We start from the raw sequence: 144,179 nt of genomic DNA on the forward strand, positions 1-144,179 counted from the left end.
AAGGGACTTTGGGGCAGGGAGCGCCCCCTGGGGAAAGAGCTCTGGGGAAGGGACTTTGGGGAAGGGAGCGCCCCCTGGGGAAAGAGCTCTGGGGAAGGGACTTTGGGGCAGGGAGCGCCCCCTGGGGAAAGAGCTCTGGGGAAGGGACTTTGGGGCAGGTAGCGCCCCCTGGGGAAAGAGTTCTGGGGAAGGGACTTTGGGGCAGGGAGCGCTACCTGGGGAAAGAGCTCTGGGGAAGGGACTTTGGGGCAGGTAGCGCTACCTGGGGAAAGAGCTCTGGGGAAGGGACTTTGGGGCAGGTAGCGCCCCCTGGGGAAAGAGCTCTGGGGAAGGGACTTTGGGGCAGGTAGCGCCCCCTGGGGAAAGAGTTCTGGGGAAGGGACTTTGGGGCAGGTAGCGCTACCTGGGGAAAGAGCTCTGGGGAAGGGACTTTGGGGCAGGTAGCGCCCCCTGGGGAAAGAGCTCTGGGGAAGGGACTTGGGGGCAGGGAGCGCTACCTGGGGAAAGAGCTCTGGGGAAGGGACTTTGGGGCAGGGAGCGCCACCTGGGGAAAGAGCTCTGGGGAAGGGACTTTGGGGCAGGTTGCACCCCCTGGGGAAAGAGCTCTGGGGAAGGGACTTTGGGGCAGGTAGCGCTACCTGGGGAAAGGGCTCTGGGGAAGGGACTTTGGGGCAGGGAGCGCCACCTGGGGAAAGAGCTCTGGGGAAGGGACTTTGGGGCAGGTAGCGCTACCTGGGGAAAGAGCTCTGGGGAAGGGACTTTGGGGCAGGGAGCACCCCCTGGGGAAAGAGCTCTGGGGAAGGGACTTTGGGGCAGGTAGCGCCCCCTGGGGAAAGAGCTCTGGGGAAGGGACTTTGGGGCAGGTAGCGCTACCTGGGGAAAGAGCTCTGGGGAAGGGACTTTGGGGCAGGTAGCGCCCCCTGGGGGAAGAGCTCTGGGGAAGGGACTTTGGGGCAGGTAGCGCCCCCTGGGGAAAGAGCTCTGGGGAAGGGACTTTGGGGCAGGTAGCGCCCCCTGGGGAAAGAGCTCTGGGGAAGGGACTTTGGGGCAGGGAGCGCCCCCTGGGGAAAGAGCTCTGGGGAAGGGACTTGGGGGCAGGTAGCGCTACCTGGGGAAAGAGTTCTGGGGAAGGGACTTTGGGGCAGGTAGCGCCCCCTGGGGAAAGAGCTCTGGGGAAGGGACTTTGGCGCAGGGAGCGCCCCCTGGGGAAAGAGTTCTGGGGAAGGGACTTTGGGGCAGGTAGCGCCCCCTGGGGAAAGAGCTCTGGGGAAGGGACTTTGGGGCAGGTAGCGCCCCCTGGGGAAAGAGCTCTGGGGAAGGGACTTTGGGGCAGGGAGCGCCCCCTGGGGAAAGAGCTCTGGGGAAGGGACTTTGGGGCAGGGAGCGCCCCCTGGGGAAAGAGCTCTGGGGAAGGGACTTTGGGGCAGGTAGCGCCCCCTGGGGAAAGAGCTCTGGGGAAGGGACTTTGGCGCAGGGAGTGCCCCCTGGGGAAAGAGCTCTGGGGAAGGGACTTGGGGGCAGGTTGCGCTACCTGGGGAAAGAGCTCTGGGGAAGGGACTTTGGGGCAGGTAGCGCCCCCTGTGGAAAGAGCTCTGGGGAAGGGACTTTGGGGCAGGTAGCGCCCCCTGGGGAAAGAGCTCTGGGGAAGGGACTTTGGGGCAGGTAGCGCCCCCTGGGGAAAGAGCTCTGGGGAAGGGACTTTGGGGCAGGTAGCGCCACCTGGGGAAAGAGCTCTGGGGAAGGGACTTTGGGGCAGAGAGTGCCCCCCTGGGGAAAGAGCTCTGGGGGAAGGGACTTTGGGGCAGGGAGCGCCCCCTGGGGAAAGAGCTCTGGGGAAGGGACTTTGGGGCAGGTAGCGCCCCCTGGGGAAAGAGCTCTGGGGAAGGGACTTTGGGGCAGGTAGCGCCCCCTGGGGAAAGAGCTCTGGGGAAGGGACTTTGGGGCAGGGAGCGCCCCCTGGGGAAAGAGCTCTGGGGAAGGGACTTTGGGGCAGGTAGCGCCCCCTGGGGAAAGCGCTCTGGGGAAGGGACTTTGGGGCAGGTTGCGCCCCCTGGGGAAAGAGCTCTGGGGAAGGGACTTTGGGGCAGGGAGCGCCCCCTGGGGAAAGAGCTCTGGGGAAGGGACTTTGGGGCAGGGAGCGCCCCCTGGGGAAAGAGCTCTGGGGAAGGGACTTTGGGGCAGGTAGCGCCCCCTGGGGAAAGAGCTCTGGGGAAGGGACTTTGGGGCAGGGAGCGCCCCCTGGGGAAAGAGCTCTGGGGAAGGGACTTTGGGGCAGGGAGCGCCCCCTGGGGAAAGAGCTCTGGGGAAGGGACTTTGGGGCAGGGAGCGCCCCCTGGGGAAAGAGCTCTGGGGAAGGGACTTTGGGGCAGGGAGCGCCCCCTGGGGAAAGAGCTCTGTGGAAGGGACTTTGGGTCAGGTAGCGCCCCCTGGGGAAAGAGCTCTGGGGAAGGGACTTTGGGGCAGGGAGCGCCCCCTGGGGAAAGAGCTCTGGGGAAGGGACTTTGGGGCAGGGAGCGCCCCCTGGGGATAGAGCTCTGTGGAAGGGACTTTGGGTCAGGTAGCGCCCCCTGGGGAAAGAGCTCTGGGGAAGGGACTTTGGGGCAGGTAGCGCCCCCTGGGGAAAGAGCTCTGGGGAAGGGACTTTGGGGCAGGTAGCGCCCCCTGGGGAAAGAGCTCTGGGGAAGGGACTTTGGGGGCAGGTAGCGCCCCCTGGGGAAAGAGCTCTGGGGAAGGGACTTTGGGGCAGGTAGCGCCCCCTGGGGAAAGAGCTCTGGGGAAGGGACTTTGGGGCAGGGAGCGCCCCCCCCCCCTGTCAATCAAGTGCAGGCAGTTAGTACAGAAAGGTACCCGCCCACTGTTCATTTGCCCGCAGGCGTTGGAGGGAACGGAGCTCCCTGAAGGTAACTTTAACTGAGAATTTAACTCTTTTGGGAACAAAGAAATGAAATAAAAACTTTAGTTCCCCTTTAATGACGTTGCTGCTATGGGAGACAATGTGAGGTCGGCTGCCGACAACATTCCGTGTGTTCCTGAGAGAAGATCATTTGCTTCTATATCAGTGGGTGAGGATTAACCCTTTATCTACATAGGGAGCTGCCGAGCATTGGTACCGAGTCCGGATTCATTCTCTCGGGCAGCGCTTCTCCATATGTTGCTACAGTATCGGGGGGGTATGTATGTATGTATGTATGTATATCTTTATTTATAAAGTGCTACTTATGTACACAGCGCTGTACAGTAGAATAGAATAATACAAACGGGGTTATTAAGATAATTATTCTTTCTGGGGGAAATCAGGGAGGGCATTCAGGGGCAGCAGGGCAGAAAGGGTTAAGGCGGGAGACAGCAGTAGTAGTGGGGAGCGCAACCAAACGATTGCTCTGCGAGGAACGAAGGAGTCGGCCAGGAACGTACGGAGACACAAGGGAAGAGATGGAGTGAGGAGCAGAGGGGTCGGCCAGGAACGTACGGAGACACAAGGGAAGAGATGGAGTGAGGAGCAGAGGGGTCGGCCAGGAACGTACGGAGACACAAGGGAAGAGATGTAGTGAGGAGCAGAGGGGTCGGCCAGGAACGTACGGAGACACAAGGGAAGAGATGGAGTGAGGAGCAGAGGGGTCGGCCAGGAACGTACGGAGACACAAGGGAAGAGATGGAGTGAGGAGCAGAGGGGTCGGCCAGGAACGTACGGAGACACAAGGAAGGGATGTAGTGAGGAGCAGAGGGTCGGCCAGGAACGTACAGAGACACAAGGGAAGAGATGGAGTGAGGAGCAGAGGGGGTCGGCCAGGAACGTACGGAGACACAAGGGAAGGGATGTAGTGAGGAGCAGAGGGGTCGGCCAGGAACGTACAGAGACACAAGGGAAGAGATGGAGTGAGGAGCAGAGGGGTCGGCCAGGAACGTACGGAGACACAAGGGAAGGGATGTAGTGAGGAGCAGAGGGGTCGGCCAGGAACGTACAGAGACACAAGGGAAGAGATGGAGTGAGGAGCAGAGGGGTCGGCCAGGAACGTACGGAGACACAAGGGAAGGGATGTAGTGAGGAGCAGAGGGGTCGGCCAGGAACGTACAGAGACACAAGGGAAGAGATGGAGTGAGGAGCAGAGGGGTCGGCCAGGAACGTACGGAGACACAAGGGAAGGGATGTAGTGAGGAGCAGAGGGGTCGGCCAGGAACGTACAGAGACACAAGGGAAGAGATGGAGTGAGGAGCAGAGGGGTCGGCCAGGAACGTACGGAGACACAAGGGAAGGGATGGAGTGAGGAGCAGAGGGGTCAGCCAGGATCGTACAGAGACACAAGGGAAGAGATGGAGTGAGGAGCAGAGGGGTCGGCCAGGAACGTACGGAGACACAAGGGAAGAGATGGAGTGAGGAGCAGAGGGGTCAGCCAGGAACGTACGGAGACACAAGGGAAGAGATGGAGTGAGGAGCAGAGGGGTCGGCCAGGAACGTACGGAGACACAAGGGAAGGGATGGAGTGAGGAGCAGAGGGGTCGGCCAGGAACGTACGGAGACACAAGGGAAGAGATGGAGTGAGGAGCAGAGGGGTCGGCCAGGAACGTACAGAGACACAAGGGAAGAGATGGAGTGAGGAGCAGAGGGGTTGGCCAGGAACGTACGGAGACACAAGGGAAGAGATGGAGTGAGGAGCAGAGGGGTCGGCAAGGAACGTACGGAGACACAAGGGAAGAGATGGAGTGAGGAGCAGAGGGGTCGGCCAGGAACGTACGGAGACACAAGGGAAGGGATGGAGTGAGGAGCAGAGGAGTCAGCCAGGAACGTACGGAGACACAAGGGAAGGGATGGAGTGAGGAGCAGAGGGGTCAGCCAGGATCGTACAGAGACACAAGGGAAGAGATGGAGTGAGGAGCAGAGGGGTCGGCCAGGAACGTACGGAGACACAAGGGAAGAGATTTAGTGAGGAGCAGAGGGGTCGGCCAGGAACGTACGGAGACACAAGGGAAGGGATGGAGTGAGGAGCAGAGGGGTCGGCCAGGAACGTACGGAGACACAAGGGAAGGGATGTAGTGAGGAGCAGGGGGGTCGGCCGGGAATGTACAGAGACACAAGGGAAGGGATGGAGTGAGGAGCAGAGGGGTCGGCCGGGAACGTACGGAGACACAAGGGAAGGGATGGAGTGAGGAGCAGAGGAGTCGGCCAGGAACGTACGGAGACACAAGGGAAGAGATGGAGTGAGGAGCAGAGGGGTCGGCCAGGAACGTACAGAGACACAAGGGAAGAGATGGAGTGAGGAGCAGAGGGGTCGGCCAGGAACGTACGGAGACACAAGGGAAGGGATGGAGTGAGGAGCAGAGGGGTCGGCCAGGAACGTATGGAGACACAAGGGAAGAGATGGAGTGAGGAGCAGAGGGGTCGGCCAGGAACGTACGCAGACACAAGGGAAGGGATGGAGTGAGGAGCAGAGGGGTCGGCCAGGAACGTACAGAGACACAAGGGAAGGGATGGAGTGAGGAGCAGAGGAGTCGGCCAGGAACGTACGGAGACACAAGGGAAGAGATGGAGTGAGGAGCAGAGGGGTCGGCCAGGAACGTACGGAGACACAAGGGAAGAGATGGAGTGAGGAGCAGAGGGGTCGGCCAGGAACGTACGGAGACACAAGGGAAGGGATGGAGTGAGGAGCAGAGGGGTCGGCCAGGAACGTACGGAGACACAAGGGAAGAGATGGAGTGAGGAGCAGAGGGGTCGGCCAGGAACGTACGCAGACACAAGAGAAGGGATGGAGTGAGGAGCAGAGGGGTCGGCCAGGAACGTACAGAGACACAAGGGAAGAGATGGAGTGAGGAGCAGAGGAGTCGGCCAGGAACGTACGGAGACACAAGGGAAGAGATGGAGTGAGGAGCAGAGGGGTCAGCCAGGAACGTACGGAGACACAAGGGAAGAGATTTAGTGAGGAGCAGAGGGGTCGGCCAGGAACGTACGGAGACACAAGGGAAGAGATGGAGTGAGGAGCAGAGGGGTCGGCCAGGAACGTACGGAGACACAAGGGAAGGGATGGAGTGAGGAGCAGAGGGGTCGGCCAGGAACGTACGGAGACACAAGGGAAGAGATGGAGTGAGGAGCAGAGGGGTCGGCCAGGAACGTACGCAGACACAAGAGAAGGGATGGAGTGAGGAGCAGAGGGGTCGGCCAGGAACGTACAGAGACACAAGGGAAGAGATGGAGTGAGGAGCAGAGGAGTCGGCCAGGAACGTACGGAGACACAAGGGAAGAGATGGAGTGAGGAGCAGAGGGGTCAGCCAGGAACGTACGGAGACACAAGGGAAGAGATTTAGTGAGGAGCAGAGGGGTCGGCCAGGAACGTACGGAGACACAAGGGAAGAGATGGAGTGAGGAGCAGAGGGGTCGGCCAGGAACGTACGGAGACACAAGGGAAGGGATGGAGTGAGGAGCAGAGGGGTCGGCCAGGAACGTACGGAGACACAAGGGAAGAGATGGAGTGAGGAGCAGAGGGGTCGGCCAGGAATGTACAGAGACACAAGGGAAGAGATGGAGTGAGGAGCAGAGGGGTCGGCCAGGAACGTACGGAGACACAAGGGAAGGGATGGATTGAGGAGCAGAGGGGTCGGCCAGGAACGTACGGAGACACAAGGGAAGAGATGGAGTGAGGAGCAGAGGGGTCAGCCAGGAACGTACGCAGACACAAGGGAAGGGATGGAGTGAGGAGCAGAGGGGTCGGCCAGGAACGTACAGAGACACAAGGGAAGGGATGGAGTGAGGAGCAGAGGAGTCGGCCAGGAACGTACGGAGACACAAGGGAAGAGATGGAGTGAGGAGCAGAGGGGTCGGCCAGGAACGTACGGAGACACAAGGGAAGAGATGGAGTGAGGAGCAGAGGGGTCGGCCAGGAACGTACGCAGACACAAGGGAAGGGATGGAGTGAGGAGCAGAGGGGTAGGCCAGGAACGTACAGAGACACAAGGGAAGAGATGGAGTGAGGAGCAGAGGAGTCGGCCAGGAACGTACGGAGACACAAGGGAAGAGATGGAGTGAGGAGCAGAGGGGTCGGCCAGGAACGTACAGAGACACAAGGAAAGAGATGGAGTGAGGGGCAGAGGAGTCGGCCAGGAACGTACGGAGACACAAGGGAAGGGATGGAGTGAGGAGCAGAGGGGTCGGCCAGGAACGTACAGAGACACAAGGGAAGAGATGGAGTGAGGGGCAGAGGGGTCGGCCAGGAACGTACGGAGACACAAGGGAAGGGATGGAGTGAGGAGCAGAGGGGTCGGCCAGGAACGTACAGAGACACAAGGGAAGAGATGGAGTGAGGGGCAGAGGAGTCAGCCAGGAACGTACGGAGACACAAGGGAAGGGATGGAGTGAGGAGCAGAGGGGTCGGCCAGGAACGTACGGAGACACAAGGGAAGGGATGTAGTGAGGAGCAGAGGGGTCGGCCAGGAACGTACGGAGACACAAGGGAAGAGATGTAGTGAGGGGCAGAGGAGTCGGCCAGGAACGTACGGAGACACAAGGGAAGGGATGGAGTGAGGAGCAGAGGGGTCGGCCAGGAACGTACAGAGACACAAGGGAAGAGATGGAGTGAGGAGCAGAGGAGTCGGCCAGGAACGTACGGAGACACAAGGGAAGAGATGTAGTGAGGGGCAGAACGTTATCCCCGGTTATATTATATACAGTGAGAAGCAGTGGGAACTTTATCCCCGGTTACATTATATACAGTGAGAAGCAGAGGGAACTTTATCCCCGGTTACATTATATACAGTGAGAAGCAGAGGGAACTTTATCCCCAATTACATTATATACAGTGAGAAGCAGAGGGAACTTTATCCCCGGTTACATTATATACAGTGAGAAGCAGTGGGAACTTTATCCCCGGTTACATTATATACAGTGAGAAGCAGAGGGAACTTTATCCCCGGTTACATTATATACAGTGAGAAGCAGAGGGAACGTTATCCCCGGTTACATTATATACAGTGAGAAGCAGAGGGAACTTTATCCCCAGTTACATTATATACAGTGAGAAGCAGTGATTTTTGACACCCCAGTGCCTTTACCCTTCCAAAAAGGGGTGAAGATTGGTTTCAGAATGGTATAAATCAAAAGGAACTCAGAAATCATTTGCACTGCTAAAATGCTCCCATGCCCCACCTAGTGGTAGAAATGAGAATAGCATCCTAGCAGGAAGATCCAAGTTGTTTTAGTGTTGAACAGAAGAAATGACAGGTGCCTGAAAGCAGTTCTGTTGTGCAGTGCTGGCTTTTTCTGAAGGCACATGATCAGGGCCAATGCACCAAGATGGCTGCCTACTCAACAGTATTACAGCTTAAAAAAAATACATTTATTGTGTCAAGAAAATAACTTTAAATTGATGAATGAATCATTTGCAATTTAAATTGCGATTGTACACTATAGAATTTAGTAATAAAAAACTACAGCATAAAAATCATGACAGAATCCTTTAAACTGAGCAAAGTAACAAAAGTTTTCAATATAGGTAGTTAGGCAAAAATGTCATCTATAAAGGCTGGAGTGGGCAGATGTCTAACATAATAGCCAGAACACTACTTTCTGCTTCTAGCTTTCAAGTCAAGTCCAGCTTTATTGTCATCACACTTCCATACAAACGATACAATGATAAGACATTTCTAAGCTGTTAGCAGTCAGTAACCAATCAGTGACTTAAGGAGGGGCCATATGGGACATAACTGTCAGTTAGGTTGCTTTTGAATCTGACCTGCGGGCTCACAAACTGACTGACAGTTATGTCCCATGTGCGGGCCCCCCACTAAAGTCACCGACTAACTAAGAGGTTAGAGAGCTGAAAGCAGGAAGTAGTGCTTTGGCTATTATGTTAGACATCTGCCCACTCCAGCCTTTATACACTACATTTTTGCCTACCTAACTATATCACAAATATTTTTTTATTTTGCCCATATTTACAGTGAACTGTTCCTTCAAAGTCTTCTTGGGTGTCATCAGATAGGGAGACCATTCAACTCTCTTCAACAGAAACCCATCCAGGTCCACAAAGGCTTCTCTAGTACATTTGTCAAGAAAGGTAAACATGAAGAACATTATTTATAGTCAGTTCCATGGAGGTCCCATCCAGAAAAGTCTGTATTCTCTATTCTCTGGTGGGTTTAGGAGGCTATTACACAGAAGTATAAGTATGGATAGTTGTTAGGCACCCCCAGTGATCCTAGTCGCTCTCCTGTTACCCCAGGATACCCCAGGGCCCTGTTTCCTAAGCACCGCCATCTTTCTTTTACTAGGAATCCTATTTGGGAAGTCTAGGAAGGGCACGTGTGTGCTATAGAAATACTGTACCGCTCAGGCCCTCGCCCAAACTCTGTCACACAGGAAACTGAGTGTATATGGAATAATAACTGTGTAACGCTTGTTTGGCTGTATTTAGACAAAACCCAGGCTAGTGTTAGGGTTAGAGCATGGGTTACATGTGACTCTCTTAAACAGGATGGGCCTTCCCTTAGGTGGAAGAGACCTGACGGAGCAAGGGTGTAGTGGCACTACAACTCACTGTAGCTGTGTAGTGCAAAATAGCAAAGATGGACACCAGAAGGTTCTTGCAGTTCAACTATAGCACAAGTTTATTGTCCAAGACAAATGGAAATAGCAGGGTTATATACTCACAATACATGCAGATATAGAGGTTAGATCAGTGTTCCCCAACCAGTGACTCAGGGGTAACATGTTGCTCCCCAACCCCTTGGATGTTGCTCCCAGTGGCCTCAAAACAGGTGCTTATTTTTGAATTTCTGGTAAGGAGGCAAGTTTTGGTTTCATAACACCCAGTGTAAAGCCAAACAGGGCCTTCTGTAGGCTGCCAGTCCCTATAGGGGCTATTAAGTAGCCAATTATAGCTCTTATTGCTACTCCCCAACACTTTTTCCATTTAAATGTTGCTCACAGGTGTAAAAGGTTGGGGATCCCTGGGTTAGATGATATACCCCTTAAGGACAAACAAAGCAGGGTACACACTGGTTTATCCAACCTCTTGGTAGAGTCTGGGCAGGGTAAATGTACTTGTCAGCTTGATACCCCTTTGGAGATAGTCTGGAGAGATACCTTATTCCTCAGGTTGATATCCCCTAGCATGAGAGTCCTCCGTGTGAGTAGGGATCAGGGTTTATTCTAACCTGTCTCCTATCTCTACTGCGGATGGATTGCCGGATGGAAGGAGAACTGATTCTCCTTGGTGGGGCTATTAATCTGCCCTTGCTTGCTAAGGCTCACTATCTCACTCTCCTAGAGAGTGCCTGTCCCTGACTTCTCCAGAGTGAATGGTGACACTCTGGGGCAAATGGCTTTTCTGGGGCCTAGTTCTGCTCCCAGGCTCAGTGGACCTTTGAACTGAGAGACAGAGGAAGCCAAAGAGGAAGCCACACCTCCTGGCTAGACACTATATTGGAGTGCAAGAGGTGTGGTCAACCAAACTAAACCAATAGGATATAGTGACATAACTGAAAACTGATACAAAGGGCTTTGCCCAGAAACAGTGGATATGTGAAGAGGTAGGGTTTAATGCCATAGGGGAGCTGAACCCTCTGGGTCCCTACAACTGTCTTGGCTTTAGTGATGGACATTAATCATGAAAGTATAGAAGGAACCCAAGAGGCAACAAGGGAGATTTGGGGGTGCATCTCTTGGCCTGTGCCCACAATCTGCTAAATCCAGTGCAATATTTACCTTCATCTTCTCACCATGTTGGCATTGATTTTGGAGGGATCTATTACCTGCCTTCTCTGGTAATGTATCTGATATGCCGTAGGTGCGGCCGTTGTCTCATTGCCGTAGGTGCGGCCGTTGTCTCATTGCCGTAGGTGCGGCCGTTGTCTCATTGCCGTAGGTGCGGCCGTTGTCTCATTGCCGTAGGTGCACCCGTTGTCTCATTGCCGTAGGTGCGGCTGTTGTCTCATTGCCGTAGGTGCGGCCGTTGTCTCATTGCCGTAGGTGTGGCCGTTGTCTCATTGCCGTAGGTGCGCCCGTTGTCTCATTGCAGTAGGTGCACCCGTTGTCTCATTGCCGTAGGTGCACCCGTTGTCTCATTGCCGTAGGTGCAGCCATTGTCTCATTGCCGTAGGTGCAGCCATTGTCTCATTGCCGTAGGTGCACCCGTTGTCTCATTGCCGTAGGTGCAGCCGTTGTCTCATTGCCGTAGGTGCAGCCATTGTCTCATTGCCGTAGGTGCAGCCATTGTCTCATTGACGTAGGTGCGGCCGTTGTCTCATTGCCGTAGGTGCAGCCATTGTCTCATTGACGTAGGTGTACCCGTTGTCTCATTGCCGTAGGTGCAGCCGTTGTCTCATTGCCGTATTGTCATTTATTGAAATATGGTTTTGTTCAGACGTTTTCAGATATATTAATGGTGTCTACGTCCATACATACTAAACTGGCGGCTTTCTCAACCAGTCAACTTGTTGGACTGACTTTTGGGAGTGACAGTTGGCAACCATAAGGCACTAGAGCCTTCAAGAAAGAAAGAGGGGAATCAACAAAAACCCCCAATATCTCCTGCATCAGCCAGATCCCTGTAATGTCTGCTTAATGAAAAAACAGAATGACACCAGGGCTGAGCATCAGCAACATGGAAGAGAAGAAGCCACCGCCCAACAGAACTGTTTTACTTATACTCTTATTAACCATCAGGAAACTGCCCCAAGGCACTCTCTATGCACTCATGAGGTTGCATCCCCAGCACATCTCTGACTGTTTTCTAACTGGCCAGGAGGACCCCCAGAAACATGGCCAGCCATTTGCCAAGGAAAGGCAGTTTATGGGACAGTAGAGCTGACCACATACTTTGGTCCGATTAGAGAATGTACCAATAGCAATTACCCTCTGTGCCAATAACAATTGCCCTCTGTACCAATAACAATTACCCTCTGTACCAATAACAATTACCCTCTGTACAAACCACCCCAAGCCTTAATTAAAATCTACTTATGGTGAAGGTTTGGTAGGTGGGGGAAATGGCTCAGTGGATATATCACACAGGCTATGGGCATCACTAACAGTGCATATACCTCCTTGCAAGGGTCCTTTACATTCTAGACTACGTTCTATCTTAGTGTATCCAGTTAAAGGAACAGAACAGCACCGAAATATATTTAACAAAAGAATGCATAAGTAAAGTACAGATTTGTCTTACTATACTTAGTCTGACAGGAGACTCATTTATAGGGGTCACTGACCCCCCAGCACAGAGGGATGATTCTGACGGGAATATCTCTTCAGCTTCACATTTTTTTAACTATGTATATGGCAAAGATTGTTCTATTAATGTGACCTGTTAGATTTGTGTGTTTGGTACAAAGGTGAACAACCCCTTTTTAGTTGCCTTTTATCTCGACACCCAGAAAGTTACTTCTGTGATCTCCTGTGGCAACTGGTGGGGGGCTGGGGCTGTCAAAAGGGGCCATTGCCGCCATTTTGAATGCAGTTGTTATCCCTTCAAGGTCTAGAGCCACACTTTTTGAAGATAAACTAAATAGAAATGTCCCATCCGACACCCCGTTCCCCACAAACGTTCCATAGGAAGGAGCTGTAGGCACTTACTGATTTGCAGCTCCCAGTGTTTCCCCGGGTGGGTGAGACCGGCAGCTTCATCTTTCCATTCAGACAGTTGGACCCTCTCCAGTCTGACCTCTGGGAAACCTGTCACATCATTGGAAATAATCAAATAATTATTGTGGGTCATAAAGGCAGGGGCAATGGGAGGTAAGTGCTACAATACGGCCTTATGGGATACAGCTAGGGCCTGTTTGTAATTATTTCATTATCAGCCCCCGGGTTAGTGAGTCCGGTTACACTCTGGTACAGAGCTTGGGTTGGGTGTAATTACTCTAATTAGCTGCACTATTCCCAGTAAGAGAGTGGGCCGAGCGGCCTGAAATGACTAATGGGGTGTTCCCCAGGATTCAAAGGGTGGATTGTGTTATAGAGTCGAGACCTAAGCCTAAATCAGTACATAGTTAATTTGGGTTGCAGAAAGAAAGTTTAACCCCCCCCCCAATGAACCCCAGTATGTTATATATACACTGACCCATCTATCCACTCACATACAGACCCACACTGACCCATCTATCCACTCACATACAGACCCACACTGACCTATCCACTCACATACAGACCCACACTGACCTATCCACTCACATACAGACCCACACTGACCTATCCACTCACATACAGACCCACACTGACCTATCCACTCACATACAGACCCACACTGACCTATCCACTCACATACAGACCCACACTGACCTATCCACTCACATACAGACCCATACTGACCTATCTATACACTCACATACAGACCCATACTGACATATCCACTCACATACAGACCCATACTGACCTATCTATCCACTCCCATACAGACCCACACTGACCTATCTATCCACTCACATACAGACCCACACTGACCTATCTATCCACTCACATACAGACCCACACTGACCTATCTATCCACTCACATACAGACCCACACTGACCTATCCACTCACATACAGACCCACACTGACCTATCCACTCACATACAGACCCACACTGACCTATCCACTCACATACAGACCCACACTGACCTATCCACTCACATACAGACCCATACTGACCTATCTATACACTCACATACAGACCCATACTGACATATCCACTCACATACAGACCCATACTGACCTATCTATCCACTCCCATACAGACCCACACTGACCTATCTATCCACTCACATACAGACCCACACTGACCTATCTATCCACTCACATACAGACCCATACTGACCTATCTATCCACTCACATACAGACCCATACTGACCTATCCACTCACATACAGACCCACACTGACCTATCCACTCACATACAGACCCATACTGACCTATCCACTCACATACAGACCCACACTGACCTATCTATACACTCCCATACAGACCCATACTGACCTATCCACTCACATACAGACCCATACTGACCTATCAACTCACATACAGACCCATACTGACCTATCTATCCACTCACATACAGACCCACACTGACCTATCTATACACTCACATACAGACCCACACTGACCTATCCACTCACATACAGACCCATACTGACCCATCTATCCACTCACATACAGACCCATACTGACCTATCCACTCACATACAGACCCACACTGACCTATCTATCCACTCACATACAGACCCATACTGACCTATCCACTCACATACAGACCCATACTGACCTATCTATCCACTCACATACAGACCCACACTGACCTATCCACTCACATACAGACCCACACTGACCTATCCACTCACATACAGACCCACACTGACCCATCTATCCACTCACATACAGACCCACACTGACCCATCTATCCACTCACATACAGACCCACACTGACCTATCCACTCACATACAGACCCATACTGACCTATCTATCCACTCACATACAGACCCACACTGACCCATCTATCCACTCACATACAGGCCCACACTGACCTATCCACTCACATACAGACCCACACTGACCTATCTATCCACTCACATACAGACCCACACTGACCTATCCACTCACATACAGACCCATACTGACCTATCTATCCACTCACATACAGACCCATACTGACCTATCCACTCACATACAGACCCATACTGACCTATCTATCCACTCACATACAGACCCACACTGACCTATCTATCCACTCACATACAGACCCATACTGACCTATCTATCCACTCACATACAGACCCACACTGACCTATCCACTCACATACAGACCCACACTGACCTATCCACTCACATACAGACCCACACTGACCTATCTATCCACTCACATACAGACCCATACTGACCTATCCACTCATATACAGACCCACACTGACCTATCCACTCACATACAGACCCACACTGACCTATCTATCCACTCACATACAGACCCATACTGACCCATCTATCCACTCACATACAGACCCACACTGACCTATCCATCCACTCACATACAGACCCACACTGACCTATCTATCCACTCACATACAGACCCACACTGACCTATCTATCCACTCACATACAGACCCATACTGACCTATCTATCCACTCACATACAGACCCATACTGACCTATCCACTCACATACAGACCCACACTGACCTATCCACTCACATACAGACCCACACTGACCTATCCACTCACATACAGACCCATACTGACCTATCTATCCACTCACATACAGACCGACACTGACCTATCCACTCACATACAGACCCACACTGACCTATCTATCCACTCACATACAGACCCACGCTGACCTATCTATCCACTCACATACAGACCCATACTGACCCATCTATCCACTCACATACATATGATAGTTGACTGGAGTATTGATTGTTTTTATGGGAAAAATATCCTCCCAATGTGCCTATAATCCCCTCTAATGTACTTGTATAGAGTAATCATGTCCCCCCACCTTGTCTCCAGTTATTTATTTTCTATGGGCAATGTATTATATCATGTTCCTATGAATATCTCCCTAAACTGGTACCGGCGCTGGCAGGGATTGGGCCGTGTGTCTGGCCAGTAATATTTCCCCTTACTCACTTAGCAAGCAGGAATCCAAGATGGCGCTGGAGAAACGCACTCCATTTGCCTCCAGGAAAGCCTTTCCTTTATCCATATCTGCCCTGCAACAATACAAACCAACACTCATTACTTATATTTTGAGACACTTTGTTGGGGGAAACAGCAGTCCTGTTTTGCTTTATGGTGACATTGTGCCCCTTAGGGTGAATTTGCTGGATTTATTGCCCCAGGGCAGTGCTGTGCAACTTCTGTGGTACTGAGGCCGGAATTTTTCTGGCCTACATGGTGGAGGGCCGATAATGGAAGCCAGTTTTAACCACTCCCCTTTTATAAACTGCACCCACTTCAAACCACACCCATGTAATCACTAGCGCTTTTAAGACCATCCCCACATTAATGTTAGTAGCGCAGCGAAACCCCAAATGGTTGGTTGGTGTAGGGATACCATCCTTCATTCATATGTAAAAAAGTTCATTATGTCATATTAAGACACACCCTTAAATCCATATGTCTCCTCCTCCCCTGTGGATAGTACAGCAACCCCAGCACATAATTACACACCTTAGGGACCATATAATGGCTATTTACAACTGCTAACAAACTCCCACAGGCAGCTTAGGGCAGGCAGAGTATGGCACACACAGGCAGTATAGGGCAGGCAGAGTATGGCACACACACAGGCAGCATAGGGCAGGCAGAGTATGGCACACACGGGTAGTATAGGGCAGGCAGAGTATGGCACACACAGGCAGCATAGGGCAGGCAGAGTATGGCACACACAGGCAGCATAGGGAAGGCAGAGTATGGCACACACAGGCAGCATAGGGCAGGCAGAGTATGGCACACACAGGCAGCATAGGGAAGGCAGAGTATGGCACACACAGGTAGCATAGGGCAGGCAGAGTATGGCACACACAGGCAGCATAGGGCAGGCAGAGTATGGCACACACAGGCAGCATAGGGCAGACAGAGTATGGCATACACAGGCAGCATAGGGAAGGCAGAGTATGGCACACACAGGCAGCATAGGGCAGGCAGAGTATGGCACACACAGGCAGCATAGGGCACGCAGAGTATGGCACACACAGGCAGTATAGGGCAGGCAGAGTATGGCACACACAGGCAGCATAGGACAGGCAGAGTATGGCAAACACAGGCAGCATAGGGCAGGCAGAGTATGGCACACACAGGCAGCATAGGGCAGGCAGAGTATGGCACACATAGGCAGTATAGGGCAGGCAGAGTATGGCACACACAGGCAGCATAGGACAGGCAGAGTATGGCACACACAGGCAGCATAGGGCAGGCAGAGTATGGCACACACAGGCAGCGTAGGGCAGGCAGAGTATGGCACACACAGGCAGTGTAGGGCAGGCAGAGTATGGCACACACAGGCAGCATAGGGCAGGCAGAGTATGGCACACACAGGCAGTATAGGGCAGGCAGAGTATGGCACACACAGGCAGCATAGGGCAGGCAGAGTATGGTCACACAGTCAGCATAGGGCAGGCAGAATATGGCACACACAGGCAGCATAGGGCAGGCAGAGTATGGCACACACAGGCAGCATAGGGCTGGCAGAGTATGGCACACACAGGCAGTATAGGGAAGGCAGAGTATGGCACACACAGGCAGCATAGGGCAGGCAGAGTATGGCACACACAGGCAGCATAGGGCAGGCAGAGTATGGCACACACAGGCAACGTAGGGCAGGCAAAGTATGGCACACACAGGCAGCGTAGGGCAGGCAGAGTATGGCACACACATGCAGCGTAGGGCAGGCAGAGTATGGCACACACAGGCAGCATAGGGAAGGCAGAGTATGGCACACACAGGCAGGGTAGGGCAGGCAGAGTATGGCACACACAGGCAGCATAGGGCAGGCAGAGTATGGCACACACAGGCAGGGTAGGGCAGGCAGAGTATGGCACACACAGGCAGCATAGGGGAGGCAGAGTATGGCACACACAGGCAGCATAGGGCAGGCAGAGTATGGCACACACAGGCAGCGTAGGGCAGGCAGAGTATGGCACACACAGGCAGTATAGGGAAGGCAGAGTATGGCACACACAGGCAGCATAGGGCAGGCAGAGTATGGTCACACAGTCAGCATAGGGCAGGCAGAGTATGGCACACACAGGCAGCATAGGGCAGGCAGAGTATGGCACACACAGGCAGCATAGGGCTGGCAGAGTATGGCACACACAGGCAGTATAGTGCAGGCAGAGTATGGCCCACACAGGCAGCATAGGGCAGGCAGAGTATGGTCACACAGGCAGCATAGGGAAGGCAGAGTATGGCACACACAGGCAGCATAGGGCAGGCAGAGTATGGCACACACAGGCAGCATAGGGCAGGCAGAGTATGGCACACACAGGCAGCATAGGGCAGGCAGAGTATGGCACACACAGGCAGCGTAGGGCAGGCAGAGTATGGCACACACATGCAGCGTAGGGCAGGCAGAGTATGGCACACACAGGCAGCATAGGGAAGGCAGAGTATGGCACACACAGGCAGGGTAGGGCAGGCAGAGTATGGCACACACAGGCAGCATAGGGCAGGCAGAGTATGGCACACACAGGCAACGTAGGGCAGGCAGAGTATGGCTTACACAGGCAGCATAGGGCAGGCAGAGTATGGCACACACAGGCAGCATAGGGCAGGCAGAGTATGGCACACACAGGCAGCGTAGGGCAGGCAGAGTATGGCACACACAGGCAGCATAGGGCAGGCAGAGTATGGCACACACAGGCAGCATAGGGCAGGCAGAGTATCCATTCCCATTATTTATCTCCCCCCACTGACCTGTATATAGTGTATCAGTATATTATCCATTCCCATTATTTATCTTCCTATCCCCCCCACTGACCTGTATTTAGTGTATCAGTATATTATCCATTCCTATTATTTATCTTCCTAGTCCCCCCTCCATTCCAATATGAGTATAAATCACAAACTGGGGAGCTATAGAAGAATAATTTGAATAATGAACCTTATGGAAAGCCATTTATATGAATGATTTGCAGGTCAGTCTGGAACCTAGGGGGGTGGGGGGAATAGGGCAGGTTTGGGGCAGGTGCGATTCTGGGATTTTAAAAGACTTTTTCCACCCTGGGATTATCACAAACTATATTCTCCTTCTCTAGTGATGCCTGCCTACACCATGCCTGTATCTGGCAGCACCGCTGGGCGCAGGTACAAAAGGGGGTACTGGGGCACTTGGGAGGCTCTTGGGAGTTGTAGTTCAGTAACAGCTGGTCAGCAGCCCCATTAAACTCAGACATAACTAATACTCGGCTGCACGTTACCCCAGATTAATAAACACTACATCTCCCAGGATGCACAGCTGTAGGGGAGTGTGTAAGCGAGTGCGGAGCAGTTAGAGATACAGAGCTGAGACTCACCCAGGGGAGAAGGCCGGGGATATGGGTGCTGCTTCCCCATGTGCTGCTGCCTGTGCTTTCTCTTGGGGGAGTCAGTAAGGAGATACGATGTGTGTATGGGGGGGGCACGGGATGTGTCTGCAAAAGGACAAGATAGGGCTGAATCCAAAATATGCAGCTGCCCAAGGTCACATCTGTCAGGCCTTGCAGGAAAAAGTTACAAAATGGAGTTACCCCCCTATTCTGCCCCCGTGTGGCCTGAAATCATAATGTGTTTGTTTGTCCCTGATCCCAATATACAGATTGTGCCCCCCCACTGACCTGTATTTAGTGTATCAGTATATTATCCATTCCCATTATTTATCTTCCTATCCCCCCCCCCACTGACCTGTATATAGTGTATCAGTATATTATCCATTCCCATTATTTATCTTCCTATCCCCCCCCACTGACCTGTATATAGTGTATCAGTATATTATCCATTCCCATTATTTATCTTCCTATCCCCCCCCCCACTGACCTGTATATAGTGTATCAGTATATTATCCATTCCCTTTATTAATCTTCCTATCCCCCCCCCCCCACTGACCTGTATATAGTGTATCAATATATTATCCATTCCCATTATTTATCTTCCTATCCCCCCCCCACTGACCTGTATATAGTGTATCAGTATATTATCCATTCCCTTTATTAATCTTCCTATCCCCCCCCCCACTGACCTGTATATAGTGTATCAGTATATTATCCATTCCCATTATTTATCTTCCTATCCCCCCCCCCACTGACCTGTATATAGTGTATCAATATATTATCCATTCCCATTATTTATCTTCCTATCCCCCCCACTGACCTGTATATAGTGTATCAGTATATTATCCATTCCCATTATTTATCTTCCTATCCCCCCCCCACTGACCTGTATATAGTGTATCAGTATATTATCCATTCCCATTATTTATCTTCCTATCCCCCCCCCCACTGACCTGTATATAGTGTATCAGTATATTATCCATTCCCTTTATTAATCTTCCTATCCCCCCCCCCCCACTGACCTGTATATAGTGTATCAATATATTATCCATTCCCATTATTTATCTTCCTACCCCCCCCCACTGACCTGTATATAGTGTATCAGTATATTATCCATTCCCATTATTTAACATCCTATCCCCCCCACTGACCTGTATATAGTGTATCAGTATATTATCCATCCCCATTATTTATCTTCCTATCCCCCCCCCACTGACCTGTATATAGTGTATCAGTATATTATCCATTCCCATTATTTATCTTCCTATCCCCCCCCACTGACCTGTATATAGTGTATCAGTATATTATCCATTCCCATTATTTATCTTCCTATCCCCCCCCCACTGACCTGTATATAGTGTATCAGTATATTATCCATTCCCATTATATATCTTCCTATCCCCCCCCCCCCCACTGACCTGTATATAGTGTATCAGTATATTATCCATCCCCATTATTTATCTTCCTTCCCCCCCCCACTGACCTGTATATAGTGTATCAGTATATTATCCATCCCCATTTATCTTCCTATCCCCCCCCACTGACCTGTATATAGTGTATCAGTATATTATCCATTCCCATTATTTAACATCCTATCCCCCCCCACTGACCTGTATATAGTGTATCAGTATATTATCCATTCCCATTATTTATCTTCCTATCCCCCCCCCCCACTGACCTGTATATAGTGTATCAGTATATTATCCATTCCCATTATTTATCTTCCTATCCCCCCCCCCACTGACCTGTATATAGTGTATCAGTATATTATCCATTCCCATTATTTATCTTCCTATCCCCCCCCCCACTGACCTGTATATAGTGTATCAGTATATTATCCATTCCCTTTATTAATCTTCCTATCCCCCCCCCCCCCCACTGACCTGTATATAGTGTATCAGTATATTATCCATTCCCATTATTTATCTTCCTATCCCCCCCCCCACTGACCTGTATATAGTGTATCAATATATTATCCATTCCCATTATTTATCTTCCTATCCCCCCCCCACTGACCTGTATATAGTGTATCAGTATATTATCCATTCCCTTTATTAATCTTCCTATCCCCCCCCCCCCACTGACCTGTATATAGTGTATCAGTATATTATCCATTCCCATTATTTATCTTCCTATCCCCCCCCCCCACTGACCTGTATATAGTGTATCAATATATTATCCATTCCCATTATTTATCTTCCTATCCCCCCCCACTGACCTGTATATAGTGTATCAGTATATTATCCATTCCCATTATTTATCTTCCTATCCCCCCCCCACTGACCTGTATATAGTGTATCAGTATATTATCCATTCCCATTATTTATCTTCCTATCCCCCCCCCCACTGACCTGTATATAGTGTATCAGTATATTATCCATTCCCTTTATTAATCTTCCTATCCCCCCCCCCCCACTGACCTGTATATAGTGTATCAGTATATTATCCATTCCCATTATTTATCTTCCTATCCCCCCCCACTGACCTGTATATAGTGTATCAGTATATTATCCATTCCCATTATTTATCTTCCTATCCCCCCCCCCACTGACCTGTATATAGTGTATCAGTATATTATCCATTCCCATTATTTAACATCCTATCCCCCCCCCCCACTGACCTGTATATAGTGTATCAGTATATTATCCATTCCCATTATTTATCTTCCTATCCCCCCCCACTGACCTGTATATAGTGTATCAGTATATTATCCATTCCCATTATTTAACATCCTATCCCCCCCCCCCCACTGACCTGTATATAGTGTATCAGTATATTATCCATTCCCATTATTTAACATCCTATCCCCCCCCCACTGACCTGTATATAGTGTATCAGTATATTATCCATCCCCATTTATCTTCCTATCCCCCCCCACTGACCTGTATATAGTGTATCAGTATATTATCCATTCCCATTATTTATCTTCCTATCCCCCCCCCCCACTGACCTGTATATAGTGTATCAGTATATTATCCATTCCCATTATTTATCTTCCTATCCCCCCCCACTGACCTGTATATAGTGTATCAGTATATTATCCATTCCCATTATTTATCTTCCTATCCCCCCCCACTGACCTGTATATAGTGTATCAGTATATTATCCATTCCCTTTATTTATCTTCCTATCCCCCCCCCCACTGACCTGTATATAGTGTATCAGTATATTATCCATTCCCATTATTTATCTTCCTATCCCCCCACTGACCTGTATATAGTGTATCAGTATATTATCCATTCCCATTATTTATCTTCCTATCCCCCCCCACTGACCTGTATATAGTGTATCAGTATATTATCCATTCCCATTATTTAACATCCTATCCCCCCCCCCCCACTGACCTGTATATAGTGTATCAGTATATTATCCATTCCCATTATTTAACATCCTATCCCCCCCCCCACTGACCTGTATATAGTGTATCAGTATATTATCCATCCCCATTTATCTTCCTATCCCCCCCCACTGACCTGTATATAGTGTATCAGTATATTATCCATTCCCATTATTTATCTTCCTATCCCCCCCCCCCCACTGACCTGTATATAGTGTATCAGTATATTATCCATTCCCATTATTTATCTTCCTATCCCCCCCCCCCACTGACCTGTATATAGTGTATCAGTATATTATCCATTCCCATTATTTATCTTCCTATCCCCCCCCACTGACCTGTATATAGTGTATCAGTATATTATCCATTCCCATTATTTATCTTCCTATCCCCCCCCACTGACCTGTATATAGTGTATCAGTATATTATCCATTCCCTTTATTTATCTTCCTATCCCCCCCCCACTGACCTGTATATAGTGTATCAGTATATTATCCATTCCCATTATTTATCTTCCTATCCCCCCCCCCCCACTGACCTGTATATAGTGTATCAGTATATTATCCATCCCCATTTATCTTCCTATCCCCCCCCACTGACCTGTATATAGTGTATCAGTATATTATCCATTCCCATTATTAATCTTCCTAACCCCCCCCACTGACCTGTATATAGTGTACCAGTATATTATCCATCCCCATTTATCTTCCTATCCCCCCCCACTGACCTGTATATAGTGTATCAGTATATTATCCATTCCCTTTATTTATCTTCTTATTCCCCCCCCCTCCTTCCCCCTTGTATGAGCCAGAGTCCTGCACTCCTGGGGGAGGGGGGGGGGGGTATGTGGGGCTAGTACAACACACTAAACAGGATTGTAAAGATTATAGCACAAATTTATAATGAAACATCTCCAGTTGAACTAATCACAGAAGGGGTTAAACTGGCAATGAATGTTTTTTCCTTACGTCCCCCTCACGCTGGCAGTATCTCAGGTTTGGGATTGTGGGCAGGAGAGCTTACACTCGGTGCTCAAGCGGGGAATGTGCATATATTCAGCTGGGGGCTTTCCCTTTATACATTCTGTGTATCTCTATGTGGAGCTCTGTGAAACACCATACCCCAAATAAGAGGGCAGGACCCACCCACTGTTTAAAGGAACAGTAACGCCAACTTTTTTTAATGACTTAATTTGTCCCCAAACAGATATAATGATAGGTCAGTTTTACTGTCCCTTTAATGTGTTTAAATCTTCCGCTTGAATGTGACTTTCTAAGTGCCCCACAGCAGGAAGGTGAAAAGGCGAGGGCAGCTTGAATTTATACTCACAATATTGCCCCAAAGCTGCCTATAGGGAACACAAACTGCACCCTCTGAAAGAAAAGCTTCAGGTTTTCCAGTTCGACGCACAGAGGAATTCACGCTGCCGTCACCTTACCATACAGACTTACCTTACAGAGGTTTGTACTTGCACCAAAGCATTTCCCACTCTCCTCACATCTCAATGGCTCCTCCCCTGTGTGAGTCAGAAGCTGAGTAGGTAGCTTCCAGCCCGATAGCCTGTCCCACACTCAGTACTGACAAATGGCTTCTCCCCGGTGTGATACGTTTGTGGGAGAGAAGTTCCTCATTGCTACAGAATCGTCTCCCACACTTTCTACAGGTATGGGATCCCTTACCCGGAAACCCATTATCCATAAAGTTCCAAATTACAGAAAGGCCATCTCCCATAGACTCCATTATAAGCAACCAATTCTAATTTTTTTTAAAAAAATGTTTTCCTTTTTCTCTGTAATAATAAAACAGTACCTGTACTTGATCCCAACTAAGATATAATTACCCCTTATTGGGGCAGAACAGCCCTATTGGGTTTATTTAATGGTTAAATGATTCCCTTTTCTCTGTAATAATAAAACAGTACCTGTACTTGATCCCAACTAAGATATAATTACCCCTTATTGGGGCAGAACAGCCCTATTGGGTTTATTTAATGGTTAAATGATTCCCTTTTCTCTGTAATAATAAAACAGTACCTGTACTTGATCCCAACTAAGATATAATTACCCCTTATTGGGGCAGAACAGCCGTATTGGGTTTATTTAATGGTTAAATGATTCCCTTTTCTCTGTAATAATAAAACAGTACCTGTACTTGATCCCAACTAAGATATAATTACCCCTTATTGGGGGCAGAACAGCCCTATTGGGTTTATTTAATGGTTAAATGATTCCCTTTTCTCTGTAATAATAAAACAGTACCTGTACTTGATCCCAACTAAGATATAATTACCCCTTATTGGGGGCAGAACAGCCCTATTGGGATTATTTAATGGTTAAATGATTCCCTTTTCTCTGTAATAATAAAACAGTACCTGTACTTGATCCCAACTAAGATATAATTACCCCTTATTGGGGCAGAACAGCCCTATTGGGTTTATTTCATGTTTAAATTATTTATTAGTAGACTCAAGATATGGGGATCCCAATAACGGGAAAACCCCTTATGTGGAAAATCCCATGTCCCAAGCTTTCTGGATAACAGGACCCATACCTGTACATGTGCTTGAATTAAGGACATTTTTTACCTTTTTTTTAGACTTGTAACCGAAATAAAATGACACAAAAATACACAACAATCCTAGTATATTTTAAAAAATTGTGTTGTCCTGAAAAAAACAAACAATATAAAGCTTTCCTAAGTAAAATAAAAGTTGCAATAAAATTGCAGGAAACCCCAGATCTTCTGGCACTGAAAGGGTTAAAGAAGAGAAATTGTGATATTTAGGGGCCCATTTACTAACCATTGGTTTTTTTTTTTCTCTTCAAATCGGATTTTTAGCCCTAAAATTCACAGGGAAACGGCTAAAACTCCGACAATTCGCCGGGTAAAACTTGCCGAGTTTGTGTAGAAGCCAATGGCAGATGTTCCTTCACTTTCCTTGAAGTTCCTTCTTTTCTCAAGAAACTTTAGAGGTTTCGGATTTTTGACGCTGGGTTTTTGTGCGATAACTCAACAAAAGTCACGTTTTTGGAGCCACAATTAGAAACTTGTATATGTTTATGTTTCAGGAGGGTAGAAATAAGGTTGGAGTTGGTCGTAGTCATGGTGGGGGTCCCTAATAGCTCCCTAATATGTCCCTCTACTCTGGAATAGATGTGATAGGTAGGTAGGAGAGATACGGGCCGCAGCCCCAGAGAGAGGTGAGTAGCACTAGGCCCCAGGAGTAAGCTATACCCAACTACTGAGTATCTGTAGCTCATTGATATTATTCAGTCTGTGGTCAGGGGTTCCCCTGAGTCTGTATCAGTGCATGGGGACAGCTCAGAGTCTGTATGGGAGCCTTCATCCGTACTCCTGTCCTTGGTGTGAATGAGCTGATGTCTATTAAGGATACTCTTGTGCGGAAACTTTTTCCCACACACAGTGCAGCTGAACGGTTTCTTTCCAGTATGGGTCCGCTCATGAGTCTGGAGAGAACTCTTATAGGAGAAGCATTTCCCGCACTCCTCACACTTAAACTTCTTTTCCCCATGAGCCAGCTGGTGAGTGTTCAGATTTGACTTCTGGGTGAAGCTTTTGCCGCACTTCTCACAGGTAAATGGCTTTTCCCCCGTGTGTGTCACTTTATGGACCTGGAGATTTGTGCTTGAAGCAAAAACTTTCCCACATTCTTCACATTTAAATGGCGTCTCTCCAGTGTGAGTCCGAAGATGAATGCTGAGCTGGTATCTATCCCTAAAGCGTTTCCCACACTCAGTACAGACGTGGGGTCTCTCCCCTGTGTGAGTTAGCTGGTGCTTTTGGAGTCCATACTTGCTACGTAACTTTTTCCCACATTCGGAGCATTCAAATGGTTTCTCCGCACGGTGCGTCTCCATGTGTTTATTGAGGGATCTCTGCTGAAGGTATTTTTTACCACATTCTTTACATGCAAATGGTTTCTCCCCTGTGTGACAGAGAAGGTGATTTTTTAAGCTTGTCTTGGTCGTGTACCCCAGCCCACACTCTGGACAGACAAAAGGTTTCTCTCCAGTGTGAATTAACTGGTGTATTTTAAAATAACTCTTGTGCCGGAACAGTTTTCCACACTCGGCACATTGGAAGGGCTTTATCCCAGCATGCATTAGCTTGTGAGTCTCAAACTGTGACTTTTTTGAGAAAGATTTCCCACACTCTTTGCAGGCAAAACGCTTCACCCCAGTGTGTGTCTGCATGTGGAATTTAAGGTTTTTCTCTGACAGGAAGGTTTTCCCACACTCAGTACAAGGAATACCTGCCTCTCCTGTGTGAGTCCGAAGATGAGCAACCAGACTCCTCTTATCCTTGTAGCCCATTCCACACTCAGTACAGACATAGGGTTTCTCCCCAGTGTGGACTAACTGGTGCTTATTGAGGGTAAATTTACGACTAAAGCTTTTCCCACACGTGACACATTCAAATGGCCTCTCCCCGGTGTGAATGAACTGATGCTTAATTAGTCCGTTCTTGTGACTGAATTGCATCCCACACTCAGAGCATTCAAACCGTTTAATCCCAGTGTGGGTTAGTTGATGTGATTTGAAATTCGTCTTAATCCGGAAACATTTCCCGCACTCTTTACACTCAAATGGTTTCTCTCCCGTGTGAACGCGCTGGTGGATTTGAAGACTTGACTTTACTCTAAATGATTTATCACACTCTGAGCAGGAAAATGGCTTCTCCCCAGTGTGACACAACAGGTGCGCCCGGAGAGCCTCTTTTGACCTTAATCCTTTTCCACATTCAGAACAAGCAAATGGTTTTTCACCAGTGTGAATTAGATAGTGGGCCTTTAATTGTCCAACCTGGGCAAAGCTTTTTCTGCATTCATTACAAGTATATGGTTTCTCTCCAGTGTGGGTTCTTTGGTGCAGCTGAAGACAGGCCTTTAATCGGAAGGATTTGCTGCACTCAGAACAGGCAAAAGGTTTTATGTTGCTGTGAATTTTCATGTGTTGGTTAAGAGAGAATTTGCTCTTCAGCTGTTTGCCACATGTAGAACAGACTTCCTTACGGGAAAAGCGTTTTCTAAACTGAGTACAATGATACGGTTTGACTCCAGTGTGGATCCCCTGGTGCCTAATAAGAGATCCCTTCAGTCGGAAGTGAATCCCACACTCAGAGCAGGAATAAGGTTTTACATTTGCATGAATCAGTAGGTGCTGAGCAAGACTTTGTTTGGATGCTAATGTTTTCCCACACGTAGAACAGACATATGGTTTCCCCTTCTGGTGGATTTGCTGATGTTGGTGAAGGCCCCTTTTGTACAGAAAGCAGGGGAATGGTTTCTCCCCAGTATGAAGCCACTGGTGCGCTTGGAGGATGATTCTGTGTGAGAAGCATTTCCCACAAACAGCACAGACAAATGGCCTCCCGGTGTGAATCCGTTTGTGGGAGAGAAGGTCCTCGTTGCTACGGAATCGTCTCTCACACTTTGTACAGAGAAAAGGTTGGATGGAGCTCTGGGCGCTACAGAACTCACTTCTCTTTGTGCTTTGTGCAGGCACCTTGTGGCTTTCAGGGATTAGTGGGGAAGTTTTTTCACCTTTTATTGCTAAAGTCCTCTTTATATGACTGTCCATTTCAGCTTCTCTTTGCTTGTAGTTCTTCAGATTCTTTGGTTGTTCAATCAACCTGTTGCTTTTATTCTCTTTCCCTTTTCCTGTTCCGCAGGGAATGAGTCTAAATACAGTAATACCGGCGTTCCTCCTGCTCTCCCCATTAGGCCCGGTTCCTAATGGAACAAATACACATGCATTATGTTGGGATTCTGGGTGCCGCTGTTAGGAACACATAATAAGAATTCAGGTACAAACAATACAAGCAGGCTTTGGCTATTGAGATAATAGGCAGTGGGCACACAGAGTTCTCAGCCATATTGTATCATAGATTTTTGTTAGACTAGTGTTTGTACACTGTCAGTTAGCAACAAAAACCTTCTCTCTAATATACTGTGTTATACTGTTATGTTCTGCCAGTAGGTGTCAGTATACATATTGTTTTTGTGTTTATAAAGCTTTTATGAACCTATGCATTCTGGGAAGAGTCTCCAGGATGTGGTGTTATGTTCCTGTTGTTGTACCGTCTTGTTGTAAGGTGAATAAAGTATCAGCCATGCTTGCAGCATCATCCTGATTGGTAAGACTCCTGACTGTTACTGCTAATCCAGATTACCCACATACTCTGCTAATAGGTTATGGGCCCAGATTCAGCTGGCAGATAGAGCTCACAGATAAGCTGCCACATACAGGCTGCAGATAGAGCTAACAGATACCGCTCCAGCTATATACCTGAATAGTGGTGCAGTTATAGGCACAGCTCAGGCACCCAGCAGGGACAGTACGAGTAAAGTCAGAAGTAATGGCTGCTAACTGCACTAAGTTCTCAGTAGCTAATCTGACCAACCAGAACTACCAGTCTTGGAAGTTTAAAATAAAGATGCTGCTAATCAGAGAAGGTACATGGAAGTGCATACAGGAGGCCACACTAATGAATGGTTAAAGAAAGATCAGAAGGCACAGAGCACTATTTCTCTCAGCATTGACGATGATCAGTACATGAGAGGGCAAATCTCAGCAATAAACTGTACCTAATTAGAAACCGGTACCAGACTAAGCTGATGAAAGGCCGGCATATGCAGGACTATATAAGAAGCACCTTAGAAATGGTGGAACGCCTGCGAGGTGTAGGAGAAGAAATAAAAGACGTTCATGTTGCAGCACTGCTGCTCAGTAGCCTTCCAGAGAGTTATGAGACACTTGTCACAGCGCTAGATGCACGGCCAGACGATGATCTTACACTAGGGTATGTTACAGGAAAGCTCGTGGATGATACAAGTGTAAAGCAGAAAGTGCAAATGGCAAATCTGCTACAGAAACAGAGACTGCACTAAAAATTAAAGATCAAACTACAAACCCTAATGCACTGCGTGAAACACGTGAATGTTATGTTTGCAAAAAGCCAGGCCATTTAAAGGCAAACTGCAGAGTCTGGAAAGCTAGAATGAATCAGTTAAAGAGGCAAGCTAACCAACAAAAGGCCAAAAGTGTTACAGGAGAAATGGAAGACACAAATGCAGAGTGTGCTTCCTCCAAAGAGGATGGCACATCAACTCACAACTGGTGTATTGACTCAGGAGCTACAAGTCATATGTACGATGACAAGAAATTCTTCACTCAGAGTAAAGCAGAAAGAATTGCTACAGCTAATGGGCAATATATGGTCTCAGAGGGAGTGGGGGAAGGTTTTCTGCACTGCCCTGTCTCCAAAACAGTCACCAGAAAGATACCTGTCAAGAATGTCCTATATGTCCCAGCTCTTGAAAGTAATTTGTTGTCTGTGAAAAAGCCAACTAAGCAAGGGAATACAGTTACATTTAAAGGTAATGACTGCATTATCACAAAGGGGAGTTGTGTACTCGCCAAAGGAAAAATCAGAGATGAACTGGACTGTAAGGAAATGGTTAAGGCTGCCAAAGAGGAAAGAGATGTGAACTGTATTCATACATGGCACCGTCGCCTTGGGCACAGAAACCCTGAAGCCATAAAAAGACTAGTTCAAGATCAGCGTGCCAGTGGTATAAACATTGATGCATGTAGTAAGCAAATGAAATGTACTAGCTGCATAAAGGGGAAAATGACAAAGAAACCTTTTCCAAAAGCCAGTAACAGCCGAGCTCAACAACCCCTGGACCCAATTCACACAGATCTATGTGGTCCAATGAAAACTCAGACTCCAGGAAAGAAGAAATATTTTCTTACATTTATTGATGATTTCTCAAGGTACACAGTAGTCCTGCTGCACAGCAAGGATGAAGTTCCAGAGAAGCTTGAAGAGTATCTTGCTCAAGTAAGCAATAAATTTAGCAAAATGCCAAAAATACTGCGTGCAGACAATGGGACTGAGTACACAAGTGGCAAAACACAAGCCATTCTGAGAAAACTGTACCATACAACCCAGAGCAAAATGGTGTTGCAGAGAGAATGAACCACACATTGTGTGAAAGTGGAAGAAGCACGCTCTTTGATACAGATATGGCAACCATGTACTGGGGAGAAGCAATTGTGACAGCCGGTTATCTTCAAAACCGCTTACCCGGAAAAGCAATAGAGAAGACTCCATTTGAGTTATGGAATGAAAAGAAACCAGACTTGAGGCACATTAAAATCTTTGGAAGCAAAGCCTATGTACATGTTCCCAAAGAAAAGCGTACAAAGTGGGAAGCTTGTGCTGAGGAAGGGATACTTGTTGGCTATAGTGAATATCAAAAGGGGTACAGAATCCTGCACCCAAACACCAACAAAGTAGCCATCAGCAGAAGTGTGATTATTGATGAAAACTCTGTATGTCTAAAGTTTCATGATGTAATAACAACTGCCCAATCTACAGAAGATCCTCAACCAATACTACAGAGCACAGAAACGGAAGTCAGTGTAAGTGATACAGAAACTAAACAGGCAGAAGATGAAACCTCTACAAGTTCAGTCAGAAAGTCCTCAAGAAGCAATAAGGGCAACCCAGCTAAATGCTTGTCCTATGTGGTTCACACAGCACCACAGCCTGAACCAGCATCATGGAAGGAAATGCAAAAGTTGCCTATCCCTGAGAAGCAAATGTGGATTAAAGCAGCCAATGAAGAAATGGCATCTCTCAACCAGCTCCAAACTTGGAAACTTACTGAGTTACCTCAAGGTAAACATGCAATTGGATGTAAATGGGTTTTTAAGGCTAAATGAGATTCTGAAGGTAATATCCATCGATACAAGGCAAGATTGGTTGCAAAGGGATTCTCACAGAAATATGGAGAAGATTATGATGCTACTTTTGCTCCTGATGCCAAGCAAAGTACTTTTAGAACTTTAATGGCTATTGCAGTTCTGAGAAATATGATTGTGAGACATCATGACATCAAAACAGCCTTTCTTAATGGTGACATAGCAGAGGAACTGTACATGACACAACCAGAAGGTTATGTGAAAGATGGAGAAGAACATCTTGTTTGTAAATTGAGTAAATCACTCTATGGGCTGAAGCAATCAGCGAGGGCATGGAATGCAAAAATGAATAAAGTCCTGTTAGATGAAGGCTTCACAAGAAGTAAAGCTGATCCATACCTATACTGCAAACACACGGGTGAGGAGTGGATGTATTTACTACTCTATGTTGATGATTTGATAATTGTTCACAAAGAGTATAAGGAAATTGCAAAGCTAAATCCAACTCTCAACAAGCACTTTGAAACCAAAGACCTAGGAGATGTGACCTACCACCTAGGAATACAGATACAAAGAGAGGAAGAGGGAAGCTTTCTACTAAATCAAAGTGCCAAAATTGGTGTTATCCTTAATCAGTTTGGCATGGCAGAATGCAAAGGTGTGAGCACCCCAATGGACACAGCCTACTTAAAGTTGGAAGGAGAAGAAGATCTTCTGCCAAATAATGAAAAATACAGACAAGCAGTGGGGGCACTCTTGTACATTGCCACCACTACACGTCCAGATATAGGTGCTGCTATGTCATTTCTTTGCAGACGTGTAAGTAAACCTCGTCAGAGAGATTGGAATGCAATTAAGAGAGTCATGCAATACCTCAAACAAACTAAAGACTTAAGTTTAAAGATATCAGCAAGTGGTGTCCTAGAACTCACAGGATATGTGACCCCAGTACTCGCAAATCTACAAGTGGCTACAGGTTCAAGTTGGGTAACAGCCCAATATCCTGGTCTAGCAAAAAGCAAATCTCTGTGGCATTGTCTTCTACAGAAGCAGAATACATTTCAGCAGCTCATGCTAGTCAAGAAGTCATTTGGTTGCGTCAACTATTAGAAGATATTGGTGAGCCGATATCCCAGCCAACAGTTTTATATGAGGACAACCAAGGATGTATAAAGCTTGCAAACAGTGAAAAGATCAACGCCAGAACCAAGCACATTGATGTTAAACATCACTACCTGCGTGATCTACTGGAACAAAATGTCATTGAGCTTGTATACTGTGAGACTGACAATATGATAGCAGATGCTATGACAAAGCCACTACCACGATCTAAATTTGAGAAGCTCAGAACAAGAATGGGACTAATGTGAGAAGTATTTGTTAAGTGGGGGTGTTAGACTAGTGTTTGTACACTGTCAGTTAGCAACAAAAACCTTCTCTCTAATATACTGTGTTATACTGTTATGTTCTGCCAGTAGGTGTCAGTATTCATATAGTTTTTGTGTTTATAAAGCTTTTATGAACCTGTGCATTCTGGGAAGAGTCTCCAGGATGTGATGTTATGTTCCTGTTTCCTTTTTGTTGTAAGGTGAATAAAGTATCAGCCATGCTTGCAGCATCATCCCGATTGGTAAGAGTCCTGACTGTTACTGCTAATCCAGATTACCCACATACTTTGCTAACAATTTTAATATCACAAAAAACACCAGGAGGAGTCTATTGCAGTCATCTTGGTTATGACACATGAAGGTGATATTGAAGGTCCAGCAAATATAAAATAGTTTGCGAAAATATATACCTGACAAACCCTTCTTCTATAAGTAAATCTAGAGCAACAAGACTGAGCAATCATTGAAGACGTTTCACCACTCATCCGAGCAGCTTCTTCAGTTCAACTGACTGGTATGGGAAGTCCTTGGTATATAAACACATCCTCTTATCCAATCAGTGGCACATTGTAACTTCAGAGAGGTGACACCAGAGATGAGAATGCCGTGGGGTTACTGTGATAGGATTACCAAGGCGTCGGATGAGTAGTAAAACATCTTCAGTGATTACTCAGCAAGTCTATTTGCTCTAGATTTACTTATACTTGATGATATCTAATCCAATAGACATGCTTAATACTGGAACAGAAACGTTGCTGATTGGATAAATACATACCCTGTTATCGTACTAGTGATTTAGTCCCACTTTTCCCCTAACTGTTCCTGCCTCCACAGTGTAACACTACAAGGGGTTCCTATTGTTCCTCCCCTGTAATTGATCTGCCTGGCTTCCCAAACCAGGGTTTTCAACATTGCTCAATAGAATTGGTGATATAAATGGGGCAGATATAAAGAAGCAGGTCTGAGCAGCCTGGGCATTAATCTGGGTAATTTCCCCAAACCCCGTATTGGGAGATGGTGAGACCATTTGTGTTGGAAATCAGTGGAACATGCAGGTGTTGAATGAACTTTGTGATACTGATGATGTTCCTGTTGTGAGCGTGTCAGTAAATGGCCCCCACAGGGGCTGCACCACCAGCCCTGAGCCCAAATGAACTTGCTCCTGTGCTGCCTACAACTGGTTAAACCCGTACCGCGCTGGGGTAAGAAATCCTACTCAGCCTGAGACAGCACCGGGCCTAAATACCTATATAAGGGACACAATATGGCGGCTCCAGTTCGTAGCATCTCCTGGTGACTGGGGGTCTCATACACAATATATAGAAAGGCATTTTGTGATACTCACTGATTGGCAGTTCAGCATATTTCCCTGGAACAGTGTTGCCTTTTTTGTGATATTCCACTGGGCTGGTTTTTATCCTTTCCAATGTGACCACTGGGAAACCTGCAGCAACAAAAACATGCAACATTTAACTCTTTATTGTCCATTTGGCCTTGCCACAAATTCGGGCCTGTTTGTACATACCCAAAGGAACTTGGCCTAAAAATTCTGGGTAAACAACAGCCAATCAGAGCGCACACTTGGTATAAATATACTGTATCCAAAGTAAAAAACAAAGCAATTCATCAAACAAAATACCAGGGAATAACAATGAAACTGTATTTAATTTGGGCCAAACAAGATCTCAGCCAAAGTGAGAGAAAGTTGTGGCCCCTCAAGTCCTGGAATCTGTTGATGGGAAGCTGCATGGGCACAGGAGCTCCCCAGAGTGGCCGGCTGAGCTGATTGGATAACAGGAAAGGCCATGGAAAATGCACCCTGAGGTTGCCCAATGGTCTGGCAGCAGCAGGATTGGGACTGGCAGTAGTGGCACTAACTGAAGGGAGGAAGATACTTTCAGTTGGCACTGCCATGGTTGGAGCAATGGCATTTGGCTCTGTGTAGCTGCTACATACCTGTCTTAGTTGCTTTATTCTAGGACAGTGCAGTGATTCTCCCAGGATTTACTATCCAGTGCCATTTGAACATTCTACCCCCTAAATTGAATTGGGACTGGGGGGCAACGTTGGGCCCTATGCAAGTTCCCCTTCTGCCGACCCCTCATTCCAGCCCTGACCAAACTGGCGGAACAAAGCCGCGTGTGTATGGCCTGTGTGGCGCAAGGGCCGCCTCCCATTACTCACGTAACAACTGGGAATCCATGATGTCACTGCAGATCCGTATCCGCTCTCCCCCCGGAAAGGAGACTCCTTGGTCCATATCTGCATCCAATCGAATGCTTCCGGGATTTGCTTTGAAATGAGCCACAGAGTTTATGGGAGCACCTCTCCCATGAATAGTATTGATGTTTTTGTGATATTCCACTGGGCTGGTTTTTATCCTTTCCAATGTGACCACTGGGAAACCTGCAGCAACAAAAACATGCAACGTTTAACTCTTTATTGTCCATTTGGCCTTTGCATGACTCTGTAAAGCTCAGTACTGGGGACGACTGGATTCACTTACTCACGGGTAGGAACTAATGCAAATAGGCCCATTGTTTGTTCATACCCAAAGGAACCTGCCCTATAACTTCTGGGTAAACAACAGCCAATCAGAGCGCACACTTGGTATAAATATACTGTAGCCAAAGTAGATAACAAAGCAACTTATTAACAAAAATACAAAGGAATCAGAAACAAACTGTATTTAATTTGGGCCAAACAGGAAGATCTCAGCTAAAGTGAGAGAAAGTTGTGGCCCCTCAAGTCCTGGAATCTGTTGATGGGAAGCTGCATGGGCACAGGAGCTCCCCAGAGTGGCCGGCTGAGCTGATTGGATAACAGAAAAGGCCATGGGAAATGCACCCTGAGTTTGCCCAATGGTCTGGCAGCAGCAGGATTGGGACTGGCAGTAGTGGCACTAACTGAAGGGAGGAAGATATTTTCAGTTGGCACTGCCATGGTTGGAGCAATGGCATTTGGCTCTGTGTAGCTGCTACATACCTGTCTTAGTTGCTTTATTCTAGGACAGTGCAGTGATTCCCTCGGGATTTACTATCCAGTGCCATTTGAACATTCCACCCCCTAAATTGAATTGGGACAGGGGGGCAACGTTGCGCCCTAGGCAAGTGCCCCTTCTGCCGACCCCTCATTCCAGCCCTGACCAAACTGGCGGAACAAAGCCGCATGTGTATGGCCTGTGTGACGCAAGGGCCGCCTCCCATTACTCACGTAACAACTGGGAATCCGTGATGTCACTGCAGATGCTTATCCGCTCTCCCCCCGGAAAGGAGACTCCTTGGTCCATATCTGCATCCAATCGAATGCTTCCGGGATTTGCTTTAAATTAAGCGAATGAAACAAGAATCATTATTGGGGCTCCCCATTCCCACCCTACATACAGTTATGTACAGTACATTAGGGGAGTTGCAGCCCAACGGGACCAGTTTGTAGTGATACTGGGAGGGGAGGGCAATGCTTTGAGGGGCACCGACATCTCACTGTATGTTCTGCCTGCAAGTGCTGCTCTTCTGTGAGCAGAGACCTGACAGTGCATCATGGGAGCTGTAGCCTTTCCGTACAGGCCAGTGACCCTACAAACCAGTAATGTGATGGCAGCCATTAAAGCTTACTAACTACAGTAGAACCCCAAGTTTGCATTTCCCAGGGGACGACGTCAAAACAATGTAAATTCTGGGAAATCTGGGGGGAAAAATGCAACTTGCCTGTTTGAGACAGCAAATAAAAATGGCGTCAACTCCAGGATAATGTAAAATCTGGGTGGGTAAAATAATGGACCTACTGTATGTGACTAACTAACACTGCTGCTCTCCTGTCAGCAAAGGCCTCACAGTGCATCATGGGATATGCAGTCCTGCACTGAAAGTTCTACAAAATGAAGCAAAACTTCTGGAGCGATGCAGCAGCTGGAACCCACCATGTCAAATTATAACAGGTTTAGCGTTGTGTGATTACTCCCCGGGGGGATGGGTATAGAATATCACTGTCTCCATCTTGCCCTGCCGCCTCCATCTTAGCTTTATGTATCTGTTTTCCCTGCCGCCTCCATCTTAGCTTTACATCTCCCTCCTGCCCTGCTGTCACCGTCCGGCCTTACTGCCGCCATTTTGCCCCACTCCCTCCAAATACAGCGCTACTTGTGTCATTTATATAGAGGCTTAAATTCCCTCAGGAACTCCATGCCCTGTATTCATTTACTACCCAGTGCCCCTTCCCCCCTAAATGTGCCAGCCCTTCCCCTGACAGAGCAGCTGCCCCCCCATATACACACAGCCAAGGGGCCCATGTCCCCCTCACTCACTGCCCCATTCCCCCATAGACTTTAGCTCAGTGTCCCCCTATCAGTCCCTATCACTGGCTGCTGCTTATGTGCCCATTCTGTCAGGGGCAGGGGACAGCCATTTATCCTGAGAGGATTCCATTTTGTTTGGGATGCTGTAGCCATGTGATCTTTCCCAGCATGCATTGCCATAGGGACAGGCAGCAGGATCTGTGGGGTTTGTAGGTTAAATATGAGGGTACAAAGTGCTTACAATAGGATGGCAGCCCCACAGGTTTCCCTACACAAGAGCCCAGCAAAGCTTCCATGACAGAAAAGAGTGTGATTAACCCCTCCCGTGCCACAGCTCTTTCCCACAGAGTAGGAGCAAGGGCTGAGCCTGAGGGGACAGTGCAAGGAATAGGGAGAGGGACTTACCCGGCAGCCAGGCAGGAGATGTGAATACAGCGGGGGGACGAGCAGGGAGGGAACACAACTCCTGGCTCCCAAATGTGACTGGGGGGCGGCACTGAGACCCCTCCTGCTCTCTGGGGGGGGGAGGGGGGGCACCTGTTATTCCTTGTCAAAGTTTTAGTTGTCACTGACAGAGAGGATGGGGGCCATTTTTCTGTTGGGCAAATGTTTATTCCCAGTTCATTAGTAAGAAATGCCTGTGTGTGAAGGGAAAGTTAGACCTACAGTTTGTATAATGGCCTCTTATATCACTTTATTATTCAATATTTCAGTAATTTTATATTTTCATTATTTGATAATATATATTTTCTTCGTAAAACTGTAATGCTGCAAAGTATATCATTGGCCTAGCCACCCAGCCAGTATATCATTGGCCTAGCCACCCAGCCAGTATATCATTGGCCTAGCCACCCAGCCAGTATATCATTGGCCTAGCCACCCAGCCAGTATATCATTGGCCTAGCCACCCAGCCAGTATATCACTGGCCTAGCCACCCAGCCAGTATATCACTGGCCTAGCCACCCAGCCAGTATATCATTGGCCTAGCCACCCAGCCAGTATATCATTGGCCTAGCCACCCAGCCAGTATATCATTGGCCTAGCCACCCAGCCAGTATATCATTGGCCTAGCCACCCAGCCAGTATATCATTGGCCTAGCCACCCAGCCAGTATATCATTGGCCTAGCCACCCAGCCAGTATATCACCAGCCTAGCCACCCAGCCAGTATATCATTGGCCTAGCCACCCAGCCAGTATATCATTGGCCTAACCACCCAGCCAGTATATCATTGGCCTAGCAACCCAGCCAGTATATCATTGGCCTAGCCACCCAGCCAGTATATCATTGGCCTAGCCACCCAGCCAGTATAACATTGGCCTAGCCACCCAGCCAGTATATCATTGGCCTAGCCACCCAGCCAGTATATCATTGGCCTAGCCACCCAGCCAGTATATCATTGGCCTAGCCACCCAGCCAGTATATCATTGGCCTAGCCACCCAGCCAGTATATTACTGGCCTAGCCACCCAGCCAGTATATCATTGGCCTAGCCACCCAGCCAGTATATCATTGGCCTAGCCACCCAGCCAGTATATCATTGGCCTAGCCACCCAGCCAGTATATCACAGTAACTTTTAGAGATGACAATTCCAGATACACAGTCACACGTCTAATGAAACACAAATCAGAAGTGTTCAGAATAGGGTAGTGGAAAGGAATAAAAGAAATAAAAACCTGTGCCTTTTCTCCTTTTTTCAATTTAAATGGCTGCCCCCATGGCTACACAGCAGGGTATTTATATAAGCTGTAGTAGTGTTTATGAAGAAAACACACAACTCTTATCAGTGCAGAGCAATATTATATAATATATTAATTATTTTTATACACTATAATTTTTTGGTGTTACTGTTCCTTTAACTGTGTTCCCTACAGCAAGGCATACAGAGCCTGGGGAAGGCTAAACCCTTAGTATCTCCTTTGGTGGGGCTAATGGCTGCCATTACTAGCTAAAGCTGACTATGCTCACCTCTCCTAGAAAGTGCTATTAAATAATCTGCTGTGCTTTCTTATCCTTATTCACAGGGCCCTGTCCCTGACTTATCCAGTTGGTAAGTGCTCTTTGGACTAAGGTGGCTTACTGGGGCCTGTTGCTGCACCCAGGCTTAGACTATATCAGTCTGCAGGGGGATTGGTCAACCTGACTAAACCTATAAGGAATAGTGTTAGAACTGTAACTCAAGTACAGGGGCTCTTACCCAATAACAATAAAGGTGTGAAGAGGTAGGGGATAAAGCCATAGGGAGCTTAACCCTATGGGTCCCTACAATTACATGGTGAGAGGATCACGCTGAAAATGAGATTGGTGAGACACCTGCTCCCTATTGGCTGCAGTAGGATACATATGATTTATTGGCTTACAAATTGGTTTTCCAAGTTTCTGAACTGCATTATTTGGGGAAGGGTTTATTTTTACAGCTGCAAATATGTCCAAGGTTGTGTATATGTTTATGTTTCAGGGGGGTAGAAATAAGGTTGGAGTTGGTCGTAGTCATCGTGGGGGTCCCTAATATCTCCCTAATATGTCCCTCTACTCTGGAATACACGTGATATGTGTGCAAAACAGACAAGGACCACACCCCCTGAGACAAGTGAGTTGCACTAGGCCCCATGAGTAAGCAATACCCGTGTACTGAGTATATGTAGCTGATTGGTTAATAGCAGTACCTCACATTAGCACATCCCAGGGGGTGGAGACCAGTGTAGCCCATTGATATTATTCAGTCTGTAGTCAGGGATTCCTCTGGGTCTGTATCAATGCATGGGGATTGCCCGGAGTCTGTATCATCTATATTCTTGTCCTTGTGGTGAATGAGCTGATGTCTATAAACCCTACTCTTACGCAGATATGTTTTCCCACACACAGTACAGCTGAATAGTTTATTTCCAGAATGGGTCTGCTTATGAGATTTGAGAAGACTCCTCTGGAAAAAGCTTTCCTCACACTCATTACATTTATACGGTTTCTCCCCGTTGTGAAGCTGACGGTGTATTCTGAGCTGGGATCAATGCCTTAAGCCTGTCCCACACTCAGTACAGACGTGAGGTTTCTCCCCTGTGTGAGTTGGCTGGTGGCTTCGGAGTCCATCCTTGCGGTGGAATTGTTTCCCACATTCGGAGCATTCAAATGGTTTCTCCGCACTGTGCGTCACCATGTGGCTATTGAGGTTTTCCTGCAGAAGCAATTTTTTACCGCACTCTTCATAAGTAAATGGTTTCTCCCCTGTGTGACAGAGAAGGTGACCAGACTCCCCTTATCCTTGTAGTCCATTCCACACTCAGTACAGACATAGGGTTTCTCCCCAGTGTGGACTAACTGGTGCTTATTGAGGATAAATTTATGACTAAACCTTCTCCCACACGTGGCACATTCACATGGCTTCTCCCCAGTGTGAATTAACTGGTGCTGAATTAGATGGTACTTGCGACTGAATTGCCTCCCACACTCAGAGCATTCAAATGGTTTAATCCCAGTGTGGGTTCGTTGATGTGATTCAAGATTAGCCTTTGTCCGGAAATATTTCCCACATTCTCCGCACTCAAATGGTTTCTCCCCGGTGTGAATCCGTTTGTGGGAGAGAAGTTCCTCGTTGCTACGGAATCGTCTCTCACACTTTGTACAGACAAAAGGTTGGATGGAGCTCTGGGCGCTACAGAACTCACTTCTCTTTGTGCTTTGTGCAGGCACCTTGTGGCTTTCAGGGATTAGTGGGGAAATTGCTGTTTCTTCACCTTTAATTGCTAAATTCTTCCTGATACCATTTTTAGTGATGAGCGAATCTGTTCCGTTTTGCTTCGCCGAAAAATTCGCGAATCTTTCAAAAGATCCGCGAAACGGCGAAAAATTTGCGAAACGGTGAAAATGTTGTGCGACAAAAAAAATTGTCATGCGCGGCTATTGTTTCGTCGCCCGTGGCTTTTGTTTTGTCGCACGGCTATTGTTTTGTCGCCCGCGGCTATTGTTTCGTCGCCCGCAGCTATTGTTTCGTCGCCCGCAGCTATTGTTTTGTCGCACGGCTATTGTTTCGTTGCCCGCGACTATTATTTTGTCACGCGGCTATTGTTTCATCGCCCGCGGCTATTGTTTTGTCGCACGGCTATTGTTTTGTCGCACGGCTATTGTTTTGTCGCACGGCTATTGTTTCGTCGCCCGCGACTATTGTTTCGTTGCCCGCGACTATTATTTTGTCACGCGGCTATTGTTTCGTCGCCCGCGACTATTGTTTTGTTGCACGGCTATTGTTTCGTCACACGCGGCTATTATTTTGTTGCGCGCGGCTATTATTTTGTCGCCCGCGACTATTCTTTTTTGACGCCGGCGACAATTTTTGGACATGCAGCGAATTTTTCCGCGGCAAAATTTTTCATCCGTTTCTCGAAACAATCCAGCAATGGCGAAACGCGGAAATTCGCCGCGAATCCATGCTGGGCGAAACTTTTCGCCCATCACTAACTATTTTCCATTTTAGCTTTTCGGTGCTTGTAGTTCTTTATAGCCAACCTGCTACTTGTATTGTCATTTTCTGTTCCACAGGGAATGAGTCTAAATACAGTAATACCGACGTTCCTCCTGCTCTCCCCATTAGGCCCGGTTCCTAATGGAACAAATACACATGCATTATGTTGGGATTTGGTTATGGATATAAAGAGCAGTGGGTACATTCTCAGTACTAGAACAGGGAAAAGCCAGTTGCTGATTGGATAAACACATACCCTGTTACTGTACAAGGGATTTAGTCCCACATTTCCCCAAACTGTTCCTTCCAGTAATGTGTAACCCTAGGGGGGGTCCCTCTTTTTCCTCCCCCATATCCACCTCTCAGTCAATTTATCTGCCCAACCTCCCAAACTAGGGGTTTCATCATTGCCCAAAAGAATTACTGAGTGGTGATGTGAATGGGACATTAGGGCCAGGATTTGAGTGGTTTGGGGTAGTTATCTGAGCAGATTGGAAAAATCTAAATGATTAGGAAGAGAGTCAGTTAAAGGAGAAGTAAATTGGGGGCATAACTATGTAGGCCTTGGGTGGAGCAATACAGAAGATTATATTTACTGGGAAGTACAATGTTGGTAAGTTTGTGATGCCTGCCATAGAATACCATCTGGTTGGCAATCCTAACCCAATGCCATGGGAGGAGACAAAGTATGGCCGACCCTCAACAACAAAAGTCTTACTGGTTTCCGCAAACCATTGCAGTTCCTTCACCGTCTCCAGCAGGATCAGTTGCCCCGGCAACTCAGTATATTATGGAGCAATCAGCCTGGGCATTAATCTGGGTAATTTCCCCAAACCCTATATTGGGAGATGGTGAGACCATTTGTGTTGGAAATCAGTGAAACATGCAGGTGTTGAATGAACTTTGTGATACTGATGATGTTCCTGTTGTGAGAGTGTCAGTAAATGGCCCCCACAGGGGCTGCACCACCAGCCCTGAGCCCAAATGAACTTGCTCCTGTGCTGCCTACAACTGGTTAAACCCGTACCGCGCTGGGGTAAGAAATCCTACTCAGTCTGAGACAGCACCGGGCCTAAATACCTAAATAAGGGACACAATATGGCGGCTCCAGTTCGTAGCATCTCCTGGTGACTGGGGGTCTCATACACAATATATAGAAAGGCATTTTGTGATACTCACTGATTGGCAGCTCAGCATATTTCCCTGGAACAGTGTTGCCTTTTTTGTGATATTCCACTGGGCTGGTTTTTATCCTTTCCAATGTGACCACTGGGAAACCTGCAGCAACAAAAACATGCAACATTTAACTCTTTATTGTCCATTTGGCCTTTGCATGACTCTGTAAAGCTCAGTACTGGGGACGACTGGATTCCCTTACTCACGGGTAGGAACTAATGCAAATAGGCCCATTGTTTGTACAAACCCAAAGGAACCTGCCCTATAACTTCTGGGTAAACAACAGCCAATCAGAGTGCACACATACAGTATAAATATACTGTACAAAAATACAATGGAATAAGAATGAAACTTTTTTTAATTTGGGCCAAACAAGAAGATCTCAGCTAAAGTGAGAGAAAGTTGTGGCCCCTCAAGTCCCAAGTTACCTGGAGCAGCTGTATGTGCTGGGCTGGGCCTTGCTCCCACCTTGTTACCTGTATAGAAGGAACTTTGCCCTTAAGGACTGAATAAGGAAGACTCTGTGTTTGGTACCCTCTTGCCACTAGGGGGAGCTCTATATTGCTAGCCCTGTTCTCCCAAGGTAACTGCCCCCTGCTGTGAGGGCAAATAAAGCCCGGACCCTCTGTAATCCAATACACATAGTTGGCCCCAACACCCCCTGTAAGGGCTGTGCCCTGTCTGGATCCTGCATACAGACTAAACTGGGCATGCTCACTAAATGGCACCTCATTGGCCCAGTGGTATCAGCTGTGATTGGCCCCTCTGGAAGCTGCCTTTGGGTTGGCAGAAGGAATCAAACCCTGTTCTGCATTTATGACAGGGGCTGCTCCCTTTCTGGCTGCCAACAATTCCAATTTGTTAGTCTTTATTATACACAAGGTAGATCCCAGAGACTGCCCAGCTGTAACCATCACAGCTGTACCCACATGTTCCAGTGCCTGGAAGTAGCAGTGCCCTGGCACCCCCCGCAGGTAGAACCGCTAAGTGCAGGCTGGCTACCATAGGAACTCTGAGCAAACTGGCAATGCTGAAGCTGCAATAAAGAGCCTCATTGTGTAAAGGAATTGTGTGTGTGAGTCCGACCCTATGTCCACGTCCTTCACGCGGCTCGGTGCCGTCACAGGACACACCCACCCCTCATGTGAAACCCAGACAGGGACCTGAGAGGATCTATAGGGAGCTCCAATAAAGGGGCCATTGTTACAGATAGGGTTAATGTTTAGCCCAAAGGGAAACCAGCACCAGATATTATTCATAATTGCCTACAAAATTACCTTTTTTTTCCATTTATCCAATATGTCTCCTTTAAAAAAGTTGTATTTCAGAGTGATTTATTGAGAAATTCCACCCAAACCCCACTAGCCCCGCCCATCTGTGCCACTTCCTGCTGGCTGAATTCTCTGTATGAGCTGGGGAGCTGGTGGCCCTCCGTACCCTGTACTGTAGGATAGGAACCAATCAGCAGCTAGGCTGTTCCACCCGCTATACCCCTCCCCCCTCACTTATGCACTTGGGGTTCCAGTCCTGGGGGACGTCCCACCGGGATCCCCACCTTATACTCCTGTAGGAAATGGTTACAGTGAAACAAACCTTAGTCATATTGATTTGCTGCATTATATCAATGCTTTATCCAATTGCAGTAGGTTACTCTATGTGCCAATAGGAACATTTTCTGGCTGTGACCTTGAGTGGTCACAAGGGGGCGTAGCCTAATATATATTTTCCACTTTTCCAACTCTTTGTATGGGGCTAAGGATTATACTTTGAAAGGCTGGATAGCAGCTCCCAGTAGGTATCAGAATAGCACTCAATAGTAAGAATCCCAAGTCCGGCTTGGGACTCCTCCAGTTACATGGGAGTAGGGGAAACAATAGGTTAGCTGAAAGCAGTTCTAATGTGTAGCGCTGGCTGAAAGCTCAGACTCAGGCACACTTTACTGCTGCGCTGCAAGTTGGAGTGATATCCCCCCCCCCCTCACCCCCAGCAGCCGATCAGCAGAACAATGGGAAGGGAGCAAGATAGCAGCTCCCAGTGGGTATCAGAATAGCACTCAATAGTAAGAAATCCAAGTCCAGCTTGGGACTCCTCCAGTTACATGGGAGTAGGAGAAACAATAGGTTAGCTGAAAGCAGTTCTAATGTGTAGCGCTGGCTGAAAGCTCAGACTCAGGCACACTTTACTGCTGCGCTGCAAGTTGGAGTGATATCCCCCCCCCCCTCACCCCCAGCAGCCGATCAGCAGAACAATGGGAAGGGAGCAAGATAGCAGCTCCCAGTGGGTATCAGAATAGCACTCAATAGTAAGAAATTCAAGTCCAGCTTGGGACTCCTCCAGTTACATGGGAGTAGGAGAAACAATAGGTTAGCTGAAAGCAGTTCTAATGTGTAGCGCTGGCTGAAAGCTCAGACTCAGTCACACTTTACTGCTGCGCTGCAAGTTGGAGTGATATCCCCCCCCTCCCCCCCAGCAGCCGATCAGCAGAACAATGGGAAGGGAGCAAGATAGCAGCTCCCAGTAGGTATCAGAATAGCACTCAGTAGTAAGAAATCCAAGTCCGGCTTGGGATTCCTCCAATATATTTTTATAGAGACCTACATTGTTCAGAGGTATAGTTTTCCTTAAAGCAGTTGAACGCATTTGTTTCCTATGGGATTTTAGTTCATAGCAATGCCACTATTATCCCTCTATGAAAGCATGTTGGCAATTATTTTTATTCCAGGCCAGAAAAAAATATATTATTTTACACTGCTGCTGCTTTTCTCTGCCCAACCGGAATACTGGCTGGGTTATTTGCTGATATTAGGAAACTTCTGACCCCCCCCCCCCTCTCTCCCAGTAGCCAACATGTGATGAGCTGATTTGCTGACCCATCACGTACTGTACATATGAAACTGAAAGTCCTTTTAGTTACTGTTTGACTAAACTGGAATTTCTCAGAAACTGTATTAGTTTTAGATCAGTCCCGGAGAAGCAGCCACAGGTCTGAGAGATCCGGAGAAGAGAAGATGGCCAGCCTGAGACAATCATGGAGAAAAGGTAATTCATAGGCTTATTGATGGGTTCCTCAGAGACTGGATAGAAGGAATTAAAATGAATACACATAAAATAATATAAGTTAGTGATGTATAATGTTATGGAACAAGACTGAGCCCTAAAAGGTAAGTGAGAGCCAGAAGTTATCTGAGTATGAGACTGTGGAGCCATAGTTGGCCCTTCTCTTCAGTCAGACTGTGGAGCTATAACTGGTCCTTCCCTTCAGTCAGACTGTGGAACCATAACTGGTCCTTCCCTTCAGTCAGACTGTGGAACCATAACTGGTCCTTCCCTTCAGTCAGACTGTGGAACCATAACTGGTCCTTCCCTTCAGTCAGACTGTGGAACCATAACTGGTCCTTCCCTTCAGTCAGACTGTGGAGCCATAACTGGTCCTTCTCTTCAGTCAGACTGTGGAACCATAACTGGTCCTTCTCTTTAGTCAGACTGTGGAGCCATAACTGGTCCTTCTCTTCAGTCAGACTGTGGAACAATAACTGGTCCTTCTCTTCAGTCAGACTGTGGAGCCATAACTGGTCGTTCTCTTAAGTCAGACTGTGGAACAATAACTGGTCCTTCTCTTCAGTCAGACTGTGGAACCATAACTGGTCCTTCTCTTCAGTCAGACTGTGGAGCCATAGTTGGTACTTCTCTTCAGTCAGACTGTGGAACCATAACTGGTTCTTCTCTTTAGTCAACCTGTGGAGCCATAACTGGTCCTTCTCTTCAGTCAGACTGTGGAACCATAACTGGTCCTTCTCTTCAGTCAGACTGTGGAACCATAACTGGTTCTTCTTTTTAGTCAACCTGTGGAGCCATAACTGGTCCTTCTCTTCAGTCAGACTGTGGAGCCATAATTGGTCCTTCTATTCAGTCAGACTGTGGAACCATAACTGGTTCTTCTCTGCAGTCAGACTGTGGAGCCATAGCTGGTCCTTCTCTTCAGTCAGACTGTGGAACCATAACTGGTCCTTCTCTTTAGTCAACCTGCGGAGCCATAACTGGTCCTTCTCTTCAGCCAGACTGTGGAGCCATAATTGTTCCTTCTATTCAGTCAGACTGTGGAACCATAAGTGGTCCTTCTCTGCAGTCAGACTGTGGAGCCATAACTGGTCCTTCTCTGCAGTCAGACTGTGGAGCCATAACTGGTCCTTCTCTTCAGTCAGACTGTGGAGCCATAATTGGTCCTTCTCTTCAGTCAGACTGTGGAACCATAAGTGGTCCTTCTCTGCAGTCAGACTGTGGAGCCATAACTGGTCCTTCTCTTCAGTCAACCTGTGGAGCCATAACTGGTCCTTCTCTTTAGTCAACCTGTGGAGCCATAACTGGTCCTTCTCTTTAGTCAACCTGTGGAGCCATAACTGGTCCTTCTCTTTAGTCAACCTGTGGAGCCATATTTGGTCCTTCTCTGCAGTCAGACTGTGGAACCATAAGTGGTCTTTCTTTGAGCTAAGTGACATTAATTTTTATAAAAATTAAGTAAATGTTCCCAAATAGGGCACAGATACATGGAGGCTCTGCCACAGTTTGTGTGATGGCACACTTCCAAATGTACCATGTACTTATGTTATCAGTTGTCTCTGTTGAAACCAGGAGATATAGTGTAAAGGTCCACCATGCCGTGCCTTGTTATTTTGAATATATATGTTTTGAAGATAATGTGATAACATAAGCAACGTTTGCTAAAGTGCTCGTAACCCATAACAACATCCCGTAGCATTGGCTGGTTTGGTTACATGTGATTGGTTGATATGGGTTACAAAAATAGAATCAAATTTTGCATTTTGTGTCCAAGACTGAAGGAAACAAGTTTTCAATCATTTATACTGTGTAAGTAAAGTTGATTTTGCTTTACAAACACAGTAGAAAATAATCTGGAATTATTTCGTAGGGCACCAGCTTCCTATAGACACTTGCCCCTTTGTACATATCTTTGACTTTTACCCACTTGGCAAACTTATCTGCTCCTGCCTTGATGATAGAGACTGGGACCTACCATAGTAAATACGTTAAGAATAGATTTAGGAGCGTTACATTAAAGGAGAAGGAAAGGTACAAACTCAGTAAGCTTTATCAGAAAGGTCTATGTAAATACAGCCATAAGCACTCACAGAGTCCTCTATCAAAAGAAACACAGGATTTCTTGTCTCCTTTTTTGTAAACATGTTCTTCTGTGTCAGACTTCCTGCTCAGAAAAATCCTTCAGGGCACGGGTACAAGTCTGCGGAGCTCTCTCCTCACTCCCTTCTCCTACTCCCCCTCCCATCAGAATTTGCCCTCCCCTCCCAACTCTGTGTAATCTGAGCTACCAGCAGCCAGAGCTGCAGCGGGAAGCTACTGAGCCCAAGCTAAAATGGCAGCTGCTATCTTAAACAAACAGAGAGAGCTTCTAGGGCTGTTACTCAGGTAGGGTAAAGCTTTCCGCAGAATAAATATAGGGTTCTAACTTGCATTATTGTGGTTAATCTATTGGTAGTAAAAGTCTACCAGACTAGAGATGTGAGCGCCCACCTGAAACCCTCAAGACTAGGGTTGCCACCTGGCTGGTATATTGTTGGCCTGTCCGGTAAAAATTATGCTTGATGCCAATGTTATTAATTAAGAAGAAAGATTAAAAAAAATAGTAAGGCAGTTTTTTGTTTTTGCTTTTTGCAGAAAAGGTGGTTACCCTAGTTGAGAACCACGGTGTGGGCAGGTTCAGGCTGAAAAATTGGCCTGTCTGTAGGGTCCAGGTCAGGGGACTTTCCTGTTGCAGCACACATGGCTGCTATAATAGGGGAAAATGGAGACTCCATTTTACTTATTAGCATAAAAAAAGCAATCACCCCAATTTATAAGGTCTGGGGCCCCACTGTCACACATGCTAAGTAGTATGGCTCCTTGTATAAAACAAGAGATCTAGGGGTTATTATCCTACAGGGGGTCCCACTAGGGCCTGGGCACACCATGAGATCTCCTGGTTCCCTGAGAGGTCAGCCAAACCCTGGGACCCCACATAAAGGATCTTCTGAATCCCCCCTCAGTCATGAACGTAATATTTCTTCAACATGAACGTCCCCATACCCCGACATCCTTGTATTGTCTACTGCCCAATAAGGGCAATGACACATGGAGCTACTTTTTTCTACTCTTGGTATTACTTTATGGGCCTTCATAGATTCATAGCTCCAGTGTAATCAGTTCCAACTTGGGCAGCCATTCTGTATGAGCTTTATCAGCTTAGTTTCTCCACTTGCACCCTAACTTTCTCTGTTTAAATGATGTCTATTTTGATTACTAGAGACCAAAACTACATGACATATTTTAGCTGAAGTCTTACTAGTACAGGTATAGGACCCATTATCCAGAAAAAATCAATAAAACATTAATTAAACCCGATAGGATTGTTCTGCCCCAATAAGGGGTAATTATATCTTAGTTGGGATCAAGTACAGGTACTGTTTTATTATTACAGAGAAAAGGGAATCATTTAACCATTAAATAAACCCAATAGGGCTGTTCTGCCCCCAATAAGGGGTAATTATATCTTAGTTGGGATCAAGTACAGGTACTGTTTTATTATTACAGAGAAAAGGGAATCATTTAACCATGAAATAAACCCAATAGGGCTGTTCTGCCCCAATAAGGGGTAATTATATCTTAGTTGGGATCAAGTACAGGTACTGTTTTATTATTATAGAGAAAAGGGAATCATTTAACCATGAAATAAACCCAATAGGGCTGTTCTGCCCCAATAAGGGGTAATTATATCTTAGTTGGGATCAAGTACAGGTACTGTTTTATTATTACAGAGAAAAGGGAATCATTTAACCATGAAATAAACCCAATAGGGCTGTTCTGCCCCAATAAGGGGTAATTATATCTTAGTTGGGATCAAGTACAGGTACTGTTTTATTATTACAGAGAAAAGGGAATCATTTAACCATTAAATAAACCCAATAGGGCTGTTCTGCCCCAATAAGGGGTAATTATATCTTAGTTGGGATCAAGTACAGGTACTGTTTTATTATTACAGAGAAAAGGGAATCATTTAACCATTAAATAAACCCAATAGGGCTGTTCTGCCCCCAATAAGGGGTAATTATATCTTAGTTGGGATCAAGTACAGTTACTGTTTTATTATTATAGAGAAAAAGGAAATCAGTTTTAAAATTCTGAATTATTTGATTAAAATTGAGTCTATGGGAGACAGTCTTTCTGTAATTCAGAGCTTTCTGGATAATGTGTTTGCAGGATCCCATACCTGTACTTGAAAATAGGGACAAATTAAATGTATTACTTGCCCTTTCTGTCTGACCATTTATACGCTTATCTTTAACGGTTTGTGCACCGAACAACTAACCAGGCCAAACAGCTTATGACATCCCTTTCCAAGCTCTTTTATATAGCTTTTTCACCCAGAGCTGTCCTATGTTAGTTTCCTTATCTCCCATCAAGTTCTCCCAAGCCTCCCTAGATCTCAACTTCAATGGTGTTTCCTACAACCTATCGTACCCTTCAAGTCCAATAATGTAGATTTTATTTGTGCAAGATGACAAAATATCATAAAAATGCTTAGTAGGGTAAAGAGGGAGGAGCACTGACACGGCTGACCAGAAAAACTGGCCTTTTCCACTGAATGTGACCTTCTTGATCCCACCTAACCTACAAATTTAATGATGGGGAAACAGTATTTTACTCTTTCTGCCTTGTCTCGACCCGCTTCACTTTGGAGACTATGGTCCTTTGAGTCTCAAGTCAAGTCAAGTTTGTCTCTAGATTAATTGAAAGAAAAGGGTCATGATGGGACATGGAAGAGGTTCTTCTCTCAGATATTGGCAGCACTCTGCATGTTGCAAATAGCATGATAGATACTTGACACAAGTACATGTAATTATTGTTATTTATTTTACCATATCTGTTTATATTTTGTCTGGTTGCAGATGGAAGACAATCTGAAGAATCAAAACTTCAAGGAGAAGAAAAGGCCAAACTACCATTTGTGCAAAAGGAGAACCCTGAGAGAGGAGCCCGTCCGATCCGTAAATTGAATTTAACAAAGAACTATTCAGATGGCATGTACGCAAAATATCGAGTTGGAAGTGTAAATATAAAGAGAGCCAAGAAAGTGATCATGATGGTCGGAGAAACAGGATCAGGTAAAACGACTCTTATCAACGCTCTGGTCAATTACATCCTTGGCGTGCAGTTTGAGGACACCTATAGATATCAACTGATTGAGGAGAACACCAATATAAGCCAAGCGCACAGTCAGACCTCAGAAGTCGTCATTTACCAATTAAATCATACCGGGGAATTCATTGTCCCGTATTCCTTGACAATCATTGATACTCCAGGGTTTGGTGACACCAGGGGGCTTGAGCAAGACGAACTGACAGTGAAAAAGATAGAAGAATGTTTCAGTTCCAAGTGGGGAATTGACCGAATTGATGGTATTTATTTTGTGGTCAAATCCTCCTCCAATCGTTTGACAAAATCACAGAATTATGTGTTTCAGTCAATTCTCTCGCTGTTTGGTAAAGATATAAAGAATAACATACAGATATGCGCTACATTTTCTGGCCAGGGGAAGCCAGGGGTTTTACAAGCTCTCCTTGAAGCCGAGGTCCCATGTGTTAAAAAAACAAATGGTGATCCTGAATACTTCAAGTTCAACAACTACGGCCTCTGCGACAAAAGTGATGACGACGAAGAGGAGGAGGATGAGGAATACAGTCAACTGGTTAATAAAGCAAACTGGAAAATGGGGAAATCAAGCTCAAAGAACATGTTTAGATCTCTGGAAAAACTAACGTCCAGGAGTTTGATCTTAACTAACAAAGTGCTGATGGAACGAAGGCAACTGGAGATCGTCATAGAAGATCTTCTCTCGAAAATTGAGAAGGTGGATTTCAAGCAAAAAGAACTGGAACGGAGGGAACAGATACTGAAACAGCACGAAGAGGATATCAAAAGAAATGAGAACTTTGAGTACGAGGAACATGAAACCGTAAAGGAAAGAAGAGACGTAGAGGGAAACTCAATTAATTGCCACGAGTGTATGTCTACTTGCCACCATCCCTGCCTGGTTTCCTTGGATTTTATTGCTGGTCTCTGCGAAGTTTTCTACTGGAACAGGTCCTGTAAGCTGTGCGACCATGACGTGAGCTGCCACTTCTGCGAATCGTACAAATGGGAAGAAGTTGTGATATCTACTAAGAAAACATACGCCGCCCTCAAGGAGAGCTACGAGAAGGCATGCAATGAGAAAGTCACAGCGGGGAAGGTGGTAGATGAGCTGAAGAAAGAGATCCAAAAACTGAGCTCCGAACAAATGCAACTTCTTGAAAAGTTCGTACTATGTCTCCAGAGCCTGAACGCTATCGCCCTGAGGCCCCAGAACCTGTCCACCGTCGATTATATTGACCTGCTGATCAGTGCCGAGAGATGTGAAGCGAAAACCGGATTCATGGAAAGGATCACATCCCTGGAGAAGGCCAAGGTTAAGGCAGTAGCGCTGCAGTTGACTGCAACTGAAATATAAGATGCTGAGGGAAATTAAGCTGAATCAGATGCCCCACTAATTATTCCTACCAAACTCAATCAGACATTGAATTATTATGTTATAATTATAGTAATGATAGATTAAAAGGATTCAGATCTGGTCAAATCCCAGCACAGAACCGAGTGCATAAATAATGGGCTGAGAGACCTCAGGAACAAATGTTCTAATCATAATAAATATGCAACTGACGAGCAGATAGACATAGTCCATTTGAGTAGAACTAAGTAGAAATGAGAAGGATCTACAGCCCCTGTTAGTTTTTAACCTCGTTGTTCATTTGACAAAAAGTCCCATGATTTTAAAGGAGAAGGAAAGGTAAAAACTCAGTAAGCTTTATCATGTATAAAACAGCCATAAGCACTCACAGAGTCCTCTGTCAAAAGATTTGTTGTGTCTGTAATTCATGTGCCAGAGACACGCAGCTCTCTGCTTTCTCCTGTTCCCCCCTCCCTCAAGAATGCTAAGAACTCACTCCCTCCCCTTAGGAATGTGGATCTGAGCCAATCAGCAGGAAGCTTCCTCATAGTCTAACTAACTGAGCATGTACTGAGTCTGACTCCTGCTGAAAAGGCTGAATCTTGGCCAAATCCTGGTCTTGGTTCATCCCTAGTTTAGACAGACTGTAGCAACCAGTCAGCAGGTAGCATTTACTGGTCACCAAAAAGCTCAATGGTTGCTATGGCTTACTGGCCAAATGTGGTGGTGCTTTTTATTACATGGATGGGGTTTTAGCAAGTGAGGGAATACAGGGTTATGGGACTAGTTGATCCAGGGGCTGGTCTGATTGCCATCTTGGAGTCAGGAAGGAATTTATTTCCCCCTCTGTGGCAAATTAGAGAGGCTTCAGATGGGTTTTTTTGCCTTCCTCTGGATCAACTAGCAGTTAGGCAGGTTATATATAGGCATTATGGTTGAACTTGATGGATTATGTCTTTTTTCAACCTAACTTACTGTGTTACTATGTTACAAAAGCTTTAACAAGGAGTCTAAGTGGCTTAGTACCCACTGAGCAGGGTCTAAAATATGCAGTGAGTTGAGCCTCTTGGTAGATCCACCTTAGGCGGTTTTGGCACCTATATTTGCCTAAATCTGTCAATAAATCAATATTGATTTGACTGAGAACCTCAGGTGTATATTATTGTGTGTGTATTTCTCAGTATTCCTGTGAGGCCTGGGCTAAGGAGTGAAACACAGGTCCTGCTTAGGAGCTTCCATAGAGGATATTTGGGCACTGAGGAGCCGAGCTACTAAAACAGCCAGTAAGTTTTCACGTTTTGTCTCTCCATGTCCAATTTTTTGAGTGTTAATCCCTGCGTCTAGATGGCACTAGAGTGCACAGATTGCCAGCAAAACACAATAGAAAACGCCATAGACCCTGCACCACCTGGTGGTGAACTTTGGATTTTTTTTTTCTTGTATTAACTGGAAGTGGTGTATTGTGACCCAGGGGTTGGAAGGGGTTAACAAGTCAGAGCAGATTAAGTTCTGGAGAAAGAGTGGGCTGTGACAGGGTTGGACTGGGGGGGCTACCACAGCCATCACTTACCCCTGCAGGGGCCCCAGCCACCTGCCCGACCCCCTGAGCACATGTAAATTAAACTTATCTTCAGTGCCTCAGGGGAGGGAGATCATTGGCCAGTGGGGATTGGGTCTGGGCCGGCTGGGCCCACTGGGTTTTTCTAACAATTTCCGACAAAATTAGTGATAGACACAGCAAGGTCCTGTGGATTAATTTAATTTTAACAATACACAAAACTAAGTTTAGGGCTTATTTCTCCCCTATGGCTTTGGCTGTACCGTTACATTGTCAGTGATCCCCAACCAGTGGCTCAGGGGCAACATGCCGCTCACCAACCCCTTGGATGTTTTGCACCCAGTGGCCTCAAAGTAGGTGCCATTTTTATATTTCTGGCTTGGAGACAAGTTTTAGAAGCCCAGAGACACAGTTTTACCCCAAGCAGAGCCTCCTGCAGGCCAGCGGTCCCCATGGGGCTACCAAATAGCCAATCACAGCCCTTTGACCTATTAAGCATCCTCAAGGAACATTTTTCATGCTTGTGTGGCTCACCAACACATTTTACATCTGAATGTGGCTTATGAGTAAAAAAGCTTGGGGAGCCCTGCATTAAGTGCACATGTATAGATCACGCATAGATCACGTATAGATCACGGATTGATCACACAAATCAGGTCAAGAGGAGGATGAAGGAGAAATGACGTAGCAGCTTTTTAAAATGGCGGCCGCTTGCTAAGCTAAATCTGGACAAGTTGGTGATGGAGCTTCTGAAAGGTGTTGGGGACCCTGAGACCTCTTGCTTATTGAAAGATACTGGGACCTGGGAATTACAGTGCAGTGCCGCCACCTAGTGGCCATTGAGGGGTACAGCTCAGGGGGATTCCACTGGGAAAAATAAAACACACACCGTTTGCAGTAACAAAGATAAACTTTATGCGGAAGTAAAGAAATGCAACTGGCATCTAATAGAAATAAAACTCCTGCACTGGGGACATGTGGGGACCTATCTGTCTCTCTGGAAGATAACACTGTGACTGTCTATGTAGCAAAGTCCTTTTAATATGACAGTCCCACAGTCTCTCATTAAATGCACTCTTCCCATGAGCTCTTCCTTCCCCAGGTAGCGCTACCTGCCCAAAGTAACTCTCTGCGGACTTAGTACCCACATAGCAAGTACACAAACAACACCAGTCCCCACACTTATAGCCTTGCCATTATCTTCCCTTTGGGGTCTCACTCACCGGGGGGCTCTCAGAGGCAGACACTCTTCACAGTGGCACCAGTCACCTCCTGGGCATCTAGCAGCCTGGCAGGGAACATGATTGGCTCTCTCTGTACTGCTGGGGCTCTAGGCCTTTCCTCCTGGCCAAGCTCCACACAAGATGAAGAAGAATCCTGCCCGATCTCCTGGACAGTCTCTCTCTCTTTCTGGTTCTGGCTGGATCTTCAGCAGCAGGGACTCATTTACAAACTCTGCTGGCCCAACCTGCCCCCAGCAGGCCTCAGGACTTCCTCCCATCTCCCAGCCAATTGGATCGCTCCCTTGCCTGTAACTGGGCAGGATGATGTCACAGGTAGAGGTATCCAAGGCACAGGAGATGCTTTGCCTGAGGGGAAGGTGTCCCTGATCCCCTACATATACTTTCACAGTCTGACGATCAACATAGGGTAAAAAAAAAGATCAAAGGACCCTACTCACAAGAGCTTAGCATCTAAGTCAGTGATCCCCAACCAGTGGCTCAGGGGTAACATGTTGCTCCCCAACCCCTTGGGTGTTGCTCTCAGTGGCCTCAAAGCAGGGGCTTATTTTTGAATTCCTGACTTGGGGGCAAGTTTTGGAGGCTTAAAGATCCTGTGTAGTGCCAAACAGAGCCTCCCATAGGCTGCCAGTCCCAGATAGAGGCTAGCAAATAACCTATCACAGCCCTTTTTTCATACTTGAATTGTGCACCAACTTTTTTTATTTTTAAATGTTACACACAGGTGAAAAAGGTTGGGGGCCCCTGATCTAAAGGGGACATATAGGATAAATGGGAAAAACCCTAACCCTGTAGGCAATTATGAATAATATCCGGTGCTGGTTTCCCTTTGGGCTAAACATTAACCCTATCTGTAACAATGGCCCCTTTATTGGAGCTCCCTATAGATCCTCTCAGGTCCCTGTCTGGGTTTCACATGAGGGGTGGGCGTGTCCTAACAGTCCCTGCCAGTAGGAGGGGGAGAGCCAATCACAGCCCTGCAGTCACACAAGCACAGACAGGCTTCAGTTCCCCATCAGGTCAGCCTAGCTGCTGATTGGTTCCTATCCTACAGTGCAGGGTACGGAGGGCCGCCGGCTCCCCAGCTCATCCAGAGAATTCAGCCAGCAGGAAGTGGAACAGATGGGCGGGGCTAGTGGGGTTTTGGGGGAATTTCTCAATAAATCAGTCTGAAATACAACTTTTTTAGCACATTCCTTCTATATCTAGAGGAGTATAATTCTCTGGTACATTCTTAATTTTTTATAGGATATGCCTTTAAACAGAGGGGTCTTTAGAGAGTATTTGAAAGTTTGGAATGAAGGGGAGAATCTGATTGGTTGGGCAGAGAGTCCCGGAGATGGCAGAAGCTGGAGAGAAGTCTTGCAGTTGGGAATGGGATGAAGTGATGAGAGAAGAGAGTGAAGGGCAGAAGCAAATCTGAGATCAGAGGGAGGGGCCTCGTTGTTATGGGGCTTCAGTGTGAGTGTTAGTAATGTGTATTTGATTGTAGAAGAGATTGGGAACCAGTGAAGGGAAAGGCACAGATTGGAGGTGGGAAAGGCGATATGTTGGGTATCTGCAAAGTGTGAGTTGCAGTTGTCAATGAGAGAATTAGTCAGGTATTGGTACCTAAGCTGGAGTAGGGTTGTACTTGCCAATGTTTTGCAGATGAATACAACAATATTTGGCAAGTGTTTGGATCCCAACCTTTATCTTCATCCTCGTCTTAAACCTCGTTTTGTCCTTTTTCCATATTCCAACCTTTATCCACCACCGCTGACATTTACCCAACCCAAGTGCCACACAGACGTCGAAAAGAAAACAGGTAGAAATGAAATATTTTCTGACTTTACTGATTACCTTCTTCTCGATCAACTGGTTGAAACTGGTTGGTCTTTACATTAAACAACAACCCTAACGACTAATTAAAAGTGAAAGTGAATTCGGAGAGGTGAAACCTACTGAGCTCAGGTTTGTCCCGCGGCAGCTTCTCTAAGGGAAGGCGATGGAACACTTCAAAAATAAGGGCAAAAAAGGTAATTTATCAGTTTATTATAATTCTATGAGACTAGGGAACGGTAATAAGCATGTAGGCATGAAATAGCCAGAGCACCACTAATACATTAATAATGATTCTGGTCTGGAAATGGACAGTGGGGAAGTTGTGTCAATGGGGGATCTCCTCTAACAGCAAATACGGATAAAGCCACTTGGATCGGTGTGTTAAACACATCTGAGAACTGAAGAAACTATGTTTTATTAAGTCTTATTTATATAGTGAGCCCTTATGAGCCCTTTCTCCAAGTGATTACAAACACACAGAGTCCCTACACATGGTGAGTATCACATGGGGACCTACCCTACACTATTGGTGGAGCATATGACTGTTCCTTCTAGATATCATGTTTATCTCCTGTAAATGATACTTTCTGATTGGTTGCTGTGGGTGAGAGGGGTAATTGCAGGGTTTGGCCACTAGGTGGTAATATTGGGTAAGGTTACGTTAGGTTGAGTAGTTTTAGTTGTAGTTTTAGTTTCTGGCCTCTAGGGGATGTGAGACAGGCAAGAACAGTGAGTACGGGCAGCAGAATCCCCGCCAAGGAGAAAAAAGAGGTTATTACCTTGGCAGGTACCCCACAAGTTAGGGCCCCAGTGTTTAGTTCTGGGTATAGTGAGGACCCTGGTGTGCTTCCAGCTGAAGCCTGAGAGGTTGTTTGGGGAGCATCTGGCAAATCTGGTACCATTGGGATAAGCCTTGTGATGGGGGGGAATGTAAGTTCACCTGAGGAAAGGTACTGGGGGCTGAAGGTGGAAGGGGTGAATGAACAGAGGGAAGGCCAGTGTGTGATTACTTGGGACTAATGGAGATTGGTTACCCTGCTTGGTGAACTTTATATTTGCTGCTTAGTTATGAAAAATTGCCCTTGTGTTTCCTAGTGTGGGTGATATAAACAAGTGGAGATTGCTGCCTACTGGCCAATAGCAAACACTGCACCTCTAATTACATACCCCCTAATCTATTAGTCTATCATCTATTAGTCTAGTTAGATACCCCCTACATTCTCTTAGTTTAGTTAGATATCCCCTACATTCTCTTGGTCTAGCTAGATACCCCCTACACTCTCTTGGCCTAGTTAGATACCCCCTGCAGTCTCTTGGTCAAGTTAGATACCCCCTACACTCTCTTGGCCTAGTTAGATACCCCCTGCAGTCTCTTGGTCAAGTTAGATACCCCCTACACTCTCTTGGTCTAGTTAGATACCCCCTACATTCTCTTGGTCTAGTTAGATACCCCCTATATTCTCTTGGCCTAGTTAGATACCCCTACATTCTCTTGGTTTAGTTAGATACCCCATAAATACTTGATCCAGTGGCTGGTCAAGTTGCCCTTTAGAGTTAGGAAAATGTTTTATTAGACCAGTGTTAGTGACGTTGTCAGTTATTATATAAGATGGTAAATTTCCTCTAAAATGCCTTATTCCCAAGCAAATCAACACCATTGTGCCAAGCGTTCCTCGTCAGCTGATTTATGTTTGTTGCTATTGGATTATTACTAAGCTTTGTATCATTTACAGGACCGGCCGAGAAGGACAAGAATCTGAGAGCAGTCAAAGGAAAATTTCAAGATTGGAAGGAAAAAGGTGATACGTTGCTTTCGGCCCATTTGGCCACTGACAAGTTTTAGACACAGACAAGGAGCTTTATTTGCCCTTTATTTATATGGGGGGGGGGGTGCTAACCAATACAAAACTAGGGAAAGTAGAGAGTAGAGAGTAGTTTTAACAGCCATTAGCACTCACAAAAATGCTGCACTGAGTCCTTTATCAAAAGAAACACAGGATCTTCTCTTGTGTACACACTCTCTTCGGTATCAGATGCCCTGATCTCAGAAAAATCCTTTAGGGCAAGGGCATGAGTGTGTGCAGCTCTCCCCTCCCCCCCTCCCATCAGAATTTGCTCCCCCTCAACTCTGTATAATCTGAGCTACCAGCAGCCAGAGCTGCAGCAGGAAGCTACTGAGAAAATGGCAGCTGCTATCTTAAACAAACAGAGGGAGCTGCTAGGGCTGTTACTCAGGGAGGTAAAGCTTTCTGCAGAATAAATATAGGGTTCTAGGTGGCACTAATGTGGCAAATCTATTGGCAGTAACATGCCCAAATGACTTTCCTTCTCCTTAAACCAACAGATAGTTTATATCATATTAAGGGGCCTATTAAAGAATCTCCCCAAACTGGAATATATATGTCAGTAAATATTGCCCTTTTACATCCTTTCCCTTGAGCCGCCATTTAGTGATGGGCTGTGAGCTCCCTCAGAGATCAGCTGACAGGAAGTGATGCAGCTCTACTTGTAACTGGAAGTAGTGTGGGGGCATGGTCCTTCCTAAGGCTGAAGTACAAGTCTCTGTGGAACTATTGCACCACCACTGGCCGAGCTTGAGTGGCACAACCAGCTCTCTGCCCAGCTCCCCACAATGGTTGGACATTGAAATCTTCCAATCACATGGATGACACCATCTTCTGATCAAATCAAAGAAGCCAATCAAAGTAGCGTGCCTCTAGGGGGGGAGATGGAATTTATCCAAGGGGGGTTTATACACCCTTGTATTCATTATAATGGCTACACATAATATTGTAGGCTGGTACTGAATTTGCTTTGAATTTTATTGCAGCCCAAGAGCTATTTGAAGCTTCTAGTTTCATGGGTGGAAATACTGGAAAACCCCTATTTCAGAGGGAACACTCCCTTTTCAAGCAGAACTTGAACTTACAGAAAGGAGGCCACTCAGTTTATAACCTGGTATTAACAAGTGCCTACGCAGATGGTCTCTACAAGAAGTACAATTTTGGACCTTCAAACCTACGCAAACCCAAGAAAGTGATAATGATGGTCGGGGAAACAGGATCAGGCAAAACAAAACTCATCAACCTCCTGGTGAACTTCATTCTGGGAGTGAAAGCAGAAGACGGATACAGATACATTCTTATTGATGAGAAAATAAATCAGAATCAGGCTCACAGTCAGACCTCCGACGTCAACATTTACCAGCTAAATCACATGCCTGGATTCAGGGTTCCATATTCCCTGGCCATCATCGATACACCAGGGTTTGGTGACACTAGGGGAATGGGAGAGGACAACCATACAATGGTGAAATTAAAAGAGTGCTTCACCTCAGTGTTCGGAATAAACCATATTGATGGCATCTACTTTGTGGTCAAGGCCTCCACTAATCGTTTGACGGTATCAGAGAAATACGTGTTTGACTCCGTTCTCTCATTGTTTGGTAGAGACATCAAGGAAAACATACAGACCTGTACCACTTTTGCTGATACTGGGAGGCCTAAAGCTCTAGGTGCCCTTATTGAAGCCGACGTCCCCCTTGCCAGGAAGCCCAGTGGCACCCCGGTATTCTTTAAATTCAACAACAACTTTTTATATGCGAATGATTTCGATGACGACGATGAAGAAGACACAAGCGAGGCTTTTCAGAAATGCTGGGACAGTGGGTTCAAAAGTGCTCAGAAAATGTTTGATGCTTTGGAAAACTTGGACACAAAAAGTCTTGTTTTGACCAAGGAAGTGTTGATAGAACGGACTCAGCTTGAAATAACCATGGATGGATTACACAGTAAAATCCAAGAAGTGGCCCTAAAGCAAACGGAAATGACACGATGTGGGCAGGTTTTACGGCAGCACCAAAAAGATATTCAAAACAATGGGAATTTTGAGTTTGAGCAACTGGTGACCATAAAGATGAAAACAGATGCAGAGAGAAATTCCATTAATTGCAGGGAGTGTGAGGACACCTGTCACTATCCCTGTAGGATTGCCCTTGATTGCATGATTGGCCTCTGTGAGGTGTTTACATTGAGGCAAGTGTGTCGACTGTGTGAGCACAAGGTGAGCAGCCATGTCACCGAGAAACAGAAGTGGGAACACGTGGTAAAAAGGACCAAGAAAACGTATGTGACCATGAAACAAAGGTACGAGGAGGCATCTAAGGAACGTTTGACAACAGAAATGGTATTTGAGAACCTAGAGAGGGAACTCAACGAAGTGGAAGCAGAGGAAATGAAACTCATCGAGAGAGCCGCACAATGTCTCCGCCGGCTGGAAGCCATCGCCTTGAAACCCAACCCACTTTCTACGCTTGATTATATTGACATGATGATTAGCACAGAGAAACGTGAGGGGAAGCTGGGATTTCATGAGAAGATAGAGTCCCTGGAGAAAGCCAAAGCCAAGATCAAGTGTCTCAGCACCCTCTCTTAAACCCACAAAGTGAGATGTGCACACATGGCCTTTATATGTTGTATCAGCCCATCTGGGACACGGTCATCCATAAAACCTTTCTAACCATATGGGAGATGTTCTGTAGACACATTTTTACTCTTTACACTTTACTTAAGCTCTGCAATCATTTAGTTTGGCCTCAGAGGCTACTCCTCATCCTCTCGTTCTTTGTAAATGAGTAGCGTAGTGTTTGTTGAAGCTGAAGCTCGAGCATCACTCAAGGCTGTGGCCCCTGGACCTTGTTAAACTCCAAGCATCCTGTGGCACTTTGGGCTGTAACTGCGTCAATGGAAATATGTCCACACTCAGTTGCCTTTGCTGGATGCCACTACAAAATAGAAGATTTTCATCCAGCCGTTGAGCACTGATCCACATTCAGGCACCTCTCCTTCAGTCATGGAGGTGCGAGTGTTTACATCTCACAGTTCTTACAGACAGGTTTAACTGAACATTAAAAGGTTGCAGTTGGTCATAAATACTTACTCACTCAGCCCTTCCTGCTGTTTGTTTACCTACTTCCACCTTCAGTCTCCAGAACCTTTACCCAGTAGGACTCATTCCCCTTTACAGAATTACCAGCCTTGGTAGGTTCTTCTATAGTGGGTCACTAAGAATATCCTCCTGGGCTTTACTCCTAAACCACATGAGGATCCATCTAATTTCCTGAACTACAGACTTGGACCTTAACAAACAGTGGTCCAAGACCCTTTTGACTTCTAGGTGAGCCCAGAGCTACTGTTACTAGCTGTTCTATCTCTCTCTCACCATAGCAACGACGGAGGAGATCTCAACTCACAACAGAGATGTCAACTGCCCTGTATAAAAGCTCTCAGCCTTCAGCCTCATGTCTTTATATGTTCATGGAACGCCATGGTGACTATATAAAACCTGCCCAACTGCTAGTTAACCCAACACTAAAACCAACACTAGCCCCACGGGCCCTTGTGATCCATATCCAAGATTTGGGAAATTTACCAAGGAACTTGTATCCTACAAAATGTTTTTATCCATGATTTTTATCTGACACTGTTGAATTTATATTTTTATATCAAGTTCTGTGATTGGACTAATGAGGATTAAGTGGAGGCTAACTGACTAATTGGGTGATATATTCATTTGTCTTATGATACAACCAATCAAAACTTCCTTTCAAAATTAATTGGTTTCTTTGAGCACAGGGGCAATTAGTTGATACTTTAGTGAAGGAGGCTCCAGGCAGTGGTGTAACTACAATACAGGAGTCCCCGGTGGGGGTCCCAGGTAGAGGGGGGGCTGGTCCTGCACAGGATTCTGCATTCTACCTTCATACCCTTCGTGTCTCTCCTGCCCCATCTGCCAGTACTAGTGATGAGCGAATCTGTCCCGTTTCGCTTCGCCATAAAATTCATGAAACGCCAAGAAAATTTGCAAAACAGCGAAAAATTCGCGAAACGCATTTGTCGCTCGACTTTTTTTGTCACCCGCGTCTATTTTCTGTCGCCCGTGTGTATTTTTTTTGTCGCCTGCACTTTTTTGATGTGACCCAATTTGATGTGCGACGAATTTTTCCGCAGCAAATTTTTACAGAAATTTCGCTAAACAATTCGCCAATGGTGAAATGCGCAAATTCACCGCAAATCCATGCCTGACAAAATTCGCTCATCACTAGTCAGTAACATTCAGTGAGTTGGGGGTGGGCTGGGGAGGGTGCAAATCATTGGGGGGGGGTAATACAAAGTGAAGGGGCCCTGAAAATGTTTTTCCTGGGGGGGCACCTGATTCGCCTTACTCCACTGCCCTTGATACAAATAGGGGCACGGGGGCAAAACAGAAGATTGTGTCATGAAAATGCACTGAATCAAATATAACGTAAATATGATAAAATGTGAATATTCTGTTAAATGAAAGTACAGGGGATCCAAATCATTTGCCCCAATAAAGAACCATAAGAAAGACCCTCATTCCTTCCGAGTGTCGTCTTCCAGGACAATTCAGAGGAGCGAGGTTACGTTTGGGGGCTGTAGGCAGGGGGGGTTTGATGGGCCCATGGTTTGTAATCAACTCTCCCAATTAACGATGAGCGCCAGGCATGGATTCGCAGCGAATTTCCACATTTCGCCATTGTTTGCTGTTTCGAGAAACTTCCGTGGAAATTCACCGTGAAAAAATTCGTCATTCGGAATTTTTTTTTTTTGTCGCGCGTCAAATTGGGCGCAGTCACGTTAAAAAAAGTGCAGGCGACAAAAAAGACGTGGGCAACAAAAAAAACACGGGCGACAAAAAAGACGCAGGCGAAAAAAAAAGCTGGCAACAAAAAAGACGCGGGCAACAAAAAAGACGCGGGTGACAAAAAAAACGCACAACAAATGCGTTTCGCGCATTTTTTGCTGTTTCGCAAATGTTCTTGTTTTATGGTGAAATGGGACAGATTACTATCACTCCCAACGTTGTGCAAAGAGGGACAAAAAGAAATGCCGAAGTGCTACGTCTGGCGAACATTTTGTGACCACACCCCCTAAATGCCACTCCCATTTTACAAAATTTGGCAGGTTATGTCAAGTTTGAACACATTTCTGGGGGTTTTGGGGTCTTGTTTTATGTGCTTTTACTAGGGATTTTTTTCACTGCCGATTTAACCCTTTCCGACTTCTAATTAGCATATGCTAATTAGGATTCAGATTCGATTCAACCGGGACCGCAGACCCGGCCGAAACGAATCCTTAAAAAAACATCGGGATTTGGCTGAATTTCGAACCGAATCTGGGATTCGGTGCACCCCTAGTTATTACAGTTTTGCTAATGCAGGTGAAGTTGCCCTTTAAGCTGAGAGTCTCAGTTCCCCCAGAGACTGAAATTGCTTTAATCTGATATATTTTTATCCTAATTGCACTGTATTGCGCCTCTTGTTACTTTGGGCAGATATTATTGAGTCAGCCGGGCCTTTATCTGCCAGCCCTGTGGGTGCTGCTATAATATACAGTCTCCCATAAACCAGCACCCTGATAGGAACTGCCAGCAACCCTGGGTATAAACATCTCAATTACACCATATAAAGGCCATAAACTGCCATGTGAATGCAATTGTGCCCAATACTGTGTGTGTGGGAGAGGAATAAAGAATATTATAAAGGATATTGCCCCATGTGATCACACAAACTGCCTGTAGGCCAATAGCACGCAAGGTTACAGCATATACATTACTGTATAACTCAGATATATTTGATTACATAAAGATACCGTCGGTATTGAAGATTATATTTATAAGGTTAGATTTATATCTCTGCTTCCAAGTCACGTCATCGTTTCATGGTTATAAGGAGAGAGAAGGGAAAGCTGGGAATGTGCTGGTTACGTGGCTCCCATGATTCCTCGCAAGGTCCCAATCCTGCGAAAAAAGGCTGAATCTTGGCCGAATCCTGAACAAAATCCTGGGTTTATTTCCTACAGGATATAAATGGTGAATGAAATAAGTATTATATTTACCCCGTATCATCTCAAGTCTTTTTGTAGGAGCAACTGTGCCGCCATCTTGAATTTGCCCTTTGCACTGTACTTATGCACTGCCCTTGGTTGTTCACTTCCATTTTTGTGGTCCTGAACTGGCACCATAGTAGTTTAACTGGATTCCCACACACGGGCCGATTCTAGCTGCCGATAGGGGTCCCTTAGACTGATTCAGCAGCTAATCGGCCCGTGTATGGGCACTACCGACAGGCCTGCCCGACCGATATCTGGCCTGAAATCGGCTGACTCGATCGGGCAGGTTAGAAAATCTAGTCGGATTGGGGACGGCATTGGCTCGTTGATGCGGTGCCCGGAACGACTTTGCCTATACCCGTCGATATAATTCGATTGTTTGGCCCCAGGGCCAAGCGATGGAATTAGCCTGGATTCTCCCGATATCGGCCACCGTAGGTGGGGATATCGGGAGAAGATCCGCTCGCTTGGCGACATCACTAAGCGAGCAGATTGGCCCGTGTATGGGGACCTTAACTGTGTATGTCTCTTCTACTGGAGGCTCTTAAGATCTGTGAAGACCTCAAGGACCTACTGGGAAATTGAACAAAAATGGCGGCACAGGACCTCCCATGGGCGCTAACCCAGGATATCCCACCTCTTTAGGTGCAAGTGTGCTGCATCAGGGTGCTATGATTCCTCCTCCTCTTTCTGGAATCTGTATCACCTGATAAAAAATGAGCACTTTGAGCAACTGAAATGCAAGATGGCCGCTAGACATGTTAGATACCCCTACTCAGCCACTACACACTCTCAGATGCCCCTGCCTCTGGCACCCCAAGGGAAAATATGATTAAAGGCACAGTATGACCAATGGGAGGCAACATTGCTAATGAATGAAGGATGTTTCAGTTGAAAGCCAACACTGCCAGTACTAAGCATGGCGTCCAACCAGGAAGTGAAGCAGCAATAATTATGGGGTTGCCAAGCATCATAGGGCCGTGATGGAATAAAGAATCAGCTATGAGAATCTCTCTGACTAGCGCATTCTTTCCGTTTAATAATTGTGATGTTTTTGTTTCCCAGGGAACGTGCAGAGTGACAAAGGGAACATTACAAATGAGCTGTAACGTTTGATGAGTTGGTATGTAGATCCCTTAGGGAAGGGCCCGGTGAGACTGAGTTTCCATTACTGTGTTATGAGTTCCATTCCCCAACAGCAACACTGTCACTGGCACAAAACGCGTGTTTCCCCAGACTCAACATGTTCTGTCGGGCTGGAAGAATTCTGCATTTGTGTAGATTTGTATAGATTCTGGCTCACAAATTCCAGTGCAAATGGAAAATAGGGCAAAACAAAATATCAGTAGGGGTAAAGTGGGGGTGCGGGCACAGGAAAAGAAAAGGCTATTACATGATATCAGTCTAATTGAGAAGGTCCAAGAACATGTGAATTCAAGGTGCATAGTATTAGTAATGTAGAGCCAGTGGTCCTGGTGGCACAGTATGGAGGTGTGAACTGTAACTCTCAACAACACACCCTGGCCTTTCCACTAATGTTTCACCTAATGCTCAGTATTGGTTGAGGGATTGGCAGCCTCCAAGGTAAAACCAAATTAGCACAAATACTGGCACAACAGGGCTGTTAAACCTGCAAGTTTATTCAGTGCAAACCATGTGAATGTTTTTGGGGCATTTTTTAGCAATTCCAGGGAGCTGCTATCTTGCTCCCTTCCCATTGTTCTGCTGATCGGCTGCTGGGGGTGAGGGGGGGATATCACTCCAACTTGCAGCGCAGCAGTAAAGTGTGCCTGAGTCTGAGCTTTCAGCCAGCGCTACACATTAGAACTGCTTTCAGCTAACCTATTGTTTCTCCTACTCCCATGTAACTGGAGGAGTCCCAAGCCGGACTTGGATTTCTTACTATTGAGTGATATTCTGATACCTACTGGGAGCTGCTATCTTGCTCCCTTCCCATTGTTCTGCTGATCGGCTGCTAAGGAGGGGGGGGGGGGGTATCACACCAACTTGCAGCGCTGCAGTAAAGTGTGCCTGAGTCTGAGCTTTCAGAAGGAGCCAGCCCCCAAAGTCCTGCAAGAACATCTTGCTTCAGTTGGTGTATCTGTACATCGTTGTACAATTCTGTATGGAGGGGGAAGGGAAAGAAGCCCTTTCTACACCACAGAGTCCCTTTTTGGAGGCAGAAGCTCGGTTAGACAAGCCACAGGCATTTGTAACAAAGTGCTTTGGGCTAATGTGACAAAAATGGAGGTATTTGCTCATAACAAAAAGCGATTTGTATGGCGGAAGGGGAACGGCGCATTCCAAGAAAAACACCTGCTACCGACTGTCACATTGGGTGGAGGTTCCATCATGCCGTGGGGCCGTGGGGCCGTGGGGCTAGTTCAGGGACAGGGGACCTTGATAAAGTCGAGGGTCGGATGAATTCAAACCCAATATCAACAACTCCTTCAGGATAACATTCGAGCATCAGTCACAAAGTTGAAGTTACACAGGGGTTGGATATTCCCACAAGGCAATGACCCCAAACACGGTGGGAAACCCATCTAGAATCCAGACACTCATAAAAGGCTCTAGGGGCACCTAGAGGCTGTTACATTTGCAAAAGGAGGGGCAACTAAGTATTGATGTAATATCTCTGTTGGGGGGGTCCAAATTTATGCACCTGTCTAATTTAGTTATGATGCATATTGTATATTTTCTTTTAATCCAATAAACTTTATGCCATTGCTAAAATACTACTGTTTCTATAAGGCATGCAGGATAGATAGACCATCAGATAGACCATCCAAGCAGGATAGATAGACCATCAGATAGACCATCCAAGCAGGATAGACAGACCATTTAGATAGACCATCCATTCAGGATAGATAGACCATCAGATAGACCATCCATGCAGGATAGATAGACCATCAGATAGACCATCCATGCAAGATAGACAGACCATTTAGATAGACCATCCATTCAGGATAGATAGACCATCAGATAGACCATCCATTCAGGATAGACAGACCATCAGATAGACCATCCATGCAGGATAGATAGACCATCAGATAGACCATCCATGCAGGATAGATAGACCATCAGATAGACCATCCAAGCAGGATAGACAGACCATCAGATAGACCATCCATGCAGGATAGATAGACCATCAGATAGACCATCCATGCAGGATAGACAGACCATTTAGATAGACCATCCATTCAGGATAGATAGACCATCAGATAGACCATCCATGCAGGATAGACAGACCATCAGATAGACCATCCATGCAGGATAGACAGACCATTTAGATAGACCATCCATTCAGGATAGATAGACCATCAGATAGACCATCCATGCAGGATAGACAGACCATCAGATAGACCATCCATGCAGGATAGACAGACCATCAGATAGACCATCCATGCAGGATAGATAGACAATCAGATAGACCATCCATGCAGGATAGACAGACCATTTAGATAGACCATCCATTCAGGATAGATAGACCATCAGATAGACCATCCATTCAGGATAGACAGACCATTTAGATAGACCATCCATTCAGGATAGACAGACCATCAGATAGACCATCCATGCAGGATAGACAGACCATTTAGATAGACCATCCATGCAGGATAGATAGACCATCAGATAGGCCATCCATGCAGGATAGATAGACCATCAGATAGACCATCCATGCAGGATAGATAGACCATCAGATAGACCATCCATTCAGGATAGACAGACCATCAGATAGACCATCCATGCAGGATAGACAGACCATCAGATAGACCATCCATGCAGGATAGATAGACCATCAGATAGACCATCTATGCAGGATAGATAGACCATCAGATAGACCATCCATGCAGGATAGATAGACCATCAGATAGACCATCCATGCAGGATAGACAGACCATTTAGATAGACCATCCATTCAGGATAGATAGACCATCAGATAGACCATCCATTCAGGATAGACAGACCATTTAGATAGACCATCCATTCAGGATAGACAGACCATCAGATAGACCATCCATGCAGGATAGACAGACCATTTAGATAGACCATCCATGCAGGATAGATAGACCATCAGATAGGCCATCCATGCAGGATAGATAGACCATCAGATAGACCATCCATGCAGGATAGATAGACCATCAGATAGACCATCCATTCAGGATAGACAGACCATCAGATAGACCATCCATGCAGGATAGACAGACCATCAGATAGACCATCCATGCAGGATAGATAGACCATCAGATAGACCATCTATGCAGGATAGATAGACCATCAGATAGACCATCCATGCAGGATAGATAGACCATCAGATAGACCATCCATGCAGGATAGATAGACCATCAGATAGACCATCCATGCAGGATAGACAGGCCATCAGATAGACCATCCATGCAGGATAGACAGGCCATCAGATAGACCATCCATGCAGGATAGACAGACCATCAGATAGACCATCCATGCAGGATAGATAGACCATCAGATAGACCATCCATGCGGGATAGATAGACCATCAGATAGACCATCCATGCAGGATAGACAGACCATCAGATAGACCATCCATCAATACTATAGTTACTATGTGACTATCAACAGGTACATTGGGTTCCCCCTTACTTCACCCCTGTTCCTCACCCGGGGGATGTTATGATGTTGCTGTCTGTGCAGATCATTTGCTTCCCAGCAGCCAATGGAAACCACTCACTGTTGGGATCAGTTAATGATTCAGGGATAGGCAATATCTCCTCACTGACTCACATTATATGAGGGACTGACCTATAGGAGTCAGGTATATGAGCACATGACTGTACATAACATGGGGGGGGTACAGTAACCCATAGCCCAGATACAGTAACGCCCACAGGGCTGTAAATGTCTGTATATTGTAAAGATAGAAATGTTTAATGAGGAACATTATGCCAATGCCCCAATGTTGCACCAGGTAGGGTGTGGGGGGGTGGGGGGGGGACTGTCTAAAACGCTTAACTACGTAACTATCTACATGTACAGAGGGGTTACCAGCCACAGATGACCCCCCTTACCAGTCATCATTCCTTGTTCCCCACCTCATTTGACAACAGCCAATGGAAACATTGATTCATTACCTTGGGTTTCACCTCCTATGGAATAACTACCATGAGTTGTACATAGGAACACACCCTGCGCCGTGACTGTCCCTTTAACAATAATAGCTTTGTTATTGCTTCAGTCCCCAACAGCAACGACTTCGTAATTCACATAAAATGTATGTTTTCTGTTTATTTTCCTTGACTTGTCAGGCAGTGGCCTCCCCACATACTCAGACTCGTCAGACTCACGTGCATCCATAAGGAGTTAGCCGCACTCCAGGGCAGAAGAAAGAAACTTTATAACATCAATATCATTAGCATCTCAGTCTGGGGCTGATGTATTCCAGGTGACAAACCCCTTAGGGGCACATTTACTAAGCAATTTTGAGAAAAAGTTGATTTTTTTTTCCGAAATTGCTTTCTCAAAAAATTTAGCGCTGTGATTGCCAAATCTCTTTATTTAATTTCCCAGGATTCATTGAGGTTTGGCATGGTGCCGAGAGACTGGCGGATTGCTAATGTGGTGCCGTTATTTAAAAAGGGATCCCGTTCTCAGCCTGAAAACTATAGGCCTGTTAGTCTGACATCAGTAGTAGGAAAACTTTTGGAAGGGGTAATAAGGGATAGGGTACTTGAATACATTGCAGTTCACAATACTATTAGTTTGTGCCAGCATGGTTTTATGCGTAACAGATCTTGCCAGACTAATTTATTGCCTTTTATGAGGAGGTGAGTAGGAACCTTGATGCTGGAATGGCAGTGGATGGGATCTACTTGGACTTTGCTAAAGCGGCAGTGTCATTCTGTGGCTACTAAAGCAAATAAAGTGCTGTCTTGTATAAAAAAGGGCATTGACTCAAGGGATGAGAACATAATTTTGCCCCTTTATAGGTCCCTGGTAAGGCCTCACCTTGAGTATGGGGGGCAGTAACAGTGAGTATGGGGGCAGTAACAGTGAGTATGGGGGGCAGTGACAGTGAGTATGGGGGCAGTAACAGTGAGTATGGGGGGCAGTAACAGTGAGTATGGGGGCAATAACAGTGAGTATGGAGGGCAGTAACAGTGAGTATGGGGAGCAATAAGAGTGAGTATGGGGGGGCAGTAACAGTGAGTATGTGGGCAATATCAGTGAGTATGGGGGGCAGTAACAGTGAGTATGGGGGGCAGTAACAGTGAGTATGGGGCAGTAACAGTGAGTATGGGGGCAGTAACAGTGAGTATGGGGGCAGTAACAGTGAGTATGGGGGGCAGTAACAGTGAGTATGGGGGGCAGTAACAGTGAGTATGGGGGACAGTGACTGTGAGTATGGGGGGCAGTTACAGTGAGTATGGGGGGCAGTGACAGTGAGTATGGGGGCAGTAACAGTGAGTATGGGGGGCAGTAACAGTGAGTATGGGGGGCAGTGACAGTGAGTATGGGGGGCAGTAACAGTGAGTATGGGGGGCAGTAACAGTGAGTATGGGGGGCAGTGACAGTGAGTATGGGGGGCAGTAGCAGTGAGTATGGGGGGCAGTAACAGTGAGTTTGGGGGCAGTAACAGTGAGTATGGGAGGCAGTAACAGTGAGTATGGGGGCAGTAAAAGTGAGTATGGGGCAGTAACAGTGAGTATGGGAGGCAGTAACAGTGAGTATGGGGTGCAGTAACAGTGAGTATGGGGGCAATAACAGTGAGTATGGGGGCAGTAACAGTGAGTATGGGGGCAGTAACAGTGAGTATGGGAGGCAGTAACAGTGAGTATGGGGGCAGTAACAGTGAGTATGGGGGGCAGTAACAGTGAGTATGGGGGCAGTAACAGTGAGTATGGGGGCAGTAACAGTGAGTATGGGGGCAGTAACAGTGAGTATGGGGGGCAGTAACAGTGAGTATGGGGGCAGTAACAGTGAGTATGGGGGCAGTAACAGTGAGTATGGGGGCAGTAACAGTGAGTATGGGGGGCAGTAACAGTGAGTATGGGAGGCAGTAACAGTGAGTATGGGGGCAGTAACAGTGAGTGTGGGGGCAGTAACAGTGAGTATGGGGGGCAGTTACAGTGAGTATGGGGGGCAGTAACAGTGAGTATGGGGGCAGTAACAGTGAGTGTGGGGGCAGTAACAGTGAGTATGGGGGCAGTAACAGTGAGTATGGGGGCAGTAACAGTGAGTATGGGGGGCAGTAACAGTGAGTATGGGGGCAGTAACAGTGAGTATGGGGGGCAGTTACAGTGAGTATGGGGGCAGTAACAGTGAGTATGGGGGGGCAGTAACAGTGAGTATGGGGGGCAGTTTTGGGCTCCAGTCCTTAAGAAGGATATTAATGAGCTGGAGAGAGTGCAGAGACTGCAACTAAACTGGTAAAGGGGATGGAAGGGTTAAACTATGAGGTGAGACTGTCAGGGTTGGGGTTGTTTTCTCTGGAAAAGAGGCGCTTGCGAGGGGACATGATTACTCTGTACAAGTACATTAGAGGGGATTATAGGCAGATGGGGGATGTTCTTTTTTCCCATAAAAACCATCAGCGCACCAGAGGCCCCCCCTATAGATTAGGGGAACGGAATCCCATCACTGTTTTCTAGTTCACCCAGCTTCGCAGGGTAGTTAACCCATCATTGGTTTCTATTTCACCCGGTTTCAAGTGGAACTTAAACAAATGATTGTTTTCTAAAAATGAACGCCAATACTCCTAAAATGGCTGCCGTGGCTATTCCTATTTGGAAAACATAAAGAGGACTCGTTTTCTTTTGGCAACAAAAATTTGTCATTTTCGAACGTAAACTCGAAATTTTCAATGACCAGTGACAGCCTCGTCGTGACCTTTTATAAATACAACAATGATCGAGTTGAATTCGAATTTATATCGTGTCGAGTTGATAGGAAAAAAAATTGGCAATATTAATGGCACGTCAGTGTTTTGCCGTTTCCCACAGTTGCCCAAAGATTTTTTTAAAACCATTCCCAAGCTCCAATTGGAAGAAATTCTCTCTGAATCTATTTCATTTCTCTGCCTAGAGTGTGTCGGGGGTTGCACACAAATGCGTTGCCCACTCCCCCAGGCAGATTTGCTCCGGCTGAATTCGGTTGGTCAGAAAGTGCCTTGTGGATCTCAGTTTTCATATAAGGCCCACAGATGGTCATCTGGACCGAGACCAGGGTTGGGCCATTGAAGGGATATGGGCCAGGTACAGTGCTCCTTATTGGCTGGCCCTGCCTACATACTGCCAAACTACATTTACTGGAAGGATTTCAGTCCCCAAAGACCTAGACGGCATCTTTTTCTATATGATCCCAAGCTTTATATCTAGAATGAATAGAGAGTTTCCATGGCATGACTTACCTGCTGCTACACAGTTATTCCCAATTCCTGGACAAGACCTGTAGCCCCCCAATATATCCCATGGGGTGACTGGAATGAGTCTCAGTTTAAGGTTGGATGAAGTTGTAGATACAACCAGGAATCAACTCCAAAAATGTACAACCATTTGTACGCGCGCTGTTTAACCCTTCCGGAACCTAATTTAACCTAATTAGTAGTGATGGGCGAAAAGTTTCGCCAGGCATGGATTCGCGGCGAATTTCCGCGTTTCGCCATTGGCGGATTGTTTCGTGAAACGGATGAAAAATTATGCCACGGAAAAATTCGCTGCACATCCAAAAATTGTCGCCGGCGTCAAAAAAGAATAGTCGTGGGCGACAAAACAATAGCGCGTGACAAAACAATAGCGCGCGACAAAATAATAGCCGCGGGCGATGAAACAATAGCCGCGCGACAAAATAATAGCCGCGGGTGACGAAACAATAGCCGCGCAACGAAACAATAGCCACGGGCGACGAAACAATAGCCGTGCGACGAAATAATAGCCACGGGTGACGAAACAATAGCCGTGTGACGAAATAATAGCCGCGGGCGACGAAACAATAGCCGTGCGATGAAACAATAGCCGCGGGCGACGAAACAATAGCCGCGCGACGAAACAATAGCCGCGGGCGACAAAATAATAGCCGCGCAATGAAACAATAGCCGCGGGCGACGAAACAATAGCCGCGCGATGAAACAATAGCCGCGGGCGACGAAATAATAGCCGCGGGCGATGAAACAATAGCCGCGGGCGACAAAATAATAGCCGCGCGATGAAACAATAGCCGCGGGCGACGAAACAATAGCCGCGCGACGAAATAATAGCCACGGGCGACGAAACAATAACCGCGCAACAACATTATAGCCGCGGGCGACAATTTTTTTTGTCGTACAATATTTTCGCTGTTTCGCGAATTTTTCGCTGTTTCGCGGATCTTTTGAAAGATTCGCGAATTTTTCAGCTAAGCGAAACAGAACAGATTCGCTCATCACTACTAATTAGGATTCGGTTCAGTATTTGGCCAAATCCTTTACAAAGGATTCGGGGTTCAGCCAAATCCAAAAATAGTGGATTTGGTGCATCTCTGCTTTAGGTAGACAGGAAACACCCCCATAATGTGCCACCGGGGTCACTGATGCCACTCAGATAGGCATACGAGCAGGGAACATGGAATGTTGGCTCAGGAACCCTGTCTAAGGGGTAGTTACCCTTTAACTTCTAATATGTTATAGAATGGCCCATTCTAGCCAACTTTTCAATTGGTCTTCATTATTTATCTTTTAGAGTGAGGCTACAATTGTATTCTTATTATTACTTATCTTTCTATTTAGCGCCAATACTAACCATCTCTGGTTCCTAAGGTAAACTGGACCCTAGCAACCATATTGTTGGAATTCCAAACTGGAGCGACGCAGAACAAAAAGCAATATCATTAAAGAACTACCCATAATAAAAAATGAAGACCAATCGCAAACTGTCTTGGAATAGTACCCTCTACATCATACTAAACGTTAATGTAAAGGTGACTGTGGGGCTACTTGTCGCACAGTGAGTACCCCCTGGTTTCACCACTGCTGACGTTTAACCTGTTGGTCGTTAAGCAACGGTTGACAAAATATACAGACTTTTCCATTTATTTGTTTGCTTATAGCTTATTGACAACTGGCTGAACAGGTCATTTCAGTTGTGACATCAAACAACTATATAGACCAGTTAAGGAGCCCAAGAAAAGGGGAGAACATATAGAGAGTCGCTCGCTGAAGGTGGAACAGTCTCTTGTCGCTCTCGCGTCTCTCCCAGAGCAGTCACAGCCGGTGCCCCAAGGAACATGGACCATAGAGGTGAGTTATTCTCTTATTATATTTCTAACAGACTGAAACATGAATAAGTATCTGGGCATAAAGCAGCCACAGCCCTATGTGCTACATACAGTATGGGCAGAGGGGCAGCAGCGTGGGGGGTCAGTAATGATATTTGCCCATAGATTCCTTTTGGCACAACTTTGGAATCCTGTCAGCCAATCTTCCTATAAGATATTTTATTTGCTCAGCTTTAGAAACATCAGAGGCCTAATGCCTTACGCGTTTCACATTCCAACACCCTTAATCATAGGCACATCTTCCTTCACTGCTTTGCCTGTTGTCTCAGAGCTTAGCAACTCTATACAGGGCTGTGGCATTTCCCTTACCCCTAGTTACTGGGATGATTAGAGGATTTCCTTCTCTCAGTAATGCCTTTGTTACTTCTGGGAGGGTTGTACTTTGCCTTGAAACTGCCCCGTATGGATATAAATGCTTAAAGCACTTCCAGGTTCCAATAAAGTCCAATTATGAGCAAACGCAATTGAACGTTGAGTACAACATGGCTCCTCCCATGACTGAGAGACGCTTCATACAAAAGGGTATTCGGACATTTTTGCTCACATTGGGTTCCAGTGACTCTTTATTATGGAATGAAGGGAAAGGAAGTGTATAATTTAGTACTCAGAGTATTGAGTTTTGATGAAAGACAAACCATGTACAGAATGCTGGGGAAATGGGATTTTACAGATAAGGGATCTCCATTCATTTGGATCTCCATACCGTAGTCTGCTAAAATTCATAAATGTTAGATTAGGCACATCCTGGTCCCGTTACTGGCCCCCTGTTTCCACTAAGGGTTCGGGCTTCTCCTTACTAAGGTCTGTTTGTGCCCCAGAAGCCTGAACAGAAGGGCCCCCAAGTTATTGCCCTCAATTTACTTCACCAAAAGGACATTTTTCTCCAACTTCTCCCACTAACAATGTACCATCCTCTTCTCCTTCCTCCCCACAGGTCATTCTTCTGTCCTCTTCTCTTATTATACATATTTCTCCCTCAAGTCCATGTCCCTTCCCCAATGTCAGACTCTTGGAGAAAATAATACCCCAATGTCCAACCATAAGACATGATCAGGGGCGGGCCAAGCTGACCGGGCGCCCTAAGCAACCTGGTCAGCCACCCCCCCCCCCGAACGGCGCATGCGCGCCAAAGCACAAGCGAGTGGGGGGGAGGGGTGCGAGGGGGGGCGCAATCCGAACTGTCATTGCCACCACCTCTAATGACAAACGGCGGGGGCAATGACAGAGGTAGAGGACTAGGGGTAGGCAGGAGAGGCTCCTGGCCTGGCACCCCCCAATTGTTGCGCCCTAGGCAGCTGCCTCTTCTGCCTTTCCCTAGTTCCGGCCCTGGACATGATATTGAGATGGTCACTATGGATTGGGGCCACCTAAATGTATGAACAGACAGGACACCCCTCCTTTATGCCCTTTTGAAAAGGCTGCTTTGATGTGGTACTTGCCCCACTGCGGGGCAAACTACATATCAAAATACCAGGATCACAGCACAAGAGCCAGTCAGTAAGATGATTTATGTATAACCGCAAGCAACGTTAGGGCTTATACAAGTAAATATACTGGAAAAATGATTCAAACCCCCCCTTGTGTGGTATCATCCTCGTCTTCCATTGAAATCTTTCATTGTGTCACAAGACCACAAAGTCGAAGTGAATTTTTCATTCATAGGCAGGTTGCCCATCCTATAAAAGAACATTGAGGCATCCTTCAAAATGCAATGCCCAAGATCCCCATGATGGCATTCAGTATGTGATTGAGAGTTGGTGGAAGAGTCCCAGTGGGCCGGACTATATAAGGGAAATGTAACTGAAGTTCCAAGTAATCAAAATGTAGAACCCCCTTGGAGAGAAGGAGACTCAGTACGTTGTCTACGTTGGAAACATCTTGGGTCACCAAGGGGACTACATAGAGACTTTAATTTGAATTTAATTTAATACGTTTCTTCTCTTCTTTGTAGCTCATTGATAGAGCACCCATCGCTGCTACATATTCTCAGTGTTGGTGCTGAGCTCAGCGAGACATGGGTGGTAAGCGCTTTCTATTTGTGTTATATTCATATATGTCGGTGGTGTTTGTGTGTCGGTGGTGTATGTGTGTCGGTGGTGTATGTGTGTCGGTGGTAGGTTATAACGTGCTGTGCATCATGTATGGACAATAGGGATTAAGGACTAAACTGTGAAAAATCTTAAACTTGACTTATGTGGTCATGTGACACCAGGAGAGATTCCTATGGGAGCAGAGCCTATGACATCACACAAAGGGGTGGGGTTGAGCCATTATTTACTGCACTGATGGTCACACTTACCACTTGGCTTGGGCAAAGGCTGGGATATGAGGCTATCACCACCCCACCCCTTTCCATCATCATAACGTCCCCTTGATGTCACTGTCCTGCCCCATCAGGCATCATTTATAAAGGTGGCAACCCCAACTTCAAGGCAGCAGTTCTGGGGTCCTGGGTTCAACTCCAGCCCAAGTACTATGTGCAAGGAGTTTGTATGTTCTCCCCATGTGTATGTTGGTTTCCTTAGATTTTTTTTCCAAACACATACAGGCAAGTTAATTGGTTCCAGTAAATGTGACAGGGACTTGGCAAAAACTGAAAGCCCTTGGGGGCAGGGACTAATATAATCTGCCCATATTGCCTGCACACATATGGATACTTTTTGGCAACAGATTGGCCAGACTTTTTGGCCCAGACAACAGCTAGACTAGGGAACCCCAACCTTTTTACCCATGAGCCACATTCAACACAGGCATGCAAAATGTTATTGGGGTGCCCAATAAGGGCTGTGATTGGCTTTTTGGCAGTCTACAGGAGGCTCTGTTTGGCAGTACACCTATTTTTTGTGCAACCAGATTTGCCTCCAAGCCAGGAATTCAAAAATAAGTCCCTGCTTTCAGGCCACTAGGGCAACATCCAAGGGGTTGGGGAGCAACATGTTGCCCCCTGAGCCACTGGTTGGTGATCACCGAGCTAGACAGAAGGGCAAAAGCTCATTACTATGAGCAGGAGGAATCACTAGACCTTTATCTGATTGGTCTTTAGAGCTCAATGTGGCAGGAGTGCTTGAACCAGGGTTGGACTGGGCTGCCAGGACAGCGGGAAAAAAACAGGTGGACCCTGGCCTTGTGGGCCCCAGCAGCCCAGACCCGATCCCTGTTGCCGGTTCCCCTGGCTGCGATGTCCTCCCCTGACGTGTTTCCCTTATTGGGAGGATGTCAGGTGGGTGGCGAGGGCCCCTGCCGGGGGGTTAGGGATGGTGCGGTGAGGGTCTCTTCAGAGGGTGTGGGTGACACTGCCGGGGGGGCACCAGTCCTACCCTGGCTTGGACCAACCAGATAAGGTTGCAAGGGATGCATTTCATGAAATCTAAAGAAATAAATGTGCTTAAAACAGCAGTCTGGGCAGGTTTATATTACATTCTACATTACCCTGTATGTGCCCTTTTTTCATTTTGTATGTTGTAACTAACCTGTTCTTTCTATGTCAACTTTGCCCCACTCCAGGCTGTTTGGGTCATCATCATATGCACCACCCGCACCATCATGTCCACCCTGCGCACCAAGCTGCTCTAGTCCATGCTCTTAATCACCCACACGATCATGGTCACCTCGGGCTCCAACTTGGACTCCACGGGCAACATCTTGGTCACCACGGGCACCATCTTGGTCACCACGGACACCATCTTGGTCACCACGGGCACCATTTTGGTCACCACGGACACCATTTTGGTCACCATGGGGGCAATTTCGGTCACCACGGGCGCATTGGTGGTCGCCGCGGGCATCGTTAAACCTCCAGACAAGCAGGAGGAAGAAGAATTCCTGTTTAAGAAGCAAGATATATCCCCCGGTGATCAAGTGACTGACATTCTATTCTTCCTGCTGGAGGGGGGGCGCTTGACCCCCAGGCAGAAAACCTATAATGCAGCAAATCGTTACTGATCTCTTAGTTTGGACCGGCCTCCCAGCCTGTTCTCTTTCCAGCGCTCCCTGTTCCAAGGGAAGGTCCTCTGTTTGCTCTTATGTGTTTGGAATCTGAGCCCCCCAGCCTACAGTCTTTCCTGGAGTTCCCCCCATTTTCAGATCATGTGCTCCCATGAGTTTGGCATTATTTGCCCTGTATGGATCCTGTGTATCCAGGAGAGGGGTTCTGCCCATGGCCCAGCCAACTTGGCATCTATCCCTGTATCTATGCACTGGGCACCCCCAGCCCTTCTCCCACCTGTTGGGCTCACAGCTCCACATGAGTAGTTGAGAGGAAGGCTTGATTCAGGATCTATAAAGTGCCCAATGGAGTATTGGCCGGGAGGTGGCTGTAGGCAATAGAGAGAGGAGAGGACAAAAGAGAGAGGACAGTGGGAGAAGGGGAGGCACAGGGAGAGCCGGACAGACATTGGGGTACAGAGGAAAGGGGGAGATGGGAAAGTGGGGGACAGATGAAGGTGCTGATCTCTACTGGAGCTGTAACACTGGGCCTTTGGGGGTGACTGGGCTGAATTAGCTCCCTTCATGCTGAGACCTGGGGGCTCATTTATGAACACAAGGGCAGACAGCCAAGTGCCCAGTTGGACACAAAATTGAGGATTCCCTGCTTTGTGGGTAAATATCATGGTGACTTGCACCCCAGAATGGCACTTTGCCCATTGCCCCTGGTCCCTCAGATTTGGCCGGCCTGGCAATATATTTATTTGGTATCAAAGGGCAGAAAGCAATGGTGAAGCTGCTGTAGGTCCTGGGTTCAATATTAGCATTTATTTTGCCATTATTGTATTTAACTGGTGCTACTTGTATGTCTGTAACTACCATTTGTACTTAATGGGGGTATAATAGTGGCATTATTACCTGCTGTGAGCACTGTCAGTAATACGTGGGCATATTGGCATAGCACCTACCGGCTGCCAGTAATACATGGGCATATTGGCATAGCATCTACCGGCTGCCAGTAATACATGGGCATATTGTCATAGCGCCTACCGGCTGCCAGTAATACATGGGCATCTTGGCATAGCACCTACCGGCTGCCAGTAATACATGGGCATATTGGCATAGTGCCTACCGGCTGCCAGTAATACATGGGCATATTGGCATAGCACCTACCGGCTGCCAGTAATACATGGGCATATTGGCATAGCGCCTACCGGCTGCCAGTAATACATGGGCATATTGGCATAGCGCCTACCGGCTGCCAGTAATACATGGGCATATTGGCATAGCGCCTACCAGCTGCCAGTAATACATGGGCATATTGGCAGAGCGCCTACCGGCTGCCAGTAATACATGGGCATCTTGGCATAGTGCCTAATGGCTGCCAGTAACACATGGGCATATTGGCATAGCGCCTACCGGCTGCCAGTAATACATGGGCATATTGGCATAGCACCTACCGGCTGCCAGTAATACATGGGCATATTGGCATAGCGCCTACCGGCTGCCAGTAATACATGGGCATATTGGCATAGCGCCTACCGGCTGCCAGTAATACATGGGCATATTGGCATAGCGCCTACCGGCTGCCAGTAATACATGGGCATATTGGCATAGCACCTACCGGCTGCCAGTAATACATGGGCATATTGGCATAGCGCCTACCGGCTGCCAGTAATACATGGGCATATTGGCATAGCGCCTACCGGCTGCCAGTAATACATGGGCATATTGGCATAGCGCCTACCGGCTGCCAGTAATACATGGGCATATTGGCATAGCACCTACCGGCTGCCAGTAATACATGGGCATATTGGCAAACCCTCTCCATGGGCACGGATACATTTACTTACTTCTAAAAATCTAAAGCAGCTCAAACTTGAGTTATAATGGGGGGGGGGAATATATATATATATATATTTATCTTCCCATCCTGAACTTGCCCTTGGAAAGCAAATACAATGAAATAATCCTTCCACTGTGTTTGACTCAATATAAAGGAATGATTTTTAGTTGACACTAATTAACTGTGACTGAAATAATGATAATTAGAGTTGCCCAGACGGGTTCAGCAGGCCCTGTACTTCCCCATAGCAACTAATCAGATCTGTGCTTCAAAACGTAGTGCTGATTGGTTGCTATGGAGCAAGGGTGCAATTAAGCTCGTTCATTCGTGAATGAAGCCCAGGACTGTAATTAGCTAATGGCTTTAGTTGTCATTACCTTTTATTACCTATATTACCTTTATTCTTACGATAAAATGTGAATATTCTGTTAAATAAAAGTAAAGGGGATAAAACCCTTTGTACCAATAAAGAACCATGTGACCTCATTCCCATCGAGTGTCTTTTTTCCCAGGGCGATTTAGAGGTTTTTGGCACAGAAGGAGATTCCTGGAATTCCCTGAAGTTCAAACTTTACATAACCTGCCAGATTTTGTAAAATGGGAGTGGTATTTAGGGGGGTGTGGTCAAAAAAATGTTGGCGATCTATACGCGCCATTTCTTTTTGTCCCTCTTTACAATGTTGGGAGGTATGCTGGGCTGTAGGACGAGTAGAGTGTTAGTTGAACAGGCTCAGGGGAAGGGCAGGAGACAGGGGATTGTAGGGGGGGCTAATTCACTTATAGAGGGGGGAATTCACTGCACCCAGGATATATCTGTTACATGCACAGGATTCATGAATGACACAAGCGGAAGGTTAGGGGCTGTAACGGGGGAAACCCTGCCTCTCATGAATACAGAGCTGGCAGCACTGTATTCATCCATAAAAACCAAACGTGCTGGCAGCGGGGGAAGGGTGCAATGTACAAAACTCCCTGCCTCGGGAAATGATCCCCACGTGACTCCCAGCACCGGATCTATTGCTACATAAATGTGTGGGTTATTGTGTAACGAAAGGAAAGTCCCACTGTTTGTATGAGATTGTGTAACGTGACCCCCAGCGCCGTGTCTCTGGCTTCAGACAATATTTATATACAGGAGCCTGACTAGTGTGTCCCAGTGGCACTAAAACATGTAAATCCTACATTCACTACCAAGTTGGTCACATCTCCCCCATCCACACCACACCATTTTACTAAACAAATAGCAGCTTTCACCCGGCGGCCATTTTCCTTCTAACACATCTTCAGTGACATTTACATCTGCAAACAGCACATGTGAGCTGTAAAGTTCATGCAATGAAGAATGCAGGCTTACACAGGCAGGCTTACACAGGCAGGCTTACACGGGCAGGCTTACACAGGCAGGCTTACATAGGCAGGCTTACACGGGCAGGCTTACACGGGCAGGCTTACACAGGCAGGCTTACACGGGCAGAACTTACTTTGCTAAAAAGTCCTTCTATGGAAACCAGCAGTGCCATCTCTTCATTGGCTGCTAGACTGGGGGTGTTATTTTGGTAACCTGAGTTGAGTAGAACTGAGCATGCTCAGTAACCAAGAGCCAAAGTCAATTGAGGGGAGGCAGCAGCCTTACTATTAGCCTGGGGTTGGCAGGTATTTGTATATTTCAAAGAGGCTGTGCACTGATTACATTTTTTGTGGGGGGGGGGGGGGTTACATGTCCTTTATAGCCAAGAGAATTTACTTCTATGGTTAATTCTGAAAGGGCTGAACCTGATGGCCCCTCGTTATTATTCAATCCAAATTAACTATCTATACTATAGTTACTCTGTGACTATCTACATGTGGGGCCCCCCTTACTTCACTCATTGTTCCTCACCCGGGGGGGGGGGATATTTCTATTATAACTGTGCAGATCATTTGTTTCCCACCAAGGCAGCAGCCAATGGAAACCACTCACTGTTGGGATCAGTTAATGATTCAGGGATAGGCAATATCTCCTCACTGACTCACATTATACGAGGGACTGACCTATAGGAGTCAGGTATATGAGCACATGACTGTACATAACATGGGGGGGTACAGTAACCCATAACCCAGATACAGTAACGCCCACAGGGCTGTAAATGTCTGTATATTGTGCCCTTAGTTACATTTCTTCACAACAACAACCAGTGACTTCTCATAAAAACCTATTTACCATCACTTGGCAGGCGATGGGACTCCCATAATTCCCGGCGGGTGTGGGCGCACAGCACGTTCTATTGCATTGGGGGAATTCATGGCCACTCAGTATTTGCTCTTTCCCATAGTTCCCCATAGATTTTTTTAAACCACTTACATTCTCTTCATAGACTTTGTATTTATGGAAAATTTCTCCAAAAACCCCACTAGTCCTGCCCATCCATGCCACTTCCTGCTGCCCATCTGTGCTACTTCCTGCTGCCCATCTGTGCCACTTCCTGTTGCCCATCTGTGCCACTTCCTGCTGTCAATCCATGCCACTTCCTGCTGCCCATCTGTACCACTTCCTGCTGCCCATCTGTGACACTTCCTGCTGCCCATCCGTACCACTTCCTGCTGCACATCTGTGCCACTTCCTGGTGACCATCTGTGCCACTTCCTGCTGCCCATCTGTGCCACTTCCTGCTGCCCATCTATGCCACTTCCTGCTGCACATCTGTAACACTTCCTGCGGACCATCTGTGCCACTTCGTGCTGCCCCTCTGTGCCACTTCCTGCTGCCCCTCTGTGCCACTTCCTGCTGGCCATCTGTGCCACTTTGTGCTGCCCCTCTGTGCCACTTCCTGCTGCCCCTCTGTGCCACTTCCTGCTGCCCATCTGTGCCAGTTCCTGCTGCCCATCTGTGCCACTTCCTGCTGCCCATCCGTGCCACTTCCTGCTGCCCATCTGTACCACTTCCTGCTGCCCATCTGCGACACTTCCTGCTGCCCATCTGTGACACTTCCTGCTGCCCATCCGTACCACTTCCTGCAGCCCATCTGTGCCACTTCCTGGTGACCATCTGTGCCACTTCCTGCTGCCCATCTGTGCAACTTCCTGCTGCCCATCTGTGCCACTGTACCACTTCCTGCTGCCCATCTGTGCCACTGTGAATTTGTACATATTTTCCTATAGGTCGGGGGGGACACGAGGGCCTGAGCCCAGTGGGAAATGACCTGCAGCCAATCCCATTCATCCCATCAGGAATCATCCCCAGAAATACACAATGATTTGGGCCCTATGAATATACATTAGAATTATTAGAAACACATAAATAAACAGGCTCCTTAGACGTTATGCAGCGAGCCCCCCGGCCCCCGGCCCCCGGCCCCACCGCTGGTGCCTTTTAGCCGACTGGGTGTGACACAAAGACTAACAAAATAAAAATAAATTTCCAACATTTTATGACTTTTTTTTTATACTGTTTGGCTTCTGCTTGGCAACCGGCCGGGGCCGCTCATTTCAAACAACTATATGAGCCAATTAAAAAACCTAATAAAAGTGAAAGAGTGTATATATATATATATATACAGAGAGAGTCGCTCAGTGACGGTAAAACCTGACAGTCTCTTGTCGCTCTCGCGTCTCTCCCAGAGCAGTCACAGCCGGTGCCCCAAGGAACATGGATCATAGAGGTGAGTTATTCTCTTATTATATTTATTATATAACAGACTGAAACATCAATAAGTATCTGGGCACAAACACTAAGTGGCATTTTGGCTGGCAGAGACTTGTGCCAATATTAGTACCTGGCAATACGACTTATACGACGATATATATATATGTATATATGTTTATGGGGCACTGTTTATCTCTAAATGACCCTGTTACACAGCAAACAATTCCCTCTGCCATTTAACCTTTTATTCTTGTACCAACAAATGTATTTGTAGCTGTAATATTGGTGTGTTACATGGGATTAAAGTGAGGGCATCGAGGGCACAGACTATAGGGGGGCTTTATTTGTGCAGAATGGGGATAAGGGGCTGAGAGCTGCACATCATCCAAGGTGGCAGGGGGCTATCAAAATATTATACCCCCCACCAGAGGTATAGTTTTGCACCATAATGGTGATGTGCCAGCTCCTCTGCTCTCCCGTGCCTGACCCCCCATGTAGTGACCCCAGGACTGCCCCCGCCCAAGCAACTCTTTCAGTATTTTCAGTAACTGTTATTTCATTGGCCCCTGGTTTGTACATAGCAGGCAAGCAGAGCACTAACACTAGTGAGAGCTGTCGTCCTGCATGGGTTTAGGGAATCCCAGTAAATTTGTGCCATGTGATTTATAAGATGGATGTGATAGGAGCGTTAGAATGGATCAGATAAGCGCCCAGAGACGCTTCTTGCTGAGGGGAAATTAGTGCTTGCTGTTCATCCTGGTCTTGGCAGAGGGCGCTGCAGGGACATTTCATCATATGTATAAGAGCTGCTAATATGAAATCTTATAACAGCAAGTTTACATTGTTATGTTTTACCCTATATACCCCCAATATATGTATTGCCCCCTGTAACTAATCTGTTATATGTCCAATCTGTCCTACTCCAGGTCACCCCCCGCACCATCCCGCTCCAGGTCATCCTGTTCATCCCCCACACCATCCGGCTCCAGGTCATCCTGTTCATCCCCCGCACCATCCGGTCCACCCCCCGCACCATCCAGTCCACCCCCCACACCATCCAGTCCACCCCCCGCACCATCCTTCTCACCAACCCCCGCACCATCATTAAACAAGAGGAAGAAGAATTCCTGTTTAAAAAGCAAGATTTATCCCCAAGTGATTGACATTCTATTCTTCCTGCTGGGGGCGCTTGACCCCCAGGCAGAAAATCTATTATGCAGCAAACCCCTACTGATCTCTTATACAAGTTTCTAGCAGTGGAGTTTGTAGCGGCTTCCCAGTTTGTTCTCTTCCCAGCGCTCCCAAGTCTACTCCAATGGCCCCTGGGAAGGCCTTCTGCCTGGCTCTATGTTTCTGGAAGTGGAGGCCCTCCGGCCTATAATCTTGCCTGATACCGGTGTTCTGGTTGACCATCTTCCAAGGCATGTCCACCAATGAGTGCGCCATTGTTTGTGGCCTGCTTGAACCCCATGTACCCTACATCTGGTACTGGCACCTCCACCCATGGGGCTCACAGCTCCACACTTGAAGTTAGGAAGAAGAATTGGTTTGGGATCTATATGCCCAAAGGAACGTTGGCCGGGAGGTGCCTGAGGCAAGAGAGAGGGGTGGAAAGGAGAGGGAATAATTATTTTGTTCCATTACCTGTGGCTTCAGCTCTGTATTATTCCCTGTACTGCATCTTTTATTATTACAGTAAAATGCTGATTAACATGATCAAATGTGAAAATTCTGTTAAATCAAAGTAAAGGGGATAAAACCATTTGCACCAATAAAGAACCAAAGTGTCTTTTTCCCCAGGATGATTGAGGTTTTGGGGACAGAAGGGGTGGAGATTTCTAAAAAGTGGGTGGGGTTATAGGGTGTGGTGTGGGTGGGGTTATAGGGTGTGGTTTGAGTGGGTCTGAGGATGATAACAATGTGCAGAATTTGGGCCTGTGCCCCCTCCATGTTGTGCACAATGTCCCACACCAACAATGGCTGCCAGTTTATTTATCCCAAGCTCCACCCACACCCTCAGTTCTCACAGGTAGGATTGTAATAGGGCAACTCGTTTAATTGTTATAATAAAAACTATATTTTTGTGTCCATGGGTTCAAACCAAGTCTCCAGGGCCAGAAAGAAAATATATTTCAGTAAAACGTGCAAAAAGTAATCATATTTTGTTACATTGCTCGACTCAGCAAAAACATTTGACTCCATCGAATGGGACTACTTATGGGGGCTCCTCCAACATGTTGGCCTCGGAGAGAGATTTATACCTTGGGGCAAGCTACTATACAAAAGCCCAAGGGCAGGGTCAGAGTAAATGGCTTTGTATCCCCCTCCTCCCACTGGCCAGAGGTATAAGGCAAGGCTGTCCCCTCTCCCCACTCCTCTTTGCTTTGGCTATGGAATCCCTGGCCATGTTGTATTGAAAGTATCACTATTTGCTGATGACCGTTTGATATACTTAGCAGACTCCAAAAAGTGGATCGCTTTGGCCAATTCTCAGGACAAACTGAGACAAATCCTTCCCTATAGATAACTTTCTACTACCAGGATTACCTCCTGATGCTCCACCGGAATAGGTGGTATGGTTTAAATATTTGAGCATAGAAATCCAGCAGGATATCACCCAATATGTCCAACTAAATTTCCAACCAATTATCTTATCTATGACTGAAGACCTCAAGCACTGGTCCAAACTCCCTCTCTCTTTATGGGGGTACTTACTGACCAAGGGCATTTTTAAACAAGTTAATAAAACCTTATTACCCTTCATATGGAATTAAATGCCCCATACTGTGGGCCTAGCCCCCCAAACGTATATCTGTATTATCTCTCAGCAGTACTGCTTGCACTGGTGCTTCCTTACCAGATCCTTCCGCATCCAAACTGGTTCCTACAGTCGTTGATTTTGGAATCAGTAGCCGGGCTCCAAAACTTCCCATCTCTCCCATAACTTGTCTACTTATTAAAAATGATGAGTAACCTAAGAATTCAATATTTAATTTTTTTCATGGTTTTATTTGAAATGTATTTTTTATTTGTAATAAATAAGGCAAGTAAACCCCATCTGAAGCCTCTCTAATTTGCTCCAGAGGGGAAAAAATTCCTTCCTGACTCCAAGATGGCCAGTCCCTGGGGCAACTTGAACTAAGAGCTCCCACATCTCCCATAACCCTGTATGGGTTACCCAGCCCCTTCTTGTACCTATATAATGTATCAGCCAGCACGACTGATTCGGGGAGGGAATCCCACAACCTCACAGCTCTCACTGTAACAAATCCTTTCCGAATATTTAAATGGAACCTCCCTTCTTCTAAACGGAGTGGGTGCCCTCGTGCCCGTTGGAAGGACCTACTGGTAAATAAAGCATTAGAGAGGTTATTATATGATCCCTTTATATATTTATACATAGTTATCATGTCACCTCTTAAGCGCCTCTTCTCCAGTGTAAACAGACCCAACTTGGCCAGCCTTTCCCCATAACTGAGACTTCCCATACCCTTTACCAGCTTAGTTGCCCTTCTCTGGACCCTCTCTAACTCAATAATGACCCGTTTGAGCACTGGAGACCAAAACTGAACAGCATATTCTAGATGGGGCCTTACCAGCGCTCTGTAAAGGGGAAGGATAACCCCCTCCTCCCGTGAATCTATACCCCTTTTAATACAGCTCAAAACCTTGTTTGCCCTTGCAGCTGCTGCCTGGCATTGCTTGCTACAGCCAAGTTTATTATCTACAAGGGCCCCAAGCTCCTTCTCCATTATGGATTTGCCTAGTGCAGTCCCATTAAGGGTATAAGTGGGGGCAGATTGTTACCCCCCAGGTGCATGACCTTACATTTATCCACATTAAATGTCATCTGCCACTTAGCCGCCAAGATTGCCAGTTGCCCAGGCCCTGCTGCAAGGTGCCCCACCCTGGGTAGAACTGACTGGGCTGCAAACACTGATACATTACTCATAATCCCCCTTAAGTCATTAATAAACAAGTTAAATAAAAGTGGCCCCAATACAGAACCCCGTGGGACCCCACTCCGAGTAGAGAATGTGCCAATCATAACCTCCCTCTCTCCATGTTCTGACATCCCTGTGTTTCTGGATCCAATGGAAAAAGACTTTATATCAGGCAATGTTATTATTTTTCTCTAGGTCTTTCCTAACCCAGGAATGTGCAGCCGACTGAGTGTAACTACAAAGAAACAAAGCTGAATATTTCCTTGGCCAATAGTAAAACTCACAGATGTAGTTCTTACCCTTAGGGATAAAGCTATAAATATAAGTTTCCCTTAGTTGGGACTTTCCCAATGGCGCCACCTTGGCCGGGCTTCCCCCGTGTTTGTACAAGTTGAGTCATTCTATATATGTCAGGTGGGGGTTGGACTTTAGTCAAGAATGGTTGGCCCCTCCCACCCCTCTCACAACACAAGCTGCCTGTCAGTACTGAGCCAAGTTCAGCAAATTCCCATTCATGATAGTTCCCCTCTCTTGATTGTTTGTTTTTGGAGTGAGAAAAAACTTAAGAAAAAAATCACCAATAACTTTAACGTAATTGGAGTGAAAAACCTGTTTTTCTGTTATTTTTTGCAGTTTTGCAAATTTTAGGCGAAGCAAAGGGAACAGTTTCACTGATCACTAGCTGGGACCGGAGTTTACTATAAAATTATTGATGTACCCATAATCCTCCAGATTTTATATTGTGTGACTGGATCAGTGAGGAAGAACAAGAAGTCCTCTATGGGGTGCCGTTTGTCCAAAGCACATTTTGTGGACAAAAATACATTCTATGTGTAAAAAGCAATCCCCAGTACACGGAATGAATGTGTGGACATATACACAAAATTAGTGAATCTTTCAAAAGATTCGCAAAACGGCGAAAAAGTTGCACGTCAAAAAAATTGTAGCACGACTATTCTTTTGTCGCCCGTGGCTATTCTTTTGTCGCCCGTGGCTATTCTTTTGTCGCCTGCGGCTATTCTTTTGTCGCCCACGGCTGTCCTTTTGTCGCCTGCGGCTATTCTTTTGTCACCCGCGGCTATTCTTTTGTCGCCCGCGGCTATTCTTTTGTCGCCCGCGGCTATTCTTTTGTCGCGAGGCTATTATTTTGACGCCCGCCACTATTCTTTTGACGTGGGTAACAATTTTTGGACGAGTGGCGAATTATTCCACAGCAAAATTTTTCATCCGTTTCGTGAAACAATCCACCAATGGCGAAACGCGGAAATTCACCGCAAATCCATGCCTGGTGAAACATTTCGCCCATCACTAATTATTATATTACAAACTCCATTCTGTAAATTTTAACAAGCATTCTGTCTCACAAATGTATAACATCCATACAGCAGAACCAGTAATGTGTAAAGTTACTTACAGAATGAATGATGTAATACAAAACGTCAACAAAATATATAATGGTGTAACTGTATAGCATATTACAAGCTAGATTGTCGTGACAAAATAGATGCTTGTAACTGAAAGTAAGATTCTATAGCACAGAATTCATTCTATCAACAAAATGAATACTGAGTTCCACAAAACTGATAAAATATCCATTCTGTGAAACAACACTGTTAATCAAATTCCTGAGCCAATAAGAAACAAGCATATTCATTATCCAGTAATATGTACGTTTTAAATTGAGTCAATTTACTTAAGCTCCTTCCTCCAAGGATACCAGCTGATTCACATCATGACACTACAACATGAAATTTCAAAACTTTACATAACTTCCCCGCAGTAGTAGCAACTCTCTCTTTGTACATGACTGTCAGACTCCAATGTTTCACTTCCTCCTGTTATTATGTATTATTGTACTAAGCTTAAAGCAGTCACTTAATAATGTGCTTAGATAGAAAAGTGCTTGGAGGACTCTATAGACAGATTGCGGGGCGGGGGGGGTAATATTTGGGCCATAACAAAGAACAAGGAACCAGAGTGATGGGCAAATTTTTCGGCAGGCATGGATTCGTGGTGAATTTCCGCATTTCGTCATTGGTGGATTGGCGGGCCTCAAAAGAATTGTCGCGCGTCAAAATAAATAGTCGCAGACGTCAAAAGAATAGTCACGGCGTCAAAATAAATAGTCGCGCATCAAAAGAATAGTCGCGGGTGTCAAAGAATAGTCGCAGCGTCAAAATAAATAGTTGCACGTCAAAAAATTAGTCACGCCTGTCAAAAAATTAGTCGCGGGCGTCAAAAGAAGTCGTGGGCGTCAAAAGAATAGTCGCACATGAAAATAAATAGTCACATCGTCAAAATAATAGTCGCGGCGTCAAAATAAATAGTCGTGCATCAAAAGAATAGTCGCGGGTGTCAAAGAATAGTCGCAGCGTCAAAATAAATAGTCGCGCATCAAAAGAATAGTCGCGGGTGTCAAAGAATAGTCGCAGCGTCAAAATAAATAGTTGCACGTCAAAAAATTAGTCACGCCTGTCAAAAAATTAGTCGCGGGCGTCAAAAGAAGTCGTGGGCGTCAAAAGAATAGTCGCACATGAAAATAAATAGTCACATCGTCAAAATAATAGTCGCGGCGTCAAAATAAATAGTCGTGCATCAAAAGAATAGTCGCGGGTGTCAAAGAATAGTCGCAGCGTCAAAATAAATAGTCGCTCATCAAAAGAATAGTCGCGGGTGTCAAAGAATAGTCGCAGCGTCAAAATAAATAGTCGCGCATCAAAAGAATAGTCGCGGGTGTCAAAGAATAGTCGCAGCGTCAAAATAAATAGTTGCACGTCAAAAAATTAGTCGCAGGCGTCAAAAGAATAGTCGCACATGAAAATAAATAGTCACATCATCAAAATAATAGTCGCGGGTCAAAAGAATAGTCGCGGGTGACAAATTTTTTGGCGCGTGACATATTTGCCATTTCGCGAATCTTTTGAAAGATTTGCGAATTTTACAGCAAAGCGAAAGGGGACAGATTCGCTCATCACTAGAGATGAACTTTCATTTGAAATTGAACAAATTGTTCCTGGGGTTGAGGTTGGGGAATGCCCTTTTGGGTGAACAAGAATGGACTATGTAACTATCTAAATGTACAGAGGGGTTACCAGTAGTGATGATCGTATCTGTTCCGTTTCGGTTCGCCGGAAAATTCGCGAATCTTTCAAAAGATCCGCGAAACAGCGCAAAATTTGCGAAACAGTGAAAATGTTGTGCGACAAAAAAAATTGTCGCCCGCGGCTTTTATTTTGTCGCACGGCTATTGTTTTGTCGCCTGCGGCTATTATTTCGTCGCGCGGCTTTTATTTTGTCGCCCACGGCTATTATATCGTCGCCCGATCCTATTATTTTGTTGCACGGCTATTCTTTTGTCGCCCGTGGCTATTATTTTGTTGCACGGCTATTCTTTTGTCACCCGTGGCTATTATTTTGTCGCCTGTGGCTATTATTTTGTCGCCTACGGCTATTATATCACTGCCTGCGCCTATTATTTTGTTGCACGGCTATTCTTTTATCGCCCGCGGCTATTATTTCGTCGCCTACGGCTATTCTTTTGTCGCCCGCGGCTATTATTTCCTCGCACGGTTATTCTTTTGTCGCCCGCGGCTATTATTTCGTCGCGCGGCTATTCTTTTGACACCCGGGACTATTCTTTTTTGATGCCGGCGACAATTTTGTGACGTGCGGCTAATTTTTCTGCGGCCAATTTTTCCATTTGTTTCGTGAAACAATCCGCCAATGGTGCAATGCAGAAATCCGCCGCAAATCCATGCCTGGGGAAACATTTTGCCCGTCACTAGTTACCAGCCCCCTGACCAGTCAGTATCATCCCCCCTGGGGGGGATGTTGCTGCCATATTTGTGCAGATCATTTGGTTCCCACCAAGACAACAGCCAATGGAAACCACTCACTGTTGTGATTCATTACCTTGATGTGGGTTTCACCACCTATGGATCAAATACCACGAGTTGTACAAAGAAACACACCCTGCGCCGGGACTGTCCTTCCTGCTTGGCATCTGGCTGAACAGGTAATTTCAGTTATGACATCAGACAACTATATAGACTGGATAAGGAGCCCAATAAAAGGGAAGAACATATAGAGAGTCGCTCACTGAAGGAGAAAGAGACTCCAGAAACCGACTCCTGTCCCAGAGCAGTCACAGCCGGTGCCCCAAGCGAAGAACATGGACAATAGAGGTGAGTTATTCTGTTATATAAGTGTCTGGGCATGAAACAGATAAAGCCCTCGCCCTGTGTGGTATATACAGTATAGGGGTACATGTAGCCGCGCTGATGTGCCGCTGTGTTTGGGGTCAATAACAACATCTGCCCAGGGATCCATTTGGCACAACTTGGGAATCTTGTAGTTGCCACCGCTGGAAAGCAGGGTTTCTTTGTGCCAAAGTGTGTAAATCTGGCTACTGGCACACAGCGCAACTATAGGCACACGTCGGTTACTAAGTGGCACCCTGACCGGCGCCAATCTGTTCCCAGCAATATGCCCATACGTGTATATACTGTATATTGGCGGAAATCACTTTGGGGGGAATTCACAAAAGTGTCGATAAGTGAATCGGTCACAAAATTGTAAAAATGTCAAAAGCACAACAAATCCGCATAAGAGGGTTGATTCACTAAAGGTCGATAAAACGTGCGTTATTTATAAATGTAGAAATTTTATCGCGTCTAATTTTCCATGTCTTAACACGCGATTCACTAAAAGTATATTTGCGTTAATTTAGACGCGATGCTGCTTGCGTTATTTTAGTCACGAAGACTATTTTCGTGCATTTGACAGAAGTGTTTGTGAATCATGCGTTAGTATTATTTCGGCGCACAAATTAACGCATGCGGTTATACTGTAGCCAATCGCGTGTTAATTTTCGCGTCTTTTTTTTAACGCAAAAAAGCGTGTGATGAAACTTATCGACCTTTAGTGAATCAGCCCTCAGGTGTCTTATAGCTCTATGGCTTTGTCACAATGCCGCCAAATGTTAAATAGTGTCTTACACCCGACAAGCAACTGTTGTTATTGTGCTGTGAAAATGTTGTTTCTATACAAGTCAAATAAACCTATTGACATTTCATCTAATATTTTCAGAAAGAATGTCTGTAAAAATGCCGTGGGTGCGGCGAATTCTCAGAAAGGTCATAAATACGACACAAAGATAGCCACACCCACTTTTTAACAAAGTTTTTTTTGAAAATTGTCAATTGCGGTTTATGAAAAAGTTGCCAAATACGTCATTTTTAGGACATTTTTACTACATTTTCCTTTACCAACATGTTTGTGAATTCCCCCTGTGAGTATATTGTATTGTATATAGGGAGGGTTCTTGTGTTTCTTCCTGTCTGGGTTTGGTTCAGGGGCGCCGCGGCCATGGGGTGAGTTGAGACACTTGTGCCCCCCAAAGTTGCCGGGGGCGGCAAAAAGCTGTACAAATGTACAGGGCAGCAGCCAATGTTCCAATAATATAAATACTTTATTTGATCAGCTTTAAAAACATGCCTTACGGGTTCCACATTCCTACACTTGTAATCACAGGCGCAGTTTCCTTCACTACTTTGCCTGTTGTCTCAGAGCTTAGCAACCCTATCCATTCTATACAGGGCTTTCCCTTACCCCTAGTTACTGGGATGGTTACAGGGTGTCCTTCTCTCAGTAATGCCTTTGTTACTTCTGGGGGGATTCTGCCCCAATAAGGGGTAATTATATCTTAGTTGGGATCAAGTACAGGTACTGTTTTATTATTACAGAGAAAAGGGAATCATTTAACCATGAAATAAACCCAATAGGGCTGTTCTGCCCCCAATAAGGGGTAATTATATCTTAGTTGGGATCAAGTACAGGTACTGTTTTATTATTACAGAGAAAAGGGAATCATTTAACCATTAAATAAACCCAATAGGGCTGTTCTGCCCCCAATAAGGGGTAATTATATCTTAGTTGGGATCAAGTACAGGTACTGTTTTATTATTACAGAGAAAAGGGAATCATTTAACCATTAAATAAACCCAATAGGGCTGTTCTGCCCCAATAAGGGGTAATTATATCTTAGTTGGGATCAAGTACAGGTACTGTTTTATTATTACAGAGAAAAGGGAATCATTTAACCATTAAATAAACCCAATAGGGCTGTTCTGCCCCAATAAGGGGTAATTATATCTTAGTTGGGATCAAGTACAGGTACTGTTTTATTATTACAGAGAAAAGGGAATCATTTAACCATTAAATAAACCCAATAGGGCTGTTCTGCCCCCAATAAGGGGTAATTATATCTTTGTTGGGATCAAGTACAGGTACTGTTTTATTATTACAGAGAAAAGGGAATCATTTAACCATGAAATAAACCCAATAGGGCTGTTCTGCCCCCAATAAGGGGTAATTATATCTTAGTTGGGATCAAGTACTGGTACTGTTTTATTATTACAGAGAAAAGGGAATCATTTAACCATTAAATAAACCCAATAGGGCTGTTCTGCCCCCAATAAGGATTAATTATATCTTAGTTGGGATCAAGTACAGGTACTGTTTTATTATTACAGAGAAAAGGGAATCATTTAACCATTAAATAAACCCAATAGGGCTGTTCTGCCCCAATAAGGGGTAATTATATCTTAGTTGGGATCAAGTACAGGTACTGTTTTATTATTACAGAGAAAAGGGAATTATTTAACCATGAAATAAACCCAATAGGGCTGTTCTGCCCCAATAAGGGGTAATTATATCTTAGTTGGGATCAAGTACAGGTACTGTTTTATTATTACAGAGAAAAGGGAATCATTTAACCATGAAATAAACCCAATAGGGCTGTTCTGCCCCAATAAGGGGTAATGATTAATGTGTGCCAAGTAAATATTTAGGGAAAATGGTGATATCATCCTCTTCTTCCATTGAAATCTTTCATTGTTTCATGTGACCACATAATTCCCATGGCTGGGATGGATGCAATGTAATTCTGTGATAAAAGGGGGTCATTTACAACATCCTCACTCTCTGGCCTCCGAAAATATTATTGTATGTAATAAGGATTTGGTTGAAGAGTCCCAGTGCTCTGGCCTCTATAGGGGAAACTACACTGTGTATAAGGGACCAGATATCAAAACACAAATCCACTCTATACAGCCCAGAGGGATCTGCCTGTACCTTCTCATTCCTTGAGTTTACACCTTTTGGTCTTCTTCGAATCTGGGCAGTGATGTCATAGGGTTGGGGAGAATGACCTCAGTGACAGGGTAGTGACATTAAAGGTAGGGGTGGGGCAATGACACAGCAGAGCTTTCAGTGATCAGAAACTGGGCAGGTGGTGCCCCTAGCTTGGAGGCTATAATGGCGAGTATAACGTTCCAAGTGATGGAATGAGTAGAACGTCCTTAGAGAAGAGGAGACTCAGTACGTTGTCTAAGTTGGAAACATCTTGGATCTGTAAATAAAGCTCCTTGTGGCCAAGGGGACTACATAGAGACCATGTCCCATCTGGGCAAGCCTGGTGTGATTGTGTGGTGTTTCCCAATTTGAACTTATTTTAATACGTTTCTCCTCTTCTTTGTAGCTCATTGATAGAGCACCCATAGAGCACCCATCGCTGCTACATATTCTCAGTGTTGGTGCTGAGCTCAGCGAGACATGGGTGGTAAGCGCTTTCTATTTGTATTATATCCGTGCCTGTCAGTGGTGCATGTGTGTCGCTGGTGTATGTGTGTCGCTGGTGTATGTGTGTCGGTGGTGTATGTGTGTTGGTGGTGTATGTGTGTCGGCGGTGTATGTGTGTCGGCGGTGTATGTGTGTCGGTGGTGTATGTGTGTCGGTGGTGTATGTGTGTCGGCGGTGTATGTGTGTCGGCGGTGTATGTGTGTCGCTGGTGTATGTGTGTCGGTGGTGTATGTGTGTCGGTGGTGTATGTGTGTCGCTGGTGTGTGTGTGTCGGTGGTGTATGTGTGTTGGTGGTGTATGTGTGTCGGTGGTGTATGTGTGTCGCTGGTGTATGTGTGTCGGTGGTGTATGTGTGTCGCTGGTGTATGTGTGTCGGCGGTGTATGTGTGTCGCTGGTGTATGTGTGTCGGCGGTGTATGTGTGTCGCTGGTGTATGTGTGTCGGTGGTGTATGTGTGTTGGTGGTGTATGTGTGTCGCTGGTGTATGTGTGTCGCTGGTGTATGTGTGTCGGTGGTGTATGTGTGTTGGTGGTGTATGTGTGTCGCTGGTGTATGTGTGTTGGTGGTGTATGTGTGTCGCTGGTGTATGTGTGTCGGTGGTGTATGTGTGTTGGTGGTGTATGTGTGTCGGTGGTGTATGTGTGTTGGTGGTGTATGTGTGTCGGTGGTGTATGTGTGTTGGTGGTGTATGTGTGTCGGTGGTGTATGTGTGTCGCTGGTGTATGTGTGTCGGTGGTGTATGTGTGTCGCTGGTGTATGTGTGTCGGTGGTGTATGTGTGTCGCTGGTGTATGTGTGTCGGTGGTGTATGTGTGTCGGCGGTGTATGTGTGTCGCTGGTGTATGTGTGTCGCTGGTGTATGTGTGTCGCTGGTGTATGTGTGTCGCTGGTGTATGTGTGTCGGTGGTGTATGTGTGTCGCTGGTGTATGTGTGTCGGCGGTGTATGTGTGTCGCTGGTGTATGTGTGTCGGTGGTGTATGTGTGTTGGTGGTGTATGTGTGTCGCTGGTGTATGTGTGTCGCTGGTGTATGTGTGTCGGTGGTGTATGTGTGTCGCTGGTGTATGTGTGTCGCTGGTGTATGTGTGTCGGTGGTGTATGTGTGTCGCTGGTGTATGTGTGTCGCTGGTGTATGTGTGTCGGTGGTGTATGTGTGTTGCTGGTGTATGTGTGTCGGTGGTAGGTTATAATGTGCTGTGCATCATGTATGGACAATAGGGATTAGGGATTAAACTGTGAAAATCTTAAACTTGGATTATGTGGTCATGTGACACAAGGAGAGATTCCTATGGGAGCAGAGCCTATGACATCACACAAAGGGGCGGGGTTTAACCATTTTTTACTGCATTGATGGCCACACTAATCACTTGGCTTGGGCAAGGGCTGGGATATGAGGCTGAAACGTTGCTTGTTGCACCCAATATGTCTCACAAATAATTCTTCTTGTTGGTTGAAGCTTGTGCTGTGATCCTGGTGTTTTATTATGGACTATGGAAGCCGGAGACACAAGAGTTAGCACTGCAAGTAGGGTTGCCACTTGGCCAATACTCCAACTTCCTAGCCAACAATGTTCCCTCTCGTTCCACCCTGGTCCATCCCAATTCTTGTTTAACCTTAGCTTCTCTGTCCTGATTGCCTTCAGCTCCCCAATCCACTACATCATTGGCACGCCCATTCATGCCCTTGGCCAGCCATTCCATCACCCCAACCCCCTTAATGTCATATGCCTGCCCCCACCAGTATTCTCGTTTTAAAAAGGTGGCAGCCCTAACAGCAAGGCAGCAGTTCTGGGGTCCTGGGTTCAAATCCAGCCAAAGTACTATGTGCAAGGAGTTTGTATGTCCTCTATATGTTCGTTTCCTTGGGGCAGAGACTGATGGAGATCATGTTTAATCTGTGCAGCTCTGTGGAACATGTTGGTGCTATATAAATAGACAATAATAATAAATGTATATGGGTATGTATATAAGTTGTACAGTAGACTGAGGTTGGCAAGATGGCACATACATAGCCACATATTGGCTGCACACATATGGATACTATTTGGCAACATAATGGCTCAGGTAACCGCTAGACTAGGGAACCCCAACCTTTTTTACCCAAGCGGCACTTTCAACACAAGCATGCAAAAGTTTCCTGGGGTGCCCAATAAGGGCTGTGATTGGCTATTTGGTAGCCCCTATGTGGACTGGCAGCCTACAGGAAGTTCTGTTTGGCAGTACAACAGGTTTATATGCAACCAAAACTTGCCTTCAAGTCAGGAAATTAGAAATAACCCCCTGTTTTGAGGCCACTGGGGCAACATCCAAGGAACTGTAGAGCAACATGTTGCCCCCTGAGCCAATGGTTGGGGATCACTGGGCTAAATAGAAGAACAAAATCTCATTATTTTGCAGCAGGAGGCATTGCTAGACCCTTATCTGATTGGCTCCAGAGCAGTGGTTCTCAACCTGTGGGTCGGGACCCCTTTGGGGGTCAAACAACCCTTTCACAGGGGTCGCCTAAGACGATCGGAGAACACATATTTCCGATGATCTCCGGAATAATTTTATTTTAGCAAAATCTCATTACTTTGCAGCAGGAGGCATTGCTAGACCCTTATCTGATTGGCTCTAGAGCTCAAGGATGCATTTCATGAAATGAAAAATATGCTTGAAACGGGAGTCTGGGCAGGTTTATATTATGTTCTGCATCACCCTGTATGTGCCCTTTTTTCATTTTGCATGTTGTAACTAACCTGTTCTTTTCTATATCCATTCTGCCCCACTCCAGGCTGTTGTGGTCATCCTCACCACCACCCGCACCATCACGTTCACCCTCCGCACTATCATCCTCACCCTCCGCATCATCCTGTTTACCCTCCGCACTATCCTGTTCATAACCCGCATCATCATGATCACCATGGGCACCATCATGATCACCATGGGCACCATCATGATCACCATGGCCACCATCATGATCACCATGGGCACCATCATGGCCACCACGGGCACCATCATGGTCACCATGGACATCATTAAACCTCCAGTCTTGCAGCAGGAAGAATTCCTGTTTAGGAAGCATCATATATCCCCCCGTGATCAAGTGACTGATTTTCTATTCTTCCTGCTGGAGGGGGGCGCTTGACCTTAGCCTATAATGCAGCAAATCATTACTAATGTCTTATACAAGTTTCTTGCAGTGGAAGTTTGGACCGGCCTCCCAGCTTGTTCCAGCGCTCCCTGTTCCAAGGGAAGGTCTTCTGTTTGCTCTTATGTGTTTGGAATCTGAGGCCCCCCAGCCTACAGTCTTTCCTGGAGTTCCCCCCATTTTCAGATCATGTGCTCCCATGAGTTTGGCATTATTTGCCCTGTATGGATCCTGTGTATCTAGGAGAGGGGTTCTGCCCATGGCCCAGCCAACTTGGCATCTATCCCTGTATCTATGCACTGGGCACCCCCAGCCCTTCTCCCACCTGTTGGGCTCACAGCTCCACATGAGTAGTTGAGAGGAAGGCTTGATTCAGGATCTATAAAGTGCCCAATGGAGTATTGGCCGGGAGGTGGCTGTAGGCAATAGAGAGAGGAGAGGACAAAAGAGAGAGGACAGTGGGAGTAGGGGAAACACAGGGAGAGCCGGACAGACATTGGGGTACAGAGGAAAGGGGGAGAGGAAAGGGGGACAGATGAAGGTGCTGATCTCTACTGGAGCTGTAACACTGGGCCTTTGGGGGTGACTGGGCTGAATTAGCTCCCTTCATGCTGAGACCTGGGGGCTCATTTATGAACACAAGGGCAGACAGCCAAGTGCCCAGTTGGACACAAAATTGAGGATTCCCTGCTTTGTGGGTAAATATCATGGTGACTTGCACCCCAGAGGGGCACTTTTCCCATTGCCCTGGGTTAGTAAAAGAGCCCCCTAATCCTGGATTTAGTGCATCCCTACTATATTATTCCCTGTACCGCAGCCCCCTGGGAATTTCTCTTTATCTTTCTCATCCTGAACTTGCCCTTGGAAAGCAAATACAAAATGTGTGGTGTTTCGTAACCTGTATCCTATGAAATAATCCATGATTTTTATGTGACGCTAATAATCTCTGACTGAATAATAATGATAATGAACTGGGGTGTAATTTACAAACATTCGCAATTAAACCAATAAAGTTACCCAGAGAGGATCAGCTGACCCTGTATTTACTCCCGGCACAGTTCCACACTGCTGGTGGGACTACCCTTGCCCATGTTAGCGGGGGCCCCTTTATAACCTGCTGACCCCTTGTGGGTTGGGCTCCATAGCCAGGTGATCCCTGGATCTTCCTTTTCTCCCAGAAGTGCACTGGGGCTCCCAGCCAATCAGGTTTCTCTCCAGTCTGTAACCAGGCAGAAAAATAGACAGAAAAACAGATGAAAGAGTTTTTGGATCCCCTATCACATCTCACTTATTGTTTTAAGCCCATTATATATATATATATACTGTATGTATATAAAATTTGGTCACAGACAAGTTTTAGACACAGACCAATAGCTTTATTTGCCCTTTTTTATATGGGGTGTAACCAATACAAAACTAGGGAAAGTCGAGAGTAGTTTTAATCCCATTCGCTAACCCATAACAACCAAGCAGGGCAGTTAAAATGCAGAATGCTTTTGTCTTGGTTGCTATGGATCAGGGAGTGTTGGCAACCTTACTTTGGCCTAATTAGCCCGACAGTGGGCAGATAATACCAGTACATGCCTTTCCTTTGGAAATCCCACGGATTGGAAATGAATGGAGACCTATCAGAAATATCCCTTGGGCTACAGCAACTACTACTGGGCAGTGTTTCATCCTCATTATGAGGGGTTCACAAACAAACGTTGGGGGGCTGGGGCGTCATGGAGGGCAAATGGATATAACTTAAAGCAGCAGAAGAAGAAAGAAGGGAACAAGCAACAAGGAAGAAACACCTTTAGGGTGAAGATACACTGAGCTACTAGTAGCAGCTACTTTTTTAAGGCTACTAAACTCCAGAAAATCCCCTGCCATAGACAATAATGAGAATTGCCCCTGCTAAAACACACGTAGAGACAGTTATCAGTAAAACATCACCATTGTCTGTTTTAGTAGCCAAGACAACAAGCTGCTACTAGTAGCTCAGTGTGTCTTCAGCCTTAAGAATAGCTGCACAGACATCACACACAGACAGTAGGATAATATAGTTAGAATATATTTATTAGAAGCCTTGTATGCTGGATGCTTCTCTTACTGTAGGATTCAATGTAACTGTGATAATATTGTTTGATTGTATTGATTGTAGTAATTAAACTTCTGTGTTCATAAGGTATCAGTGTCATTGATATGTTATTACAGGTTGATAGAATATGTGTGTTAATAAACAAAGCCTGACAGTCGCTAACCCGGTACATTATTATATACATATATATATATATAGTTGTTCAGAGTCAAGGAAAGCCTGACAGGTTATAGTCATTAACCCGGTACAGGTATTGGACCTGTTATCCAGAATTCTTGGGACCTACAGTTTTCCAGATAAGGGATCTTTCCTTAATTTGGATCTCTAACTTAAGTCTGCTTAAAATCATTTAACCATTAAATAATTCCAATAGGGCTGTTCTGCCCCAATAAGGGGTAATTAAATCTTAGTTGGGATCAAGTACAGGTACTGTTTTATTATTACAGAGAAAAGGGAATCATTTAACCATTAAATAAACCCAATAGGGCTGTTCTGCCCCAATAAGGGGTAATTATATCTTAGTTGGGATCAAGTACAGGTACTGTTTTATTATTACAGAGAAAAGGGAATCATTTAACCATTAAATAAACCCAATAGGGCTGTTCTGCCCCAATAAGGGGTAATTATATCTTAGTTGGGATCAAGTACAGGTACTGTTTTATTATTACAGAGAAAAGGGAATCATTTAACCATGAAATAAACCCAATAGGGCTGTTCTGCCCCCAATAAGGGGTAATTATATCTTAGTTGGGATCAAGTACAGGTACTGTTTTATTATTACAGAGAAAAGGGAATCATTTAACCATTAAATAAACCCAATAGGGCTGTTCTGCCCCAATAAGGGGTAATTATATCTTAGTTGGGATCAAGTACAGGTACTGTTTTATTATTACAGAGAAAAGGGAATCATTTAACCATTAAATAAACCCAATAGGGCTGTTCTGCCCCAATAAGGGGTAATTATATCTTAGTTGGGATCAAGTACAGGTACTGTTTTATTATTACAGAGAAAAGGGAATCATTTTTAAAAATTAGAATTATTTACTTATAATGGAGTCTATGAGAGATGGCCTCTCTGTAATTCAGAACTTTCTGGATTCCAGATAAGGGATCCCATACCTGTATTTAGGGGCTTTTTACATTGGCATAGCTAGGCAGTGATCCAACCTTCTGAGAAGCGTTAAAGACTCTAAGTCAGGATTCTGGATATCAGATGTATGACCTTATGGTCTATATTTAGGACTAGACCAGCAAATTTAGGATTTAAAATGAGCAGGTTATCCCACAACGGGAATCCCACAACCTCACAGCTCTCCCTGTAACAAATCCTTTCCGAATGTTTAAACGGAACCTCCCTTCTTCTAAACGGAGTGGGTGCCCTCGTGCCCGTTGGAAGGACCTACTGGTAAATAAAACATTAGAGAGGTTATTATATGATCCCTTTATATATTTATACATAGTTATCATGTCCCCTCTTAAGCGCCTCTTCCCCAGTATAAACAGACCCAACTTGGCCAGTCTTTCCCCATAACTGAGACTTTCCATACCCTTTACCAGCTTAGTTGCCCTTCTCTGGACCCTCTCTAACTCAATAATGTCCCGTTTGAGCACTGGAGACCAAAACTGAACAGCATATTCTAGATGGGGCCTTACCAGCGCTCTGTAAAGGGGAAGAATAACCCCCTCCTCCCGTGAATCTATATGTATCTTACAATAACGAACAAGATGTTTCCCCTGAAAATGTTATAGTTGAAGGTGTTTGATCCAATGTGCCATCTTCCTAGAAAAGAAGTTGAGATTCTCTGGGAACGGTTGGCACAGAAGGGACAGACCATGGCGGCACTTACACAGCGGCTGGGGGAGGTGTAAATACCAGAGTAGTTTGGGGGGGGGCAGTGACTGTGTTGTCCCTCTGCCTACAGCACAATAGGCATCTCCAGGAACTGGTAGGCCAGACAGTAGTGTTAGACTCTCCTTACATTGGGCTTCATTCACAGTGGAGGAGCCCCATAAAAGAGAATATGGAGAATATGGCTGCCTCCTCACTGCAGTAATGCATTAGCGCTCAGGCAGCTCTTCCAGGGGTTAATGCTATTGATATTTCATTCTTATATGATATTGACCCTGGAGACAATGAAGATGCATTTGCTTTCTGTACAAGGTACCAGGCATTATATTGTATGGTTACCCACAGGCCAGATTTAGGGATAGGAGACCCCAAGATGTTACCAATACTCGCAGGGAAATATGGGGGTACGGATTTCATTACTTGCTAATGCTCACACTTATCCTGAGTTTCTCTATATTTTATGGTAAATGACTGGAGAAAGCTCACATCTTCACATCTTCACATCTTTACATCTTCTTTAAGCTTAAAAGAGACCAACATACCCCAAATAAACCAGGTTTGTTTTGCTTGTAGAACAATTGGGCACATAAAGAAGATGGTGGAGACTTATTCCCTCCCCGATGTACCCAGCTGACATAGAGGACACAATTGTGTGGGTGGAGTTGGGCCACAGCTTTATTATAGAATACAACAGGGGTCCTCAAACTTCTGAACCAAGGGGCTCTATCAAGGACTGTTGGGGGGCCGGACCGCCATCACCAACACCCCCCTGCGGCGGTGGCAAACTGTAGCCCAAACTGGTCACATTCCCCCCCAATCCCTCCCCCGGCGCTCCATTCATTCCCGCTGAGTCCTACCTCAGCTCCCCCATCCTGCTCCCCAGGCCAGGTAAATTCCCCTGGGGGGCTAGACCCAACCCACAGGCTGTAGTTTGAGGACCGCTGGAATACAACATCTATAGCCCTTGCCATGCATTTCAACTTTACTGAACATCTTAATGAACTTTATAACTGGCCACTGAGTGGGCATGTGGAAGCCATCAAAAAACCCCAGAGATTAAATGGCCAAGGACTATCACCCGCCAATACGGGAAACGTATTGGGTGAGTTAACCCCTTATTTGCACAGAGGGAATTGAGCAGGCAGCTGGCTCCACAGTCCCTCTGTGCTCTCATTAGATATCTTAGCGCTCTCTAAAGGTGGCCACACACGTGGTGATTTCGCTCCACTGACGTTTAGGGCTGAATCGTCAGATATGGAGGTAGAAACAATAGGGATTCTACCTCATTCTGCCAATTCAGCCCTGAAGGTAGATTTTGCTCAGGCGCCTTCTATGGAGCCTGATCAAACTTTTTTAACCTGGCCGATCGGCGAGTCGACCGATATCCGCAGCCTTTTGTGATATCAGTCGCCTCGCCGAGTCGCCATACACGAACTGAATATCGTATGAAACGACGTTTTCCTAGTGTTTCCATTGGTCCAGTGAGTCAAACAGAGAATTCCCCAATTGTGCTGGAGAAATTGGAAATGAGACTCAGCATTGATAAAACGAGGTTATGCACTTATATACACATAATATAACTGTAATGCACTAAATGGTAGTGTTTCAGCAGTATAAGTAACTGAGAAGGATTGTTGGCTTCTCTGGAGAAAAATGCTAAGAAGTCACTATGGACAGATATCGGGGGTCATTTTTGGCCCATAACAAAGAACCAGAGCCCCCACTTTAGAGGAGATGAACTTTCATTGGAAGTAGAACGTATTGTTCCTGGGGGGTGAGGTTGGGGAACGCCCTATTGGGTCACAGAGGCAGATTCTGTTAATGAGAAATAATTATCAATTAATGGTGAAACTAGAGTCCCCCAGAGTGAAATCCTGGGGGCACTTGTTATTATTCATCCAAACTAACTATCTATATAATAGTTACTATGTGACTACATGTACTGCATCCATTGTTCCTCACCACCCAGGGGATATTCCTATTATTTCTGAGCAGATCATTTGCTTCCCACCAAGGCAGCAGCCAATGGAAACCACTCACTGTTGGGATCAGTTAATGATTCAGGGATAGGCAATATCTCCTCACTGACTCACATTATACGAGGGACTGACCTATAGGAGTCAGGTATATGAGCACATGACTGTACATAACATGGGGGGGGTACAGTAACCCATAGCCCAGATACAGTAACACCCACAGGGCTGTAAACTTCTGTGTATTGTAAAGATAGAAATGTTTAATGAGGAACATTATGACAATGCCCCAATGTTACAATGTTCCACACAGGTAGGGTGGGGGGGGGAACTGTTTCTCGTATTACAGAACAAGAATGAACTATGTAACTATCTACATGTACATTGGGGTTACCAGCCCCCCTACCAGTCAGTATCATTGTTCCTCACCTGGGGGGGATGTTGCTGCCATATTTGTGCAGATCAGTTGGTTCCCACCAAGACAACAGCCAATGGAAACAACTCAGTGTTGTGATTCATTACCTTGGGTTTCACCTCCTATGGAATAACTACCATGAGTTGTACATAGGAACACACCCTGCGCCGTGACTGTCCCTTTAACAATAATAGCTTTGTTATTGCTTCAGTCCCCAACAGCAACGGCTGTTACTTCACATAAAATTTTACATTTTCTGTTTATTTTGCTTCACTTGTCAGGCGATGGCATGATCCCATATTTAGTCCGACTCCCATGTCCTAAATTCATAACGTGTTAGTCACATTTCAGGTCAAAAAGTCAAAAAGAAGATTTATATCAATAGGAAAGCTCTAGTACATCGGTCTGGGACCAAGGCCTCATGCATTTCAGGTTACAAAACCCTTAATTAGAAGCAAAAATGCTTATAATTAGGGGTTTGGACCTAAAATTTTCTTGGACCCCAATTTTCTTGGATTGGCAAAGAGTTTTGCCGTTTCCCACAGTTGCCCAAAGATTTTTTAAACCATTCACAAGCTCCAATCAGAAGAAACCCTCTCTAGATGAATCGATAAATCTATTTAATTTCTCTGCCTAGAGTGTGTCGGGGGTCGCACACAAATACGTTGGCCACTCCCCCAGGCAGATTTGCTCCGGCTGAATTCGGTTGGTCAGAAAGTGCCTTGTGGATCTCAGTTTTCAAATAAGGGCCACAGATAGTCATTGGGATCAAGACCAGGGTTGGGCCATTGAATGGCTATGAACCAGGCACAATGCTCCTTACTTGCTGGCCCTGCCTCATTTTAAATACATACTGGCAAATTACCTTTACTGTTGCCAAAAAAATCAGTAGGACCAAGATGTCACCCTTCTCTATATGATCCCAAGCTTTATATCTAGAATTAATAGACAGTTTCCATGGCATGACTTACCTGCTGCTACACAGTTATTCCCAGTTCCTGGAAACGATCTGGAAGACCTCTGCCCACCCCCATATATTCCATGGGGTAAGTGAAATAAGCCTCAGTTTTGAGGTTGAATGAACTCCAGGAATCAACTCCAGAAACCCACAACCACTTGGACCCCAGAAACATTATTTTTAGAATGAGATCATCTGATTCTGTATCTATAGGCACCCCAAGTTTCCTTCTATCTGTAACCAACGCATACCCTTTAGGTAGACAGGAAGCACCCCCATAATGTGTCCCTGGGGTCCCAGATGCCACTCAGGTAGGCATACGAGCAGGGACCATGGAATGTTGGCGCAGGAGCCCTATCTAATACTTGTGAATAAGAGAAATACAACATTACTGAAGAACAGGCTACTTGCCCCACAATGAGTACCCCTTGGCTTCACCAATGCTGACTTTTAACCTACTGGGTGTAATCCAAAGGTTGACAAAATATACAGACAATTCCATTTATTTGTTTATTGCTTCCTGCTTAGCGACTGGCTGAACAGGTAATTTCAGTTGTGACATCAAACAACTATATAGACTGGATAAGGAGCCCAATAAAAGGGAAGAACATATAGAGAGTCGCTCACTGAAGGTGAAAGAGACTCCTGAAACCGACTCCTGTCCCAGAGCAGTCACAGCCGGTGCCCCAAGCGAAGAACATGGACAATAGAGGTGAGTTATTCTGTTATATAAGTGTCTGGGCATGAAACAGATAAAGCCCTCGCCCTGTGTGGTATATACAGTATGGGGGAGATGTAGCCGCGCTGATGTGCCGCTGTGTTTGGGGTCAATAACAACATCTGCCCAGGGATCCATTTGGCACAACTTGGGAATCCTGTAGTTTCTTTGTGCCAAAGTGTGCCAGCCATTGTGTAAATCCGGCTACTTGCACACAGCGCAACTATAGGCACAAGGAGGTTACTAAGTGGCACTCTGACCGGTGCCAATCTGTACCCAGCAATATGCCCATACGTGTATATACTGTATATTGGCAGAAATCACTATGGGGGAATTCACAAAAGTGTCGGTAAGTGAATCGTTAGCAAAATTGTAGAAATGGCGAAAGCACAACAAATCCACATAAGGGATAACGCTTATCGCATGCTTTTTTGCGTTAAAAAGCACGCAATAAATTAGTACCGATTCATCAAAGTCATTTCGCATGCGTTATTTACCTCGCATTGCGTTAATTCTCGCATAGATATGATACTAACGCATGATTCACAAACACATATGAAGCGTTAGATGCACTAAATATCCCATTAGTCTGTGCGAAAATTAACCCCTACTTGGGGCAGGCGGTACTTAAAGAAAATTGTGGTTCGTGAGCTTTTGGCAACACAATAAGGACTTTGCAGTGGGATTTATTCAGTGTGTGTCGGCCCCAGAGTGATGCAGCCGCCAGTTTGCAGGGAAATGGGCATTTACAGAAAAGTAGTTTTACGAGCGTAATGGTTACGTGTGTAATATCGTGCGCTAATATAGCAAGTGGCAAAATATATAGAGAGCAGCAGGAATTAACGCACGCGCAGAAAATAACGCAAGGAAAACGCTCATCGTGACTTAAATAATGCAAACAACATCGCGTCTAAATTAACGCAAGTATCCTATAATGAATCGTGCGTCAAGTCGCAAAAAATAAGAAGCGCTAAAATTTAACGCATGCTATAAATAGCGCTCGTTTTATCGCACCTTAGTGAATCAGCCCCAAGGTATCGTATAGCTTTATGGCTTTGTCATAATGTCGCCAAATGTTAATAAGTGACTTATACATGTAGCACAAATAGACAAATGGCCACTCATATAAATGCTGTTAACACATATTTATTCACATTCCAGCTGGGCAACACAGGCAGGCTTACCCCATAATGCAATTACCCCGACTAGCCTTCCTCATCATCACCCCCACTGGGAGCTCACTCCCCACCAGTCCGGCGTTCCTCTAACGCCCCCCTGCCCTTCTCTGAACAGGAATTTTCTGTCAACGTCCCTTGCCGAAGGCCTTTTCTGCTAGTCCTGACACTGACACTTAGCCAAGGCTCCTAAGCCATCTACTTCCTTGTTGGGGTGTTGGCTACCCAAGTGCTTCTCACTGTGACACCCTCTCTGTCTATCCTGCTGATCTACCATCAAATAGCCCCAAACTGGGTGTGGTCCCCTGCTTATATTCTTCCTGCCCTATGTTTCCCTCTAGTGGCTGGAGTCTCTGTTACACCTATTTTCCCAAACTTGCAAAACCCTGCCACCTAGTGGCTAAATTGCAAAATGACATTCTACAGCAACTAAAACCTATGCTGGGTGGATTAGCAATCACTCGGGCACCCCCCTACATGCACACCCAGCAACTGTTGTTATTGTGCTGTGAAAATGTTGTTTGTGCTCCATAAAATTGTCTCTATACAGTCAAATGAACCTATTGACATTTCATCTAATATTTTTGTTATGAAAAATGTCTGTACAAATGCAGTGGGTGCGACGAATTCTCAGAAAGGTCGTACGTATGACACAAAAATAGCCACGCCCCCTTTTTAACAACTTTTTTTGAAAATTGTCAGCAGAGGCAGAAAAATGACAGAAAAGAGTTCTTGAATAAATTGCCACAAATACATAATTTTTATACAACATCATTACTACATTTTCCTACCAACATGTTTATGAATTCCCCCTATGAGTATATTGTATTGTACGTAGGGTGGGTTCTTGTCTTCTTTTCTGTCTGGGTTTGGTTCTGGGACGAGTCGAGACACTTGCTTCAGGCAGCAGTGCCCCCAAATTTACGAGACGAATTTCCAGACTTTAAAACAGAAATTTGGCTCAGATAGTGCAGATAGAGCAATAGCCCACTCTACAATAGTGATGCGCCCCCTTGGACTTCTTCCAGAGCAGTAAAGGTAATCACAGGGGGCTGAGGGGGGCGCCATTGGAGGAGCTACCTTGGGCGGCTGAGGGGGCAGAAACGCCCCTGGTTTGGTTACATAGTTAGATTTTGTTGGAGAAAGACAATAGTCCATCAAGTGATCATTCTGTTCCTCTAGTATAAAGGTGGGGGGCTTTTGTTCTTTGTTGTCCCCCCACATATGTTTATATAGAGTTGGGAAATATATATGTAATGTCCTCTAACACATTGGTAAAGAGAAATCACCTCCCCTCGCAGGTGCTTTTTCTTCAAAAAATAAACTTGACAGTCTCTGCTCTCTCCAGCTCATTAATATCCTTCTTAAGGACTGGAGCCCAAAACTGCACTGCATACTCACTGTTACTGCCCCCCATACTCACTGTTACTGCCCCCCCCCATACTCACTGTTACTGCCCCCATACTCACTGTTACTGCCCCCCATACTCACTGTTACTGCCCCCCCCCCATACTCACTGTTACTGCCCCCCCATACTCACTGTTACTGCCCCCCATACTCACTGTTACTGCCCCCCCCCATACTCACTGTTACTGCCCCCCCATACTCACTGTTACTGCCCCCCCCCCATACTCACTGTAACTGCCCCCCATACTCACTGTTACTGCCCCCCATACTCACTGTTACTGCCCCCCATACTCAGGGTGAGGCCTTACCAGGGACCTATAAAGGGGCAAAATTATGTTTCATCCCTTGAGTCAATGCCCCTTTTATACAAGACAGCACTTTATTTGCTTTAGTAGCCACAGAATGACACTGCCTAGAGTTACACAGCTTGTTGTCCACAAAAAACCCCTAGATCCTTCTCCATTAAAGATCCCCCCAAACACTCCCAATTAGTGTATAACTTGTGTTTATATTATTTCTACCAAAGGGCAGAACTTTGCACTTGTCCACATTGAACCTCATTTCCCAGTTTGCTGCCCAGTTTTCCCATTCTGTCAAATCTCTCTGCAAAGTGGCAGCATCCTGCATGGAACTCTCTCTATCCAATTACAGATATTATGAAGATATTGTCTATGGTGATATTTGTTCAAGACTGATATTGATAAAGGCCAGTAGGGTTGGCTCCCTTCACTATAAACATGTACAGGGCAGCAACCAATTTTTCAATAAGATATTACGCGTTTCACATTCCAACCCTTAGTCACAGGCTCAGCTTCCTTCACTAGTTTGCCTGTTGTTAAATTAATTACCATTCTAAACAGGGCTGTGTGGCATTTCCCTTACCCCTAGTAACTGGGAGGATTACAGGGTGTCCTTCTCTCAGTAATGCCTTTGTTACTTCTGGAAGGGTTCTGCCCCAATAAGGGGTAATTATATCTTAGTTGGGATCAAGTACATGTACTGTTTTATTATTACAGAGAAAAGGGAATCATTTAACCATTAAATAAACCCAATAGGGCTGTTCTGCCCCAATAAGGGGTAATTATATCTTAGTTGGGATCAAGTACAGGTACTGTTTTATTATTACAGAGAAAAGGGAATCATTTAACCATGAAATAAACCCAATAGGGCTGTTCTGCCCCCAATAAGGGGTAATTATATCTTAGTTGGGATCAAGTACAGGTACTGTTTTATTATTACAGAGAAAAGGGAATCATTTAACCATTAAATAAACCCAATAGGGCTGTTCTGCCCCCAATAAGGGGTAATTATATCTTAGTTGGGATCAAGTACAGGTACTGTTTTATTATTACAGAGAAAAGGGAATCATTTAACCATTAAATAAACCCAATAGGGCTGTTCTGCCCCAATAAGGGGTAATTATATCTTAGTTGGGATCAAGTACAGGTACTGTTTTATTATTACAGAGAAAAGGGAATCATTTAACCATTAAATAAACCCAATAGGGCTGTTCTGCCCCCAATAAGGGGTAATTATATCTTAGTTGGGATCAAGTACAGGTACTGTTTTATTATTACAGAGAAAAGGGAATAATTTAACCATTAAATAAACCCAATAGGACTGTTCTGCCCCCAATAAGGGGTAATTATATCTTAGTTGGGATCAAGTACAGGTACTGTTTTATTATTACAGAGAAAAGGGAATCATTTAACCATTAAATAAACCCAATAGGGCTGTTCTGCCCCAATAAGGGGTAATTATATCTTAGTTGGGATCAAGTACAGGTACTGTTTTATTATTACAGAGAAAAGGGAATCATTTAACCATTAAATAAACCCAATAGGGCTGTTCTGCCCCCAATAAGGGGTAATTATATCTTAGTTGGGATCAAGTACAGGTACTGTTTTATTATTACAGAGAAAAGGGAATAATTTAACCATTAAATAAACCCAATAGGACTGTTCTGCCCCAATAAGGGGTAATTATATCTTAGTTGGGATCAAGTACAGGTACTGTTTTATTATTACAGAGAAAATGGAATCATTTAACCATGAAATAAACCCAATAGGGCTGTTCTGCCCCAATAAGGGGTAATTATATCTTAGTTGGGATCAAGTACAGGTACTGTTTTATTATTACAGAGAAAAGGGAATCATTTAACCATGAAATAAACCCAATAGGGCTGTTCTGCCCCAATAAGGGGTAATTATATCTTAGTTGGGATCAAGTACAGGTACTGTTTTATTATTACAGAGAAAAGGGAATCATTTAACCATTAAATAAACCCAATAGGGCTGTTCTGCCCCCAATAAGGGGGTAATTATATCTTAGTTGGGATCAAGTACAGGTACTGTTTTATTATTACAGAGAAAAGGGAATCATTTAACCATTAAATAAACCCAATAGGGCTGTTCTGCCCCAATAAGGGGTAATTATATCTTAGTTGGGATCAAGTACAGGTACTGTTTTATTATTACAGAGAAAAGGGAATCATTTAACCATTGAATAAACCCAATAGGGCTGTTCTGCCCCCAATAAGGGGTAATTATATCTTAGTTGGGATCAAGTACAGGTACTGTTTTATTATTACAGAGAAAAGGGAATCATTTAACCATTAAATAAACCCAATAGGGCTGTTCTGCCCCAATAAGGGGTAATTATATCTTAGTTGGGATCAAGTACAGGTACTGTTTTATTATTACAGAGAAAAGGGAATCATTTAACCATTAAATAAACCCAATAGGGCTGTTCTGCCCCAATAAGGGGTAATTATATCTTAGTTGGGATCAAGTACAGGTACTGTTTTATTATTACAGAGAAAAGGGAATCATTTAACCATTGAATAAACCCAATAGGGCTGTTCTGCCCCCAATAAGGGGTAATTATATCTTAGTTGGGATCAAGTACAGGTACTGTTTTATTATTACAGAGAAAAGGGAATCATTTAACCATTAAATAAACCCAATAGGGCTGTTCTGCCCCAATAAGGGGTAATTATATCTTAGTTGGGATCAAGTACAGGTACTGTTTTATTATTACAGAGAAAAGGGAATCATTTAACCATTAAATAAACCCAATAGGGCTGTTCTGCCCCAATAAGGGGTAATTATATCTTAGTTGGGATCAAGTACAGGTACTGTTTTATTATTACAGAGAAAAGGGAATAATTTAACCATGAAATAAACCCAATAGGGCTGTTCTGCCCCAATAAGGGGTAATTATATCTTAGTTGGGATCAAGTACAGGTACTGTTTTATTATTACAGGCAGCTGCCTCTTCTGCCTACCCCTAGTTCCGGCCCTGGCCAGAAGTCTGAACACAAGGGCCCCAAGTAATTGCCCTTAATTTCCCACACCAAAAGTACATTTTCTGTAAGTTCTCCCACTCGCACTCTTCTCCTTCCTCCCCATGTGTCATTCTTCTCTCCACTCCTATTATTTTCTCTTCTTTTAGTCCTTTCCGTATGTGCCATTCTCTCTTCTTACCCCTTCTCTCCTCATTCCCCATACATATGTCATTCTGGTACTTGCCCCACTGCAGGGCAAATTACACACCAAAACACCAGGATCACAACACAAGTGTCATCCAGCAAAATGATTAATGTGTGCCAAGTCAATATTTTGGAAAAATTGTGGTATCATCCTCTTCTTCCATTGAAATCTTTCATTGTGTCATGTGACCACATAGTCTACATATGTAATGCGCAAGTGCCCCATGATGGCATACAGGAGGGGCAAACATTTGAGGGGGTATATAGGTTAAAGGGGATGTGGGTTCCAAAAAAATACTACCATTTTTTTAGGAACCCCAAAGGTGGGCAACTCCCCTTGGCTGAGATGGATGCAATGGAATTCTGTGATAAAAGGGGGTCATTTGCAACATCCTCACTCTCTGGCCTCCATTACCTGAGCCCAGAGGGATCTGCCTGTACCTTCTCATTCATTGGAGTAGAGTTTCCACCTTTCGGTCTTCTTCGAATCTGGGCAGTGATGTCATAGGGTTGGGGAGAATGACATCAGTGACAGGGGAGTGACATTAAAGGTAGGGGTGGGGCAATGACACGGCAGAGCTTTCAGTGATTGGAAACTGGGCAGGTGGTGCCCCTAGCTTGGAGGCTATAATGGCGAGTATAACGTTCCAAGTGATGAAATGAGTAGAAGCCCCTGGAGAAGAGGAGACTCAGTACGTTGTCTAAGTTGGAAACATCTTGGATCTGTAAATAAGGCTCCTTGTGGCCAATGGGACTACATAGAGACCATGTCCCATCTGGGCAAGCCTGGCGTGATTGTGTGGTGTTTCCCAATTTGAATTTACTTTAATACGTTTCTCCTCTTCTTTGTAGCTCATTGATAGAGCACCCATAGAGCACCCATCGCTGCTACATATTCTCAGTGTTGGTGCTGAGCTCAGCGAGACATGGGTGGTAAGCGCTTTCTATTTGTATTATATCCGTGCCTGTCGGTGGTGTATGTGTGTCGGTGGTGTATGTGTGTCGGTGGTGTATGTGTGTCGGTGGTGTATGTGTGTCGGTGGTAGGTTATAACGTGCTGTGCATCATGTATGGACAATAGGGATTAGGGATTAAACTGTGAAAATCTTAAACTTGGATTATGTGGTCATGTGACACCAGGAGAGATTCCTATGGAAGCAGAGCCTATGACATCACACAAAGGGGTGGGGTTGAACCATTTTTTACTGCACTGATGGTCACACTAATCACTTGGCTTGGGCAAGGGCTGGGATATGAGGCTGAAACGTTGCTTGTTGCACCCAATATGTCTCACAAATAATTCTTCTTGTTGGTTGAAGCTTGTGCTGTGATCCTGGTGTTTTATTATGGACTATGGAAGCCGGAGACACAAGAGTTAGCACTGCAAGTAGGGTTGCCACTTGGGCAATATTCCAACTTCCTAGCCAACAATGTTCCCTCTCGTTCCACCCTGGTCCATCACAATTCTTGTTTAACCTTCTCTGTCCTGATTGCCTTCAACTCCCCAATCCACTACATCATTGGCACGCCCATTCATGCCGTTGGCCAGCCAATTTCAATTATTGGTGCTATATAAATAGAAAATAAATGTTTGGCAGAACACCTGGTTTCTATGCAACCAAAACTTGCCTCCAAGCAAGGAAATTAGAAATAACCCCCTGCTTTAAGGCCACTGGAGGCAACATCCAAGGAACTGTAGAGCAACATGTTACCCCCTGAGCCAATGGTTGGGGATCACTGGGCTAAATAGAAGAGCAAAATCTCATTACTTTGCAGCAGGAGGCATCGCTAGACCCTTATCTGATTGGCTCTAGAGCAGTCGTTCTCAACCTGTGGGTCGGGACCTCTTTGGGGTCAAACAACCCTTTCACAGGGGTCACCTAAGACCATCGGAAGACACATATTTCCCAATGGTCTTCGGAATAATTTTGTGGTTGGGGGTCACCACAACATGAGGAACTGTATTAAAGGGTCGCGGCATTAGGAAGGTTGAGAACCTCTAGAGCTCTGATGTGACAGAAGAGCTTGAACCAATCAGATAAGCTTTAAGAGACACTTCCTGCTAAAGGGAAAGGGCATTTCATGAAATGAAAAATATGTGTAAAACAGGAGTCTGGGCAGGTTCTGCATCACCCTGTATGTGCCTTTTATTCATTTTGCATGTTGTAACTAACCTATTCTGTTCTATACCCACTCTGCCCCACTCCAGGCTGTTGTGGTCATCCTCCCCACCACCCGCACCATCACGTCCACCCTCCGCACCATCATGTCCACCCTCCGCACCATCCCGTTCACCCTCCGCACCATCCTGTTCATCCTCCGCACCATCCTGTTCATCATCCTGTTCACCCACCGCACCATCCCGTTCATCACCCGCACCATCATGGTCACCATGGGCACCATCATTAAACCTCCAGTCAAGCAGGAGGAAGAAGAATTCCTAATTAAGAAGCAAGATATATCCCCCGGTGATCAAATGACTGATTTTCTATTCTTCCTGCTGGAGGGGGGCGCTTGACCCCCAGGCAGCAAATCCTTACTGAACTCTTATACAAGTTTCTTGCAGTGGAAGTTTGGACCGGCCTCCCAGCCTGTTCTCTTTCCAGCGCTCCCTGTTCCAAGGGAAGGTCCTCTGTTTGCTCTTATGTGTTTGGAATCTGAGGCCCCCCAGCCTACAGTCTTTCCTGGTGTGCCCCCCATTTTCAGATCATGTGCTCCCATGAGTTTGGCATTATTTGCCCTGTATGGATCCTGTGTATCCATGAGAGGGGTTCTGCCCATGGCCCAGCCAACTTGGCATCTATCCCTGTATCTATGCACTGGGCACCCCCAGCCCTTCTCCCACCTGTTGGGCTCACAGCTCCACATGAGTAGTTGAGAGGAAGGCTTGATTCAGGATCTATAAAGTGCCCAATGGAGTATTGGCCGGGAGGTGGCTGTAGGCAATAGAGAGAGGAGAGGACAAAAGAGAGAGGACAGTGGGAGTAGGGGAGGCACAGGGAGAGCCGGACAGACATTGGGGTACAGAGGAAAGGGGGAGATGGGAAAGTGGGTGACAGATGAAAGTGCTGGTCTCTACTGGAGCTGTAACACTGGGCCTTTGGGGGTGACTGGGCTGAATTAGCTCCCTTCATGCTGAGACCTGGGGGCTCATTTATGAACACAAGGGCAGACAGCCAAGTGCCCAGTTGGACACAAAATTGAGGATTCCCTGCTTTGTGGGTAAATATCATGGTGACTTGCACCCCAGAATGGCCCTTTGCCCATTGCCCTGGGTTAGTAAAAGAGCCCCCTAAGCCTCAGAATTGCACCAACCCTTAGCTCAGACCAACGGGGCCCTACAGCCCTGGCAGGTTGGGGCGGCTGTAAATTACAGTTCAACAATATCAGGGAACCCATAAGTGACATAAACAGCTGTTTCTAAGCGTCACCTCTCAGAATAAACCCCCAGATATGGCCCTTGCCCTGTATAACACAGGGGGCTCCACTGAGCAAAGTGTATGGAAAAGCCAAACTTACACTCCTCTGTGCTGATTGGTGGAATGCAGGAGTGTTCCCTCCAATCAGGGGATATTGCTGAAACAAACATTATTTTGTTCCATTACCAAGTCCTGTGGGTTCAGCTCTATATTATTCCCTGTACCGCAGCCCCCTGGGAATTTCTCTTTATCTTTCTCATCCTGAACTTGCCCTTGGAAAGCAAATACAAAATGTGTGGTGTTTTCTACCTTGTATCCTATGAAATAATCCATGATTTTTATTTGACACTAATTAACTGTGACTGAAATAATGTTAATGAACTGGGGTGTAATTTACAAACATTCGCAATTACACCAATAATGTTACCCAGAGAGGATCAGCTGACCCTGTACTTCCCCATAGCAACTAATCAGATCTGTGCTTTCATTTTCTACCTGATCAAAACGTAGTGCTGATTGGTTCCTATGTAGCAGGGATTGGTTGCTATGTAGCAGGGATTGGTTGCTATGTAGCAGGAATTTGTTGCTATGTAGCAGTTTCTACCTTATTAAATGAGGCCCTAGGACTGTAATAGTTAATTGCTTTAGCTGTTCTGATAGATATCAAATTTTGAAATGAAAATGATCATATATAACATTTATTGCTACAATAAAATGCTGATTAAAGTGATAAAATGTGAAAATTCTGTTAAATCAAAATAAAGGGGGATAAAACCATTTGCACCAATAAAGAACCATGTGATTGCGCCTCTTTCCTGCCGAGTGTCTTTTTTTCCAGGGCAATTTAGAGGTTTATGGTACAGAATGAGGGAGGAGTTAGTGGGAGGGAGGAGTTAGTGGGAGGGGGAGTGGGAGGAGTTATAGGCAGGTCTGGGTGTGGTTTGGGAGGGTCTGCGAATGTCTCAGGTCCCCACGAGGAGTCAGATTTTTGGGGTAGTGCCACATAGGGTCGGTGAGTGTGTAGGAATAGGGTAGAGGCCTGTTAGAGGCACTGTAGAGAGACAGGTTGGATAAAGCTTGGACACTTTAAGAGACAGGGAGTCCTGTAGGCTTAAGTGAAGTTTCCTGATTGGTTTACTCCAGTCTGCACTTTAATGAACCTGCAATATAGTCAGTTCTGTCGCACCGAACTTCATATGAACATGACCGATGTGTTTAGTAAAGGCCTACACCGGTCCCAAGGGAGAAGGTAATGAAAGGTCCAGGTCAAAACCGGACACGTGGCAACCCTACAAACACCTGATTGGCTGCTGTGAATGCTGTGGCTAATGTTACATAAGAACATTAGTGCCTATGGGCAGAGTTCAGTGTGATGGAGCTGAATCCCAGGGTGTGACCGGCCCACTGGGGGGCTTTGGTCTTAGCAGTGGTGGGGGGGTGAGGTTGGTGGCCGGAATAGTGGGCCCTTGGCTCTGGCAAACCGACTCCGACGCTGCTAAATACTATGGATTCCTCAGGGCTGTGGAATCTCGGCTCTATAATAAGAGGATGGAGCGGCACTGCCCAGTTTCTAAACTCCCAGTTTTATGGAGGGTCCTGGAAGGTGAGATAATTACTTTAAAAAAAAGAAGGCCCAACGGCGTCCTCACTGGAGAAAATTATAGCTGTGTAATTGTGTGTGCGCTGTGTAATTGTACATTCATTTGTTTTGGAGGGTTATGTGTCCTTTAATCCCTCATCTTCATGTGACCACAGCCATTCCATTGTAAAAAAAACAGTGCATTCTGGGATATCTGAGTCTATTGCACTTTACTGTGGAAAGACCACTGGCAGGCAGGATAGAATCTTAGGAAAAACTTCTACCGGCAAGTGCTGCCCTCTTGTGGAGTAAAAGCATCGGTGCATTATAGCCCTATAGCCCACCCTAGGGTGCAGCTCAGTATCTATTTGATCATGTGACACCCCACAGCTTCACAGTCAGCACCAACACAAGTAGGAAAGCAAACTGACACTTACTAAGCAGGAACTGGGCTGAAATAAACTGGCAGTTAATGCAGCAAATGTGAAATAACATGTAGTAGAATGAGGTATAAATCATATTAGGGGGGGACTAATTCATTTACAGAGGGGGTACCTCTTGCATTCACTGAGCACTTGCACCCTGAACACATCTGCCCTCTGCAGGTTAGGGGCTGTAATGGGGGAAACCCTGCTTCTCACCAATACAGACTACAAAACTACGGTTTTTTGTAGTCTGCAACCCCCTCTGTCTTTGTAAATGATCCCCATGTGACTCCCAGCACCGGATCTATTGCTACATAAATGTGTGGGTTAATGTGTAACGAAAGGAAAGTCTCACAGGTAGGGTTGTAATAGGGCAACTCGTTTAATTCTTGTAATAACAAACTGTATTTTTATGTCATGGGGTTCTACCTAGGTCCCTGGGGCCAAGTTTATTATCTACAAGGGCCCCAAGCTCCTTCCCCATTAGGGATTTGCCTAGTGCAGTCCCATTAAGGGTATAAGTGGGGGCAGATTGTTACCCCCCAGGTGCATGACCTTACATTTATCCACATTAAATCCCATCTGCCACTTAGCCGCCCAGATTGCCAGTTGCCCAGACCCTGCTGCAAGGTGCCCCACCCTGGGTAGAACTGACTGGGCTGCAGGGTGCCATCTGCAAACACTGATACATTACCCATAATCCCCTCCCCCAAGTCATTTATGAACAAGTTAAACAAAAGTGGCCCCAGTACAGAACCCTGAGGGGCCCCACTCCTAGTAAAGAATGGGCCAATCATAACCCCCCCTCTCTCCATGTTCTGACATCCCTGTGTTTCTGGATCCAATGGAAAAAGACTTTATATGAGGCAATGTTATTATTTTCTCATGAATGTGCAGCCGACTGAACGACACAGGAAGGAAGCTGAATATTTCCTTGGCCAAAAGTGAAACTGGCAGATAGTTCTTACCCTAAGGGATAAAGCTATAAATACAAGTTTCCCATATTCGGGACTTTTCCAATGGCGCCGCCTTGGCCGGGCTTCCCCCGTGTTTGTACAAGTTGAGTCGTTCCGTACATGTCACTTTCATTCCCGTCCCCAGAGGCCGGATGGATACGGCGCCACCGTGGGAAATTGCAGAAGCGAATATAGAAGCAGCTCCTCAAAGGGGGAACTATTGTGAAAAATGTTTTTATAATATTGAAAATATAAAGCCCAGACAAACCATGTTAACAGTAAAGCAGCTTGTTGTTTCCTTAGACTCGCAGCCTATTGCAGGAGGGTGATGGGCAGCGGATCTCAATTTAATGTGAGAAAAGGAAAATTGAAAGCCTACAGGAACCAAGCAGGTTCTACATGAGAGATTTATCCCACAGCCCCAAAGCTGCACAGGAAGGGACACTTACAAAAGCAACACCGCCAGGAATTCCCACTTCTGCCCCATCACATGTGTCTGATATGGGGGGCACAGATAGAGAATATCAGCCAGTGGGGAGGAAAGCGAGGAGCTCCCCCCCATCACCCAAACACAGCAAGAAAATAAAGCAGGAGAGCAGCCTCCGAAATCTTAAATTTTCTGAATTTGAGAATGAGGCTCTAATTGAGAAGCTAGTGCCCGTGTACGACCGATTAATCGGCAAATATGCAGCCAAAACAGCTACAACTGTTACAAACAGAGCATGGAACCATGTGAACAGTGTCGGGGTCTGTCTGAGGAGTGTCCAACACTGTAAAAAAAGATATCAGGGCATCAAAAGGGCCCTGAAGAAAAAACTGTCAGACTCCAGATACAGGTAAATATCTTACATTCATCTTTCTATTTAACACTCGCTCATCTGCTTTTCTACTCAATCGGCTTTTCCTTTTGGCTTACTGTCTTTCCTTCCTTTTTGGCTACTTTCCTACTTACTTTACATGTATGTATGTATGGCACGCCTATTATTATGTGCAACTTATGGCCTCAAAGCTGTGGGGTAGAACAGTCAATAAAATAATACCAAAATAGTTAATGCCCTGTACTCTCCTTTATGAAGGAGGATTATTGTGGAAGCAGTGTTTAATACAGAGTATAAGGGAGAGCCCTGGGAGTTAGTGAGGCCACTTAGCAGCAGCAGTTTAGTAGGGTTTGTATCAGAGCCTTAGTATTGTTACACTTGAAAGTAAAGGGAATTGATTGGGGCAACAATGAGTAACAAAAAGTGAGTGCATTGTTATGGGCTTGCTTATTGGAGACAACACAATAAAATCATTCATATATTTAATTTAGAACACGAAAAAAGTTAGATGAACACAGGAGCACTTACCTCCATAGACCCACGTGTGCTACTCGCAGACCAACTCTCAATGGTCCCAAAAGGCAGAAAAGTCCAGAAAAAGCGGAGCACCACGGGGTAAAAAATAAAATCAGTCTTTATTTGGTCACATTAAAACGGCACGTATACATCAAATGGACTTACGCTTAAAGCGTTTCGTGCTTCTGATGAAGTGACGCGATGTCACGAAACACGTTAAGCGTAAGTCCATTTGATGTATACGTGCCGTTTTAATGTGACCAAATAAAGACTGATTTTATATATTTTATTTAGGTCTGGAACTGGAGGTGGCCCTTCCAAAAAGGTGCACTATATCACCTATCCATGGAGACAGCATCACTGGTGTCTTTGATTCAGACTGGAATGTTGGCCAAGGTAGGTGTAATGACATTAATACAAGTGTATTTTCTCTTGCAGAGAAGCTTAATATTAATGGAATACAATGTTTTATAAAACAGATTCATCCTTTCCCCCACCTGGCACAAGCAAAGGCAGACAATGCTCAGTTGCTCCCATTCCAGGTAATATTGTTACTAATTTTGTAGGACGTGGGTTTGTGTCAGGCTTGTGCAATGGGATGAGAGGGAATTGTGTATATTGTGTATATTGCAGGTGTTTCAATTACAGAAGTGCAGTGTATTGCTAATAAGATAGGGGTGTTATTGGCCAAGTGTGCCTTGCTGGGTTAGGTGCAGTCAGTTCATCTTCTACTTTTGGACAGTCAATCTTTCCAACTTGATTTTGCCCCTGCACTCTGTATGGCAAAACATTTTACCTTCTTTGCTCATTTGGAATGAATCAATGTCCACAAATACATTTTGCAAAATAAACTTTTAAACATTTTTTTTTCCCAAAAGGTGGCCAAGGACACTCGGCTGGACACTCCCCAGGTCAGCTCCACTCGCCGTACCAACTGGATCCTGAAACAGAACAACCAATGTTTAGTGGTGGTGATAGTGCCAGATAGACTGGGGAATGTTTTAGTGATGTTGCACTTGTTTCAGATGATGAGCCCTCAGAAACTCCCCAACAACCACAAGTTACACAGAAGCCCAAAACCCCAATTTCTCAGCTTCCCCCCCAAATAATGGAAGCTGAAAAAGATCGTTTCCACAAGTCACGGATCCAGTATAACAAGTCGCTCATGAAAAAAATGCACATTGTACACCTAGACTTGTGTGTTGCCACAACAGCTTACAATGAGAGTCAGGCACGACAAGCCACACACGAGGCAGCTAAAAAAATTGCTTTGTTGGAAAAACAAAATTCACTTTTTCGTGCACATCAGGAAATGAACAAAAACTTGATAAGTGTTCTACAAACAAGACGAGTAATGCTCTACTACTGAAATTAGTGCAGATAGTTCAGCAAGCACTTCTGCAGCTCCAACTCGACAGCTGCGTAAAAAAAAAATAAATGCCCATGTTTTCTTGATGTGCTGAGGGGCAGATTTGTTTCAGTTGTTTCATTAATACCTCCTCACTGTACATTTGCAAGCAAACTGTTATTTTACATTTCCAAGTAATCTTTGCTTATTTGAATTTTCTGTGGCAAATTTGGTATTAATACACTTCCTATGTCCTATGTGCTTATAGTGCTTTGTAAATAAACGTTTCTCTTTTTGCTATTTGTGTTGGGGGTGGGGGAATCACCTGCTCAAAGCAGGGTTAGACTGGGGGGTGCAGGGCCCACCGGGGCTACCGCCCCAGGGGCCCCACACCCCCCAAGGTGCCTCCTCTGGCCGTGTCCCCCACCGTGCACCCCTAACCCATACCTCCCAACATTTGAAAGGTAGAAGGAGGGACAAAATTGTCCAGGCCTCGCCCACTTTATGACCATGCCCCCTCCCCCAAAACAAGCCCATTTTATAAAACCACACCTGAAAAGCATAGCACACACAAAGTGCACCAGAAGACAGACACAGTGGGACATATTGTTGCTCTAAGGATTTCATTACGCACTGTGGCACCTGTATATCATGACACATGACAGACATTGGTAGCCAGGTGTTATGTTTTGAATTGGTGCCAGAGCAGGAACCCCCTAAAACATTGCTGGTCCTCCCCCAGTGTCCCCATACTATGGGCTGCTCCCCACTGCAGCATCCACCCAACATCCTTCAGCTGCCCCCAGCGTCCTCCCCAACATCCTTGAGCTGCCCCTTACCTTCCTCCAGCTCCTCCCAGCATCCACCCAACATCCTCCAGCTCCCCCCAGCATCCACCCAACATCCTCCAGCTCCCCCCAGCATCCACCCAACATCCTCCAGCTCCCCCCAGCATCCACCCAACATCCTCCAGCTCCCCCCAGCATCCACCCAACATCCTCCAGCTCCCCCCAGCATCCACCCAACATCCTCCAGCTCCCCCTGCATCCACCCAACATCTTCCAGCTTCCTCCCAGCATCCTCCAGTTCCATCCCAGCATCCTCCAGTTCCATCCCAGCATCCTCCAGCTCCCTCCCAGTGTCCTCCCCAACATCCTTCAGCTCCCCCCTAGTATCCTCCAGCTCCCCCCAGCTTCCCGTTAACTTCCTCCAGCCCCCTTCCAGCGTCCCCCAGCTGCCCCTTACCTTCCTCCAGCCCCCTTCCAGCCTCCTCCCTAACATCCTTCAGCTCCCCTGCAATGTCCTCCTCAGTGTCCATCAGCTGCCCCTTACCTTCCTCCAGCCACCTTCCAGCGTCCTCCCCAACATCCTCCTCAGCTTCCCCCTGCTTCCTGCGGCTCCCCCGCTCCTCCCGTCTGCTTACTCCGTCTGTGTCCCCCGGCTCTTCTTCTCCCCGTGACGTCACACACATCTCTCGGGAGCTGCTTCTTCGGCACCGCGGGACATTTACAAGTGAATCCGGGACAGCGGGGCAAAATTGGGACTGTCCCGCATAAAGCGGGTCAGTTGGGAGGTATTCTAACCCGCCCGCAGGGGCCCCTGTCCAAGGTCCTCCCCTGAACGCGCGTATGTGGAACATGTCAGGGGAGGACATCGGAGGCCAGAGGAAGCGGCAGTAGGGTCGGGTCTTGGCCAGTGGGGCCCACCAGGTCCAGGGCCCACTGGGTATTTTACCCGTGTCCCGGCGGCCCAGTCCGACCCTGGCTCAAAGTGACATGAGCCTTAGTTGCCACTCACTGCTGCTGTGAGAAATAAAAGAAAGGAGCATTTCTTTTGTAAGCAACTAATTTCCCTGTGAATAAAAACAGTTTTGTTGGAGAAGTTGTTTGGTGTTTCTTGTTTATGGGATTAAAGATTGTAGGTACTGACAGGCAAAGTAATTGGTAACGATTTCTGCCCGGACTTGGACAGGATGGATGGGATGGATTGGGTCATCCAGGTCCTCAGCCACAAAATGAGGTAAGCCATGCCGGTTAGCTACATGGTGCAGTACAGCACAGGCTACAACTATCTGAGCAATTTTAGAGGGGCTGTACATGAGGCTGCCTCCAGACTTGTCCAGGTAGCGGAAGTGGCTTTTAAGAACCCCAAAAGTTCACATGTGCTTCATTAAAATCCCATTCGGCCCTTGTACGCGGCCTGTGAATGTGATGAGCCACCTGGAGTATATTGCTTCTCTATTTAGCCTATAGCACCTCCCTATTTCCTCCACTAATAATCCCTCTAGAGTTGATCTTTCCCTGAAAACTCCAGGCTGCATCACTCTGGGCCATCACATACTTGATCCTCTTCCAAATCCATCAAAAATCCCAGTGCAAACTCCATCTTGTCTTCACAAACACAGCCAGGCTCTCAGGCTTCTTGATTGGCCCCCTGGTCAGTCTGTATCATGTATCCTATAGAAATGGCCGTATATTCTGCTACTGATCAGCTTGGTACCTACAGAGAGTGACTGCAATGTAACTGCACAAACAGCAGCGCAACTCACTGCTCCTACAACAAACGGCAAATTGTAGTTTTATGTAGTACAGTTATTGTTTAACTACAACTCCCAGCATCCCCTGCAGCTCACTAGGCCTGTAGGTTTCAGATTCCCAGGCCTTTGTGCTAATTAATTCTATTGCTGCTGCTCGGCAAAGAAACAGCAAGTGATATGTGGCTTCTTTCATGTTTTTCTCATAAATAACCAGAAATGATAGTAACTAAGTGGAAGTGAAAGCTGAGTGTGTATAAATGGCAGGAGTCCCGGGTGGGACTCATACCGACAGCAGCCGGCGCGCAGGTAAGACGCTTCCCTCTTCTGATTCTTGGGGCAAATTTCATGCATTTTGTTAGAAAAGGCTCCCTGTAATGGTGGGTGTTATTGAATATCTGATACCCAAGGTCATTTGAGCTAAAAAGTTAAAGGGGAGGTTAACCCTGCTGCACAGCACGGCTCAAGCAAATGTTACTCAGCTGTTGCTGGACTACAAATCCCAGAATAATGTAATGAAGGGTGAGTCATGCTGGGAGCTGTAGCCCAGCAACATCAAGGCTGTATTCTTAAAGCAATAAAGTAATCTAAGGTCCCTATCCCATTCCCATCAGTCCCTGCCCCAGTGAGCTTACAATCTAAGGTCCCTATCACATTCCCATCAGCCCCTGCCCCAGTGAGCTTACAATCTAAGGTCCCTATCCCATTCCCATCAGTCCCTGCCCCAGTGAGCTTACAATCTAAGGTCCCTATCCCATTCCCATCAGTCCCTGCCCCAGTGAGCTTACAATCTAAGGTCCCTATCCCATTCCCATCAGTCCCTGCCCCAGTGAGCTTACAATCTAAGGCCCCTATCACATTCCCATCAGTCCCTGCCCCAGTGAGCTTACAATCTAAGGTCCCTATCACATTCCCATCAGTCCCTGCCCCAGTGAGCTTACAATCTAAGGTCCCTATCCCATTCCCATCAGCCCCTGCCCCAGTGAGCTTACAATCTAAGGTCCCTATCACATTCCCATCAGTCCCTGCCCCAGTGAGCTTACAATCTAAGGTCCCTATCCCATTCCCATCAGTCCCTGCCCCAGTGAGCTTACAATTTAAGGTCCCTATCCCATTCCCATCAGTCCCTGCCCCAGTGAGCTTACAATCTAAGGTCCCAATCCCATTCCCATCAGTCCCTGCCCCAGTGGAGCTTACAATCTAAGGTCCCTATCACATTCCCATCAGTCCCTGCCCCAGTGGAGCTTACAATCTAAGGTCCCTATCCCATTCCCATCAGTCCCTGCCCCAGTGAGCTTACAATCTAAGGTCCCTATCACATTCCCATCAGTCCCTGCCCCAGTGAGCTTACAATTTAAGGTCCCTATCCCATTCCCATCAGTCCCTGCCCCAGTGAGCTTACAATTTAAGGTCCCTATCCCATTCCCATCAGTCCCTGCCCCAGTGAGCTTACAATCTAAGGTCCCAATCCCATTCCCATCAGTCCCTGCCCCAGTGGAGCTTACAATCTAAGGTCCCTATCACATTCCCATCAGTCCCTGCCCCAGTGGAGCTTACAATCTAAGGTCCCTATCCCATTCCCATCAGTCCCTGCCCCAGTGAGCTTACAATCTAAGGTCCCTATCACATTCCCATCAGTCCCTGCCCCAGTGAGCTTACAATTTAAGGTCCCTATCCCATTCCCATCAGTCCCTGCCCCAGTGAGCTTACAATCTAAGGTCCCAATCCCATTCCCATCAGTCCCTGCCCCAGTGGAGCTTACAATCTAAGGTCCCTATCCCATTCCCATCAGCCCCTGCCCCAGTGAGCTTACAATCTAAGGTCCCTATCCCATTCCCATCAGCCCCTGCCCCAGTGAGCTTACAATCTAAGGTCCCTATCACATTCCCATCAGTCCCTGCCCCAGTGGAGTTTACAATCTAAGGTCCCTATCCCATTCCCATCAGCCCCTGCCCCAGTGAGCTTACAATCTAAGGTCCCTATCACATTCCCATCAGTCCCTGCCCCAGTGAGCTTACAATTTAAGGTCCCTATCCCATTCCCATCAGTCCCTGCCCCAGTGAGCTTACAATCTAAGGTCCCAATCCCATTCCCATCAGTCCCTGCCCCAGTGGAGCTTACAATCTAAGGTCCCTATCACATTCCCATCAGTCCCTGCCCCCAGTGGAGCTTACAATCTAAGGTCCCTATCCCATTCCCATCAGTCCCTGCCCCAGTGAGCTTACAATCTAAGGTCCCTATCACATTCCCATCAGTCCCTGCCCCAGTGAGCTTACAATTTAAGGTCCCTATCCCATTCCCATCAGTCCCTGCCCCAGTGAGCTTACAATCTAAGGTCCCAATCCCATTCCCATCAGTCCCTGCCCCAGTGGAGCTTACAATCTAAGGTCCCTATCACATTCCCATCAGTCCCTGCCCCAGTGGAGCTTACAATCTAAGGTCCCTATCCCATTCCCATCAGCCCCTGCCCCAGTGAGCTTACAATCTAAGGTCCCTATCACATTCCCATCAGTCCCTGCCCCAGTGAGCTTACAATCTAAGGTCCCTATCCCATTCCCATCAGCCCCTGCCCCAGTGAGCTTACAATCTAAGGTCCCTATCCCATTCCCATCAGTCCCTGCCCCAGTGAGCTTACAATCTAAGGTCCCTATCCCATTCCCATCAGTCCCTGCCCCAGTGAGCTTACAATCTAAGGTCCCTATCACATTCCCATCAGTCCCTGCCCCAGTGAGTTTACAATCTAAGGTCCCTATCACATTCCCATCAGTCCCTGCCCCAGTGGAGCTTACAATCTAAGGCCCCTATCCCATTCCCATCAGTCCCTGCCCCAGTGAGCTTACAATCTAAGGTCCCTATCCCATTCCCATCAGTCCCTGCCCCAGTGAGCTTACAATCTAAGGTCCCTATCACATTCCCATCAGTCCCTGCCCCAGTGAGCTTACAATCTAAGTTCCCTATCACATTCCCATCAGCCCCTGCCCCAGTGAGCTTACAATCTAAGGTCCCTATCACATTCCCATCAGTCCCTGCCCCAGTGAGCTTACAATCTAAGTTCCCTATCACATTCCTATCAGTCCCTTTCACAGTTTGAATTATGTTTGAAATACTCAAATGTCTGGTATTTATTAAGTGTAAAAAAAAAAACTCAAATATAAAAATTTGCCATTTAAAAGCTTGTGAGTTTCTATAGAAGTAAATGGGCATTATCATGGGCAAAGTCAAGCCATATTCTCAAGTTTTCGAGTTTTTCGAGTCTTTGCAGTTCATAAGCTCGAAAAAAGAGGCAGTGGGTACTGACACCTCCAATACATTATATACAGTGAGAGGACGTTGGTACTGACACCTCCAATACATTATATACAGTGAGAGGCAGTGGGTACTGACACATCCAATACATTATATACAGTGAGAGGCAGTGTGTACTGACACCCCAAGCACAACATATACAGTGAGAAGCATTGGGTACCCTAAGCACATTATATACAGTAAAAAGCAGTGGGTACTAACACTCCAAGCACATTATGTACAGTGAGAAACAGTGAGTACTGACACCCCAAGAACATTATATACAGTGAGAAGCAGTGAGTACTGACACCCCAAGTACATTATATACGGTGAGAAGCAGTGAGTATTGACACCCAATCACATTATATACAGTAAGAGGCAGTGGGTACTGATACCCAAGCACATTGTATACAGTGAGTGGCAGCAGGTACTGACACCTTAAACACATTTTATACAGTAAGAGGCAATGGGTAGTGACACCCCATTTACTTTATATACAGTGAGAGGCAGTGGGTATTGATACATCTGGCACATTATATACAGTGAGAGGCAGTGGGTATTGATACATCTGGCACATTATATACAGTGAGAGGCAGTGGGTATTGATACATCTGGCACATTATATACAATGAGAGGCAGTGGGTATTGATACATCTGGCACATTATATACAGTGAGAGGCAGTGGGTATTGATGCATCTGGCACATTATATACAGTGAGAGATAGTGGGTTCTGGCACCCCAAGCACATTATACACAGTGAAAAGCAGTGGGTACTAGCAGTCTTCCTGGTCTTCATGTTATCATGACATGTCACCATCAGGGGATGGAGACAAGACCCTAGTCTTTTTGGAGCCTCCTTGCTTTATGGATATTTGCTGGGGTTTCCAGCATTCTCCTGATGATTAAAGAAGGAGAAGGAAAGGTAAACACTAAGTAAGCTTTATCAGAAAGGTATGTAAATACAGCCAAAAGCACTCACAGGAGTCCTCTATCAAAAGAAACACAGGATTTATTGTCTCCTTTTGTGTCACATGTACTTCAGTATCAGACTTCCTGCTCCCACAAGTCTGCTCAGTTTGCTCCTCTCTCCCCCTCCCTTCTCCTGTTTCCCCTCCCATTTCTAATCGCTTACCTCCCAACTGTGCTGTGTAATCTGATCTACCAGCAGCCAGAGCTGCAGCAGGAAGCAACTGAGACCAAGCTAAAATGGCAGCTGCTATCTTAAACAAACAGATGGAGATTCTAGGGCTGTTACTCAGGCAGGTAAAACTTTCTGCTGAATAAATATAGGGTTCTAGCTAATGTGGCTAATCTCTTGGTAGTAAAATGTCTCCTCCTTTAGCTTGATTAATAATTGCCCCCCACTTGCAGCCTCTTCTCCATCAGCATGAAATGATCTTTAACCTGATCCAACATAACCTGATCCACAAAACTGGGTCAAGTTGTTGTTATGGGGGACTTTAATTATCCGGACATTGACTGGAGTAATGGGGGGGCTAAGTCAGAAACAGCTAGTAGGTTTGTAAATATGCTAAATGACAACTTTTTATTTCAGCCGGTTCAAGAACCCACTAGGAATGACTCTATTTTGGACCTGGTGATTTCTAATAATAATGAACTTATCTCTAACATTTGTGTGGGTGAGCATTTGGGGAACAGTGATCACAACATGGTCTCCTTTGGGATAATGCTGCAGAGACAGCGCTATAAGGGAGTAACTAATACGCTTAATTTTAGACGTGCAGACTTTGCCAGTATAAGGGCATCTCTGCAATGTGTCAACTGGGAAAGGCTTTTCATGGGGTTAGGCACAGAAGGAAAATGGAACATCTTTATAACATTGCTTTGCAGGTATACACAACAGTATATCCCCCTTGTAAGCAAGGAGAGGCATCGCAAAGCAAAACCTTTATGGCTGAATAAAAGTGTTATTGTCGAGGTTGGTAAGAAAAAACGTGCTTTTAGGGCATTCAAGTTAGCTGGGGCAGCGGGGGCTTTCATCAGGTACAAGGAAGCAAATAAAGCAGCAAAAAAACTACCAGGCAAGCTAAAATAGAGATGGAAAGGGATATTGCAGCTAGGAGTAAAAAGAATCCAAAATTATTTTTTAATTATGTGAATAGTAAAAAAATGAAGCAAGAAGGGGTGGGAACTTTATTATCACGGGGGGGTACGTTGGTTGATGAGAACGGGGAAAAAGCTGAAATTTTGAACTCTTATTTTTCATCTGTCTATACATCTGAGGAGCCAGATAATGAAGGCTTCCCTTGTAATATACCCAGTGCTAGTAATTTAGCTACTGACGCGTGGGTCACTCGGGGGGGAATTCAAAAGAGACTTGAACATGTAAAGGTAAACAAAGGTCCAGGGCCGGATGGGATTCATCCCAGGGTATTAAATGAGCTGAGCGCTGTGATTGCCAAACCTCTTCACTTAATTTTTCAGGATTCATTGAGGTCTGGCATGGTGCCAAGAGACTGGCGGATTGCTAATGTGGTGCCGTTATTTAAAAAGGGATCCCGGGCCCAACCTGGTGCGGCACCAGCGGAAACACACCGGGGAGAAACCCTACGTCTGCCCTCACTGCGGGAAGGGTTTCACTCAGAAACAACACATGACCAAGCACCTCCATGTCCATTCGGCAGACAGGCAGCACAAGTGCAAGGAGTGCGGTGCGGCCTTTACGGACGCGGTGACGCTTGCCCAGCACAGGGTGGTCCATGTTAAAGAGCAGCTTTGTAACTGTACTGTCTGTGGGAAGAACTTTATCTGGCTGCCCAATAGGATCACCCCGCAGAAACGCCTGGGAAAAGCCAAACCGAAGAAATGTCCGCAGTGTGAGAAGGTAGTGAGAAAGAAGCTTTCGCCGGGGAAAAGTCCGACCTTAGCCATAAAGAAAGAGAAAGGCCGACCTCTACAGAAGCAAAAACTGAAACCCTTTCACTGCGATCAGTGCGGCAAAAGCTTCGGCTGGTGGTCGGCCTTCAACATTCACCAGCGGAGACACACCGGGGAGAAACCCTACGCCTGCACCGAGTGCGGCAAGAACTTTACATGGTGGTCGGCCCTCATTATCCATCAGCGCACCCACACCGGGGAGCGGCCCTTCCAGTGCCCGTCCTGCGGCAAGTGCTTCAGCCAGAAACCCAACCTCGTCCGGCACTTGCGCCGGCACACCGGGGAAAAACCCTATCAGTGCAACGAGTGCGGGAAGAGATTCACCCAGAAGCAACATCTGTCCAAACACCAAAATACTCACAGCCGAGGGGGAGGAGATCTCAGGAAGGGGAAATCTGCAAAGAGTTAGAAGAAAAAGGCAGATCAAAAACTATAAGAAATAAATAACGAAGACCAATTGAAAAGTTACTTTCAATCTGCAAATCTATAACACACTAAAAGTTAACTTAAAGGTAAACCCACCCCTTTAGAGATTTGTTTTAATTCTACAAGGAAACTCCCCCTGGGTGAGTGAATCCAGTCTCTGCCCCCCCCCCCCCCCAGTGCTTTTATATAAGTAGAGAGATGAGACTTTGTGCCCCTGGGCTGTTCTCTTTCCCATGGTTGGAAGCCAAGCCCTGTGTGACTATGGGAAAGAGAGCAACCCTGAAGCAGGAAGTACAGGGAATCGGCCTTTTGTTAATGGGTTATTACTGTGTGAGAGATGGGATTCCCCTGGGGTTCTAACTGGGGCTGATGGGAGTTTGGGTTCAGTGACTGACTGAGCTATGTGAGTGCTAATAAGCCTGCGGGGATATAGATGGGGGGGGGTGACTGCAGCTACTGGCATTTACATGGTTAAATTAGTTATTTGGAGGAAGGATGATCGCTTCCAATAAAAAGCCAGTCATGTAGCCTCCCTGGCTTTGGTATTTATTAGGTACCCCCAGGTGTCGTACACACTTATCTACGTGCCTGCCTGCCTACCTATCTACCTACCTGCCTACCTATCTATCTACCTGCCTGCCTATATGTTATAAAGCTGCATGGACTGTATGCACACAAATCAGCACTGTCCCTTTAAATTAACTGTGTGCCCAACCCCTATGGTTTTAAAACCACTTTCTAGGCACCATTGTACCTGGGTCCTTGCTGTCCCCCCCCCCCCCCGGAGTGACAGTGGAATATAAATCCAGTGCAAGGTGCATAGGGCAGTGCCACGTACACAAGGGGCTCCATTACAGGCTGCACCCTTCAGCGGTCGCCAGCTGGATGACAGACAAGGTGGGGGCTTCCTGCCCCCCATGAATACAGCATTGCTGGGCACAGGTGGTGCAGTATTCACGGGGCAAAGACCAGTGGCTATTCTGCAAAGTGATGGGCAGGGGCAAACGTGCAAATAACGTGGTGGATTTGTAGTTTTTGGTGTTTGCACCCTCCCTGTAAATGAGGCTTGCTGCCACTTCCTGGTTCTGGCGAGCAGAAGAGAACAGTTTGCCAGTTCACACTCAATAGGACACGATGCAATAAAAACCCTTCAGATTGTGTAAGTGTGCACTCACAGGGCTGGTTGCCCCACTGCAGGTACCTGGCAGGTAGCATCAACCAATCTGCTTTGGTTTCCTAAGGGGTAGGCTGTTTAGAGCTTACTGATTGGTTGATCTGGGTAACTGCTGCATCTGGGTTAGTCAATCAAACTCCTAATCCAAGAATCAGGCTCTAGGGAGCTCCTCCCTCACCTTGTTCTTTTTTAATATTTTTATTTTTTCAAATTTTCAAAGCATGTACAAGCATTGTTTGTTACATATATAGTTGCATCAGTATTTATATAATAAAAATTTTTGCAATGTCTATCTTGTATTTCCCATTTTTATACAAACTAATAGTTTCTGACGGGGCCTCGCCCCTTTAACTTATTTTCCACAGTTCCCACGTTATTATCACTTTTGTTAAACATTCTAGACTGTAATAAGATTCCTTATCGTTTACAGTTATCGTTATGTTTGAGATTTTCCCATAGTAGAGACCATTGTGCGTCCGTAAGGCTTACCCCCAGGTCATTACTCCATTGTTTAATATAGGAAATATCCGTGAGGTTTTTAGGTGAGATCAAGGTAAGATATAGGAGAGATATAGTTTTTGGTGGGGGGGCATTATTAAAGCACCATCTCTCAAAAAATGTCGGTGGAGCCTGGTCTGAGCGGCTCGGACCCCAGGACTTCTGTGCCCAATGGAGTAGTTGTAGTGCTCTGTAGTGCTCTATCTTTGGGAGGTTGTGATTTTCGATCAGATATGTCATAGGATATGGACCTCTAACTGAGATTAGATCTTTAACCCTTATAAATTTATTAGCTGTCCACCAGTTAAAGGCTTTTGCTTGGAGCCCCGGGGGGAATAGGGGGTTACCTATAATAGGGGCTGCAGGTCTACTGGGTGAAACTAAATTATACTCAGAAGCATAGTGGTCCCACATAGAGAGAGTGTGCTTCAGGCACGGGCTCATGGTTGGTGGTCTGGAAGGTGTCGGGGACCAAAATAAACCTTCCGCTGTGTACGGATACGTTAAATAGTTCTCAAGATCAACCCATAGTGGGGGGGCTGTTTGGACATGAACGGTAGGTATTTGAGCTAACTGTGAAGCCACATAGTATTTTTTCAAGTTGGGAAGTCCCAATCCTCCTTCCAAAGGCCTTCTATGCAACGTTGATTTACTTACTCTCGGATTCTTTGCCGTCCATATGAAAGATAAGACATGTTTCTCAAATGTTTTCAGGTCTTTCACATTAATATTTATAGGAAGCAGTCTAAATAGATAGAGTAGTTTGGGTAACAGTGTCATTTTCACCGCTATTATCCTCCCTATCCATGAGATATGATACTTGCTCCAATCTTCTAACATTTTCTGTAATTTCTTATATATATAGGGATAATTGGCATGATATAACTGATTGTATTCAGCCGTAAATCTTATACCCAATATAGTAACATATTTTTTACACCATTGGAATTCGAAGTTTAGTGTTAATAGTTTGAGCAATTCAGGCGGAAGGTTTATGTTCAAAGCTTCTGTTTTCGTAGGATTAACCACTAGCCCTGAGATCGACCCAAATTTTTGTAACAAGTTATATAGATTTGGCAGAGACTGGAGCGGGCGTGTTACTAGGACTGTAATATCATCTGCAAATAGGCTGAGTAGGTGGTTTTGTGTGCCTACCTTAAGGCCATGAATATCTGGATCATTTCGGATAGCTATAGCTAGGGGTTCTATAATTAAATCAAACAGCAGGGGAGATAAGGGGCAACCTTGTCGCGTACCCCGTTCTATTGGAAAGGAATTTGACACTTGAGGACCTATGGTGATTCTGCCTATTGGGTTGCAATATAAGGCTTTTATCCATGTGGTAAATTTAGAACCGAACCCCCATTCTTGTATGGCAGCATATAAATACGGCCACGCGACTGAGTCAAATGCTTTCTTTATATCTAGCTTAAGGAACATAGATGGAGTTTTTGTCTGTATAGCCCAATTAGATAGGATGCTTAACCTCCTGATTGTGTCGCCTGCCTGCCTTCCACGGATAAAGCCTGCCTGATCTCTATGAATTATGCTTGGCAGGATCTTTAATTTATTTATTTATTGATTTAATCTTTCTGCTAGCACTTTAGCTAAAATTTTGATATCTATATTTAACACTGAGATCGGGCGAAAGTTTTTGCAGTCTGTTAAATCTGTATTAGGTTTCGGAATAGGACTTATGTTAGCTGTCAGGGTCTGTTGTTGGAACTTATCTCCTTTTAGCAATTGGTTAAATAGCAACGTAAGGTGCTCGGATAAGATATGAGAAAACTTTTTATAATACAGGGCCGTTAGTCCATCGGGGCCCGGGGCTTAAGAGAGCTGGAGCGTTTTAATAGCTAGCTTAATTTCATCTTCTGTCACTTCATTATCCATAAGGGTTTTTTGGGTTACAGAGAGTTTCGGTAGCGTTATATCTTTAAAAAATTCTCTGATTCTAGATATAGAAATGTTATGGGGGCATGCATATAACTTCTTGTAAAACCGATGAAATTCTTGCACTATTTTGGGGAGGGCGTTAGTAAGTTGTCCTGTAGATGTCTTAAGGCTGACTATGGGAGTAAAATCTAGTTTGTTACGTAATCTTCTTGCGAACAATCTGGTAGGCTTATTAGAGTGAGAATATAACCGTTGTTGCGTCCATTGTATTGCATTTTTGGCTTTAGTGGTAAGTATCAGATCCAATTCTACTTTAGTTTTATTGATTTGGTTAGAAAGATCAATCTTGGGATTAGCAGATTGAGACGCTAACAGTTGGTCTAATATTTTAGTCAACCTCTCACTTTCAGAGTTTTGAAGTTTTTTCCTGTAGGCTCCCTGTTGAATCAGGTAACCTCTTATCACAGCTTTATGCGCCTCCCAGGTTGTTGCATAAGAGGATATGGATCCCACATTATTAGCGAAGTATTCTTTGAGCAGTGTTTCTATTTGCGTGAAATAGGCTGGTGTTTTAATGAGAATTTCGTTCATGCGCCATCTAGCTTATGTTTTGGGGATTGTTTGTGTTCTAATTTTGTGGGAGACCGGAGAGTGGTCTGACCAGGGGGTTACCAAAATTTTGGGAGATTGGGATAGTGATAATAGCCCCTGAGACACCCAGATGTGATCTATTCTAGTATAAAGTTTAAAAGGCGCAGAGTATATTGCTTAACCCCCGGGTGCGTTTCGCGCCATATATCAATCCATCCCATGGACCCACATAGTTTACTTATTTTCCCACCTTCAGTATTAGCAGAGATAGGGTTCTTTAGCGGAACTATAGCTTGCCTATCCCAGTATTTATCTAGCGTTGCGTTAGAGTCCCCTCCTATTATCAGTTCTCCTTCCGCCCAGTTAGATATAAAGGCTGCCAACTGTTCAAAGAATTTGTATTGAGCTATATTAGGAGCATAGTATGATACTAACGTAAGTTTGATGCTGTCGATTTGCACTTTAAGGGCTAAGAATCTGCCTTCCGGGTCCTCATATTTATCTATAATTTGTACCGCTAGTCCTGTCCTGAAGCAAATAGCGACCCCTTTCGTTTTAGTGTCACTGTTTGCCATAATAGCCTTTGTGAATTTTTTGTGTAAGAATTTCGGGAATAGGTTTTCGAAAAATGGGTTTCTTGGAGAAGTAACACATCTGCATGCGTTGAAGCATAATACGTAAATGCCTTTTTCCTTTTTATAGGTGAATTAAACCCCTGAACATTATGTGTTATAATTTTTAGACTCATAATACCTGTGTATTACCTTAGATTCTGTAAGGTGTGTTTTACTCAGGGGTAGAGTCCCTCCATTTAGCTCTGTCTGTGTTTCCCTCAAAACTCGGTAAGGCTGCGTTAAATATAATACCATTGTGTATCCCCAAATAACTAAAACTAAGAACCAGTTAGATAAAACATAGTAAACATAGTAGTTAGGAACCATAACTTTTTTGGTAGACATTGACCCGTCGACTTGCTTCCCTTTTACAAGGGGGAGTCAGGGTAAATGGCCCAAGGGGGTAGTTCGTGTAAAGAAAAAACCATTGAGCTTACCCCACCGATACTGTGGCATCTATATAATTACTCACAGGTGCAAAAAAAAATGGTCAAGACTGTGATGTGTTCACATATCTCCTTTTGAGGTAGTGAGGCTGTAGTATTAAACAAAATCCACCAAAGTCATTGTTGGTATATTCTTTCCGTATCGTTAAACCATCCACCTTCTATCAGCTTGGTGTAGGGCTATGTGGTTACTGAGTCATACCGGTCTTTTCCTAGGAGAGTTGGATATTCTTTCCCATATCGGGGAGACCCTTCGCCGTGGTGATACTTGTCATTGCCTGACTGGGTCTCCTAGCTGTGATTCTGTTAGTCCCAAGTGGGCGAGTAAGTCCAAACCCGTTTGCACCGAATTCAGCTGATGTTGTTGCCCATTGTATGAAAATGCCAACTTAACTGGAAAAAGCCATCTATACCGTATGCGGTGGTGTTGCAGGATTTTAGTGATAGGCGCCAGGACTTTGCGTTTCTGTAATGTGATAGGAGCTAGGTCCGTGTAGATCTGGAATTGGTGTCCATCGTGTTCGAGGGTGTTCTTTTGCCGAGACGCTTGTAAGATAGCCACCTGGGTTTGATGGTAGTGTAGCCGCAAAATTATATCCCTCGGAGGGTCGCCATCCCTAAGCGGGCGGAGGGCTCGATGGATTCTGTCGCACTCCAACCTTTCCTTTGGGAGATTGGGAACCAGCGTGTTAAAGATATCGTTCACCGCGGCCTGTAGATCTGTCACCGTTTCCGGAAGCCCCCTGATACGCAGATTATTTCGGCGGGATCTGTTATCCGAGTCCTCGATTTTGTCCATAGTTTCTCGCAGTTGCGCTTGTAAGTTCACAATATCTTGTTCGTGTGCATCTAGCACCGTCGTTATATCATCGACCTTTTGTTCTAGGACATCGGTTCTGTGGCCCAAGTCCTGTATTTGTTTAGAGATGTCGGCCGTTATGGAGGCCGCTGTAGTTGCAAGTTCCTGTTGAAGCATAGCCTTAAACTTGTTCAGAAGGGCAGATTCATCGCCTGTGCTGCGCTGAGAAGGTGTTAGCAGATTGGGTTGCGATTCCGGGCCCAGCCACGAATCTTCTTGAGATTCCATCTGAGGCGAAGGGGCTGGCGCGGAGACCGTTTGCGGCCTAGTGAGGAAAGATGCGACACTGCGCGTTACTGGGTGTGGGGCACTTTGCGGGCCCTTCTTTTCCCGTTTGCGACGTTTATGTGCCATATACCTCCTTTAGGTGCTTATGGGTCTTGGCCTCTTTTGTGATGCTGTTTTAGAAGCTATTGCGAGGTGCTTTACGGGGTCTAGTAGCTCAACGGTCCGCAGCTCCCTCAAGACGCGGCCATCTTGGTTGGCTGCTCACGAGCGCCCCTCCTCCCTCACCTTGTTCTATTGTGAAGTGATGCATTCTGGGACTTGGAATTCCCTCTGCTTTCCAGACTATCTATTCCCCACCCACTTTGGAAAGCAGAGGAACTTCAAGTCCCAGAATGCATCGCTTCACAATGGAACAAGGTGAGGGAGGGGGTGGGGAATAGTCCCTGTGGCATAACCCTTGTACTTATCTCGGGGTACTGGTCTGTTCTCTGGGGCACCCCACAATAAATAATACAGCAATGGGCTACTTTATGGCTATTGTCAGCCATTGGAACATGGTTGCCAGGTTTGGGCGATACTTTGATGTTTGGGAAAGGAGTAGCTCACTAGCTGAAGGTTGGCCATACACGGGCTCAAGGTTTCAATTAACCCTTGAGTTGCTGACTCTCAGTTGACAGAAAGCCTGGTGTTAGCAGTCTAATGCAAACATATCAGAAATGTCTGAAAATGGTAAATGTATATTGCAAAAGCATCCTTAGTAAGTTTATGTAGGGGGCCATATCCTTAGCATATAACTGATCTTATTTACATGTCTCCGTTATTGGCCCATATAGTTTGTGACCACTTCCTGTAATATATATATATATATATATCCAATAATATAGTGATGGGAAAGCAGTTTCTCTTTGGCCTCCATCTTCTCACCCAAGTGGATGTGTCTGGGGAGTTTGGTGCCACTAAGGCCTAGTAAAGAGTCCTAGAGGAGCTGCACTTCTAGTGAATTGGGGGAACAGGGACCCCATGAAGGAGGTTTAGCCACATACAGGACTAACTGTGTAAGAAGTACTTTCTAGAAATGTAAGATATTAAGGCAAGATAGAGAGAGCAGCCTTGTGCTCCAGGCCGACAGTTACCTACCAGGTGTCTCTACAGCGGTGTCACCCTGCTCCCCCTCCGACACCAATACTGCTCCCTCATTGGTTTGTATTATCCCTGCGGTGCGCTTCTATAAAACCCATTTTTGGTTCTCCGCAGCAGCAGCAGCCAGGGTGTAGTTGTACAACACCATCTCCCTTCCTCCCCCACTTGGGGAGGGTCCATCTGGCTGAGAGGGTCCAGTTTGACTCCATGTTCTACCATCCTTAGCTGGAAAGGCTTTGTGGGTTACTTTCACTTATTTATTTGGGGGGTTAGATTCTTAAGGTTAACTAAGAGAATTCCCATGAAATAGTTGATATTAGCCGCCCATCACCCTCAGTGGGAAGAGGGGAGCAAAGGCCTGACCTTGTGTCTTAGGAGAAGGGGTCCAACCTGATCTGCAAGGTGTTCTGCCCAGGGAATCCCAATGCTCAACCCCACTACTCCGAGTCCCCTGAGTGCCTGCACCCTTAATTGGGTGTTTTGCACTGAATTCCCCCTCAGCAACAACCCCTGTGGGGCAAAATAACTCATTGATCCCCATGAGCAGGAAGTTTTGGAAGCACAGAAACATGAAAAGAAAAAAAATCAAACTGACTATTGTTAAACAATTTTATTGAACATTTGCCTTAATATGGGGGATATAGTGAAATACAGCAACATCCGTATCTGTGCTTGTTGGCATTAGAGTCATGCCCAACATGGCTAAGGGAAGGCATTACAGTCATGCCCCACATGGCTAAGGGAGGGCATTAGAGTCAGGCCCAACATGGCTAAGGGAAGGCATTAGAGTCATGCCCCACATGGCTAAGGGAAGGCATTAGAGTCATGCCCAACATGGCTAAGGGAAGGCATTAGAGTCATGCCCAATATGGCTAAGGGAAGGCATTAGAGTCATGCCCAATATGGCTAAGGGAAGGCATTAGAGTCAGGCCCAATATGGCTAAGGGAAGGCATTAGAGTCATGCCCAATATGGCTAAGGGAAGGCATTAGAGTCAGGCCCAACATGGCTAAGGGAAGGCATTAGAGTCATGCCCAATATGGCTAAGGGAAGGCATTAGAGTCATGCCCAATATGGCTAAGGGAAGGCATTAGAGTCAGGCCCAACATGGCTAAGGGAAGGCATTAGAGTCATGCCCAATATGGCTAAGGGAAGGCATTAGAGTCAGGCCCAACATGGCTAAGGGAAGGCATTAGAGTCATGCCCAATATGGCTAAGGGAAGGCATTAGAGTCATGCCCAACATGGCTAAGGGAAGGCATTAGAGTCATGCCCAACATGGCTAAGGGAAGGCATTAGAGTCATGCCCAACATGGCTAAGGGAAGGCATTAGAGTCATGCCCAACATGGCTAAGGGAAGGCATTAGAGTCATGCCCAATATGGCTAAGGGAAGGCATTAGAGTCATGCCCAACATGGCTAAGGGAAGGCATTAGAGTCATGCCCAACATGGCTAAGGGAAGGCATTAGAGTCATGCCCAACATGGCTAAGGGAAGACCTGGTTCCCCTGAACTGATTTTGGGGTTGCCCAGGACAATTAACTTGCATATCTTGGCCTTGGCCAGCTTTTCTGCTCATTTCTCGGTCCTTGCTTTCTTCCATCTTGGAAAGCCACTTGGCTTGGCCTCCTTACAGTCGGTGGCGCCTCAGGGACCGGTTTCATGGGGGGTGAGGTTCTGCTGCAGATCCGCATGGAGGATCATATACTTATCGGCAATTCTGGCTATGGCTTCTGGCGTTGGGGGCTTTTGCATAGAAGTCACCCTTCCCTGTACCTCAGGGGGGCACCGAGTGAGCAGTTGTTCCACCACCATCAGGTTGGCGCACTGCTCAATTGTCTGCACTTCACAGGCCGCCATCCACCTATTATAGTGGCACAGAAGGTTCTGATAAAAAGCCGTGAAGGGTTGATCATCCTGACGTTGGATGGTCCGGAACTTGATCCGATGGGTCTCCGGGGTGATTCCGTAGAACCTTAAAATTTCTGCCTTTACAAAATCATAATCGCGCTTGTGTTCTTGTGGGACGGACAGGCAGACGTCCAGCACTTTGCCCTTCAGTTTGCCACATAAATACTTGACCCATTGGGATTTGGGCAGTTGATGGAAGGTGGAACGGCACTCGAATAAATCCAGGAAATCCAAGATGCTTTCATTGTCCGTGGACCAATGTTGAAGCAGAGAGGCATCTGTATTTTTATCTGTTATGGGTGGGGGAGGGCATCTGTCCAGTCTGGGCTGAGAAGCCGGTTCCGGATGGAGATGAAGATGATCGTCTGCAATTTGGGCAGCCTGATACGGGGAGCAGCCCTTGTGCTTTAGAACCTTCTGCCGGACTATAGCCGGACACTTCTGGAGCAGTTGCTCCAACACCAGAGGCCGATAGCAGTCCTTGAATTGCTTTATGTCGGAGGCCTCCATCCAGCGGTCATAGCGATACTGGAGTCTCTGGTAGAAGCTGTTGAACGTTTCTCCTGACTTCAGCGCCATATCTCGGAACTTGACGCGGTGTATCTCGGGCTCACCGTCGTACGGTTTCAGCAAGGCAGCCTTTATGGCTGGGTAATCGCAGCAGGCACCCATGGGCACATCGCCGTAGCACCCCATCGCCTTGCTCTTGAGCGCGTTGGGCAGATAGAAGACCCGGTCTGGTTCCGGCACGTTGCACATGGCACAGAGTTTCTCAAAATTCAGCAGGACCCAATCGATATCTTCACTCACATCCTGGAACTGAGGGAAATGCTCCTGAGAAAATGGCGCTGGTGATAATGAGCTGCTCCTATTGTAACGTAGCTGCATCTGGGCCTTCTCCAGATTGGCCAATCTGTTGTGCTGGCGGACCTCCATCAGTCTGTGGTGCCACTGGTTCTGCGCCTCTATTCCCTGCTTAAACAGATCTCCTGCCAACCTCAGGAACTCCTCACTCCCTACTGAGGCTGAGTGGGTTTGGAACAGTTGGTCTAGGAGGGCACCCATCTGTGAGAGAGGCCCGGTGTCTTCAGCCTGATGGCAGGGAGGTGCCATGATGGGGCATAAGGAACTGTGCTTGTCTGTAGGCACCGGAGCTTTGGTTGGGCACCTCTGTAATGGGGCATTTTTGGGGTCAGCAAGCAAATTCCTATCACTTCTTGCAACTATATTTTTGAAGGCTGCAGGCCAAGCAGGGAGACCCAATCCTGTATCTCTGATTTCCCCTTTAACTCCAGTCTCATCTTCACTCCCCTTTGGCCTCTCAGGCTGGGCATTTACACTTCTTGGGGGCAACGGGGCACAACAAGTAGCTGTAGATAAAGCAGGGAGACTCGCTAATGTATCACTGGCTCCTCCATCTGCCCCACTCTCTGTATGTCTCTCCTCCCCAGGCCCAGGCTGGGCATTTATACTGTCTGCGGGCAAAGGGGCATCAGTGCAGCCCGAGGGCAAAGCCACATTCTCCATGCCCGATGCCAACTGGGCACAGCAAGCTGCAGGGAAAGGCTTATTTCTGAAGGCTGTAGACATATCAGGGAGACTGGATACTAAACTGAATAGTAACTCACTCACTTCCCTGCTGCTGCCCATGTTTCAGATGGCCGCTCGCTATATCTGCAATGTACCCTCCTCTGCTGCTACTCGGCAGTTGGGTTAGTTGGGTTTGAAAAGCTGCTGCTGGTTAACTGCCAGGGCTGAGTTCAGCTAATAGGCCTGCTCTTATTGGCCAAGGCTTGATACTGTGTGAGGCACTTCCTGGTATGGGATGCCCACTCTGCCCACTCTGAATACTTACAGCTGTGTAATGATGGGGCAGGGGCTATAGAATCAATAGGCCTCTATACTGACTGATCAAATCTGCCTTGTGCTTCCCTGGGGCCCTATACTGGGTTTGATGCTTATAGACAGGGCTGCATTCTGATTGGGCAAGGAACGGTCACTGAACAGTCAGGTCTGGGCACGGAACAAAAATAAAAATGATTTCCTGTACAGATATACCATTTCATCCATCTTTTACATGTACAGGTATCGGACCCCTTATCCAGAAAGTTCCGAATTACGGAAAGGCCATCTCCCATAGACTCCATTTTAACCAAATAATTCACATTTGTTCTAGTTTGGATTATCACTGGACTAGATACTATGTTAATCGCACTAATTATATTGTATATATACACAGTTTTTGTCCATTATTATATCTTTGTCCTTGGGTGTTCTGTCTCTATTACTTCCTTTGCAGCCCTTCTTGGTGATCTTGTCTCTAATCCCCCTGCGCTGTAGGCAACAAACAATCTCAGCATACACTTCCAGCACAGTACTAGCCTTTATAATAAGAATATGCCCCTTTACCCTAGCGCCCTGTAGCAGCCTTCCCTATGGTGTGCCGCCCCCTTGGATCATGTGTTGGAGACTTTTGTACCTAAAGAAATGGCTCCGTGTATGAATGGGTCTGGGTTGGAGTATGGCTACTAATGGGCTCGTGCTGCTATGATAAATGGCAGCTTAAGGTGGGCCCTAACTGTGCTTCGTGCTTGGCTCATATATAAAATGCTTAACTCCTGTATATGATAAGAGAGAGGGAGTTGCAGTTCAGCTATAGCAGGTGTCCCTTTTGATTTCTTTCTATGTACTCCTTTCACTAAATCTTTATCTGTGTATATATCATTTATTCTGCCCTGTCTACTTTTCTTTTTGATCCCCATATTTCCTGTAGTGTTTCCCGTTATGCTTCTCACACGGGGGAGGGGGGGGGATCACTAGTGACACACTCTATGACGTCATCAGCTGGATTTTGGCGCCAATTTGGGTTCATGAGTGGGTTTGATGTATTGCTTGTTCCCTTTGAGAAAGGCTGTGGGCTCAGCCGAAACGTTAGTTTGACAAAATACATTTTTCTTTATTTTTCACTAAGACCTGTGAGTGCGGCGTCCTTTATCTTTTATACTTATAATATAATATTGCTGCAATTGATATGTCACTGTCACCGGTATGGGGGGTGTCTCTATTATACATTTATACACACTTTTGTTCCACCTCTATCTGATATTAAATCATTACTGTTCTCAATTCATTCCATTAATAAGAAAAAGTAGAAGTGTAAGAATCACCCTATGTGGCTTAACTCTGAGGGAAAGAAGTTAATAGGGAGAAAAAGGAAAGCTTTTAAGAAATATAAGTCAGAGGGGACAGTAGCTGCGTTTAATGAATATAAACACTATAACAAGTGGGTAAAACAGCAATCCGAAAGGCAAAGATAGAAAATGGGGAGCGCATCGCGGCCGAGGCCAAGACTAACCCCAAAAAGTTTTTTAAGTATATTAATAGTAAAAAGATGCAGGTTGAGGGTGTGGCCCCATTGAGTTATAATAACAATATGGTTACAGCGGGTACAGAAAAGGCAGATGTGCTTAACCAGTTCTTTTCTTCTGTGTATACAGTAGAGGAGCCAGTGGGCCAAGTCTCACCCAATAGCTGCACTGTTGCCTCAGCTCCAACTACACAGTGGTTGGCACAGGATATGGTGCTTAAAGGGTTACACACGATAAATGTAAACAAGGCACCGGGGCCAGATGGAATACACCCTCGGGTACTGAGAGAGCTAGGGGCAGAATTGCAGTGGCCCTTGTTTCTGATATTCTCAGACTCGCTCT

At 46.0% G+C, this 144,179-nt stretch overlaps 6 protein-coding genes, 2 long non-coding RNA genes and 1 pseudogene across 8 annotated transcripts; 6 read left to right on the plus strand and 3 right to left on the minus strand.

Annotated features, from left to right (window-relative positions):
- Positions 1-24,942: 24,942 nt before the first annotated feature.
- On the minus strand, positions 24,943-37,251 carry LOC100485704 (zinc finger protein 585A-like). The gene is made up of 5 exons (XM_018094733.2): positions 37,137-37,251; positions 35,651-35,728; positions 34,622-34,843; positions 33,783-33,881; positions 24,943-28,069 (listed from the first exon to the last, which is right to left on the minus strand). Exons 2-5 carry the CDS (start codon positions 35,724-35,726, stop codon positions 25,587-25,589), a joined length of 2,880 nt encoding a protein of 959 aa, XP_017950222.2. The 5' UTR covers positions 35,727-35,728; positions 37,137-37,251; the 3' UTR covers positions 24,943-25,586.
- An 8,039-nt stretch (positions 37,252-45,290) lies between these two features.
- On the plus strand, positions 45,291-52,642 carry LOC100485553. Its single transcript, XM_002942309.5, has 2 exons — positions 45,291-45,402; positions 50,322-52,642. The coding sequence occupies exons 1-2, from the start codon at positions 45,372-45,374 to the stop codon at positions 51,920-51,922; spliced, it is 1,632 nt and encodes a 543-aa protein (XP_002942355.3). The 5' UTR covers positions 45,291-45,371; the 3' UTR covers positions 51,923-52,642.
- Positions 52,643-58,279: 5,637 nt separating this feature from the next.
- On the plus strand, positions 58,280-62,396 carry LOC100485404. The gene is made up of 2 exons (XM_002942308.5): positions 58,280-58,341; positions 59,373-62,396. The coding sequence occupies exon 2, from the start codon at positions 59,402-59,404 to the stop codon at positions 60,974-60,976; it is 1,575 nt and encodes a 524-aa protein (XP_002942354.3). The 5' UTR covers positions 58,280-58,341; positions 59,373-59,401; the 3' UTR covers positions 60,977-62,396.
- Positions 62,397-74,534: 12,138 nt separating this feature from the next.
- On the plus strand, positions 74,535-80,995 carry LOC101733376. Its single transcript, XR_208744.3, has 3 exons — positions 74,535-74,701; positions 76,691-76,760; positions 78,244-80,995. It is a non-coding gene; the product is annotated as an uncharacterized LOC101733376 (long non-coding RNA).
- A 5,096-nt stretch (positions 80,996-86,091) lies between these two features.
- On the plus strand, positions 86,092-101,016 carry LOC116411535. The gene is made up of 4 exons (XM_031903964.1): positions 86,092-86,160; positions 92,149-92,259; positions 95,616-95,696; positions 98,487-101,016. Exons 1-4 carry the CDS (start codon positions 86,092-86,094, stop codon positions 98,838-98,840), a joined length of 615 nt encoding a protein of 204 aa, XP_031759824.1. The 3' UTR covers positions 98,841-101,016.
- A 5,695-nt stretch (positions 101,017-106,711) lies between these two features.
- Positions 106,712-117,143, plus strand: LOC100498598. The gene is made up of 2 exons (XR_001171160.2): positions 106,712-106,833; positions 115,121-117,143. It is a non-coding gene; the product is annotated as an uncharacterized LOC100498598 (long non-coding RNA).
- Positions 117,144-130,319: 13,176 nt separating this feature from the next.
- Positions 130,320-131,098, plus strand: LOC116411536 (zinc finger protein OZF-like). Its single transcript, XM_031903965.1, has one exon. It carries the CDS (start codon positions 130,406-130,408, stop codon positions 131,096-131,098), a length of 693 nt encoding a protein of 230 aa, XP_031759825.1. The 5' UTR covers positions 130,320-130,405.
- An 8,877-nt stretch (positions 131,099-139,975) lies between these two features.
- On the minus strand, positions 139,976-142,432 carry LOC116411647. The gene has a single exon (XM_031904363.1). It carries the CDS (start codon positions 142,117-142,119, stop codon positions 140,206-140,208), a length of 1,914 nt encoding a protein of 637 aa, XP_031760223.1. The 5' UTR covers positions 142,120-142,432; the 3' UTR covers positions 139,976-140,205.
- A 33-nt stretch (positions 142,433-142,465) lies between these two features.
- LOC101730929 overlaps positions 142,466-144,179 on the minus strand; it is an 18,127-nt pseudogene continuing 16,413 nt past the window's right edge.

The sequence above is a fragment of the Xenopus tropicalis genome, chromosome 6 (genome assembly GCF_000004195.4).
Source record: "Xenopus tropicalis strain Nigerian chromosome 6, UCB_Xtro_10.0, whole genome shotgun sequence".
NCBI classification, from domain to species: domain Eukaryota; kingdom Metazoa; phylum Chordata; class Amphibia; order Anura; family Pipidae; genus Xenopus; species Xenopus tropicalis.

Coding starts and splice junctions, on each gene's coding strand:
- LOC100485704 (XM_018094733.2), bottom strand. CDS start 35,726: ATGGACCAAGGAGTCTCCTTTCCGGGGGGAGAGCGGATAAGCATCTGC. Junction 34,844..35,650: donor CACGGATTCCCAGTTGTTAC/GTGAGTAATGGG, acceptor TTGTTGCTGCAG/GTTTCCCAGTGGTCACATTG. Junction 33,882..34,621: donor CATGGATTCCCAGTTGTTAC/GTGAGTAATGGG, acceptor TTGTTGCTGCAG/GTTTCCCAGTGGTCACATTG.
- LOC100485553 (XM_002942309.5), top strand. CDS start 45,372: ATGGCCAGCCTGAGACAATCATGGAGAAAAG. Junction 45,403..50,321: donor GAGACAATCATGGAGAAAAG/GTAATTCATAGG, acceptor GTCTGGTTGCAG/ATGGAAGACAATCTGAAGAA.
- LOC100485404 (XM_002942308.5), top strand. CDS start 59,402: ATGGGTGGAAATACTGGAAAACCCCTATTTCAGAGGGAACACTCCCTT.
- LOC116411535 (XM_031903964.1), top strand. CDS start 86,092: ATGTCCCACACCAACAATGGCTGCCAGTTTATTTATCCCAAGCTCCAC. Junction 92,260..95,615: donor GAAGAACATGGACAATAGAG/GTGAGTTATTCT, acceptor TCTTCTTTGTAG/CTCATTGATAGAGCACCCAT. Junction 95,697..98,486: donor AGCTCAGCGAGACATGGGTG/GTAAGCGCTTTC, acceptor GCCCCACTCCAG/GCTGTTGTGGTCATCCTCAC.
- LOC116411536 (XM_031903965.1), top strand. CDS start 130,406: ATGACCAAGCACCTCCATGTCCATTCGGCAGACAGGCAGCACAAGTGC.
- LOC116411647 (XM_031904363.1), bottom strand. CDS start 142,119: ATGGGCAGCAGCAGGGAAGTGAGTGAGTTACTATTCAGTTTAGTATCC.